General features: G+C 42.4%; 2 protein-coding genes and 3 long non-coding RNA genes across 10 annotated transcripts in view; 3 read left to right on the top strand and 2 right to left on the bottom strand.

Annotated features, from left to right (window-relative positions):
• CALM1 (calmodulin 1) overlaps positions 1-9,882 on the bottom strand; it is an 11,780-nt gene extending 1,898 nt beyond the window's left edge. The window contains exons 1-4 of one of the 2 annotated variants that reach the window (XM_007072676.4): positions 9,601-9,882; positions 5,710-5,740; positions 4,447-4,590; positions 929-1,035 (exon numbers count right to left, since the gene is read on the bottom strand). In XM_007072676.4, the coding sequence (XP_007072738.2) occupies positions 929-1,035; positions 4,447-4,590; positions 5,710-5,740; positions 9,601-9,603 (285 nt within the window). In that variant the 5' untranslated portion in view covers positions 9,604-9,882. Of the gene's footprint in view, positions 1-928; positions 1,036-4,446; positions 4,591-5,709; positions 5,741-5,843 lie in introns of both variants that reach the window. The other variant, XM_027817846.3, reaches the window with a different exon arrangement.
• An 84-nt stretch (positions 9,883-9,966) lies between these two features.
• On the top strand, positions 9,967-16,253 carry LOC119566454. The gene is made up of 2 exons (XR_005225588.2): positions 9,967-10,128; positions 14,672-16,253. It is a non-coding gene; the product is annotated as an uncharacterized LOC119566454 (long non-coding RNA).
• Positions 12,757-21,597, bottom strand: LOC119566453. 2 transcript variants are annotated; one of them, XR_005225586.1, is made up of 2 exons: positions 21,308-21,597; positions 12,757-16,800 (listed from the first exon to the last, which is right to left on the bottom strand). It is a non-coding gene; the product is annotated as an uncharacterized LOC119566453 (long non-coding RNA). The 2 variants fall into 2 exon arrangements; XR_005225587.1 differs by lacking the exon at positions 21,308-21,597 and adding an exon at positions 17,299-17,826.
• A 2,789-nt stretch (positions 21,598-24,386) lies between these two features.
• LOC122466153 lies at positions 24,387-34,869 on the top strand. Of its 2 annotated transcripts, none has more exons than XR_006291457.1 (3): positions 24,387-25,601; positions 34,560-34,611; positions 34,698-34,869. It is a non-coding gene; the product is annotated as an uncharacterized LOC122466153 (long non-coding RNA). The 2 variants fall into 2 exon arrangements; XR_006291458.1 differs by having other exon boundaries at positions 24,387-25,636.
• Positions 34,870-53,938: 19,069 nt separating this feature from the next.
• NRDE2 (NRDE-2, necessary for RNA interference, domain containing) lies at positions 53,939-130,153 on the top strand. 3 transcript variants are annotated; one of them, XM_043547866.1, is made up of 14 exons: positions 53,939-54,111; positions 70,831-70,939; positions 80,174-80,401; positions 82,494-82,643; positions 91,997-92,453; positions 92,734-93,139; positions 99,004-99,137; positions 103,267-103,390; positions 106,478-106,653; positions 116,545-116,928; positions 118,121-119,049; positions 121,020-121,158; positions 127,714-127,785; positions 128,444-130,153. In XM_043547866.1, the coding sequence occupies exons 1-14, from the start codon at positions 54,033-54,035 to the stop codon at positions 128,567-128,569; spliced, it is 3,513 nt and encodes a 1,170-aa protein (XP_043403801.1). In that variant the 5' UTR covers positions 53,939-54,032; the 3' UTR covers positions 128,570-130,153. The 3 variants fall into 3 exon arrangements, 2 of the variants coding, with proteins under 2 accessions (XP_043403801.1, XP_007055517.2); XM_007055455.4 differs by having other exon boundaries at positions 80,171-80,401; XR_005225582.2 differs by lacking the exon at positions 128,444-130,153 and having other exon boundaries at positions 80,171-80,401; positions 121,025-121,158.
• The last annotated feature ends 14,026 nt before the right edge of the window (positions 130,154-144,179 follow it).

The raw sequence follows: 144,179 nt of genomic DNA, 5'->3' as shown, positions 1-144,179 counted from the left end.
CATCCTCAACCAACTGCTGGTTTCCCTAGAGTGTCTTCCTGGGCAATAAGATCTAGAGTACACAAAAGCACATTGAGAAATGATCCAAACTCCACCTACTAGCTGCAGTACAGAACCTAGAATGGCAGAAGAGGACTTGACACTGGAGAAGGCCACCTTCCCCAATACTTGTGCTAGTGAAGAGAAACTGTTCTAGTAATGCTCTAGATCTATTCTGGATTTGGGTAATTATTTCTTTTAATAGCTATGGCTATTAAGGCTGTCCTGTTAAGTCTAGTGATGTGAAGATAGTTATCTTACACAATCAAAGAGGGGGAAAACCATGCCCTCTGTCAAGTAGAGGGAAGAGGATATTCTTGTGCTTATGTCTGTCTTTTGAGAAAAATGGAGAGCCTCTGCTTCTGGTAACAAGCTTTCCATAAGCAGTCTCAAACCCAACAACCTGAACAGAGAGGCTACTAAGCTTCACCTCCTCATACATATTAGAAGTTGAGCAGGGGATCTCAACTTTATGAAAGGTCTACATACAGGTGAGCAAAGCCCTCTGCACCTGTGTTCAGGTACTTTAGGTCATGAGACTGGGGGGGGGGGGGGGGGGGGGGGGGGGGTCGGGGGGGAAAAAGAGGAAAGAGTGGAGGCACCTTTCATACCGAAATAGGTAACAAGTCTAATCATCCCAGTTTCCTGAGAGGGCTACCAGCATGAAAAAGAGCCTCAGCTGCCACCGCGCCTCCCCCCCGCCAATTCTCCTGGCGGAGCAGTTTCAGCAAGCCTACTCTATAATATCCAAAATAAGTTTTCCTCCTGCTGCTGGTAGAAGGGCTTATACCCACCTTCCAGGCAAGCACAGGGCAATGCTAGGAGTAAGATGCTCATCCTTAAAAACTGTTCAAAAAAGTCTGTCTGCAGCTTTGGATTCTAGCAGTACCTTGTCAAAGACTCTGAATGCCTCACGGATTTCTTCCTCGCTGTCAGTGTCCTTCATTTTTCTGGCCATCATGGTCAAGAACTCAGGGAAATCGATAGTGCCATTGCCTTAAAAACACAGAAATGGATCTGTACTTTAGAGTCCCATCATTTCCCTGATACCAAAGCTAGCTTTAGAGTTAGGAAGGGACAAGTCTCATTATTGATCAAGTATTTAAGAGCTACCTTCCTCCATTTTTACACTAAAACCAGAGAACAAGAACTTTGTAAGTGGTCACGCTTAAGTCACTCCTCTTCCCCTAAAATGCTAATATAGCATTTTTAGCTCTAGTATGCTCAAGCAACCACTGAAAACATGGAAGTAATGAGGACTATTGTATGGACTGCTACTTTCCCTCCAGACCCACACCCCAGAATTCATCATCCTAGGGGCTATATTTTGACCATGTCCATTTACTGTTAAAAGTGGTTTAATGTGACCAGAGACATGCCTTGTAATGCTGGCAAAAGAAGGTGTCAGCTCCTGCTAAGGTCCCCTTGCCTCACTGGACTATTGACAGATGGCTAACTGGGATCAGTCTGGTTCATGTGTGTCAGTATTGTTAAAATATGTATTAGAGTTAGAAAAATTTGCTTATTGTTCAAGGCATGCAGCAACTTAAAAGCATTCAATAAAGTCTAATCTCACCTATAACATCTGTATCCCATATTATAAGGCAATACTTGAGCACTTGCATTGTGAGCGCCTAACTGCACAAGTCACCAGACAGGAGAGAAACATTAACTACGACAGGTTTCAGAGTAGCAGTTAGTCTGTATTCGCAAAAAGAAAAGGAGTACTAGTGGCACCTTAGAGATTAACAAATTTATCTGAGCATAAGCTTTCGTGAGCTACAGCTCACTTCATCAACTTCATCCGATGAAGTGAGCTGTAGCTCACGAAAGCTTATGCTCAGATAAATTTGTTAGTCTCTAAGGTGCCACTAGTACCCCTTTTCTATTAACTACTATGAAATGCGAAGGTGTTTATCATGCCCAACAAAGAAGGCCCCATTGATATATTCTACAATAGTTCATCTGGTGTCAAAGAGGACGAGAGACTGTCGATTGTTCACTTTCACAACTTTTGTTGATCATGAGGAGCTGAAGGGAGAAATTCTTCCATCAGATAAGTTTGCAGCTCAAAGCACAAGAGAAAAGGGAATAAAAATCCCTAACAAGGAGGAACTGTATCTCTATGCTGTTGGGGCTCTGAGGGGCAAGGATTACTAAGCATAAGCAAAAGATCCCCAGTGTTTAACCTGGATTAGTTCTTAAGGACATACAGAAGTTGTTCATTACAGCTTATTTTTTGAAACAACTGGAACTCATTTATGTGTGTATGTGCACCTTAACCTTGTAAATAACTCTTTTTTATTAATATGTCTTTAATTTATTATAGGATTGGCTACAAGCATGGTCTTTGGTGTGAGATCTAAGGTACAATTGACCTGAGATAAATGGACTGGGAGTAACCTGAATATTGCTGTGATCTTTGATGTAACGAACCATCTATCACAAAGGTAAGCTTACCTGGGTGGCCAGACAGATTGAAGTACCCAAGGCAACTATCTGTGACTACATGTTAAGGCTGTTCTAGTGCCTGAGAAGTTTACACTTGGTAACTGGTTGGTGAAATCTACATATAGAACTCAACCAGTTTGGGGTTTGTGCCCCGTTTCCTCAGTCTGCCCCGATGCTGGTACCCAAAGTCTTGTGTCAAGCCATCCTGCTGTGGCACATCTATTACATCAAGGTTTGCACTCATGATTTATTAGCCTTGTTGCTGTTCTAACAGTTTCCAATCTTGGTTTTTTAGTGTTCAAGAATTCCTTTAGAGGGCCAACAGTGTTTAGACAGCTATATTGATTGTGAAGCTTACTTTTACGTCACATAACAAAAAAGTTACCCATTTTCAATTCTTGAAAGATTCTTAATGGTTGGCACAATCTGTCAATTAAGTTGATTGCCACCCCAAAAAGAGATTAAAGTAGACTGCAAGCTTTTAAGAAGCGTCCATTGCAGGGGGTTATGGCACATCATCCTAGTACAAAAAGTAGCACAAGTTAAATTTAATTAAAGGGATAGAATATGCTCACTATATTGGAGCCCTGAGATTCAGACTCATTTAATTTTCAGGCTAGATTTCATGACACTGATTAGTGACTTGTCTAATTCTTCTATTTATTACACTTGCCTCAGCAACCAAAAGTGGAAGGCCTGCTGGTAATAGCTATTATAGGAGAGTGGGTTTGTGTGCGCGCGCGCGCGCATGTGGGGAGAGGGGGTGAGAAAACCTGGATTTGTGCTGGAAATGGCCCAACTTGATTATCATACACATTGTAAGGAGAGTGATCACTTTAGATAAGCTATTACCAGCAGGAGAGTGGGGTGGGAGGTGGTATTTTTTCATGCTTTGTGTGTATATAAAAAGATCTTCTACACTTTCCACAGTATGCATCCGATGAAGTGAGCTGTAGCTCACGAAAGCTTATGCTCAAATAAATTGGCTAGTCTCTAAGGTGCCACAAGTACTCCTTTTCTTTTTGTGAATACAGACTAACATGGCTGTTACTCTGAAACCTGGTTTTGATTTTGAGTCTCTTCACAAAGGTCAAATAATCACTTCTTCTTTCAATACATTTTATACCCTTGTCAGAGACACTAAAGAATTTGCTATTACACTGGTAATACCATAGTAGTTAAAATTTTCCTCTCATGACAGAGCCAGTATGAAGCACCTTCCCTTTGCACATCCATGAATCTGAAGCAAGTTTTGAACACAGTTCTTGTGTTACCCTTTCTGGCATCCATTTACCCAAGTCAATCTCCCTATCAGTCTACTAAATAAAGCCTAACTCCTAACCCAGTTTAAGAGAAGAGGAAAAGAAGTCAGTCTTTACTACATATGGATACAATGGATTAAAATATATAATACAATACAATGGATTAAAATATATAAATTAAAAATTAAGTTGCCACTGAGACCAATATGGGATAGGTAACTGAATAGATATGGGAAAGCTACTTGGTACTCCAGTGAACTAGAGGTTGCAGCAATTCAAGAGGTGAAAAAAAACCCAAGTGTTTTGATGCGGAAGGAAACTGAACCCTGGATAGAAGCAGTGAGCAGGACACAGATGCAGAAGCCCTGATCAGTATTATATTTTGACTCTGACTATCCCATATTTACATGCCTACTGGTATAGTTAATGGCAATGACTATGTCCATATTAAACTTAATGTGAAATCAAGTGGTTGTTTTATGTAGACAAGTAAAAAAAAAAAACAAAACCAAAACCAAAACACCAACCCCCCACCCCCACCCCTACACTGTTTTTGGGGCAGATTTTAATGGAATACTGTCAAAGGAAAGAGGGGGACTTTAGAAGCTGCATTACCCAGCTCAAACCCAAGCTTGTAGGGTGTGCACACTCACCAGGAGTAAAACACTGCCAACTGCATCTTCCCCATACTTACCATCAGCATCTACCTCGTTGATCATATCCTGTAATTCGGCTTCTGTTGGGTTTTGACCCAATGACCTCATGACAGTCCCAAGCTCTTTTGTTGTGATGGTGCCATCACCATCTTTGTCAAATAGGGAGAAAGCTTCCTTGAACTCTGAAGACAGAAACAGCCCAATCATTAAGTACTATGACCACCATCAAAACAGTACCAAAACAATACTTTGTGACAAGACTGACCCCAATGTCCATGCCGTAGGATTTTAAAATGCACTTTGCCTGCAGTCTGTACTAGAAGACTAGTGTTTTAATACTTTAGACTTGTATTTTCTGACAAATGTATCACAAGTCCAAGCCACTGCCCTCTAACCACACTCCCTAGCCTGTACATTACACCAGGCTGTGCAAGTTTTGGATAAGCACATGCTACCCTGTTTATGAGTTACCCAGTTGGGTCAAGTTCATTTCTCATCAATAGCAGTTATTTGTGGGGGAGTGAGTAATGAATAACGCAATGTTTCAAATAGTTTGTGCACAATGCTCTGAGCAAAGATTAGAGAAACAAGCGAGTTAGCCAGACATGCCTGACAGAGATGCCTTTGTCATTTATCAGTTATTTTTGAATTACTAAAATGATAATAGTGAGCAACGAATAAATTAAATAGGCTCCCAAAAGTTTAGACCCCATGCTTTACCCTCTTAACCATTTCCTCTAATTTAGAAAGGCAGTGTTAGATTAGAGATGATTTAAGAGAAAAAAGTTTCCTTACATATGTTGCCAACACAAGAGAACTCAAAAGTTTTAAAGGTTCTGTTGATTTGGCTTGTGAAAGCAAATGGTAGCAAGTAAAGTTGAGTGCACACGGGTCAGTTCCACTTTCAATCTCAGGAAAGACTGAACTTTTGGAACGTTGCAATGTTTGGATTCCAAACTTTGGAAGGGATTATTTAGCTTCGTTTTGAATTAACTGGATTTTTAATATTTCTATAAGATTTGTTTTTAAAAGTCACACCAGACCTAGGTGCTGGGCCTCAATTATCCAAAGAAGTGTTCCTTCAGCTTCTTTAAACACAAAATTTCTCAAGTGAATTAAGAGGGAAGAGCAATTATGTGCCAAAACTTTTAGAGACTTAATGCAGATTGCCTATATTGCTTGTTGACTGATATTCAAACTCAGGAGAGAACATCCAGCAGCGTTTTAGAGATATTTTCCAACATTCAAAGGAGATGTTGGCTCTCTTTTGGCTCACCAATTTTCTTAATTGGGATACTTACCAGCAATCTGTTCTTCAGTCAGCTGATCAGCCTACATGAAGAGTAGAAAAGTTATTTTAGAAAATGGTTTTCCTATAGCTCTGTCAAGCCATGGAGATCCAATACAGACTTTGTAAGGAAGTTTAATGTATTACCTTTATACTGCACCTTTCAATCCCAGAAATCCAGGAGTACTCAATACACAGAAGAATGATTTCACCCACCAATAGCGTGCAGCAACATCTAAGACTCAGTGTAATAGCTAATGCTACAAAGAGACTACACATTTTAGGACTAGTTAAGAATGCCATAGCCAGATCAAGTTTATGGAGAAATCCAATATGGCCAAGTTTAAGGCACAAAGCAGAAATCCCCTAGTGATTCAACATAACCCAAGTGTTTCCTGGAGATATTCCATCACAATATTGACCTAGCAGTTTTTTAGCTTGCGATAGGATAATACCATGATTGCAAGATCTGGATTTATGCCATGTTCTTAGAATTACATGCTTTTCTGTCAACATCTCATTTGTTATGCCTTTTAGCTACAGTAACAGTTCCATTAGGTAGGAATGTTACCATGCAATGAAAGGTCTCTGTTAAGCTATAATTTCTTAGGTTTATGCCATTTACAATACGTAAATACTGTGTCTTGAGACCACCAATACATCTGAAATCAGCAGATAACTGCATGTGTGTTTTGTTGGGCCCATAATGGAACCAAACACATTCCTTTAACACAAGACATTTCATCCTTAGCTTCAAAAAGGGTTTTATTTTTAACCACCCCCAAAAAAGCTCTCTCCATCCCACAGGTTCAGAGAACAATATATAACAGAGTTCAAAACGGAACTAGGCAAGTTCATGGAGGACAGGCCCATCAGTGGCTATTAGCCAGGATGGACAGGGATGGTGTCCCTAGCCTCTGTTTGGCAGAAGCTGGGAATGGGCGACAAGGGATGGATCACATGGTGATTACCTGTTCTGTTCATTCCCTCTGGGGCACCTGGCATTGGCCACTTTCCGAAGACAGGATACTGGGTGAGATGGATCTTTGGTCTGACCCAGTATGGCCATTCTTATGTTCTAAGAACTGTGTAGACCCTTTATCTTCCTTTAGAGACAGGAAAAACCCACCTAATTGGTTTCAGTATTTTTAGAGGATGGCATGGTACCAGGTTAATCATATTTGGTTTCCTAGCACCCTGTGCTTTTAACTCTATTGTTTTAATAAAAATAATTTTTACACCAAATTGAGAAACAAAAATATAACAAAGTTTAACTGATCAGTTAGGAAGGATACCAAGATGCTTATAATTTCTCCTGGGAAACAGCAATAATTTTAAGTCTGGCGCAGTTAGCTACACTAACGTAGCTCTTTTTGAGGAAATTGTATCAAATGCTAGTGTGAAATAAGCTGTATATTTGTTACACTCTGTGTTGGTCTCTGGACAATGGGGTTGAAAGGTTGTGTACATTAAGTATATATATACATACACACACACACCCCAAAAGCACTTCCATCTGTAGTTATTATCCATAAAAGTAGTCTATTACAAAAGGATGGTGATTGAAAGAAATTTCTACTGAATTATTTAATTGGAGCCTCATATGGACAAAGCTTGTGTGTGTGTGTTTTTAAGAATATTAAAACATAACTGTGAGGGTATGTGGGCCAGGGCCCACTTTGTATTAACCCCACCCTCCTCACGACAGTCCCAGTAAAGAGATTCTCTTTTAGAAAGTGAAACGGAAAAGGTCATTTACATAGCATGACATATCAGAGCAATGCTCTGCAGAACAGGAAATAGAGCCACACCTCAATAGAGAGGAACTCAGATCCCCAGCACCAGTTTGAAGCCCCTCCAATTTGAAACTTACAATATTCTGGTCTTCAAGCAGCATTTATGTCTATTTTTAAAAAGCTGACCTTGCAGGTGATCCAGTTCACCCTCCTAAGCAACAGGCACAAACACTGTCTGATCACCCTAGCTACCAGGGCAAAGGTACCTACACCAGAGAAATCACCCCACCCAGCCAAGTCATAAAATCCTGTCCCAGTGATCTCAGCCTTCCCCCAACAGGAAGGGGGAAGTGAAGGGGGTGGGGTGGGGAACACCCAGCATGGCCCACAATCATATTTGGTAATCTGCACCCCAGCTTTCACGGCTCCTATAGGAAGCAAAAACTGCAGGGAGGGGAGACTCTCTCAACCCAATGTCATTAAGAGTCCAGGGTTGCAGTCCAGCAACCCGATGTTCAGAGCAGACCGAACAGAGGCAGACCCCACAGCCTAGTCTATGCACAAGTGATGCACTTTTAAAGTAAACATGGATAGCACGGATGTTAAAAATCCAGATCTGTGTGAAAGAAAAGCCAAGAAAGGCGAGCCCCTCTTCTCCTAGAGCGCAACAGGCACCCCTCCCCACCAAGCCACGGGATCAGCAGCCATGCACTGCAGCAGTACCGCCCGCCCCCCCGCAGAAGCAGCTACTCTCGCTATTGTCCAATATCCCATCTTCGTCCTTTGGTTAGGAGCGGGATTCAACTGCGGAATCTCTCTGCCGTCCCCAGACGCCTGCCCATCCCCTTCAGCTCCCAGGTCCCCCTGAAACCCCCTCATTCAGGGAGCCAAGCAGCTACTCCTCAGGAGCCACCCGTTCCCATGCGCATCCAGAGTCCTGTCTCCAATGAGGAAGCCAGGCCCCTTCCGGAAAGATAAAGGCTCCAGTGTTGTAGCAGCTGCTCTCCTCCCACTAAGCCCTGGCAGAAACTGGGAAGTTTCTAATGGAAACGACGCACACTGCGGCCCTGTCTCACCCTCCTGGGGCTGGCGAGGAAGAGGAGGAGACATGATGTAATGCAGCCTGCGAAGGATTTTGGCGTTACTGCGTTTAAGGATTGGGGGGTAAAAGCGCAGCAGCCGCAGAGCCCTCGCCTCCCCCACCCCAGCCACCCTGCGCAGTGCAGCTGGTGCTGAAATTGGGATTGTTACCTTCATCCCTAGTGCCCCCCTCGGGAGCCCTATTCCCAGCCCGAGCGGGGAGGGGAGCAGGGAGCCTGGGGGTGCCCTCGCCCACCCCAGCAATGGAGGGATGGGCTCTGCTGTCCCCCGCCCCGCTAAGGAGGAGGCCACCTACGTCCGGCATCCGCCCCTTCCCATCCAGGGGCGCGGGGCAGAGCCCCGGAGCAGCCGCTGCAGCCGGCGGCACAGGGCGCCCCGCACCTCCTGCCCCAGCGGCGGCTCAGCCACTCCTCTCCCCCGGCACTGCAGCGCAGACTGCCCGCTCCGGGGCGGCATCCCAGCCAGCCGCCTCAGGCACCCTGCTGGCACCGCCAGCTGCCCAGCGGGACCGGCCCCAGCACTCGGTAAGGGGAGGGAAGCGGGCACTGCCAGCAGCCGCGGGAGTGACAGCTTCCTAGCCAGCCGCGTCCCGCAGCTCCCGGCCCTCGCGGAGAGCGAGCGGCAGCGGGTCCCATCGCTGCGCGATGCAAGGAACCGCGGCCACGCGGCGCAGGGAAACAGCCGGAGGGGGAGGTGAGGGGGGCGGTCTGCAGGCTTCAGCCCGGCTGCCCAGTCTCGCCTCACACTGGGGGGCGGGGGCGATCAGCCGCCCCCCTAAACCCCCGCCGCTCACCCACCCCGCTGCTGGGTCCCCTGCAGCCCCTAAGCCAGCCTAGCTCCCACCTAATTCCCCACCGCGGGTGGGCAAGCAGAGGAAGCCGGGCTCCAAGCCCAACGCCACGCGGCTGCCCCAGCCCCTCGCAGCGGCAAGGAAGCTCAGCAGCAGCTCGTCACAAGCCAGCCATCTCCACTGCGATGGCAAATCCAGATGCGTCCAGCCCCCCTCCCCCCCCGTCCAGGCCAGCTCCAAAGTCTGCCCTACCGGCCGCTGCACGCCAGCTACCTACCATTGCGCGGGGGTGGCTGGGTTGGGTTGCTGCGGCTACACTGGCTGCTCAAGCAAAGGAGCACGAGCTGCTGCGGCTGCTACCTCCTCCGAGCGGCTCCCCCCTGACAAATGCTGTAGGTGTGAGCCTGCACCTCCCTGCTATATATGTAGGGCTGTATCCCTCCGCCGGAGCAGTGCCTCTCTCTCTTTCCTCCCAGCCTCTGCCTGTGTGAGAGTGACTGCAGCGGGCAGCCCAGCCCCCATGCTCAGCCCCTCCCCGCCAGGCTCACTCCCCTCTGCCAGCCCAGCTGGCAAGCGGGGCAGGCTTTCCCTCTCCCCAGCAGGCGCCGTGCAGGGACAGCAGCGCACGCTGCCTGCCAGGGGTGCAGCACACGCTCACCAGCGGTTAGGCATGGATTGGCCGGATTTAATTCAGCTATAGAATGATCTCTCACCAGGGCGGCCCCCGGGCATCTGAGGACCCTGGGGGGTGGCAGGTGCCTTGCTACCCAAACCCTCAATCAGAAGCCCCACAATGGAAGCAGCGGTAAGAGCCACATACTTGACATATTATACAGGTGGCAGCAAAGAATGAATGGTCAGGAAGGTGAAAGTGTTTTCACAATCCTGGAAAGACTGTGCAGTCCCCTATTTGATGCTCATAGGGGCTCATGTGACACCCATTCAACCCTTTCTTTGTGCCACGCTGTAAACTGGCGCTCTGCTGTTTTATTTATCCCTTTTCCCAATCTCACCAGCTTCCACTGCAATAGTTTAGTGGAGAGGAGGAGGGGCGGGGAGCACACACTTGCCAATGTCTAAATTTTAGCCATTTCCATCTGTTCACCTGTGCTCTGAATCAAAGTGTAGTAGGTAGGGAAAGAGCTGCAAAATTGTGTCACCTTTGAAATGCACTAAATAGCACAAAGTGGTATATAAGGGAAAAAATGATTTCCCGCTGGAGACCATACCGTCAAAATCCTCCTTCACAGGCTTTATCCCTTCTCCTTCTCTACAAAATTAAAACCTGGAGAGGATTATAGGATTTAAAAAAAACAAGAAACAAACAGCATTACTTCTGGTTTCAGAGTAGCAGCCGTGTTAGTCTGTATCCGCAAAAAGGAGTACTTGTAGCACCTTAGAGACTAACAAATTTATTTGAGCATAAGCTTTCGTGAGCTACAGCTCACTTCATCAGATGCATTCAGTGGAAAATACAGTGGGGAGCTTTATATACATAGAGAACATGAAACAATGGGTGTTACCATACACACTGTAAGGAGAGTGATCAGGTAAGGTGAGCTATTACCAGCAGGAGAGGGGGGATTGGGGGGCGGGAACCTTTTGTAGTGATAATCAAGGTGGGCCATTTCCAGCAGTTGACAAGAACATCTGAGGAACAGTGGGGGAGGGGGGAAAATAAACATGGGGAAATAGTTTTACTTTGTGTAATGACCCATCCACTACCAGTCTCTATTCAAGCCTAAGTTAATTGTATCCAGTTTGCAAATTAATTCCAATTCAGCAGTCTCTCGTTGGAGTCTGTTTTTGAAGTTTTTTTGTTGAAGAATTGCCACTTTTAGGTCTGTAATCGAGTGACCAGAGAGATTGAAGTGTTCTCCGACTGGTTTTTGAATGTTATAATTCTTGATGTCTGATTTGTGTCCATTTATTCTTTTACGTAGAGACTGTCCAGTTTGGCCAATGTACATGGCAGAGGGGCATTGCTGGCACATGATGGCATATATCACATTAGTAGATGTGCAGGTGAACGAGCCTCTGATAGTGTGGCTGATGTGATTAGGCCCTATGATGGTGTCCCCTGAATAGATATGTGGACACAGTTGGCAACGGGCTTTGTTGCAAGGATAGGTTTCTGGGTTAGTGGTTCTGTTGCGTAGTGTGTGGTTGCTGGTGAGTATTTGCTTCAGGTTGTGGGGCTGTCTGTAAGCAAGGGGCTGTCTGTCTCCCAAGATCTGTGAGAGTGATGCGTCGTCCTTCAGGATAGGTTGTCTGTCTGCTCTGTCTGCCACTATTCCCCTGCACTCTGTCCAATGTGCAGGAAAAGGGAACTTGGGAGAGGGCTGACAGTCCAGACAGGAATTTACATTTCTCAAGAAAACTTTTTAGGACTATTTGATTAAAAGGAGTCGGATGTGCCTGGAGTTTGAAGTACAAGGTAAAACTGGGGTGCAGGGAGTGGGCATGTCTATGATTGCCTTTTTTCAAAATAGGGTAACCAGATGTCCCGATTTTATAGGGATAATTCTGATATTTGGGGCTTTTTCTTACATAGGCGCTTATTACTCCTCACCCCGTGTCCTGATTTTTCACACTTGCTATCTGGTCACTCTATTTCAAAACCATATTTTTTTTGTCAAGAACCAACTAGATCACAATAAAGTCCTGACCCAGAATCGGATTGTCTACTAATGATTTAGCACTAGGATCCCTTCCCCACAAAGGTCCAATGTACTACAGATGAGAGGCATCACCATACTGTCCATGTCCTGATTCCAAAGTGCATGGCTCCTCTGCACTAGCCCTACATCTATTTTTTGTGGTTTGTTTCCTAATGTGGTATAAAATATCCCTGATAAATATTTTATATGCATTCACACCATGTATTCTGTACCTGTATGGAGACTTAAGAGTAGAGATGGGTTTAAATTAGGATGTAGGATGTTGGTTCCATTCATTAAAAGGTACCCTCTGGATTTGACCTCATTCTCATACCTCAAGATTTTATATCTGAGGTTTGGGTTTGGGCCCATCTTTTAAAAGGAGAGTGTCAGATACTTCCAATAAGTGTCTCAATTCTGATTTGTTTGTAATATCTTCTTAAAAGCCTTAAAATACAATTTTTCCTTATTGATTTTTGCTTTTCTTTTTGAAAAACCTCATTTGCTTCTAATGTTTTAAATAAAGGCAAAAACAGGTTGTTGTTATTGTTTAACAACACATTTTTGTTATGTAACTATTTATTTGTTAGTTTCTATGGAATGGAACAGTAGATTTGCACACACAACCTTTAGATATTTACAATCTGGAAGACTTTCCCCAACAGATTCAACAGTAGCTTTTTAATATGTCACATTTTGGTCCCAAAACTTTAGTAACATTCCTGTAAGGTGCAGTATTTGAAATAGTGTCAAAAGTCATTTGCAACTAAAGATTTCACAAATAGGGGGTGGTTTTACTTAAGCTGCAGAATATGTTTTTACTACTAATCACAAAAGTTTTATTTCTTGCAGAGGAAAAACATGAACACTGATCTTTTGTTTACAAAGCTAGAGCAACAATTTTAAACTATTATTTTCTTATTCTTCCTATGATACATAGCAGAATCTTCAATTGGCCTGGGCTGCTGGAAAATATTTTGCTTGGATAAGTGAGTCTTGGATATATGAGTCTTGTAGGATGTCTGAAAGAAGAATGTTAATGTACAAATACTGTCCTTATTCAGATAAAGTTCTCATTTATTGGATCAAGAATCATACTCAAACATTGGATTAAGGGATTTGCATGATTATCCTCTGACGTCAAATATTAAATCCAATCCTGCAGTTTTTGGCCAAAATTTTGAAATGTGGGAGCTTGAAATTAATAGCTGCAGGGTATGCTTAGGATCTCTGAAAGTCAGGCTACGTGTGTATTTGCCTAAATATAAATGTAGATGCTTAACTTTAGTCCCATATCTGAAAGTTTCCCTTTTTGTGCACATATGTTCTCCATTGATGTAAAAACTCAGTCCCATTAAAAGTGATGGGAGTGAGGTGTACACATCGATCAGGGAATGTGTGTGGAATATATGGAATTAGACAAAATGAAAATAATCTCAAAGAATATTAATATTATAATGTTTAGTACTTCTGTGAAGAAATTCAGAAATGCTATAGTAAAATACTACTAAAAGCAATACTCACTTGCCAAAGATTAAATAAAAAGACTTGGAGAGGAAGGGTTATTGTATATTTATGTATAAATCATTTCACAAATTTACTTTTTTAAATCTTTACCTTGTTCATGGCTGCTTATACTAAATATGAATGTTATATATACCAGTTTATAATAAAATAGTATTTTAAAAATAAAGTTACATTTGTGTATTTTTAATATAGGTGTCTCATTTTACTTTAGGATGGAACAGCTTCACTTTTAATAATCAAGAGTCAGTTCTGATCTGTAATAGTTTCTGCAAAATTGCATGATTCTGTATTTGAAAATCTTGCAATATTAATCCTCAAAATAACGTTCTTACTTACTCTAAGCCCTATCATCTGTCTAGTCCTTGCAAATTTGCTTTCACCCGATTGTACAGCTATTGTACAACTAAGTCTTGATCCTGTATTTCTTGTGCATCTAAAACTTAGGGCTTGTCTAGACTACCGTGCAGGGTTGATCTAAGATATGCAACTTCAGCTACGTGAATAGCATAGCTGAAGTCAACGTACTTAGATCTACTTACCGCGGTGTCTTCACTGCGGTAAGTTGACAGCTGATGCTCTCCCGTCGACTCTGCTTACACTTCTCTTTTTGGTGGAGTATCGGAGTCGACGGGAGAGCGCTTAGCAGTTGATTTATTGTGTCTATACTTACTCTGAGAGTTTGGGCATGCAAGGAATGCAGGATTATTCCCTAGTTTGACTAACATACAAGAAGGTCAAATGACTTGCCCAAGATCTTACATATAAACTGATCCAACTCCAACTGAAGCCAAAGGGAGTCCTTCCATTGCCCGCAATGGGAGCTGGATTGGGTCAGTAAGTCAGGCAATGTTTGTGTATTTTGTGTATTGTGAATTTAGTACCCCACAGCTATTAGTTTTTTTGCTCTGGACAGTAAGGTAGGCTATGACTGTTATAATGAATAAACTATTTATGACTGGGCGACATTTGCTCTTTTAAATTGTTATTACTACATGATTTAATTATCTAATACTTTTACTGATTAAAAATGTATAATTTGTAATATTAGCAAACTATTACTGTAGCTATACTAGTCAGTGTAACAGACAATTCTGAATCTATACTATCTCCTATTATATTATTTAAAATTGACTTACTATAACAGTAAAATTACAATTTTAGGTCTGCTCCTGTGAAGACTGGTGTGCCTACTTTCTCAGGGACTGGGCCAAGACTGTGGAATGGACTCCCGCAGGAACTAAGGACCATCACAAAGCTCAGCACCTTCTGCTCTAAGTTCAAGGCTCCTTTCTTTGACGTTGCCTTCTCTAACATAAGCATCTAGCAAAACGTAGTATATATTATTTTTTAAAATCCAAACTAAAACATTCCACTGCACACACTACTTCCCCTGGGGAGAGGATGAGAGAACAAATATGTGGCAGATGTTAGTCATGTTGCTTAATTCACTACTGAAAGGCACTCAGATCCTATGGCAATGTGCACGGCATAAAAACCTATATAGAATAGAACTTTAACCATATGAATTGTCCTACTGAAGTCAATGGAATTACTTACATACTCAAAGATAAGCATATGCATTAATGTTTGTGGGATTAGGGTCATGCGTTCAAATTCACTCCTGTATTCACTAATGTAAATTCACTAATATCAATTAAGTTGCACTTTTGCACACTAGGTTTGAATTTGTTCAAGAGAAAACCATTCAGCATCCTTTTAAGTCAACTGGAGTTGTGTGGACATATCTGATAGCATAGCTGGGATCACTACATTCTTAATATTGAATATAGCTCAGAGTTTAAAAGCTAAGAGATCTGGGCACCCAATTCCCATTAAAGTTAAGGAAAAGTAAAAAAAGGAGATTAAACCTAACCCTCTCATATCTCTGATTATTTTCCTGTATTCTCCCACTGTTGCATAGGGAAAAGTATGTGCAATTATAGATCTTCACAAGGAAATAACAGCACAAAACCTTATATATAGAAACTGATTAAGATTGTTATTATGCCGCTATTTAGTCCCATAAATAATTCTAAAATGAGTGCACATGTGTAAAACTGATTAGTCAATTGCTTGAAACTGTATTATTTTTTAATTTAAATTATTGTATGTTTGTGTGTATTGCTATGTAAATTGACCTCACTGAGGACTAACTACTTAGAAAGTTTCATCTTGTAAATCTCAGGCATTTTTGATTTACTGTTTATGCTAATGGGGCTGAAAGACCCTAATCTAACAAAGATATGTATGTGGCAGTTATGGAAATATTCACATGCACACAGCTAAGTGCATGTATACGTTGTCACAGGTTTAGGGTTACAGTCTTTTTTAATAGAAATATTTTTTCACTCTTCTACAGTTAAATGGGGTGAAAAGATTTTGCTCTAACTTGAAAAAAAACCTCACTTTATGGCTGGGATCACATATGGAAAATTCCAGATGAAAGGAAGAATTTTCCAGAAAGTTATGAGCATGTGAAAACAAGGGCTTATAAGGCAAGAGTCAGCCTTCACAACCATCAAAAACTAATTCATGCTACAAACACATGAGTCTGCTATTGAATCATATTTCTTTAAATGCTGATATACATTTTTCTTCTTGGTGGTGAGACTAGACACCAAATAATATAAATTATATTTCAGAAACCAAACACAGAGGTGGGCAGAATTTGTACCTTGTTATTAACTATGTATCTCACATTTCCATAGGTAACACTATTAAACACACTTGGTATTTCAGGCTACTTTACTGTTGGCTTAAATTCATTCAAATCAGATTCTCTGAGAACCATTATAAGTAATAAACCTGTCAAAAGAAATTAAGTGTTTTACCACAGACTATTTAAAAATATTTTACATAAAAAGATGCATGAGACAGCATTCACTCCAACTACTGAAAATTTTAGTTTTTAACTTTTGTAACTATGAACCACACAAAATTATAGCATATGGATACCATATAATAAACAACCAAAAAACAGATTGTCAAATTACATTTTGAGGATGGTTTTGTATCATCTCCTCTCTCAAGAACACATCAGAAACTTTAGTGAGCCAGCAAGCTGGTTTACTTTGTACTTTCAGATTTCTGTGCGGTAACCAATTTATAAAAGCTGAACCATTGTAGCTGTTAGCAAGACATTTTAAACAGTTTGTAATTTAAAATAACCTAATACACAATGACAAACAAATAATGTTTCAGAATTTAAAGTCCTAAAAACAAGTTGCAGAGAAAGAGTAATTAGTTTTACTCTGTTCTTTCTTACTCATTTCTGTTTTCATCAATCAACACTGAAATAAGAAAAAAATTCAAAGTTAACTGAGATTATTTTTTTTAACCATGGAAATCCTTAAAAGTTATTTTTTTGCATTGTTTTTGCAACCCACTTCTCACACAAGTGATCCTTATTCATCTGAGTATTTCCATCCGGCCAAATTGGGAGATATAGTCCCACTTGAATTTAATGATAAGTTCTGCTGAAAAAATAGATGCTATAGCTCTCACTGACTTTAGTGGGGCTAATGGCACGTGTAAGGAATAGGCACATGAGTGGAAGGCCCCAATATCATACAAACATAAATGAAAAAGCCTTTTCATATTGTGCTTGTTTGTGATGCTTTGATAGCAATTCAGAACTCAATGAATAGGAATGACATGGAGGTGAACAACACAGGCATCAGAGTGGTAGCCATGTTAGTCTGTATCAACAAAAAGAACGAGAAGTACTTGTGGCACCTTAGAGACTAACAAATGTATTTGGGCATAAGCTTTCATGGGCTAAAACTCACTTCATCAGATGCATAGGATCACAGGCATAGATCCTATGCATAGATCACAGGCATAGGAAATCCACAGATATTGATCCCAGTGGCCAGACCTGTTGCTCTCCTCAACTTGTATCCCAATTCTATAGTAACTCTGAGTTCTATTATTTTCTGAAAAGTAGAGAGGAAGGGCTAACATAAACATAGAAGCTCAGAAACATAAGAGAACATCTAACAACATGGCATATACATTTCAATCAATACCACTTTTAAATTAGAAGTGTAATCTCTAGGGCAGCAAATCCTCAGCTAGTGTGAATTGTCACAGCTTCCTTTGTTGAAATCAATAGAGCTATGACAATTCACACCAGCTGAGGCTCTATCCCTCTATCTCTAACAAATAAGGTGTCTCTATCACAATTTGCACAAAACCACATCAATAGGCTGCGGGGTGGGGCCAGGAATGAGGAATTCAGGGTGTGGGAGGGGGTCAGGGCTCTGGGCTGGGGGTCAGGCTCTGGGGTGGGGCCTGGGATGAGGGGTTTGGGGTACAGGAAGGGGCTCTGGGTTTGAGGGGGCTCAGGGCTGGGGCAGAGGATTGGGGTGCAGGGTTGGGGCATGGGCTTACCGCGGACAGCTCCTGGTCAGCAGCGCAGCGGGGATGCTAAGGCAGGCTTCCTGCCTGTTCTGGCACCGCAGACCACACTGCGCCCCAGAAGCGGCCAGCAGCAGGTCCGGCTCCTAGGCGAAGCGCAACCAGATCTACGTGGCTCTCACCCGCAGGCACCACCCATTGGCTGGTGCTTTGGGCGGGGGCAGCACATGGAGCCCCGTGGTCCCCCCGCCTAGGAGCCGGACCTGCTGCTGGCCACTTCCGGGGCGCAGCGCGGTGTCAGAACAGGTAGGGACTAGCCTGCCTTAGCTGGGCAGCACCGCCAACAGGACTTTTAATGGCCTGGTCGGCAGTGCTGACCAGAGTCGCCACAACCCAGTGCCTTACATTCCACGACAACCTGCAGTTTGAAAACCACTGTTCTAGACAACTGATCTACTGTACCTCACTTATTCTGTTGTACTAAGTGCATGAAGAAAGTTATGCAATCATACCACTTCTCTGGGCAGCCATTTTATGGTATCTGGCCCCACAAAAAGTTACAAGCAAGTCATGCAGGAAAAGTCTGACCAAACCCTAAATTTTCTAGCAATCTGCCAGAGAAACATCTAACTCTATCAGATTGGGAAACTGTCAAAAAATACTCCGCTCTCCCTCAGTGCCACCAGCCTGTCTCTCCCTTGCCTATCTGTGATGGCAGCATCTCGGAATCATAGCACTTTAATCTTCTGAGACTTGAGGCTCTTTAGTAGAAAGGACTAACCTGGATATGACAGGAACCCCTGAAGCCTCCTAAAACCTAGTTTTAAACTCCCTATTTAAATAGTTCCTTTGTCCACCTCGGAGTCCAGTAGCTGGTTTTCTAATTGCTTGGAACCAAAAGTACTCATCCTTGAGAACTGTAGTTTGTGCACTGACCATTCTCTTATAATAATTGTGACCCTCAGGACATACAGTCCTTCCCATACTTAAGGACCTCCGATCACTGCTGCGGCTCTAGAGGTTGCGTACAGAAAGAGAAACTCCCGTCCTTTCTGGGAACAGGAAAAACAGAGCTGGCCCAGTTTGGCTGATTTTCCCAAATTCTTTGTGTGGGTGTTGCTGTCAATAGCTATTGTATCTCTATCTAAATCTCTATCCTGCTATCTTTATTCTGAGACTGACAAAATCTCAGCCTCTCTGGACTGAGGAAATGCCTAAAATTCAACTATGATCCAGGCATCTCACGCACTGGAAAACAGTGTGACCACCCCCTCCACAGGCCTATTTTCTTGTTATTTCTGTTGTGGCAGAAGTGAGCAATATGCTTAGGAGGCATTTATTTTCAGTAAATTTACGGCTAGTTTCTGGACTTGAGGTTAGCAGTGATAGTATTGCAGAGCACAAGCATAACACAAAGGTGCATTGCATCAAGACTGGGATTTGTATGCATTAGAGATAAATCTGATTAGTTTAGTTTGGTTAGTCTTCCGGTTTAGTCTTGGGTTTGCCTGTACTGAGATAAATTTTCCAGTCACGGAGAATCAGGTCACGCTCTTTTTTTCACTGCTCTGGGCCTAACTCAGTACGTCAAATCATTTCATTTTGGCATCCACTCTGCTTCTGCTCTCTTGCCTTCTCTGTAAGCTATTTTAGGTGCAGTTAGGGTACCAATCTCCTTAATGGAAACACAGGTTAACAAAAATTCAACACTGAATAAGCAAAAATGTAAAGGACTTGAAATGCACTCTTTTTTTTATCGTGGGGTTAAGCCTTTTAAACATGGATACTTTCCCTCTCTTCCTTCTTCTCTTTTTCTTCAATCTGTATCTTTTTGCTCTCTCTCATCTTCAGATACATAGTAATTCAGATACACAGGTTTTGCAAAAAGTGGGGTTTTGCACTAAACTCTCTACAGGGTTCATTATGATAATCTAGTTTGACCTCCTGCATAACACAGGCTGTAGAACTTTATCATGGGAGTCTCGTATCAATCCCATAATTTCTGCTGGAGCTAAAAAATATCTTTTAGAACTACAACCAATCTGGGCATGACTTAGACTCAGGCTGATCCCTCCCTTAAGTTGCTCAAGAAGCTAAGGGCATGGCTACACTTGCAGATGTAGAGCGCTTTAAGTTAAACCAGCTTTCATAGAGCGTAGTAGGGAAAGCGCTACAATCTGTCCACACTGATAGCTACAAGCGCATTGGTGTGGCCACATTTGCGGCACTTGCAGCGGCATTGGGAGCAGTGCATTATGGGCAGCTATCCCAGCATGCAAGTGGCTGCAACGTGCTTTTCAAATGTGGGGGGAGGGGTGGTGGAGTGTGACAGGGAGTGTGTTGTGTGTATGTGGGGGAGAGAGAGTGGGTTTTTGGGGGGGCTGAGAGCATGTCAGCATGCTGTCTTATAAGTTCAGATAGCAGCAGACCGCCCTCGCCCCCCCCCGCCTCTCTCTCTCACACACAGAGCATTCCACATTAATGGTTGCTTTGTCTCAGAGCAGATAAGCAGCCCGCTGTCAGAAACTGAGCTTTCAAAGGGCATTTCTGCATTACTACAGCTGATTCCAAACAATGACAAGAATGACCACTTGACTTAAGGGGATTATGGGATGTTTCCAGAGGCTGATCAGAGAGCAGTAAAGCAACACCTCGTTCACACTTGCCAGTGTGGATGGGTAGTGAGCTAGTGCGCCCGGGATCCTTTGTTGCGTTGTAACTCGCAAGTGTAGCCAAGCCTTTAGACTCAGCACTGACTGAATGTCTTACTACCTAGTATTATAAATACTTCTCACCATCCCCAAAGGAGGCACAGTTAGCATTAGAAACGCACTGAAGACAACCAACAGCTCCAGATTTTGTTACAAACAAATAGAATTGTGTGGCTGGGCAGTAAGGGAGATGGAACTTCTCCAACATCCCTTTAAACTCTGCTTGCAGCAAGATTTTCAGGGGCAAATCTCAGACTCTCATGTCTCCATAGTGAGGCACCCATTCCTTTACAGTGGCAACGTGAGCTGAGCTCAAATAGCACATTTCTCTTTATTCCCCAAAATTGCATTTAAGCTTGGCAAAAATTTCTGTATGAGATTAAAAGGGAAGCAGCTTTGTAAGGAAACAGAAACTCGGCGTCCAATCAGCAAATAAAAAGGCTACAAACTGTTGGAAGTGGATTTACATGGGCGTGTGTGTGTAGGGATTGAGTTAACATCAGAAAGGGCAGGCTATAGGATTTCTATTTTTGCAGGGGGCATTCTTTATGGCTGCTGTTAGAGTTGCAGAAATGAGCGGCATACAGAGACGTTGCCCCCAAGCACTGAAACATGCGTGCTCATCATTGCCTGCAGCTGTTTTAAATGCAGCCAACGCCATGGCTCCCACAAAGCTGAGAGGAAGAAAGCAAGCGCACCCTCAGCTGCAATGGTCCCAAAGCCAGACCTGACAACGTGCCTGATACCGGGCAGAAGCGATCCGCTCGCACGTGAATTAATTGAAGGCAGGGATTATATCCTCCAGCGGAGGGTTACCAACCTCTCGCGCTCTGCCACAACGCATAACGTAACTGAAAGCTGCTGATGCGTCTGCGGGGAGCATTTTGTCAAGGGCTCTCCGATTGGCCGAAGGGACCCTGCAATGGTTCTTCGGGAAGAGCCGAGCCTCCTGATTGGTTGCGTTGCACCTGCAATGCGTCAAGTAATGATGCCCGAAAGTAAGGGTGCTGGGGCTTGGCTTTCCTGTGAATGGCTGCCGCGCAGCGGCGGGGGAGTGGCGCCCTTCAGACGCGGGAGCTGGCTGCAGAGCGGCGCGCGCGGGGGCAGAAGCTGGGCGCGCGCCTCTGTAGGGAGGATGCGCGTGCAGATCCAGCAAGCCGTAGCAGCGGTAGCCTGCGTTGGAGCCCTGCTGCCACCTGCTCTGATACTTGCAGCGGTGGCAGGGACTGGGCTCAGGCGAAGCATCAGGTGTGGCCGGAGGGAGCTTTTCTCCTTCCAGACCCAATCCTCCCCCACCTTTTAAAAAAAACAAAAAAACTCAGCTTCTGAATTAGAAAGCAGCCAAAAGACAGGAACAGCCTGTCGTCTAACCGCGCCCCTGTCCAAACACACAGAGCTCCAAGAGCTGCAAACTGGGCGTTAAAATCTCCCTTACTCCCCTGCTGCTGTGGGTGCAAGAAGCATTTACTGGAGGGGTTTTCAGACTGTGGCAATGGGAACGACAGGCGAGGATCTGTACACTGAAGTCAGAAGATGTACAGCCTTGTGACTATCCTATTGAAACACTGCAAAAACCTTCATCGCAAGGAGATGCTTTTGCAAAATTAGACCCAAATTGAAACTCTCTGCAAACAAATGAGAACTTGTCATATGGTTATTTAAGACACCTAACAGCATCCAAAAATCTCAAACTCTTTGGCCCTGGCTAGAGATCATAGCTGTATATTGCTTAATAAGCTACAAGATAAGGCTGCCAACCTGTGACAGTTTGACGTTAAGGAAAAAAAGAAAGAGGAGCTAGGTTTTTTTAAATCATGTAATCCTAGTCTAATACAAATGTTTAATTAAAACACACATGCTGCAAAATATTCTTTATTATTAGAGGAAGATGCTTTAAAAACTGCCTTAATATTGATCCAAAATGATTGAATTTCTCTTCAAATAAGCAACAATTTGTTGGCATGTCTGCAAAAGCTAGCTACAGGAAAGAATCTAAACATGGGGTTAGTTTACAGAGGCTTATTATTTTATTGAAAGACTTAAGTAATTTTTGTTATTTGAGGCTTTTTTATTGCCCTTTCAGAATCCTGTTGTTGAAGGGTGAGTCAGCAACAAGTCTGTGAACACAAGGTAGGAAGTTGTATTTTAAATGAGGCTTCACTACTAATACATTATTAAAAGCATGTTTGCATATGAAAAATCCTACTGCGTCAATTGCAACATTGAATAGGAACATGGGTCCTGACCGCCCAGTTCCTTGACTTAGTGGGAGTTTTGCCTAAATACAGAATGCAAGGCTCATTGTGTTCTGCTGCAAGCATTTTAAGGTTAAATAATTTTGAATTTTTTTATTCCTTTTGCTCACTATGAAATGAATGTATTTTTATTTTAAAATTGTCATGATTTCCTTTTCACAGCTTTGCTGGTATGAACACTTTTTACTGTATTTTTTCCCCAGAAGAATTGTCTCTAATATTTTGCAAGAATCTAAGCACATTATAGCTTCCAGCCAAGTGGAACAAATAGAATGAAACCTTTATTGGAAAATGATATGCCTGTGTAATTATAATTATAATATTTATGGGTGAAGCTAGGTTTGCTAAAATAAAACATAAAAGCAAGATTATGAGCTCATTCCTTTTCTCACTTGGCCTTTTTGAGTATGAGAGCATCGCATGGCAATATCATATCTGAAAAACTTGGGTTTAAAACAACTATAGGGTCTTCAGCAAAGGAATCTAAGGGTATAAAATAATAGGGAACCTTGTTTCTAAGTGATGTCTTTCTTTGAGAACAACTGTGTACTAGTAATTATTTGTGTACTAGAAATTATTCATTTTAATAAAAATGTAATTATGCTGAATTCAATACAATGACTAAAGTATATGAGTGTCAGTCTGAATCTGAAAAGGTATTTATAAATTAACATTTTACATTTTAGGGTTTAAAATTAATTATTTGTTGCTGTGGTCTCTTGAATACATTAGATAAATTTTACATAACAAAAAGAAATAAAAAATATTTGTTTGAAAGGAAAACACTAATGCTCTGAAGATGGAAAAAAATGATGGGTGTTGTTTTGTGATATTATATGTAAAGCAAGAGCTAGTTTATTGGTTGTTGAAGATGAGTAAGTACAAATAATTGTAAATTATTCCTATATTAAAAATAGGTCACTGATTTAGGTAAGATAATCCAAAACTGAGCTATATAACTAACACTGGTGGTTTTATCAAATAATAATGTACTCTGTGATTCTGCTCCAAAAGCAGTAGTAACCATAGAAAACACCATGGATTGTAAATAATGGACTCTTATTTACATCCTTTCTATATTTCCAAGTGTGTCATTGTAAAAATATTCTGATTTGAAGGAAAGTTTTTCCTACGTACGGTGTTATTATTAGCCACTGCATATAACATGTAGCATCTGTTTTAAAACAACCAATGTATGTTCACTGCAATGGTTATCACACTGAAAACTAATATATACAGGTCTGCCATCTTATGGACTGTGAATGGTACTACCAAAACATTGGGTACAGCATTATTTTATTAGGATCAAGAGAATACTTTGTTTACAGTTTTTTTCCTTTCAGATGCTTTCTTTCTACTGGAAGTTGTCCCAGCATTTTGACCAATTATTTTTATCTGCTTTTTCATAGCGATTGTACATATATCTATATATAATCACTATGATATTTTTGTGCATGCCCGCACATCCCGCCCCCCCCCCAAACTAATTCACTACATAAGAACATTATTAAAGTTAAAGACAAGCACTCAAAAATTAGGAAATGCTAGAATTAAGGGTGCCTGTGCAACCTTAATTTGGTCCCCTTGTGCATGTGTGTTATGAGAGAGTCTTTAATTACATGCTCACAGACAAATTTTTTTCACAGGATCCCTATCTTATTCATTGCACAGGATGGACAGTGCCTATGTAATTAGAAGTTATTCCGTGTTTTGTTTTCTCCTTATTGTTCAATGTGTGGGCCCATGCCTTATTTACTGCACTCTATTCAAACCCTGTTCTGAAGACAGAATTACTAATTTTCTCATGGGCTTTTCTATGGTGCTCCTCTTCAGTAGACAGAGTGATTTACAAACATTAATTAATTAATCTTCATGACACCGCTGTGAGGTGAGTGGGGGGTATTATTCCCATTTTACAGATAGGGAACCAAGTTACAGATAGATGAAGGTAAAAAGTTTTCACTAATTTTTGTTGGCCAACTTGAGACACCTAGAACCTGACTTTTTCAGAGTACTTAGCATTATGTAGCACTTTCTGTGTTCAAAGCACAGCTTTCACTGATGTCCGTTGCAGTTGTGAGTACTCAGAACGTCTGCAGATCAGACCCTAGGGTATCCTGTTAGCACCCAGAAAATTAGGAACACACAGTGACCACCTGTGAAAAAGTGTGGTTTATATGACTTGAATAGCATCACAGAGGAACTCTGCCCCAGATTTGTAAAGGGATTTAGGTGCCTAAACAGGCAGATAGGTGTCCAAATTTACCACGTAGGCACCCCTGACATTTAAAAAGTCATAGCTCAGGTACAGCTTAACCTTTCTAGGCACCTAACTTTCCTCTGGTCAGCATTTTCAAAGCAACCTAAGCATTCCTGCCACCCCACTGCTAACGAGCTGTGCAGAGCCCTACTTTAAACTGGAGGCCCCAAAGCAGGATTCTCAAATGAGGCAAGGGAATGTCTGTCTCACCAATGGGCCCCGATCCCATAGACATGCCCTAAGGGAGGTGCCTAGCTCTGGCTCATCAGCCAGGTGTACCAGATAGATACCTAAGCCCCTTTCCTCCTGTAGGCCTAGTTTGACATGAGTAATTGGACATGGGTGAGGCCTTATATTTTGGGAGTCAGGATTAGGGAGGTAAATGGATCAGCAGGTGGGAAACAGAAGTCTGTACTAGCTAAAATAAGAGAGAACATCCAGGGAACTATTTACAATGGACAAGATAACTGGATAAAATAAGCCTGGAATGCAAGATGAGGCAAAGAGTAAGTCGTGGATGGACAGAGTATGCTGTACACAGGTTGGTTTTTACAAAGTGACCAAGCCATTCCCAAAATGTGTCATGCAATGTAATGTGTAAATGTATATAAGAGAAGAGTTTTCATGCTGTGATGCTCTAGCATGTTTCTACTGAGGATGTGCAAACTGATCTTTTTTCAGTTTATAACTTGGCCAGTGGATTTTCACAGAGATGGTAAAAGGCACATCCTTGATAAAAAGCCATGGCTGTGCCTAATTTTAAGTCTTTGCTCCAAAGCCCAGCGGTATTTGAGCTCAGAGAAAAGGTTGCAAGATTATTTTAACATGGATAAAACAACATATTTTTCCATAGCCTCATTCTTGGAAATGGCTGATCTGTTTTGGCTGATTTTTTTTTTTTAAATCAGCTTGAGGCAGACACCTGGCATAGAAAATTTCAGCCTGAATGGTTAAAATTTGGCAAAGTTATAAGAAAGGCCCTGTGTAAATCAGGATTTACTGGCTGGGCTCTTGGGGGAAGGAGGTGTGAGTGTCTGGGCCGGAGGGGCATGACTGGGCTCTGGGGGAGAAGGGGGTGTGAGTGCACAGAAATTGTGAAAATACCCCAATACTGAGATTTTTTTTCAGTATTCTTAAAAAAGAAGAAAAAAGTGTGAAATACTTTATATTTTATTACAAAAAATCACTTTGGCAAACTGTAATGCTCAGTTGTAACGTGTCTATGTGTACTGTTCTTCTGCATGTGCAACACAGAGTGCTGTGTAATACTTTATTCCTGCGGGAATTCTGCATCACTGTGCAATGCAGAATTTTGCAGAAATGAATGTTGGGCGTGCAGAATCCCACTTCTGTGGGGTGGGGGAGAAAGGTACTGCAGAGATGTTGGCTGCCACTAGGGGTCACTGGACCTGGCACAGCCCAGCTCACAAATAGAAGACAAGGCCTGGGGGAGGGTTCCCAGCTGCTGCAGTTCCTAGTATACCCTGAAGGAAGGAGGCGGCTGCATGCAGGAAACTCCATGCAAGCCCAGGACCCAGCATCATGCTGTTTCTCCCTCTGGATCTCTGGGGGCATAGAGTCTGAGTGTGTCTGGGCTGAGCGGACCCCACAGCTGGGCTCAAGGGGGAAAGGGATGTGAGTGTCTGGGCTGGGGGGGGCCGTGGCTGGGCTCTGGAGGAGAAGGGGTTGTGAGTGTCTGGCCCCCTGGCTGGGCTGTTGGGGGAGAGCAGGCAGAGAAGCAGGAACTGAGTCGTCATAGGGGTTTCTTTAACTCTCTACTCCTGGGGGAAAATTTGTGTGTGTCTGTATTGTTACAGACATACTTGCTGATAGGTATTTTGAAATAAATTACCAAAATAATTGAAACTGGCATGATTATATATCCATGCAAATGAAAAAGTGGGTTTTTTACCCACAAAAGCTTACGCCCAAATAAATCTGTTAGTCTTTAAGGTGCCATCAGACTCCTCATTGTTTTTGTGGATACAGACTAACACGGCTACCCCTCTGAGACATGATTATATAGTGTTATTTTGAACAATAAAATTTGCAGAATTTTAAAATGTGTGCAGAATTTTTAATTTTTTGGCGCAGAATTCCCCCAGGAGTAGTAATAAATCAATCTAATTGCAGTCTAGGTGGGAAACACTGAAAGGAAGCCCAATCCCTCTCCCCCCGAAGGCTGCCATGTTGGATCAACTCAGACTTTCCCCAGAGGTGTACCAGAGGAAGTTCCATGAGGAAGTGTTCCCAAAAGGGGACTGTCCACAGGCTGTTGCTTAATGGCTCTGTGATTTAGCCACTCACTGGCTGACCCTGGAAACCAAGACGATGGGTGACCTCATGGATAGTATTATTTTAGAACAATATTTAAAAATTCTTCCCACAGTGGTAAGACCTGACTGTCGCTTCTGCCCAGCAACCATTTCAGAGACCATAGAGACAATGAAGAGGTTTTTGGAAGCAGAGGTCTGGAGCATTGGGAGGATTTCCCCTCCATGAGGTTCACTGGACCCAGGCTGTGTTTTGGAGCTCCCAGAACAAGGAGGTGCCTGTAGTTCTGGGCCCCTTGGAGGGACAGAACCCCTACATCCCTGTGGATCTCCAGGGCCCAGTGCTCTAAGTTTCCAGGCCTCAAGGGGGCCTTCATCGACCATTCAAGAGGGCTTAGTCTTACATTATTATTATGAGCAACTGAGACACATGCAGCGAGAATGCCATGTGTTGGAGCGTGATTATCTTAGGTGTCACTTTGTCCAACAGGATAAGACCTCAAACCCGCTAAAAAAGGTCGCCCTAAGAACCTTCTTGGTTCTCACCAAGATAAGACCACACTGGGCAGAAATGTTAATGGACTCTGGCTGTGGCCAAACGGTCATATGCCAAGACTTGCTCCAACTCAAAGTCCTTGAACCCAATCAAACAATCCAAATTGCCTGCATATGTGGTGTGACATTATCTGATAAAAATATGACCATATAGATCATTGTTGCAACCACTATTATATATTTGCAACAAATCTTGTACAAAATATGGCATGTAAGATGTCTATGAAAAGGTTATGATTTGCTGGTTTTGATTATGCTATATGTATGCATGTATCTTTTGCATTTGAAGTTATGAATATTGGCTCTATACCTGGATTTCAAATGTTTGCTCCTGGGGTAATGCCTACAAGGTAGTTAGCCAGCACATCTTGAAGGGACAGTTCAAATTGAGTGGCCCATCAAAAGGACACTTAACTCACAATGGACCATGGGGACTCCTATCTACAGACAATGGTCTTTCCTGCTGTGACTAAGCAGAAATATGCATGGACATGTGACTTGCCCATATGATTCCAAACCCCATCTTGTCACCTGTGATTTTCCTCTGGCTGTGCTGAGAGCTTTGTTTGGAAAAAATGGGTTTCCCTCCGCATGGCAGAAGCTAAAAAAGGCCCTGGAAACATCTCCATTTTGCCTCTTTCCTGCTCAAACCTCTGGACTTTATACTAATGGGAGCATTCTAGCCAAGGGACTGAGGTCCTTCCAATGACTTGGAAGCAACCAGACTTATTAAGCCAGCAGTGTATTCCATCACTGCTACAAGCCTGAACCAAGAACTTTGCAATTACTGTATGTATTTGATTCCTTTAACCAATTTTAACTCATTTTTCTTTCTTTTTATGAATAAAGCTTTAGATTTTAGGTACTATAGGATTGGCAACAGTGTGATTTTTGGGTAAGATCTGAGTATATATTGCCCTGGGTGTGTGGCTGGTCCTTTGGGGTCAGAAGAACCTTTTATTTGATGAGGCTGGTCGTAAAGAACCACTCATCTTTAAATCCAGTGTTTTTTGGGGTGTTAGAAGAACTGGAATACCTAAGGAAACTGCTTTTATAACTTCTTGTTAGCCAGTGTGGTGAGATAGAAATTTACTTTTGTTGCTGGGTTGGTATCTTATGGAGGAACAACATAAAGGGAAGAAGCAGATTTTTGTCTGTCCTTCCCAGGCTGCCGGAAGGTAGTCCCTAAGGGATGAGGCTGGGTTCCCTTAATTCCCCTCCCCCTCATAACAAAACCATTTGAAAGGGTGGGGATTGATATCATAGGCCCCCTTGAGAAAAGTGCCTTGGGCCACAAATTTATTGTAGTACTTGACTATGGCACAAAGTACACAGAGGTGTTCCCTTGCGGTTTACTTAAATCATGACGTTTACTGTCTGGACCAGTGATGACCAAAATAGATCTACCATGTAAACTGCTTAAGCCTTGGAGGTCTCAGGAAAACCTCTTCCCATACAGAAGAAAGAGATGAGGATTTAGGACCCCAGCTCACAGAACGAACTGAGGTAGGGATTAAGGGGGTCCTGCTTGGGGATGGGTTGTCCACTGGTCGGAGAGAACAATTAGAGACCTGTTGCAGATGTACCAGGACATATTTTCCCCATTTCCAGGATGAACCTCTGTAATGGCCCACCAATCCATATAAAACCTGGGACCCAACCCAGTCAAAAGTCAGTATCTCATCCCAGAGGGGTTGAAGTCCTAGTTAGTATAAGAGGTCCATAAGATGTTAAACTAGCCGTGATTGAGGAACTGAGAAGTCCCTGGTGTAGTCTGGTACTCCTTGTCCCTACACTGGATGGGACTGTTTGATTCTGCACAGACTTCCACCAAATCAATGTGAACTTTGACTTTGTTGCCCAGGCAGTGCCCTGAATTAATGTCCTGTTTAATTGGCTCAGCCAGACCTGATACATCTCTACACTAGACTTAACTAATGGCAATAGGCAGATCCTGCTCTTCCCCCAATTCCCGTGCTGAGACAGCCTTCTCAACCTCTGTAGGTCTTTTCCAATTTGTTAATATGCCCTTTGGTTTACACATCAGCCTGGCCACCTTTCAAAGACGCTTGGACCAGGTGATGTGGCACCATCAACCCTGAGCAACAGCCTACTTGGATGATGTGGTAGTCTACCGTCCAGATTTAGCCACAGTTCTGCAGGCCCTGTGGGATGCCGATTTAACCACAAACCGAAAGAAATGCACATTAGGGAAGTGGCAGACCACATAGTTAGGGTGCCTGGTGGGGAACAGTAAAGTGGAACTCTTGATTGGTAAAGTGGAAGCCGTAGCCAACACTCCTGTTCTGAAATCAAAAAAGCAAGTTTGGGCATTTTTTGGTCTGGTGTGGACCAGGGATTTATAGAAAATTTGTGTCCACGTTTGGCTCTCTATTGACTCCCCTTACTGATCTCATTAAAAAAGCAGCTCTTTGCCAGGTCACTTGGTCTCCCGAATGTGATCGGGCATTCCTAGAAACTAAAAAAGTTCTCTAACAAACCAGTACTGCGTAGCCCTGATTTTTAACAAGAATTTATTTTACACATGGATGCCTCACAGTGGGCACTGTGAGCAGTGTTGTCCTAGATGCTCCACAGTCAGGAACATCCTATTCTGTATATAGGAGTAGGACACTCCGGGACTGTGAAACCCAGTATTTGGTCCTCAATAAGGAGTGTCTAGCCATGCACTGGGCAGGGAAAGCCCTGCACTCTTATTTGTTTGAGACTCCCTTTTTTCTTGTCACCAACTACGCAGCACTCTAACAGCTTCAGACAATGTCTGGGTGACCCATTCGTACTTCACCTTACAGCCCTTTTGGTTTTGTATAGAGCATTGGCCTACCAAGGACCACCAGAATGCAGACTTTCAGTCCAGGATGAATGAAGTTATGCAGTGAGTGCCTTGACAGGCCTATTCAAAGCTTACAGTCAAATGCTTGAGGGATTACTGCTTAACTCAGTTCATTTTACCTGCTCACATAGTAGCCCTTGCTAGTGACAGCTGGAGGACCAATGTCCGAGACATAGACAAGCTAACAGCCACAGTCAAAAAGGTTTGTAAACATTGCTTAAGCAGAACATTGCATTTTAAAGTGTATCTGCAAAGCACAGGCTGTGGGTTTGAATCGTCCTAAAAAATTGTCCCCGGAACTAGGTAATGTTGACCGACACAGGAGCTAAAATTAGAAGTGGCCCAGATATCTCGGTCTCAGGTTCGCCTTCTACCCGTATCTGTCACCGGGGGCTTATATTTCCACATAAAACTCGAACAAAATAAAGGTACAACAGAATTTATAGAAGGGGTGACAAGGACTCCCAGAATAAACAAGGTAAAACAGATAACAACCAGGTAGATAATAAAAATAAGGCAGGCTGTAACAATAGGGGGACTATGTACACAAATATCCCCTACTCAAAGTAACCCTTGTGGGGTGAATGGCCTACCCTTAATTACCTGTTCTGTCTCAACCAGACTCTACCACTCAGATGGGCAGCAGCGATCTGATCTGAATACTGCCTTATATAGACACTCGGTCACTAGGCAGATTAGATGATTGACAGCCACTGTCTTTTCCCGCCTAAACAGAAAAAGGCACCAAACAGGGATGGGGGACAAGAGGGGACAAGAAGGGCTCACAAAAATGGACGACTAGTTGTCCTTTAGAGGATCCAAGATGGCCTGAGGATTTTTACTTCTACAGTAAGATGGGATGGGGAAGCTGTTACACCACTATTGCATACCATGCACAAGACATTACTTTTTACTCAGATTTTTTGGAAGGGGAAATTAAAATTACAACCAGTATTAAAGGAGCTAAAATGTCTGCTGGACATTCAGAAATGTTACAGAAACAACTTGACTTAATTGCAGGGTCTGGCAAGTAGCTTGTTGATTTAATCAGATGGTTAGAAAGCCATGAGATTTGTATTCATCAAGTGTACAATAAAGTTGTTGACTTAATCAGGACCTATTGAGCACTTAAAGTTGAGCAAGAAGGATTCAACACCAGTGTAAAAATTTCTATTGAAATTGCAGATAAGCTTACAAACTAGTGTCTCCCTGATCATGGTGAAAGAAAACCCTATTTTACTCAGATAGCACACCAGTTCCTTAAAGCAGTAACGGTGTTTGATTACATGCAAGTTTGTATGTTAAACTTTGATGCCCTCCCACTGGATTCCATACCTGGTTTCAACAAGAGCTTCAAAATTGAATTAGAAGGATACTGGTTTTATACAAAGGAAAGCACCAGTGACCTTTTGATGACTGCCTTTTGGAGGTCTGCAGAACCACGCTTTCCCAACATTGCAAAACTGGCCAACCGATATTTGTCTGTTGTCCCCAAATCTGCATGCCAAGCAAACCGTTTCAGCATATGAGTAGGTTCAGACTGTACAGAGGCAATTCATGAAAGAGGAATGAGTGAACTGGAAAACGATGCTTAACTTTAATTCAAAAATATAAAACAGAAATAACTGAACATTTAGTGGACTGTATATATTTGTGTTTACTGTTGATTTTAGTTGTAAATAGGGCTGTAAAGCAATTAAAAAAATTAATCGCGCGATTAATCACAATGTTAAACAATAATAGAATACCATTTATTTTAAATATTTTTGGATGTTTTCTACATTTTCAAATATATTGATTTAAATTATAACACAGAATGCAAAGTGTACAGTGCTCACTTTATATTTATTTTTGATTACAAATATTTGCACTGTAAAAAACAAGATATAGTATTTTTCAATTCACTTAATATGAGTACAGTAGTGCAATCTCTTTATCGTGAAAGTTGAACCTACAAATGTAGAATTAGGTACAAAAATATAACTGCATTCAAAAATAAAACAATGTAAAACTTCATAGCCTACAAGTCCATTCAGTCCTATTTCTTGTTCAGCCAATTGCTCAGACAAACAAGTTTGTTTACATTTGCAGGAGATAATGCTGCCTGCTTCTTGTTCACAATGTCACCTGAAAGTGAGAACAGGTGTTCTTATGGCACTTCTGTAGCCAGCGTTGCAAAATATTTACATTCCAGATGCGGTAAAGATTCATATGTCCCTTCATGCTTCAGCCACCATTGCAGAGAACATGCGTCCATGCTGATGATGGGTTCTGCTCGATAACAGTCCAAAACAGTGTGGATCGACACATGTTCGTTTTCATCATCTGAGTCAGATGCCACCAGGAGAAGGTTGATTTTCTTTTTTGGTGGTTCAGGTTCTATAGTTTCCGCATTAGAGTGTTGCTCTTTTAAGACTTCTGAAAGCGTGCTCCACACCTTGTCATTCTCAGATTTTGGAAGGTACTTCAGATTCTTAAACCTTGGGTCGAGGGCTGTGGCTATCTTTAGAAATCTTACATCAGTACCTTCTTTGTGTTTTATCAAATCTGCAGTGAAAGTGTTCTTAAAATGAACATGTGCTGAGTCACCATCCAAGACTACTATAACATGAAATATATGGCGGAATGCAGGTAAAAAGACATACAATTCTCCCCCAAGGAGTTAAGTCACAAATTTAATTAATGCATTTTTTTTTTAACAAACGTCATCTTCATGGAAGCATGTCCTCTGGAATGGTGGCCGAAGCACGAAGGGGCATACGAATGTTTAGCATATCTGGCACGTAAATACCTTGCAATGCCGGCTACAAAAGTGCCATGCAAATGCCTGTTCTCACTTTCTGGTGACATTGTAAATAAGAAGAGGGCAGCATTATCTCCTTCAAATGTAAACAAACTTGATTGTCTTAGCGATTGGCTGAATGAGAAGTAGGACTGAGTGGACTTGTAGGCACTAAAGTTTTGCATTGTTTTGTTTTTGGGTGCAGTTATGTAACCCAAAAAAAATAATCTACATTTGTAAGTTGCACTTTCACGATAAAGAGATTGCACTACAGTACTTGCATGAGGTGAATTGAAAAATAGTTTCTTTTGTTTATCATTTTTACAGTGCAAATATTTGTAATAAAAAATAATATTATAAAGTGAGCCGCATACACTTTGTATTCTGTGTTGTAATTGAAATCAATATATTTGAAAATGTAGAAAAACATCCAAAATATTTAATAAATTTCAATTGGTATTCTATTATTTAACAGTGCAATTAAAACTGCGATTAATTGCGATTAATTTTTTTGAGTTATTCGTGTGAATTAACTGCAATTAATCGACAGCCCTAGTTGTAAAGTTAATTAAATTTAGTTATAAAATTAGTTCCATGTGTACTCTGTGAAATTATATATTTTGCCTTTTACACCGTTGTGAAGTTTTGAAACAAAATTTGTAATTTACATAAAGCCCTGTTTACAAGCAATGGAAAACAAGGTCTTATAATGGGAAGTGTCAGGCTACTTTAATAATTGGCTTTGCTATCAGCGCAATCTATTGTACATTTGGGATAGCTAAGAAGAAATGCTATTTTGGCTACTATTAGTTTCCATGTTGCATATTATAATACAATAGCTTCTTTTTTATTTTAAACTGGGGTGCAAAATTTATTTAGCCAAAAGGGCTTTTTACTTTCCACAGGAGGTGCTTATGTCTTTACTATTGAATAAGCTTGCATTAGGATGAGTAGTAGCTGTTTACAGTGATTATTATAATTGCCATTTGTTATCATGCAGGTATATCTTTTTATGAAGAATATGATCAGCAACTTCTCCATCACTGAAGAAGGTAAAAAGATTTTTATCATGCATCATGAGGGGATTTTAGTATACTGTATGTGGGGTTCTTAATATTGTTGCCCCTTTTCAATCCAGGTGGCTGGCTAGTGCAGTGACTCAAGCCTTGGCTACTGTGAGAAGAGGCAGAGGCAAACCAATACAATAGAGATCACCTTAAACCTTTTAAAGGAAAAACCCCAAAATTTGACAGGAACAATAATATGAAGTAAGATCAAATACTTGCTTAGGAAAATAATAAACTGTCAATTACCAGCACAGTCAATTAAGTTTTTTTCAACAACATGCTGTGTTACCCCAAGAGGGAATCAATTGCTATCCCGTTTTTGCCTCTCTCCAGTTTGTGATGCTTCTTTGCTTTGATGCTGCAATGACTGCACCTCTTTCCAACAGGTCCACCTGCAAATGACAGCTCCTCTCCCAGAGGGCTACACCTGTTCCCCAGGCAACCAAACTGTATTTCCTATGTCAGTGTGACAACAGTCAACTTCATTGGTCATATGCTCTATGCCACTCGCGGCTGGGCTCCTTGAACACTGCCCTTTGTGGTCCAGCTTCCTCTAACACAGCTTTTTCTGGCCAGTCCCCTTTTCACCCCAGCGCAGTCTCTTTTCATCTCCTTCTCTAACTGCCTTCCAGCATCAACCTTCGGGCGATTCTGGGCTCCTCCTCCCCAGCTCGAGCTGCCCTCTCATGGGCTGTCTCTCTTCCCATGCTTCTATGCTGCTGTACCACAGCTGCAGCAGGTGCTAGTGCCAGGGTTACTACACTAGTCAAAGTTTGGGGCCTTGTGGGTGTTCCAGTTAGGAACAGAAATTGGTCGTAGTCACGTATTTCTGTGTTCAAAATTTATTTACAAAGAATGTTCAAAGTCCTGAGTCTCTGAATGCAGAAGGAAACTAGGAACAGGTAACAGATTCTTTTGCTCACAACACCAAGAGTACTCTTTTCAGTCTGCAGCCCTGACCCAAAAACCTCTCCCCAGATTTCTTCCAGGGACAGCCACGTTTTCAGCAGCTCCTTCAGGCTGTCTGTGTCACTCTCTCCTCCTTTATCTTCTGCCTGCCCTATCACACACACTCCTACTCAAGAAGCGGCAAGGAGTCCTGTGGCACCTTATAGACTAACAGACGTATCGGAGCATGAGCTTTTGTGGGTGAATACCCACTTCGTCGGATGCATGTACTGGAAATTTCCAGAGGCAGGTATAAATATGCAAACAAGAATCAGACTAGGGATAATGCAGTTAGTTCAATCAGGGAGGATGAGGTCCTCTTCTAGCAGCTGAGGTGTGAACACCAAGGGAGGAGAAACTGCTTTTGTAGTTGGCTAGCCATTCACAGTCTTTGTTTAATCCTGAGCTGATGGTGTCAAATTTGAAGCTCAGCAGTTTCTCTTTGAAGTCTGGTCCTGAAGATTTTTTGCTGCAGGATGGCTACCTTTAAATTGTGTGTCCAGCGAGATTGAAGTGTTCTCCTACAGGTTTTTGTATATTGCCATTCCTAATATCTGATTTGTGTCCATTTATCCTTTTACGTAGGGACTGTCCAGTTTGGCCGATGTACATAGCAGAGGGGCATTGCTGGCACATGATGGTGTATATTACATTGGTGAATGAACCAGTCATGGTGTGGCTGATCTGGTTAGGTCCTGTGATGGTGTCGCTGGTGTAGATATGTGGGCAGAGTTGGCATCGAGGTTTGTTGCATGGATTGGTTCCTGAGTTAGAGTTACTATGGTGTGGTGTGTAGTTGCTGGTGAGAATATGCTTCAGGTTGTCAGGTTGTCTGTGGGCGAGGACTGGCTTGCCTCTCAAGGCCCGTGAAAGTGAGGGATTGTTGTCCAGGATGGGTTGTAGATCAGTGATGATGCGCTGGAGAGATTTTAGCTGAGGACTATATGTGATGGCCAGTGGAGTTCTGTTGGTTTCTTTCTTGGGCTTGTCTTGCAGCAGGAGGCTTCTGGGTACACGTCTGGCTCTGTTGGTCTGTTTCCTTATTTCCTCGTGTGGGTATCATAGCTTTGAGAATGCTTGGTGAAGATCTTGTAGGTGTTGGTCTCTGTCTGAGGGGTTGGAGCAAATGCGGTTGTACCTCAGTGCTTGGCTGTAGACAGTGGATTGTGTGGTGTGTCCGGGGTGGAAGCTGGAGGCATGAAGGTAGGCATAGTGGTTGGTGGGTTTTCGGTATAGGGTGGTGTTAACGTGACCGTCACTTATTTGCACCGTGGAGTCTAGTAAATGGACCTCCCGTGTAGATTGGTCCAGGCTGAGGTTGATGGTGGGGTGGAAGCTGTTGAAATCATGGTGGATTTCATCCTTCCCATGGTTTCCCATCCTTCCCATGGTTTCCTTCTCATGGTTCCAGATGATGGAGAGGTCATCAATGTAACATAGGTAGAGAAGGGGCGTGAGTGGATGAGAGCTGAGGAAGCGTTGTTCCAGGTCAGCCATAAAAATGTTGGCATATTGTGGGGCCATGCGAGTGCCCATACCGGTGCCACTGGTCTGGAGGTACATATTGTCACCAAATTTGAAATAATTTTGCATGAGGATAAAGTTACAGAGCTCAACAACCAGTTGTGCTGTGGCATCATCAGGGATACTGTTCCTGACAGCTGGTATTCCAGCTGTGTGTGAGATGTTTGTGTAGAGAGCCTCTACATCCAGGGTGGCTAGGATGGTGTTTTCTGGAAGATCACCAATGCATTGTAGTTTTCTCAGGAAATCAGTGGTGTCACGGAGATAGCTGGGAGTGCTGGTGGCGTAGGTTCTGAGTAGAGAGTCCAAATATCCGGACAGTCCTTCAGTGAGAGTACCAATGCCTGAGATGATGGGGCGTCCAGGGTTTCCGGGTTTGTGGATCTAGGGTAGTAGATAGAATAACCCCGGTCAGGGCTCTAAGGGTATGTTGATTTGTTCCGGTGTTAGTGTAGGGAGTGTCCTGAGGAGATGGTGCAGTTTCTTAGTGTATTCCTCAGTGGGATCTGAGGAAAGTGGCCTGTAGAATTTGGTATTGGAGAGTTGTCTGGCGGCCTCCTTTTGGTAGTTAGACCTGTTCATGATGACAACAGCACCTCCTTTATCAGCCTCTTTAATTATAATGTCCGGGTTGTTTCCGAGGCTGTGGATGGCATTGCGTTCTGCACGACTTAGGTTATGAGGCAAGCGATGTTGTTTTTCCACAATTTCTGCCTGTGCATGTCGGCGGAAGCATTCTATGTATAGATCCAGACTGTCATTTCGACCCTCAGGAGGAGTCCATGTGGAGTTCTTGTGCTGTTGGTGGGAGGGTATTTGTGTATTAGTGTGCTGTTCAGTGTTATCTTGAAAGTATTCTTTGAGTCGAAGACGGCAAAAGTAGGCTTCCAGATCACCGCAGAACTGTATCATGTTTGTGTGGGTGGCGAGGCAGAAAGAGAGTCCCCGAGATAGGACAGACTCTTCTGCCGGGCTGAGTGTGTAGCTGGATAGATTGACGATATTGACTCCTACTCAAAACAATCCTCAGCAAAAGCTCCTGGGCAGGTTCACATACCCCTTTCTGTATTAGGTGGGGGCTTATCTTTACAGTTATGTTAATTAAAGGGTGCATTCACTTATTCATCTCAATGAAGTTTTAACTCAGCTCAGGTTTCATCCAGCTCATAGTAATATAGTGAATATGTGGATTTTATGACAGTGAAGGTGGACATTTTCATGAATTGTTCAAGACTCCAGCCCTGGAGCACCCATGGAGTCAGCGCCTCTGCTCTGGCTGCCCTCTCCCTTTGCCCTGTTTCTCTCTGTTTACTCACAGACTCTCTGTTTCTCTCAGTCTCTCCCCTGCCTACCTCTGCCCCTCAACTCTTCTCCTCTTCTCCACCTTTCGTCACCTCCTTCCACGTTCCCAGAGGGAGGGGCTACGTCCTCTCCATAGATCTATGACAATGAGTTCACCCTGAACACACCCTAATTTATATAACCCCATAAAGAGTTGAGTCCCTTGACCATATTTACATGAGGATGAGAACCACTGGAATACTCCCTCTGGTACAGAACCTCAGTGGAAACGAAGGTTAAACCAGGAGATTAAGTTTTGACATCAAGATACCGGCCTATTGGATGAATTTGAGAAAAATCTTTTGAAGAGAAAACCAAAGTGAACAACCCTGAAGATGAAATATCAGATGAATGAAACAGATGTGAGAGTCGTGAAGGAACAATGTAAATAGAAGCTGATCTCACTGAGTCATAGGCTTGAAAAGATATTCGGCATAAAGCTGTCAGTATCAAGAGAACAGATTTGTGAGGAGAGACCCTTAGAGATTCATTGATCAGATTGATGTTAAAAGCAGAATAGGAAAAAATAGAGAGCCAATAAATAATGTGGAAGAGTTTCAGCACTACTGGATGGAAACCTGGTCTGACGACGTGCAACATAATCAGACAGCGGACTGGATTAAAAATTTGAGAGAAAAATGTAAAAAACACAGAATAGAGAAATACAAAAGGATATATATGAAATAGATGAGATACTGAGAGGAATGAAAAATTGGAAAGCACCCAGACCAGATGGGGTACCTGGATTCTGGCTAAAATGTCTAACAACTCTCAATGATTGTTTACTTGAACAACGCAGTAACTGTTTGAAGAATGGATGTCCAAGGTTGATGGTGACAAGGAGAACCATCCACAGACAAAAAAAGAAAGAAGGCTGCAATGATCCTAGGAATTATAGACTGATCACGTGTTTACCAAGTATGTGGAAACTTCTAACGGTAATTCTGGCAAAGATGATCTGGATAGTGCTAGCTCGCAATGGAATGCTGCCTCCTGAGCATAAATGTTGCACAGTAAACATGAAAGGGACAAAAGACCATCTCAGGCTGAATAGGAAGACCACCGGAGGTGAAAAAACAAAGAAAGAAATATGTAGAGCTGGTGTGGATAAACTACCAAAAAGCATATGACAGAGTCCTACATTCGTGGATCATTGAAACACTGAAAATGCACAAGGTTCATCCAAAGATAATTTCCTTTCTGTAGCAATTTATGGTTAACTGGAACACTCAACTCTCTCTAGAAGGGGCTCTCATGGATGAGGTCCAAATTAAAAGAGGACTCTTTCAAGGTGATTCCTTATCATCAGTGCTGTTTATGGTAGTGATGCTGCTGCTGCCATGGATATTCCTTGAGATAAACTGTGGTTATCATATCAGCAAAGAGCAAGAACCAGTTAACCTTTTGTTACATATGGATGATCTGAAACTATATAGATGATCATAAAAATCAGAGATTGATGACGTATAGAAAATTTTGGTGAAGATATAAAGCTATGGGTTGGGTTGGCTAAATATGCATTGGATGTCTGTAAAGAGGGGCACGCTAGTACAATCAGATGGCATACAAGTTAATAAACGTAGTATCCAAGGTATCTCTCAGGTTGGCCCCTACACGTACCCTGGACTCAGGGAACTGTTGGAGTTACAACATAAGGTAAGTCAAAGACAGAGTGAGGAAAGAATATTACAGATGAATAAGAACTACTCTAAGGACAAACCTCAAAAAATTTGATCGAAGCCATTAATACATCAGCAATACCAGCAATACGGGTACGCTACCAGAGAGATCAAGTGGAAGCAAGAGGCAAAGAAAAAAATTGACACCCGAACAAGAAGGCTCTAAGCAATGCATAGAATAATGAATATCAATCAAGACATGGACAGGACATACGTCTGATGATATGATGGAGGAAAAGGTCTGCTATCTGTGGTCAGCGCTATTAACAATGAAGACTATAATATCAATATATACAATAAGTCAGCCAGACTAAAAGATCATCTGGTCATGATAACTAGCGATGGCTGAAATGCATCCCAGACCAAGAAAGCATAAAAGAAAGGGAAAAGCAAATTGCCAAAGAAAGACTTGAAAGATTTACACAGAAATCAATGTACAGACCGTGGTGGGGAAGAGATTGAACCCATTAATGATCAAAGATTAACAAACTCATGTCTGGAGGATATCTCAAAAGAGAGACAGAGAGTCTCATCATAAGTGTACAAGAACAGTCCTTAAGGCTTAATTACGTTCAAAACAAAACGGACCAATGGAACTGCTCCCCAAATGCAGAATGTTTTCAGAACATGTGTTGAGTTCCAGCAGGAACCTGGCTGGGAGAGAATACGTGAACAGACAAAATGTGTGTCTGCACTGGAGCCTCTGTGGCAAGTACAGATTTAAATGAACCATGCGGTATTATGATTGCTGTAGAAAATGAAGAGGCTAAGATTATATGGAATCTGGCAACTGTCACAGACTGAACAGTACACACAAATTGGCTGGACATAGCTGTTGTAGAAAAGAAGTCATACAAGACCATGTTAATTGATATTGCCATATCAACAGACAGAAACAAAACAAAAAAAGAAGAGAAGATAGCAATGTACGAAGAACTCTGCCACAAGATGGAACTATTATGGAAAACTAGAACAAAGATGATCCCAATGATTATTGAATTACTTGGAGTGATCTTAAGGGTCTGAATGAGCAGCTGAAGAATATGTTAGGACTGCAAGGCATCATGATCAGTGACCTCCAGAAGATACCATCCTAGGCATTGTGAGAATTTTAAGGAAAGTCAAAGGAGACTGAATGCACTTGAACACCTAAAATGCAAGAATTCTGCAGAGGGTTTAACAAAACTCCCGACTACCCAAAACTAAGGCGTTGATTTGTGGTCAGGATTTATTGGTGACTCATGCGGATAAACTTTAGACAGTGGCTTCCCCCTTTTTATGCTTAAAGATCATGTATGCTGTTAATGCTGTTTGTTTAAAAAAATTCCTCTGATGTAATACTGAGGGATAATAATAATGTAATATATATTGCATACTTGGAAAATCTTACTAAATGCAAACAGGAAGCTTCCCAGGCAAATGTGACCAATTCCTTAATGTTCTGCAGAACCTAGGCTTAAAAAAAAAAAAAAAAAAGCTTCTAGCCAGTATTGAAAAAAAATCTTTAAAAATGTGAACACATGCTGCAGCTCCTGGCTGGTCTGAAAGTAGATGCCATTATTACACTTTTAGGTTGGGGAGCTCTCTTCATTCTAGATCAGTTCAGCAGCAAAAGCAAGTTGAAGGGCAGCTACAATGACCCCTACTGAATCCTCTCTGGATTCTCTGTACTTTGGGCCAGACTGCCTAATTTCTTGCTTTTGGTTGGAGACTCTGGTTTACCTGGTCTGATATCAGACCACCTTAGAATGTGTCTCCAACTTCTGGCCAGTTGCCACAGTAGGTGGGGCCAGTATATGATACTCCATCACCTCTGTGGTATTGGGAACTGTACCTTTAAGTGGCTTAGCTTTGGAAACAAGGAGTCTGAGCAGGGGTGCTGCAGAAGCCCATGATCTGTCATGCAGAGGCAGTTGGAACTGGTCATGGAATAAACAGTATCTCTTTCAAACACCCTGGACCTAGAGCAATTCCCAAATATCATAATCTCCTTTTTCTGCCAGCCAGTTAGTGCCCTCCTTGTTCTCAGTTCCTCCCTTGTTTGCCAATGAGAGACAGTAGAAGGATGGTTCACTGATTCTGGTGCTCGCCTGGGACTTGTGAACTGTGAGATCACTTCACTGCTCCACAACAGGGTGGTGTGTGACCTTAGGCCTGAGTTTCTCATCTGTAAAGTGTAGATAATAGTGAACCCTATATCACAAGTGTATTGTGAGGATATAATAAACGCATTTGAAATTTGTGAAGTGCTCAGATACCATGATAACGTGGGTCATAGGGGCAAGTAGGAGAGAGAATGGAATAGGACTGGAACATTAACAATTCCTCTGGGCGCTGGGCCAGGCCTATTTCCTACTCAACCACTGGATGGCTAAGCTAAGGTCAGGCCCAGGGTTCTCCTGCTTTGTTGCCAGCCCCAGCCACCTCCTTCTCTTACCCAACTCCAGCTGTTCCCTCCCCACGCCTAAAGAAAGGAAGAGAATATACTTAGTTTCTTAGCCTTCTCCACGGAAGGCCACAACATCCCTGGATATCTGCCAGCCTTTCCAAAATTAGAGGACATGGCTAAAGTGGTTCATGAAGATGGTCTAAAGAAGGTGGAGGGAAAATATGCTGCCAGGGCAACACAACAGACTCTGAGATTCAACAGACAATGTAGCATAATCCACCTGGAATTCACTGGGATCTCTGTGAACTGTTTGAGTCACGCAAAGAACCAGACAGACTCTGGAGAATCTAACCCTTAGAAAGTCACTTGTAGAACAACCAGATGCAGTTTGCCTCAGGAACTCGTAAAGACCAAGATGATAGGCACAATGCAATGTGAACTATGTACTAGAAAATAGATGGCTAGAACTGCGTAATAGACTGTACTACATTGATGACTATGTACTGCAGAAGAAGGATTGTTCATATTTTCTGGTTTTCTGTTACTGTTGTCTCACTCAAAGCCAGAGTGATGTCTAAGCGGGAAGAGGGTAGAAAGTAAGAAACACTCTGGGTCACCTTTTGGGAAGTGGGACAGGAAGTTCCAAGAGGCAGTTGAGGAAATAAAAACAGTTGAAGCCTGCCCTGGGTGTGGAGTGATTGTGGCTATTATCTTATGTCTCCAGTAGAGCCTCAGTTCTGTTCAAACTGATATGGCTAAGACTTTCAGTTCTGTGGTTGATCCTACACAAGGAATGGGGAAGGGCAGAACCCATGAACTCCTCTTGAGGTACTGGAGAATTGGTGCTGTAAATGGAGCAGTGAAGTGAAGTGATGAGGTGCCTGCTGATAGAAGAGGATTTAAGGCCTTATTGGGGAGAAGGATCTGTGATGGCTGCTGCATCTGAGAGGAGGACAGATCCTGGGAGAGGGCCCGAGACAGCTGTAGCAGCTTTGAAAATCCACTGTTCAGAATTAATAGATTTGGTGGGGCAGGGGAGAAAATGATTTGCAAAACAAGCAAGAAGTATGCATTGGAGAGATATTTAGATTGTAAGCTCTGTGGAGAGGAGGGACTGTTTTTTTGTTTTGCCTAGCACAGTGGGTTCCTGGTCTATGATTGGAGCTCTTAGATGCCACCACAATACAAATAATAAATAAATAACAATTCCAAGGGTGTGTGAGTGTCCATGTGTGGGTGGATGAATAGAATGTCTAGCTGCATGAGGTGTTCAGGGATGACACAGAGAGTGTGTGAAGGAATACTGTGGCATAGGCAGCGGTGGATTTGTGCATATTGGTGTATAAACCATATGTATGGTGTACAGTAATAGTTGGCTAGTAGATTTTTCTTGGAAATTTTGCAAGAGTGATGGAGTCATGCTTTCATGTCTGACTTTTCCTGATTATCTATATGGACATTCAAATAATTTTGCCTGGCTATCTGACAGGGCTAAACATTAGGTGTGAAGTACAAATGCTTATGTCCCTGTGTAATGGTTTGAATGCATAGGTTACCATTTTGTCCAGCCTCTGAGCTGGATGAGTTGAGTTTACGCAGTTTACTGTGAGGGGGTAAGGGAAGGAAGTGATGGTGGAATCTTTGAGGCAATATCTTAAAAAAAAAAGTCCAGTCTTCTCTGCATGGATATTAAATTCCCCAACATACTTTTTATAAGTTGGGGTTTGCATAGTGTCCTTGGTCACACATTTCTCTATTCTTAATGTTTTGCAGTGTATTTTATGCCACTTTACTGCTCCTCTTCACCCCAGAGGCAGTTACATTTCCATGCTGCTGCATAAGTTTCGTTTGTAAAGCACTTCAGCTGCCTTTCAGATAAGAGTTCATATAAATATAAAATATTACTGAATATTAACAAATATATTATCTTTAGGTAAGTTTAAAATGAATATTTATTTGTCATGATCATCCTTTAGCAGGACCATCCAATATTTCAATATTGTACTATTACAGTTCAGTGCATTGCAGAGGATCTCTACTGCATATGTATTGACTGGCTTCCCTCTGTCATATTGTTTAGCAACAGCAAACAGCTTTCTGCCAGAGTGATGATACTGCATATGACTTGATCATTATACCACTTGTCCAGTGTAATGAACCAAATTTTATACACTCTGTACCAATAAAGGATACTTATGGGATATTATGTATGAAAGTTGGCTTCTCTAGCACTGTGGCTTGTTTGTACCTAAATTATCAGAAGTTTGGCAGAATAAGAAAAGGTGGTAATGAGAGTCTCCTACTTACATTATGATTGATATTCTGGCTGTTGCAGGCAGAGGCACTCTGGTGGTGAATGGGTATGCAGAGGGCTAGTGCTGGGGTCTGGATATATTTTGCTTAAGTAGTATTTGAGGGGAGCATGCTGGTAAGCTATGGAACTACAAGAGAAATCATGAAACCCATGGGGAAAAGTAGTGTTAAAGGTTTCAGATCATGGGATAACAGAATATCCTAGTTGTCATTGGGGCACTGTCTATTTATGTGTACTATGTTTTTATTTTATTTTATGGTTTACATTTTGATTATTTAGACTGATTAAATTTATTTGACAGGCTAAATTTTCAAAGGTTGCACAGGGATGTAGTCATTCAACTCCAATTAAATGGTCTGATCCTACAATCCCTGCCCAGGGAACGCTCCCTCCCATTGTGATGAATGGAAGTTTTCTCTGGACAGTGACTGCAGGATGAAGCCACAAATCAATGTGCCTCTTAAGTCCCTGTGTAATGCTTTGAATGTATACCCATCATGTCTGGCTGAGCCATATACCATTCTATTTATAGTAATAAAAACACCCTTTGAAATAAGCCAAACACTTTTTTCCCTTAAGGAGGAATTATTGCTTATTATTTTATAAAGAATGGGTGAAGGGAGACACCAAGCATACAGACAGAAGAATAAGTCAGAAAGTAGGAATGGTCCTACTTTCCTGCAGGAGACCATGTAAAGTGCCATGCTCTGTCATAGAATCATAGAAGATTAGGGTTGGAAGAGGCCTCAGGAGGTCATCTAGTCCAACCCCCTGCTCAAAGCAGGACCAACACCAACTAAATCATCCCAGCCAGGGCTTTGTCAAGCCAGGCCTTAAAACCTCTAAGGATGGAAATTGCAAACCTTCCCTAGGTAACTCATTTCAGTGCTTCACCACCCTCCTAGTGAAATAGTTTTTCCTAATATCCAACCTAGACCTCCGCCCACTGCAACCTGAGACCATTGCTTCTTGTTCTGTCATCTCACATCACTTTGAACAGCCTAGCTCCATCCTCTTTGGAATGCCCCCTTTCGATTGTTGAAGGCTGCTATCAAATCCCCCCTCACTCTTCTCTCCTGCAGACTAAATAAGCCCAGTTCCCTCAGCCTCTCCTAATAAGTCATGTGCCCTAGCCTCCTAATAATTTTCATTGCCCTTCACTGGACTCTCTCCAATTTGTTCACATCCTTTCTGTAGTGGGGGGCCCAAAACTGGACACAATATTCCAGATGGCCTCACTAGTGCTGAACAGAGGAGAATAATCACTTCCCTCGATCTGCTGGCAATGCTCCCACTAATGCAGCCCAATATGCCGTTAGCCTCCTTGGTAACAAGGGCACACTGTTGACTCATAGCCAGCTTCTCGTCCACTGTAATCCCTAGGTCCTAGGCAGAACTGCTGCTTAGCCAGTCAGTCCCCAGCCTGTAGCGGTGCATGGGATTCTTCTGTCCTAAGTGCAGTACTCTGCACTTGTCCTTGTTGAACCTCATCAGATTTCTTTTGGCCCAATCCTCTAATTTGTCTAGGCCACTCTGGACCCTATCCCTACCCTCCAGCGTATCTACCTCTCCCCCCAGTTTAGTGTCATCTGCAAACTTGCTGAGGGTGTAATCCATCCCATCATCCAGATCATTAATGACGATGTTGAACAAAACGGGCCCCAGACAGACCCCTGGGGCACTCCGCTTGATACCGGCTGCCAACTAGACATTGAGCCGTTGATCACTACCCATTGAGCCCGATGATCTAGCCAGCTTTCTATCCACCTTATAGTCCATTCATCCAATTCATACTTTTTTAACTTGCTGGCAAGAATAATGTGGGAGACCGTATCAAAAGCTTTGCTAAAGTCAAGGTTTATCACGTCCACTTCTTCCCGCTTATCCACAGAACCAGTTATCGCATCATAGATGGCAATCAGGTTGGTTAGGCCTGACTTGCCCTTAGTGAATCCATGTTGACTGTTCCTGTTCACCTTCCTCTCCTCCACGTGCTTCAAAATGGATTCCTTGAGAATCTGCTCCATGATTTTTCCAGGGACTGCTGTCCCTTTACATCAGTCAGTTGGATCCACCTACTTTTTATTTTGTGCCTGATCTTGCTCCCACTGAAATCAAAAGCAAAATTCCCATGAACTTCAATGGGAGCAGCACCAAGCCCTCCAGTTTTATATACGTATGGTTTGTTGACATGACTATGTTTGTATGTCTGAGATTTATATATCTTTCCATGAGATCTTCAGCCTAACAGGCCTATCCAGGGTATGGGCTTCTGAATGAAGGATTTTAATGTTAATTTGTTCACTGTTTCTGTTTTTTATCTTTAAACATGTACACAAATTTCACATATGCACAGTGAACCTGACTGTTCAATGCCAGCACTGCCATGCAGCTTGAAAATTGCAGTATTCTTCATGTATGCAGAAGCTCACTTACACTAATGCACACTACTCTGAATCTTAAGAGATCTGTATCTGAATTGAGTCCTTTATCTTTATTACGTTTCCACCATAAAAATATCTGCTACAGGTCATCTAACTGGTAAGTGTGTAATGCAGTACTGAATGAAGTTTTGAAATTGAAAATTTAATGGATAGCATCCAGGGCAGTAGATAAATCACAAGGATTGTTAATTCAAATCACTGAAAGATAATTTGTTGAATGCTCCAACAGCCTATATAAAATAATATTAGAACTGGTGTAGGAAGGGAAAGATTAATATTTTTTCTATTTATTTTCACTTGCTTAGGGAAAAATGTTTTGCATTCCCATGACATATGATTTAATGTGTTTGTTTTACTAATATGTTTATTAAGCCACTGATTTCTTTATAATGTTTATAAAGTAAGAAAAATATTAAACGTGCAGCCTTGAGAAATAAGTAGTATAACAGGGTTATTTAGACAAAATGAAAGTCTTCAATAAGCTATAATATATTACTTTTATACAGAGCCTTTCAAAATGTTTAAGAAATTATACACACAAAAAATTCATCCACCTTGGAATGCAGCTACTTCTGGGGTGAAACATGGTAACTGTTTAATCTCATAGCTCAGGGGTGGCCAACCTGTGGCTCTTCAGAGGTTAATATGCGGCTCCTTGCAGAGGCACCAACTACGGGGCTGGAGCTACAGGCACCAACTTTCCAATGTGCTACAGGGTGCTCACTGCTCAACCCTTGACTCTGCCCCAGACCCCAGCCCCACTCCACTCCTTCTCCCAAGACCCCCCCTCCCTTCCCCTGAGTCTGCTGCACCCTTGCTCCTCCTCCTCCTCCTCCCCCCCGCCTCCTGCACACCACAAAACAGCTGATTGCGGTGGGCAGGAGGCGCAGGGATGGAGGGTTAGGTGCTGATCGGTGGTGCTGCTGGCGGGTGGGAGACACTGGGAGTAGGGGGGGAGCTGACGGGGGGCTGCTGATGTGTTACTATGGCTCTTTGGCAATGCACATTGGGAAATTCTGGCTCCTTCTCAGGCTCAGGTTGGCCACCCCTGTCATAGCTGGATAGGGCACAATAGTCTAATACATAATACAGTATATAACCACATTGTTCAAGGAGAATAACTGGAATTTGGTTATTACATGGGCTATCACCCTAACCTTAACAAATACTAAAAATACTGAGGATGCTTTCATGACCACAGCTGGTCAGAATTTGGTTTAAGTCTCATGCAAAAAGATTATGAAATGTAGTTGCTTCAGTTATAGTCACATCTATGGATAATCCCTTTAAATGATGGATTTAAAGGTCACTCGGTTACACCTTTTCATCAGACTATGTGCAGTTCTGATTTATCAAAATAGTCTTTTTGAGGAGTAAAAGCATAGTACTGCTCCTTTCTCTAGGGGCTGTTCTAGGGTTGTTTTTGCCAATAATTTGAAAATACAGGATTCACGTGTACTATGATAGTAGCTGAAAGGTTTCATGGAACAAGTGCCTTTGGGGAAAACCTTGCAGGCAAAGTCCATGAAAGACATTGAAAAGTACAAGGTAAGACTTTTCCTGCAAGGTTTTCCCCAAAGGCACTTGTTCCATGAAGTCTTTCAGCTACTATCACAGCACTTGGTGTTTTGCATATATGGTACTTGTTTGCATGAGTTGAAAGGACTGCTAGGAAAAGTAGGGTGAGAGGTGAACCATCAGAGAAGAGATTTGACTACCAGTCCAGAGCAGCAGCCACTGAGCACTGCTTCAACTCTTCCCCATAATGATTAAGGGACCTAGGGAAAGGAGACAGGGATATAGAGAAGCCTGAAGGAAAGGGAGTGATAAAAGGAGCTTTGGAAGGGAATAGGAGGAGCCTTGGTTGAAAGGGAAACACACTGGGATGGGGAGGCACGGGGAGCTGTGAGGGCTCCTGGACAACAGGCAGAGGTTGGTAGGAGGAAGGTCTCCAAGAGGAAGGGGTATGCTGGGAGATAGAAGAGACTGAGGAATTTCACAGCGAGAGAAGCCTGAAAAGAGACAGGGGAAAATGTAGAGGGAGCGTGGAAACTTGGCATGCTGTCTGAAGAATATTTCTAAGGCCTGGTATACACACAGATTTTGTTCTAAATAATTATATCAATTAGGGGATATGATTTTTTATGGACCATGTGACATATTTAGACCATGTGACAGGGTGCTAAGCAGAAAACTGCTTAGCCAACCCTCTGTCACTGCAGCTCCAATTAAGGGAGATGAATTGGAGCTGGGTAGATCACCTGGCTGACTGGGGAAGCTGCAACAGCTGCTGCCTCATCAGGTTGGGGCTGGATAAAAGCCCCAGGGGAAGGAAGCCAGGGGAGGAGCTGGAAAGGCAGTGAGGGGAAGCAGGGAGCAATAACTTGCCCCCTTTCTCCTGTTGGTGGACTGTAAGAAGGGGACTATGTGTATGGTGGAAAGGTGGTGGGAACACAACCTGTAAATAAAAGCACCAAGTGAGCACTGCATCAAGGTCTCTGAGTGACTTTCTCAGCCCAGCGGGGGCAGGAGCCAGGAGGGCCCTGCAGGGACCCTATTACAGACCATTTCAACCCCTAGTGTGGACATACATATTGGTCAATCTTATTCCCCTTCCCATGCTGGAATAAGATATATTAATATAAGCATTTTTTTTGGAGGTATAACTGCAATCACACTAGAATGATTGAACTTTGGGGTGTAGACAAGGCCTCAGAAGGAGAACAGGATGGAAGCCTGCTGGACTGCCCTGTAGGAGAAGTTGGCTGGGGGTAATGTTATTGGAGAGAAAAGAGAAGAACTTGTGTTATTGTGGGTTTTGCAGGTCTCGTGCTGCAAGGGAGTGTATATAAATACACCCAACTATCCCCCCAGCTATGTGGGTAAAATTACTCCATTGAAGAAAACCTTTCTATTCTTCCTGATACAGCTCCCAACTCTTTGTGATTTTGTAGATTCTTACAATACGTACATAGTAGGGAGTTACATGATTATCTGATTTCTGGCTTCTACCCTGTTAAATATTGCCCTTAATCAAAATGGTTGCCATCTTCCGTTATTGTCAGACAGATGTAATGTTAACAAGTTACTTAAAATTTCTGTGGAATGAAGAGGCTACATGGCTTATTTGATTAACAAGAAGCAGACAGAAACACATTCATACTATACATAGGTGTCATGAGGGATTTGATGACTTGCTAAAAATGAAACCATAATGAAAAGCTTACCTCCCTATGAAGCTGAAGGTGACAACAGTGCTAATACATATTACTCCTGAGTCTCTGAAATCTCAAAGGTTTTTATGTCAACAGTTCCTGGGGGCAGATATAACTATAGGGGAGATTAAAAATCCGACTCAGGCTCTTCCTGTAGTAGTTGGGAGGAGTGCTGAACCTGATGGGCTTCCTGAGAAAACTGATTTTCAAACACCCTTTTATTAGTGTAGGGCTAACCTGAGATAAGTAACTTGACATAAGTAAGACCTCGTTTCTCAGTGGGCATGACTGAGAAGGGAATGGAAGATTAAGCTGTAAATAAGGCTGTAACAAGCCTTAGGCTGGAGTGAAGCTAGCTAAGATAAGCAGGAATCCCGTGGTACTAGGGACAATGGACAAGATAAATCTGGAATGCAGCCATCATGAACAGCACAAGGACAGAGCATACTGTACAGAGATTGGTTCCTGAACAGTAATCAAGTGAATCATATGATGCAATGTATAGTTGGGAATGCAGATATTAGTAAAGATGAAAATATGAAAAAGATTTGCTGTGTAACTTTGGATTTGTGCTGTACCCTGCATCATCCATGTGTCTGAGTTTGGCCAGCCTGGGTGCAGTGTTGTTGTATGCCAGGGATTGGCAACCTTTGGCATGCAGCCCTTCAGGGAAATCTGCTGGCGGGCTGGGACGGTTTGTTTACCTGCAGCATCGCAGGTTCAGCCGATTGCAGCTACCACTGGCCGTGGTTCGCCGTTCCATGCCAATTGGGACTGTGGGAAACGGCGCAGGCCGAGGGATGTGCTCACTTTAAGCATGTGAGCAATCCCATTGAATTCAATGGGAACATGTGCAGGATTGGATTTAGATATAGAGTGACCAGATGTCCCAATATTAGAGGCTAGTCTTGGATAGGCAACCTATTAGCACCCCACATAACTTCCCGTCCCCTCCCCTCACGATTTTTCACACTTGCTATCTGGTCATCCTATCTTGGTATCACCAAATAAACTGAGATGCAAAGACAGGGTGTCCTTGCATGACTCATTGACAGACTCAGATCCAAAGACAGACAGAGGTATGTTTGCAATATAGTGTTTTAAAAGGTTTTAAAAATATCATATTGCAAAAAAATCTCTTTCAAAAACATTTGTCATTTGGATTCAGTGTGAGCTAAGTTTTAAAAATAAAAAACACAAAACACATAAAAATCTGTTTTATTTACAGAATAAAACTATCAAAAGTTTTGCTGTTAAGATCTCTGTGCTGCTGGAATGTGTTTTTCAGGGGACCAATTAAAAGTGCCATTGGGATCAGTTAGATTTATAAGGATCTCAAGTAGTTATGTGGAAAAGATAAATTAGGCTTGATTAGAAGACTCTCCCCTCCATGAATGAGAGACCTGGGGCAGGGCAGATCTGAATGGGCAGTCTTTTCCTCTCCCAATGAGACACTTGAGGGCAGGTCTGGATGAAGAAGCCCTACCCTCTTCTAAGGAGTAAAACACCATAGGGGAGGGTCAGCCCTATATGGGGGTGTCTTTCCCTCAGACAGTGAGTTTTCTCATCTCTCTCCCACTGAATGAGGAGACCTGTAGTGGATCGTAACTAAATGGCTGGAAGTTGAAGCTAGACAAATTCAGACTGGAAATAAGATGTACCATTTTTAACAGTGAGAGTAATTAACCACTGGTTTATTTACCATGGGGTTGTAATGGATTCTCCATCCCTGACAATTTTTAAATCAAGATTGGATGATTTTCTGAAAGATCTGGTCTAGGAATAATTTTGGGGAAGGTCTATGGCCTGTGTTATATAGGCCACAGTAGATGATCACAATGGTCCCTTCTGGGCTTGGAATCTGTGAATGAGCAAGTCTTTTCTGACCACTCCACAGAGAGGTGGTGGTGAAAGAACTGAAGGAGAAAAAGAGTCACGTTCTCCTGCCCCACCAAATAAGTGAGAAGAAAACTAGAAGGTGGTGTCAGATCTCATCAGAATAGAATATTCTCCCTCTATCCCATAAATAAGTGGCGATTGGGAGGGGGCACCACAAGTATGAATAGGGTTTGCTCTAGTGTTGCCAACTTTCTAGTCGCACAAAATGGAACACCCTAGTCCTGCCCCTTCCCCAAGGCCCCACCCCTTCCCACTTCCTTCCCCAAGGCCCTGCCCTCTGCTCACTTCATTCCCCCTCCCTCGGTGGCTTGCTCTCCCCCACCCTCACTCACTTTCACTGGGCTGGGACAGGGGGTTGGGGTGTGGGAGAGGGTGAGGGCTCCAGCTGGGTGTGTGGGCTCTGGGGTGGGGCTGGGCATGAGAGGTTTGGAGTGCAGGAGGGGGCTCCAGGCTGAGGGGGGTGGAGATTTGAAATGCAGGAGGGGGCTGCAGGTTGAGGCAGAGGATTGGGGTGCAGGAGGGGGTGAGGGCTCTGGGGTGGGGCCAGGGATGAGGGGTTCAGGGTGTGGGAGGGGGCTTTGGGGTGGGGCAGAGGGTTGAATTGCAGGGGGGTAAGGGCTCTGGGGTGGGGCCAGGGATGAGAGGTTTGGGATGCAGGAGGGGGCTCTGGGTTTGTGGGGGCTCAGGTCTGGGGCAGGGGGTTGAGGTGCGGGCTTACCTCGGGCGGCTCCCAGTCAGTGGTGCAGCAGGGCTAAGGCAGGCTCCCTGCCTGTCCTGGCTCTGTGTTACATCCTGGAAGCAGCCAGCAGATCTGGGTCCTTGGTGTGGGGGGCCAGGAGGCTCCACACACTGCTCTAGCCCACAGGCACCGCCCCACCCCAGCTCCCATTGGCTGGTGTGGAGCAGGTGCTCGGGGCAGCGCACAGAGCCCCATGGACCCCGTGCCTAGGAGCTGGACCTGCTGGCCACTTCTGGGGTGCAGTGTGGTGCCAGCCAGGACATGTAGGGAGTAGCCTTAGCCCCGCAGACCAGACTTCTAATGACTTGGTCAGTTGTGCTGATGGGAGCCACAAGGGTCCCTTTTCGACCAGGTGTTCTGGTAAAAAACCGGACACGTGGTCACCCTCGTTTGCTTCCCCTCTGCACCTATGAGCCAGAGAAGAACTGCAGGGACAGGTGTGTGGAGGCTGCACATTCATGTATCAAAATAGAGCTTTTTATCCATGGAAATCAAGGCACTTAAGAGTTTTCCTAAGCAGCAGTACCCCACCGTGTGTGGAGGGGAGTCAGGGCTGAAGAGGGGAGTTTCTCTCTCCAACACTGAGAGAGCCCCAGAGGGTGTCAGGCCTAAACTGTTGGGCAAAATCCTCCCTCTCCCAAAATCCAGTGGCGGGGGAAGCGATTGGACGATCGCGAGCAGACTGCCCGGGCGTCTTCCCTTTGCCCCCCCACGAGCGGGAGGCACCCGCACGTCCAGGCAGCCTTGGAGCTGTGCAGCTGCCCGGCGACTTCCCTCTGACGCCATTTTGGGAGCAGGGGCAGGCGGGACTACATTTCCCAGCATGCTGGGGCAGCGAGCGGCGCCATCTTGCCTCGTTGGGGTGGCCGGGGTCTCCTTGGGAAGCCAGAGGGGAGGAAGCTGTGGTTCAGCCCATGGCTCTTTTCCCGGCCTTTGCTGGCGCCGCTGAGCCCGGGGAGACGCCAGCCAGCGGTAGCGAGGGCTCCAGGAGAGGTAACGTCCTCCTAGGGGGCCGGCATCAGCGGCCTAGTGCTCTGGCAGCCCCCCAGCTGTAGTGAGCCAGCCCCGGTCCCTCTGCTCACGCCCCTCTCCACCCAGAAACCCTGCTGGGTCTCCTGCTCCCCATAGAGACCCCTCCCCGCCCAGCGCTCCCCTCGCAGCAACCCCCCGGTGCCAGCCCTGCACACACGCTCCCTCCAAGGGGCGGCCCCGCTTCTGCTGCTCCGTGCGTGGAGGTGGGTGCCGGGCCCGGACCCCTGAGGGGACGGCGAAAGCGGCGGCATCAGATACACGCAGGTGCCTGCTGCCCACGTTTGGGGGTGTCAGTTATGCCCGGCTGTCAAGGTGGCCCCCGTTGTATGCCCTGCAATTGGTACCCGTGAGCGCGCTTACTGAGCTGTAATACGCGCGTTTGCAGTGAGGCTACTGCTGGAAAGAGGCTGGCGTGTGAGAAGGCCACCAGTCCTCTGGCACACCTCCCCCTAACTTGTGACTGCGCTGGGGGTATGGCGATCTAAAAACACCATGAACTTTGCCGGTTTTCAGGCCCTCCCCTCGGGGTACGCATCTGTTCCCCTGTGTTCTCTGTCCAGGTTGTGTTAACTTTGGACAAAGTTGGTCTTTATTCCGTTTACCCAGGTCCACAACACAAATATAGTTTTATTTACAGAAACTGTCATTTTTGTAAGAAGAAAAGGAGGACTTGTGGCACCTTAGAGACTAACAAATTTATTTGAGCATAAGCTTTCGTGAGCTACAGCTCACTTCATCGGATGCATTCAGTGGAAAATTTGATAGTCTCTAAGGTGCCACAAGTACTCCTTTTCTTTTTGCGAATACAGACTAATACGACTGCTACTCTGAAACCTATCATTTTTGTGTGAGACAGTAAGATGATTGCAGAGAAAACCTAAAATAGTGACACCTACATTTTTTCCATGAGAGCTCACCCTCCTGTGTTATACAGTAGTGCAGGGATCGGCAACCTTTGGCATGCGGGCTGATTTGTTTACCTGCCGCGTCTGCAGGTTCAGCCGATCGCAACTCCCACTGGCTGCGGTTCTCCGCTCCAGGCGAATGGGGGCTGCAGGAAGTGGCGTGGGTCGAGGGATGTGCTGGGGGGCTTACTCTGGCGGGCTGCGTGCCAAAGGTTGCTGATCCCTGCAGTAGCGGTTCTCAACCTTTTTCTTTCTGAAGCCCACCCAACATGCTAGAAAAACTCAATGGTCCACTTGTGCCACAACAATTGTTTTTCTGCATATCCAGTAGATTAAAAGCCAAGCCGGCATTAGGGGTAGCAAGCAGGGTAATTGTCTGGGCACCGTAGCGCAGGGGGCTTTGCAAAGCTAAGTTGCTCAGGATTCAGCCCTGGGCATTGGGGCTCCGCTTTCTGCCCCGGATCCCAGCAATTCTAACCCCAGCCCTGCGCTTTTGTTTATTTTGGCTGACCCCCTGAAATCTGCTCGCTGCCCCCCTTGGGGCCTTGGACCTCTGTCTGAGAACTGCTGTTATACACCATGCTGTGCTTCCACTAGATGGCACTGTAACTTTTGGTGCTGCCCTCACAATGAGGGGGCTTTTTAGCCACATTGGGGGACCTTGTTGGGTAATGAAACCTGGACAGGATGGATGGTACTGGTTAAAGTCCCAATCCTGCAAATTACATTGCATGGGAAGGCCTCTGTGCCCATGTGGAGATCCAGTCGGGTTTTTTATGGGTGCAGGGCTCTGCCCACACATTGTAACTTGCAGGATTGTGACCTTCGCTTAACCTTACTGTGTATGGACCTCATGTCCCCACAACAATCTTTCATTTTATAGAGTTGAAGGCATATAGAACAAGAGGTTGAGACTGAAATTCAGATTTGGATTCTGGTTTTTAGCACTATTTCTAGACCACAATTTTGTCCACAAATAATTTTTTAAAGAAATCATTCATTTTAGAAATATTGACACTTTAAGAGGGAATCGTTCAATTACATTGCACTTTCTGCTGTATTTTCTTTTGGTTTTTAACCCCTCCTAATTCTGAAAATTGAGTACAAATATTTTAGCTATATTTCAATCTAGGAAGCTCAGTGCTAATTCATTTTTTGTGTCTGAGCTTGGAGAGGTAGAGATAGAAAGTGATTAGCAAACTAACACATCATTACTTTTCCAGAATTTGTGGAAATATCTTCTATAAATTATCAGCTTCCACTAATTAACAGATTGAGCATATTTTAGTAATGTTATAAAAACATTAAATATTAAAGAGAAATAACTGTTATACCGCCATAAACTGTGATCCCATCAAATTTCACAAATTTAATAGAATAAAATGAATACTTGTCTGAGAACTAGGTACTGTAGAATGTGGTGGTGATGAAAGATGGCACTCTTTCCTTGGAGCCAGTGTCCTTCCTGGGTGTAGGGGCCATTGTGCTGCTGAGTGTGTCATTTTTTAGATGATACATAAAACTGAGGTGCTCTTTGTGATCATTTAATATCTCTATGCATTTTTTTTGTAAGAGCTGGGATATTAACTCTGGTACTCTGGCCAGATTTCATTTTGGGTAATTGCATTATGCCTACCTATGCTTTCCCCTCTGTTTTATTTGGATTTTGATAGTTTGACTTCCTGTCTGAAACTTTTGCTGTGCCATTTTGTACTCTAGAGGTCACTGCAATTTAGTGGTGAGTGAAGTGAAGGGATGTTATGAAGTTTAATTAGGACCCAATTCTGCAGAAGTTTACTACTAAACATACTGCTTACTAATGTGAGCAGCCCCTTGATGGCAGTCTGTAGTACGTATAAGATTGGGCCTGTATGTTATAATGTGCCTTAAAATCCTCCAGTGAAAGGTGCTTTAAAAATGAAAAGTATCACTAGGTCCCACAATTTGTGCTAGAACCAGACTTATAGATGTTTGCAAAGCAAAAAAGCTTGTTTTGAGATTCTTGAACATTGGCTCTGCTGTCAGATACTGGGAGGTTTTTTCAGGTGGGAAGGGTAGAAAGAGTCTAATGCATTATCTTTCTGGTGTTATGCCCATGAACATGGAAAACGATAGGAAAAAATAAATTTTAACACAAATTATATAGACCAACAATATGCCAGGTGTTTTAAAAAGTTGTATTAAAGTGAAGTCCCTTCCTTGAAAACCGTACAATTTTAGGTTAATGATGATGAGATGAGAGGAATTAAAAGCAGTTCAAATATTTGTTCCCAGCCCAGTATTTCACTGGAGATTATTTACAAGTAGGCTTTAACTAGGTACATGTTATGTAATGGAATAGTTGTTTAATTCTCCCCAAAGTATTAGGTCAGCATGGTTTACCATTTTGTACAGAATAGCAAGAGAATTTTTAACATCTGGCTGGTATAAATGATGATTTAGGGGGCATCTGTGCAAGTACATTGATTGTACTGGGGATGGGGTTGGAGTTTCTACCATGATTCTACAAGTTTAAAACACAATTTGGTCTTGTCTACACAGGCAAGATTGAGCTATGGACATAGTCAAGGAATTAATGTGTTTATATAATCATTTCTCAAGGTCAAATTGCCTTTGATAAAAGGCCCTGTGACTGGGATCCCAGTGGAGGCCAACTGAGGTCACTCAATTAGGGTGAACTGCAAAGAATGGGGCAGTCAATCCCCAAAGCTGGTGGATATTTCAGTACTTAGGTTTACCACGCTAGCACAAAACAGCTTCTTTATTACCTCACTGGTTGCCCAGAAACCAGCAACACAGTTCCCTTAAAGTAACCCGCCTCAGACCTCCATCCAGGTATCCAGGTCAACTATGATGAAGATTTCTGAAAATCTTATTTCATCATATAGAAGAAAAGGTTCTGCCAATCCGAAAGGATCAGACACATTGCCTCCCAGGTTAATGAATATTCCAGATTTTACCCAAATATACATTTCCTGCCAATTCTTATTAAGTAAACTAAAATTTATTAAAAAAGAAAAGCGAGTATAGGTTAAAAGATCAATATACATATATACATGAGTTCAATTCTTGAGGCTCAGATACATAGCAGAGATGGTGAGCTTTGTAGTTGTAAAGAGTTCTTTTAGAGTTTAGTCCATAGGTTATAGTCCAGTATCACATCCAGAGCGTACCGGGTTAACTGCTGTCTCATCTTGCAACTCAAACTTCCTCTGATGAAGCTTAAGCAGATCTGAGATAAACAGGATCAGGACCCAGGGAACTTTTATACAATTTCAAGTCTTCTTTGACAAGTCAGAGTCCCTCAGGGAACAATAGGTAATTAGGCTGACTTTGAAGGAGGTCCATCACGGGTACTTTGCCTTATGTTAATTCATATAGCTATCGCCTGTTCCTCCACCATTCATAGATGATTTGATATATATTTCAAAGAGAGATGAATACAGCGATATCCCATGTTTACAATGAATGTAAATGCTAGGATGTTCTTTTGATCTCTGAATTATCAGAATACAGCATAGACAGGGACTGTTGATTACATTGTTGACCACTACCTATATATATGTAAACACACAAAACCACAAACATTATCTCCCCACATGTCTTTAAGGGTTGAATTTGAGTCATTTATTTTGCAGGATGTTTAACCTTTTCTGGCCATGAGTCACAGGCCCTAAAATGGGAATGTAAAGAATCAGAAACTGAACGATACCTGTGTCCTTTTACTTTTGTGAGCAATCCCATTGATTTTAGTGGGTGTCTTCACCTGTTCTAGGTATAACAGATCCTTCCAGTTAAAGTTCATTTCAGGTTCACGTTTTAAATGTTTTAGATCTGCAGTATTTGGAATGTTTGTTAATAATGGCTCACAGTGAGAATGCTACCTTTTTTATATTTTTCCCTAATTTTTTTGGACAGTCATCTTGAGAAATACACATGAAAAGGGAATATCAATTTCTTTTTTCTTTCCATTTTTTGTTTTTAGAGTGTGGGTCTCACCCTTTGAGCAACTTTTTAAATTTAGAAATATTAGGTTTGATAACAAACTTCCGCCTTCCAAAAGTGAGATGGTTTCCCTATTCCCTCCCATCTACTGAGCTTTGGTCTCACCCTTCGCCCAAACTGACTGAGTAATGGATTAAGTACATTTTTGTTCCTACAGTCAATCAGTTTCCTCACTGTTTCTCTGACGACCCCTGCTTGTGATGTCATCACAACAGCTCACCAATCTCTTTCCAAACAGGAAATAGTGTTTAAAAAATAAAAAGGATCTATTAATGTTTTGTTTATATTAAAATCCTTTGATTTAGGGATTTACCTGATCTGATGTTCCTTCATTTAAAATGTTCTCACCACACCTAATGCTTGAGCATATAATTCTACTGATTTCTGCAAAGAAATAAACTTGAACTGAAATAACTAAAGCAGTTTTGATTTGAAATAGCATTTTCATTCCTATTGTTATAATCACAGACTGGCACAAAAAAATAAAATAAAATAACTAAATTTGTTTTAATTTGCAATTTTAGTGCAAATTTGTGTGTTGACCAGCCCTATGCTTTTTTGTGGTTTCTATCCATTGCTACCTTTTTTTAGTTATCCGTGCACTGGCATCAAGAGTGATGTAGTCAATAACATAAACAGTTCAGGGAACAGTGTTTGTAATTAACTGATTCAGAGGTAAAGAGACCCTCATGCATTGTTATTTTACGGTTTTAAGACTCAGATTTTCAGCGGTACAGCGCACCTACAACTCCCATTGTAGTCACGAGGAGCAATAGTCCCTAAAAATCAGGCCCCATATAACAGAATGGAGGGACGGTATCCCTAGCCTCTGTTTTCCAGAAGCTGGGAATGGTCGATAGGGGATGGATCACTTGATGATTACCAGTTCTATTCATTCCCTCAGGGCACTTGGCATTGGCCACTTTTGGAAGACAGGATACTGGGCTAGATGGGCCTTTGGTCTGACCCTGTATAGCTGTTCTTATGTTCTAATAATAAGATTGGTAATGCAAAAATATTTTTCCCCTTATTGGGGTACTTTTACCATTTTACATCTCAAATGGTTTTATTGTAAACTAACACTTAGCACCTATCCATGTTAATTGTTTAAGGGCCTGATTCTGTACCTATTCTAGTCAGTGACACAGATTTCCTTCACTTCAGTGGTGGTAAGATGCCTTATTTCTTTAGGAAGAATTTCTGAGGCACTGTTTAACAGATTAGGAGTTGGAACTCCTGGGTTCTGAACGTTGTACCAACAGTCTCTGTGACTTTGGACAAATCACTTAGTTTCACTATGCCCTTTGTAAAATGAAGCTAGTACTTTATATAATGCAAATGATCAGAACACTTTCTACTATTAAGTACAAAGTATTATTGTCAATATTTAAAATTAAAATCAGACATTAAATGTAAAAGTATTTACTGTGCAGTAATTACTTTTTATACAAACTTATGAAAAGTATTTCAGCCAAAATAAATAATGACTCAATAGTGAGTTATTACATATTTTATTATGTAGGTAAGCAATAATTTATTAATAAGGGAAGCTGTGTGGTTATACAGAATACCTGTAATTCTCAAGTACATTGTTAGGCATATGGCCAAAAATATAAATGTGTTCAAAATATCCTCTGGGATAGGTGTAATGATTTTAAGGAGGGCGAACTGACTTATTTCCAGTCCAGTGCTGTTATGCCACATAGCTGCACAACTAGAATCTTTGCCAGTCGGTCAGTTTTCTCTTTCATTATGTTCATCTGGGTAATATTGCACAAGTCAAAATAGGCACTTTACAAATTCTACTGTGTGTTTGTGTGAACAAATAAATAATGAAAAGGTCATATACATGAAGGACCAAATCATTAAAATTCTGTAAATCCAGAATAATACCATTGAAGTCAGTGCAGTTATTCTGGATTACACAAGTATAAATGAGATCAGAGTATGACCAAGGGATCAAACAACTTTTTGGGGCAGTTCCTATCTCCCTCCCCCCACGTTCCCAGAAACAAAAGCACCCCAAAAGCACATGGAAAGAACATTGATGTTATGGCAGAAGTTGATAAGAGCAGTTCCTATTTATGAATATGTATTTCAGTGATAAAAATTAGGAAATAAGGCTGTCTTTTTTTCCAACACACTGTGTGGCATTGACTTAATTACTGCTTTAGGTCCTCATTATGCAATTGTGATGAGTGTATGTTGAAGTTCCATGGATCTTGAATGTAGAAAGACTGCAGGACTAGCCCGGAATCAACCACTCTTGATATTTCCTGGAAAACATAGGGACTGCAGCTTGAGCCTGAACGTGCACACTATAGTTTTGTAGCCCTGCAGCTTGACCCCAGCAAATCCAAGTCAGTTGACCAGGGCCAGCTGTGGCTGCGCTGCGTGTCTTTTATCACAGCGTAGACATGCCCTAAGAAGCATTCTCTTTAGAGTTAGTTCTTCTTATGTATCAGTTCTGAAGTACTTCAGTTACAGGGACTGTGTAAGACAATACTTCAGCCTGTGAAATTCCTTGTGTCAAGGTTCCTTCCCTACTCTGAACTCTAGGGTACAGATGTGGGGACCTGCATGAAAACCCCCTAAGCTTATTTTTACCAGCTTAGGTTAAAACTTCCCAAAGGTACAAACTATTTTACTTTTTGCCCTTGGACTTTATTGCTGCCACTACCAAGTGTCTAACAAATATATAACAGGGAAAGAGCCTGCTTGGAAACGTCTTTCCCCCCAAAATCCTCCCAAACCCTACACCCCCTTTCCTGGGGAAGGCTTGATAAAAATCCTCACCAATTTGCATAGGTGAACACAGACCCAAACCCTTGGATCTTAAGAACGATGAAAAAGCAATCAGGTTCTTAAAAGAAGAATTTTAATAGAAGAAAAAGTAAAGGAATCACCTCTATAAAATCAGGATGGTAAATACCTTACAGAGTAATCAGTTCAAAACATAGAGAATCCCTCTAGGCAAAACCTTAAGTTACAAAAAAACAGAAGTATACATTCCATTCAGCACAGCTTATTTTATCAGCCATTTAAACAAAACAGAATCTAACGCATATCTAGCTAGATTACTTACTAAGTTCTAAGACTCCATTCCTTTCCTGTTCCCAGTAAAAGCATCACACAGACAGAGAGAACCTTTGTTTCTCCCCCACCTCCAGCTTTGAAAGTATCGTGTCTCCTCATTGATCATTTTGGTGAGGTGCCAGCGAGGTTATCCTAACTTCTTAACCCTTTATAGGTGAAAGGGTTTTTCCTCTGGCCAGGAGGGATTTTAAAGGAGTTTACCCTTCCCTTTATATTTATGACACCTTGTTTCCTACCTGGCTTGAGTAACATTGTTGATGGCTGAGTCAAATATCTTTAAAGGTCACTTACATGGAAATTTTCCAACATATGTCCCACCAGAGTGGATTGATTTAAATCAACTTTCAATTTGTACTTCATTTTTTTTCTAAAGAAAGATTCTTTCTTATTGGTTGATATAACCATTAAAACGTTGATTAATAGCTAAATAGATCCTTTACACTAGGTTTGGTGCATTTTTTGCTTCCTAGGAGGGTATGTTATAACTATATGCATTTATTTAAGCAATTATATAGTGTAGTGTTATGATTGAGCTTTGGGGGCACTCCCAAATAATAAACTTATATGGATATGGTATTTGTAGTGTATGTGGGCCTATTGGGTATATAGGTATAGTATGTATATATACATATGACACCACCTCGTATCCAAGCATAATAATCCTTTTCCAATCTGGTGGTGTAGTCTGACTGTTTTACTTTGGTACCGCAGATAGCAACAGATCCCTATTTGCGCAGTTACAATTACCACCTAGTAGTAGGTTGAGTGTTTTGAAATACTGGGTTAGGCATTATTATTACAGTGTGTCCCACAGTGGTATGTATATAAAAAGTAAAACAGAAATTTGGAGTAGTGACATTACAAATGAGGCCTTTATATATAATTTCTTGTAATTAGCTACAGTACTGTCCATCCATGTTATATGTTACCCTTACTGCTGGTTGTCACCCTCTGGGATAAGCTTTGCTGGGCAGGAAACAGGAGTGGCTAGCTTCTGTGTTCCATTCATTGCATTGCTATGTGATTTACCAGTAGCTGACATAGATTCAGTTGTTTCTTATAGCTGCTGTCTTCCAGATAACCTACTGAATGGACAGTAACCAATTTATCCAACATTGCTGTGTCAGGATTTAGTATTGGTACTCAGACACTGAACAAGAGTGTTTTGAATAACATGTGCCTCAGTTAGGATGCAATGTTACTGACCCAAATTATGACTGGTACTAACAGGGAATTTGTTTACACAATTTATAGTTTCTATGTAACTTAATGATTAATTTTACCGATATGTTTTTTCCTTGATGCCGTTCATTTGTTAATTTTTACTAGTGTGTTGGTTAAACAGCTTTGCAAAGTTATTCACATTGTAAATGCTGTACAGCAATAATACAATACAGCAGTAATACTGCAATAATACAGTTGCTTTTACACAATAGCCAAATTCAAATTAAATGACGGTTTAACCTGGTCTAGCTAGTGATTTCTAGCTGATTGCCAATTTAATTGTTCATATATGTTAGTCTGAGGTGTAGTTGACCAGTCTCTTACTTATAAAGCACTTCATTTTTCTTTTCTTGGTGCTTGGGGCTTCCTTCACTGTACACTAATATCGTCTGGTGTTTTTGTGGTGTGATATCTTCTGGTGTCTTTGGTCTGTGGGATGCAACCTTAAACAGCTAGTTAGTGAACATAATAAAGTTTTTTTTGTTTTGTTTTTACATTTCTTCTTTTTTTCAGGAACCCAAATTTAATACACTTATTAACTTAGTGTGTTTACAATGTAATAGAGACCAAGTCTTTTATAACACAAGCTATACTTTTGCAGTTGTATAGACATTCATTTTTCACTTGAGGTGCATTAGTAATATTTAATACTAAATGTAATACTTAACTTCTAAAATAGATGCTCACAGTCTTCTGTGAGAAGGTGTAATGCTTTTCCCTGCTGAGCACTCTGTTTTACAAAAGAGTTAGTAACATAATTTTTACCAAGCTTTTTAGAGTTAATTTGCTTGTGATACCAATTCCGCTTTTAACTATTTAGAATCATAAACTTTAACAACCACTACCTAACAAAAAAGAAAAGTGTATAACAATTAAACCAAAATACATTTTAAATGCAAGTTCATGCAAACACTTTGAGGGTATTAAATTTTTATGACACTTTATTGCAGGGGTTGGCAAACTTTTTGGCCTGAGGGCCACGTCTGGGAATAGAAATTGTATGGCGGGCCATGAATGCTCACAAAATTGGGGTTGGGGTGTGGGAGGGAGTGAGGGCTCTGGTTGGGGGTGCAGGCTCCGGGGTGCGGCCAGAAATGAGGAGTTCAGGTGCAGGAGGGGGCTCCGGGCTGGGGAGGGTGGGGCAGGGGGTTGGGGCGCAGGGGGAGGCTCGGGGGTGCAGGCTCTGGGCGCTGCTTACCTCAAGCGGCTCCTGGAAGCAGCAGCATGTCCTTTCTCCAGCTCCTATGCGGAGGTTCATCCAGGCAGCTCTGCCCTGTCCGCAGGCACCACTCCTGCAGCTCCCATTGGCCACAGTTCCCGGCCAATGGGAGCTGCAGGGGCGGCGCCTGGGACAGGGGCAGCGTGCAGAGCGGAGCCGTCTGGCTGCCCCTTCACTTAGGAGCTGGAGGGGGGACATGCCACTACTTCCGGGAGCTGCATGGAGCGGCCTCCGACCCTGCTCTCTGGCTGGAGCGGGGCAAGCCCTGGACCCCACTTCCCAGCGGGAGCTCGAGGTCCGGATTTGCCCACCCCTGCTTTATTGTGTTTGGGAGCCAAAGGTGGAAACCTATTGAAATTGTTTGGTTAGCTTTATGCATAAATTGTTATTTATGACATTCTTATAACTATATTTAAAAGTGCAAACAAGTTTATAAATTATAAACGCAAACAAGAAATTGATATTTTGTTAATATTACCTTAACCCTTAGATTTTTTTTCTTTGAATAAAAAATAACCCCCTTCCAAAACTGGGATTAATAAAAGAGAATTCTTTTTCTTTGCAGTTGCATTATTTGTTGAGGCATATATTTATAACTGAAACCTTCTTAAACTTTGGAAAAAATAGTAATAATATTATGATGGTTATACCCCAACCATAATATTAAAATAATGTGGTACCATTTATATTTTTAAAACAAGGTTATAAGGCATTAAGAATTTAGTTATTAAAACAATGCATTTAAAACAAAAACAAGCAGATAAAAGTGTTAAACACTTAAATAAGCAAGTCATTACCTTTTTATTTAAAACTTTTAATAAACATTGATAAAAATTTATATCATTTGCCAAATTTGTGTTGTTAATTTAGTAACTTAAGGCATTTAGTAACTTAAGCTGTATTTTAAAGAATCCTTATTGAGGTTACAGGGACAAACCATCCTGATGTGTAGAAAGAATAATAAATATGGCAGGCGACCAGCTTGGCTTAACAGTAAAATCCTTGCTGGTCTTAAACACAAAAAAGAAGCTTACAAGAAGTGGAAGATTGGACAAATGACCAGGGAAGAGTATAAAAATATTGCTCGGGCATGCTGGAGTGAAATCAGGAAGGCCAAATCACACCTGGAGTTGCTGCTAGCAAGAGATGTTAAGAGTAACAAGAAGGGTTTCTTCAGGTATATTAGCAACAAGAAGAAAGTCAAGGAAAGTGTGGGCCCCTTACTGAATGAGGGAGGCAACCTAGTGACAGAGGATGTGGAAAAAGCTAATGTACTCAATGCTTTTTTTGCCTCTGTCTTCACAAACAAGGTCAGCTCCCAGACTACTGCACTGGGCAGCACAGCATGGGGAGGAGGTGACCAGGCCTCTGTGGAGAAAGAAGTGGTTCGGGACTATTTAGAAAAGCTGGACGAGCACAAGTCCATGGGGCCGGATGCGCTGCATCCAAGAGTGCTAAAGGAGTTGGCGGATGTGATTGCAGAGCCATTGGCCATTATCTTTGAAAACTCATGGCGATCCGGGGAAGTCCCGGATGACTGGAAAAAGGCTAATGTAGTGCCCATCTTTAAAAAAGGGAAGAAGGAGGAAACTGGGAACTACAGGCCAGTCAGCCTCACCTCAGTCCCTGGAAAAATCATGGAGCAGGTCCTCAAGGAATCCATTCTGAAGCACTTAGAGGAGAGGAAAGTGATTAGGAATAGTCAGCATGGATTCACCAAGGGCAAGTCATGCCTGACTAATCTAATTGCCTTCTGTGATGAGATAACTGGCTCTGTGGATGAAGGGAAAGCAGTGGATGTGTTGTTCCTTGACTTTAGCAAAGCTTTTGACACGGTCTCCCACAGTATTCTTGCCAGCAAGTTAAAGTAGTATGGGCTGGATGAATGGACTATAAGGTGGATAGAAAGTTGGCTAGATTGTCGGGCTCAACGGGTAGTGATCAATGGCTCCATGTCTAGTTGGCAGCCGGTATCAAGTGGAGTGCCCCAAGGGTCGGTCCTGGGGCCAGTTTTGTTCAATATCTTCATAAATGATCTGGAGGATGGTGTGGATTGCACCCTAAGCAAGTTTGCAGATGACACTAAACTGGGAGGAGAGGTAGATACGCTGGAGGGGAGGGATAGGATACAGAGGGCCCTAGACAAATTAGAGGATTGGGCCAAAAGAAATCTGATGAGGTTCAACAAGGACAAGTGCAGAGTCCTGCACTTAGGACGGAAGAATCCCATGCACCGCTACAGACTAGGGACCGAATGGCTCGGCAGCAGTTCTGCAGAAAAGGACCTAGGGGTTACAGTGGACAAGAAGCTGGCTATGAGTCAACAGTGTGCCCTTGTTGCCAAGAAGGCCAATGGCATTTTGGGATGTATAAGTAGGGGCATTGCCAGCAGATCGAGGGACGTGATCGTTCCCCTCTATTCGACATTGGTGAGGCCTCATCTGGAGTACTGTGTCCAGTTTTGGGCCCCACACTACAAGAAGGATGTGGAAAAATTGCAAAGAGTCCAGCGGAGGGCAACAAAAATGATTAGGGGACTGGAACACACGACTTATAAGGAGAGGCTGAGGGAACTGGGGATGTTTAGTCTATGGAAGAGAAGAATGAGGGGGGATTTGATAGCTGCTTTCAACTACCTGAAAGGGGGTTCCAAAGAGGATGGCTCTAGACTGTTCTCAGTGGAGGCTGATGACAGAACAAGGAGTAATGGTCTCAAGTTGCAGTGGGGGAGGTTTAGGTTGGATATTAGGAAAAACTTTTTCACGAGGAGGGTGGTGAAACTCTGGAATGCGTTATCTAGGGAGGTGGTGGAATCTCCTTCCTTAGATATTTTTAAGGTCAGGCGTGACAAAGCCCTGGCTGGGATGATTTAGTTGGGGATTGAGCAGGGGGTTCTGAGTCCTGTTTTGAGCAGGGGGTTGGACTTGATGACCTCCTGAAGTCCCTTCCAACCCTGATATTCTGTGATTTTTCATTAGTTTATATAAACTTTATATTAAAGTATATATGTTTTAAAGTATATATCCATCTGCTGTATGGAAATAAGGAATGCCCATGTTTCAAATATTAGTTAGTGCTTAGGATTAGAAACAGTCTGCTTGTCTGTTGCTTTGCAACCATATCTTCAAGAAAGTTAGGAGTAATTCCAGTTGTTGCATTCCTGAAGGGTTAAAATAATTAATTTACTGGATTTATTTAAAGTAAAGTTTTTACCTTGTTTTCTCTTTGTTGTTTTGTTTTGTTTTTTCAGCTGCTTTATCTTTTGGAGGTTTCTTTAAAAACTTCAATTTTTAAAACAAAGAGAGAGAGTAGTAGTGCAGAGGGGCGGAGGAAGAGGTTGGGAGCAACCTAGGATAGTAGGGAGACCTGAGCCAAGAAAGATTAACTCTATCAAGATATATGAAGGTACAGGCAGCAGCAGCGAGTTTAGCAAACTGAGAAAAGATATAAAGGAAAACTTAACCAGTATGTAAAAATATTTGAGAAAGAAGGTTATATTTTTAGATTTGAGCGAGGAGTGTGGCTCCGTAGGTTAAAGCAGTTGGGAACCTGCAGCCCTGGTTTTTATCCTATTTCTGAGAGAAGAGCAGGCGTTGTTACTTGCTCTTGAAAAACCTGAATTTGTTCCCCCAGTGTCTGTTGCATGCCAAATGGATTTTTGTTTGCTTGGATTTTTGTTTGCATGCCAAATGGATTGCGGGAATGCCCTTTTTTGCTGCAATTGACTGTTTTTGGGCAACTCCGTGTGTTAATGCATCAATTCTAAGTTTTAACCTGCTTAATCTTGCTTTTTCATTTTGAAATTATTTTTTATTCACTCCCTTACAGGGTGGATATAAATCAATTATTTTTGTGAGTTAAATCGGATTTTTTTGATAAAATGCTTTTTGAAGAAAAAAACTGATCTAAAGATAGTTTTAATTAAGATACATTATAGCTCAAAGATCTCTCATCATGGAATAGGATTATAAATTCTAATTCTGTAGTATGAAACAATATATTCATGTAACGTTTAAGAAAAGTTTTGTAAATGAGTTCCAGTAGTTCATGGATTATGGGGTTTCAGGGGCTTCTTTATAGATTATTTAGGTTAATCTTTCTATCTACCCAATGGGACTCAGTGCTCAGTCTAGAAGGGACCATCAGAGATGCTTAGTTTTGCAGTTCTCAAACTGTGGACTAGTGTCTCCAGAGAGAACATGTTTGTTAACAGCAAAAATGTTTTTAAATAAATAATATATAGAGGTGAGAAATAATAGACCTAAACCCTGTTGTCCCTCTACAAATTTGTGTACACAGAGTCAATCCCTTACCTCTCTCTAAAAGTGCAAATTTTCAAAAAGTTCAATGAATAGAAGATTGTTGGGGGCGGAATAGGGTCTGGACGAGGAGAAGAAGTCTGGAGATAAATGTGAGGAGGGAGGGACAGCCAGTAGAAATAAAAGTGAAACTGTTTGAGCAGCATATTCCGGAAGTCTTGAGGTCTTTCTGAGTGTAGCCTTCATTGATTTGAGATCTACCATACCGTTCTCTCACTAGAAGGGAAAACCTATAATGGCAGCAGGCTGTAAAAGAGACCCAGTTTGGGAATAAGAACCATTCAAGAAATATATGTTTGCTGATGATGTTTTAAAGAAAGTCACACCAGTAAACTGGTGGAAGTCACTTAAGCACTTGGATTCAGAGACTGTTGAAGTGATAATCTCACTTTTAACAGCAGTAGCTTCTTCTGCTGGTGTAGAAAGAATATTTTCTTCCTTAGGACTAATTCATTCCAAATTGAGAAATCGTTTGGGACCTGAGAAAGCAGGAAAGCTTGTTTTTCTTTTCCAGATTATGAGCAAACAGGAAAATGAAGGTGAATACGACTGAGTTAGCTGCAGAAGCCAGTATTTTAAAAAGAACAGGAGTACTTGTGGCACCTTAGAGACTAACAAATTTATTTGAGCATAAAGTTTAAGTGAGCTGTATTTTGTGCCTCCACTAGCTATTTTTCATTATTCTGTAAGGCTGGAATAAATATTTTTGGTATTCTTGCTCATCTTTTTTACGATTTTGAATATTTATGAAAATAGGTCTTTGTTTCTGAATAGTTCCTTTCCTTCTCTTTATTCTCCAAAAGAAGTCCATATCTTCTCTCTTTTACCATTCTAATGTTGTGGAGATAATTTTGATGGCACAAGTAAAAATTATGGCAATGATTAAGTAGCCTGAACAGATGCATTTTTAAACACAAAGAGTTGGTATTCATGCAGAGATCTCCAACAATAAAATGCCTGGGAAGTGAACCACTTCCATATCCTACCATCATCCAGAAAATGTGACATAAGCAAAATTTTGGAGAAGTAATCACTTAAAATGCTATATTGTATATTAGAATTAAATGTGAGTGTCCTTGATTTCACTTGATACAGGGGTAATGGTATGTTAGTGGTTAGAGGAGGGGAAGTCTAGGATTTAGGGTTCTAATTCTGGCTCTGCAATGTGAACTTGTACAAGTAACTTAAACTTGCTGAATGTCCCTATCTGTAAAATGGGTTTAAAAACATTTTTCACACATACATTATTATGAGATATAATTTGTTCGTATACATGAAGTGCTTTGATATACTTGAAGGAAATAAATACGAAGTGTTATTTATTTATTTACTTGTAGCACAATCTTATTTTTCAGAATTTTTAAGATAAAATAATTTCTGTATAGGAATGGTGGTTGAGAGTTTTGTATTGAAATATTGTCTAGGGAAAGCTCTATCTGAATAACACAGGTATTTATGCATTATAATAAACATTGTTAATATGGAGAGCAATACATTCCTTTTGAAGTCCTCTGGTATTTTTTTATTTTAGTAACTACATGTCTGTTGTTTGGGGCATTAAAACCCACGGTCAGCCTGATTTTGACATTCACCATATAGAGAGTTCTAAAGTATGTGAAACTCTTTTGCTTTTCAGTTTACACTTTTAAATATTGTTTTGTAGCATTTTACTTAAAATTTAGATTCATGTCATGGGAGGATTCCAGGTCCTAAAAATGTTTTATAATGTGCTAAAACTCAGTGCTCTGCTAAGTGAAAATTTCATGGATTGCTTTCTACTATCCTTGCCTCTTCTAAATGATTTTAGTGACATTTGCTGTGAATTAGGTTGTCTGCTGACTAGATGAATCTGCACCTTTTAAAGAGTACAACAGGCAAACTGTTGTAGATCTCACATTTTCTCTACCTGCAGAGTTGGACTGGCTTAGCAATCCAAGCTTCTCCACAGAAGATGCACTGAAACTGCACCAGCACACTGCAAAGGCTTCAGATCCTGCTCCTGAGAGATCACAATTTATAAGGTAGCAGGTTCTTTGCAACTTTTTAAATAGCCTTTTTTTAATGTCCTACTTTTCTTTTGGTGTAAGTGTGGCCAAACTCAGGAGCTTACAGTGTAGCTTTTCGTTGCACGGTTTACTGTTTATATCACCAACAGAAGTTGTTCCAATGAAAGATATTACCTCACCCACCTTGTCGCTCAGTTCACTGGTTAGAAAGCCAGAATTGTGTCATTTGTAAAACTATGAATAATTATTGCATTTCCTTTCATTTAAAGTAATGAGAAATTAGCCTTTTAAAATTAGTTTTCCTTTAGCTTTTTCTCACTGGTGCATTCAAATTGCTGCTAATCTTGGTGAAAGGAGGTAGCTGAGTGATCATGATTATGGCTACATTTTAGTCACAGGTATTTTTAGTAAAAGTCATGGACAGGTTTCGGGCAGTAAACAAAAATACACAGCCTGTGACCTGTTCATAACTTGTACTACCTGTTCATGACTTGTACTACATATACCTGACTAAATCTTGGGGTGGGGGATGGCCAGGGGGTGCTGTAGGTGCATTGGGTGGTGGTGGTGGCCTGGGGGCACAATGGGTGCTGGGGGGTGGGGGTTGGCAGGGCTGGCAGGCTCCCTACCTGGCCTGTCCCTGCCTGGAAGTGGCGACATAGATTCATAGATACTAAGGTCAGAAGGGACCATTATGATCATCTGGTCCGACCTCCTGCACAACGCAGGCCACGGAATCTCACCCACCCACTCCTGCGATAAACCTCTCACCTATGTCTGAGCTGTTGAAGTCCTCAAATCGTGGTTTAAAGACTTCAAGGAGCAGAGAATCCTCCAGCAAGCGACCCGTGCCCCATGCTACAGAGGAAGGTGAAAAACCTCCAGGGCCTCTTCCAATCTGCCCTGGAGGAAAATTCCTTCCCGACCCCAAATATGGCGATCAGCTAAACCCTGAGCATATGTGCAAGATTCACCAGCCAGATACCCAGGAAAGAATTTTCTGTAGTAACTCAGATCCCACCCCATCTAACATCCCATCACAGGCCATTGGGCCTATTTACCATGAATATTTAAAGATCATTTAATTACCAAAATCATGTTATCCCATCATACCATCTCCTCCATAAACTTATCGAGTTTAATCTTAAAGCCAGATAGGTCTTTTGCCCCCACTGCTTCCCTTGGAAGGCTATTCCAAAAGTTCACTCCTCTGATGGTTAGAAACCTTTGTCTAATTTCAAGTCTAAACTTCCCGATGATCAGTTTATATCCATTTGTTCTTGTGTCCACATTGGTACTGAGCTTAAATAATTCCTCTCCCTCTCCGGTATTTATCCCTCTGATATATTTATAGAGAGCAATCATATCTCCCCTCAACCTTCTTTTGATTAGGCTAAACAAGCCAAGCTCCTTGAGTCTCCTTTCATAAGACAGGTTTTCCATTCCTCGGATCATCCTAGTAGCCCTTCTCTGTACCTGTTCCAGTTTGAATTCATCCTTCTTAAACATGGGAGACCAGAACTGCACACAGTATTCCAGGTGAGGTCTCACCAGTGCCTTGTATAACGGTACTAAAACCTCCTTATCTCTACTGTAAATACCTCGCCTGATGCATCCCAAGACCGCATTAGCTTTTTTCACGGCCATATCACATTGGCGGCTCATAGTCATCCTGTGATCAACCAATACTCCAAGGTCCTTCTCCTCCTCCATTACTTCTAATTGATGCGTCCCCAGCTTATAACTAAAATTCTTGTTATTAATCCCTAAATGCATAACCTTACACTTCTCACTATTAAATTTCATCCTATTACTATTACTCCAGTTTATAAGGTCATCCAAATCTTCCTGTATGATTTCCCGGTTCTTCTCTAAGTTGGCAATACCTCCCAGCTTTGTATAATCCGCAAACTTTATTAGCACACTCCCACTTTTTGTGCTGAGGTCAGCAATAAAAAGATTAAATAAGATTGGTCCCAGAACTGATGTCTGAGGAACTCCACTGGTAACCTCCCTCCAGCCTGACAGTTCACCTTTCAGTAGGACCCACTGTAGTCTCCCTGTTAACCAATTCCTTATCCACCTTTCAATTTTCATATTGATCCCCACCTTTTCCAATTTAACTAATAATTCCCCACGTGGCGCGGTATCAAACACTTTACTGAAATCTAGGTAAATTAGATCTACTGCGTTTTCTTTGTCTAAAAAATCTGTTACTTTCTCAAAGAAGGAGATCAGGTTGGTTTGGCACGATCTACCTTTTGTAAAACCATGTTGTATTTTATCCCATTTACCATTGACTTCAATATCCTTAACTACTATCTCCTTCAAAAATTTTTTCCCAAGACCTACCATACTACAGATATCAAGCTAACAGGCCTGTAGTTACCCGAATCACGTTTTTTCCCTTTCTGAAAAATAGGAACTATGTTAGCAATTCTCCAATCATACGGTACAACCCTGAGTTTACAGATTCATTAAAAATTCTTGCTAATGGGCTTGCAATTTCATGTGCCAATTCCTTTAATATTCTTGGATGAAGATTATCTGGGCCCCCCGATTTAGTCCCATTAAACTGTTCGAGTTTCGCTTCTACCTCAGATATGGTAATAGCTACCTCCATATCCTCATTCCCATTTGTCATGCTACCACTATCCCTAAGATCCTCTTTAGCCTTATTAAAGACTGAGGCAAAGTATTTGTTTAGATATTGGGCCATGCCTAGATTATCCTTGACCTCCACTCCATCCTCAGTATTTAGCGGTCCCACTCTTCTTTCTTTGTTTTCTTCTTATTTATATGGCTATAGAACCTTTTACTATTGGTTTTAATTCCCTTTGCAAGGTCCAACTCTACTTTGACTTTTAGCCTGTCTCACTTTATCCCTACATGTTCTGACCTCAATAAGGTAGCTTTCCTTGCTGATCCCTCGCTGATCCCTCCCATCTTCCACTCCGTGTATGCTTTCTGCTTTTTCTTAGTCACCTCTCTGAGATGCTTGCTCATCCAGCTTGGTCTGCAACTCCTGCCTATGAATTTTTTCCCCTTTCTTGGGATGCAGGCTTCCGATAGCTTCTGCAGCTTTGATTTAAAGTAATCCCAGGCCTCCTCTGCCTTTAGATCCATAAGTTCTTCAGTCCAATCCACTTCCCTAACTAATTTCCTTAATTTTTGAAAGTCAGCCCTTTTGAAATCAAAAACCCTAGTTGCAGATTTATTTTTGTAAATCCTTCTGTTCAGTTTCAACTGAATTAGCTCATGATCACTTGAACCAAGATTGTCCCCTACAACCATTTCTTCTCTGAGGTCCTCACTACTCACCAAAACCAAATCTAAAATGGCATCCCCTCTAGTCAGTTCAGCAACTACTTGATGAAGGAATCCATCAGCTATCGCATCTAGGAAAATCTGAGCCCTATTATTATTACTAGTACTCGTCCTCCAGTCTATATCTGGGAAGTTAAAGTCTCCCATGATCACACAGTTTCCATTAGTATTTACTTCATTAAAAACATTAAAGAGGGCTCTATCTATATCCAAATTAGATCCTGGCGGTCTATAGCACACCCCAAGCACTATCCCAGGGGAAGCTCTAATAGTTTTCTTCCCCAATGTAATTTTTGCCCAGACGGACTCTGTCTTATCCATTCCGTCGTTTCTTATTTCTTTACATTCCACCTCATCATTGATATACAATGCTACTCCACCACCTTTACCTTTATTTCTGTCTTTCCTAAACAGCACATACTCTTCAATACCTGTAGTCCAGCCATGACTACTATTCCACCATGTTTCTGTTATCCCTATAATATCTGGTTTCACTTCCTGCACCAGTAGCTCTAGTTCCTCCATTTTGTTATCTAGGCTCCTCGCATTGGTGTACAAACATCTTAATTTTTGTTGTTTGGCCTCACTCACATTCTGTACCCTATTAGGCCCGGTCATTCTACAGCCAGTATATCCTATCAGACTGGTATCCACACTGCCCTTCCTCCTTATATACATTCTCCTACCCATGGCTGTATCCTTTCTTTCTTCGTTTTCTTCCCTCTCAATGCTAAAATCTGGCGTGGAGATTACCTGGACATCTCCCAACCATCTCCCCCAATTTCCTAGTTTAAAGCTCTCTTAATCAGTTGTGCCAGCCTCCATCCTAGAAGTCTATTTCCTTCCCTACTCAGATGAAGTCCATCCCGAGAGAAAGGTCCTCTGTCCATGAATGCCTCCCAGTGGCCATACATCCCAAAGCCCTCCTTATAGCACCACTGTCTAAGCCATCTGTTGATAGTCATAGTCTTGTCACACTTTTGTTGCTCTTCTCTAGGAACAGGCAGAATCCCATTAAAGATCATCTGAGCCTCGATTTCCTTAAGCATCTTCCCCAGCCTAGCAAGTCTCCCTTAATACTTTCCAGTGAGAATCTAGCTGTATCATTTGTTCCCACATGAAGGATAATTAGGGGATTCTTTCCTGCTCCCTTTAGGATCCTTTTCAACCTCAGGTCTACATCCCGTATCTTAGCACCTGGAAAACAGCATACCCTTCTATTCTCTGGATCAGCTCTGGTTACAGGCCTGTCTGTTCTTCTCAGTAAAGAGTCCCCGATCACATAGACCTGCCTTTTCCTGGTGACGGTGCTATTCTCCAGTCTATCCCCGGTTCCCTCTGGCTGCAAGTTCTTTCCATTCCTATTCTTCCTTGTAATCCTCTTCAACCCACCCTGTATCCTCCTGGGGCTCATATTTGGTGTAGTCTCCATTGACATCTCACTCCCTCAGCTCCTAGGCGGAGGCGCGGCCAGGCAGCTCTGCATGCTGCATCCACCATGAGTGCCGACTCCCCAGTTCCCATTGGCTGTGACTCCTGGCCAATGGGAGCTGCGAGGGCAGTGCCTACAGGCAGAGGCTGCGCACAGAGCCCCCTGGTCGCGCCTCCGCCTAGGAGCCGAGGTATGTAGCTGCTTCTGGGGAGCCCCCCAAGGTAAGTGCTGCCCAGAAGCCTCACCCTCTCCTGCACCCCAAGCCCCAGTCCCCTCTCAGGCCCAAATATCTGCTGGTGCTTTGGGAGGGGGGCGCAATGGCCTGAGACTGCTCCGGCAGTGGCTGGGGCTGCTGGCCCAAGCAGCCGCCCTGGCTGCTGTAGAAGTCACGGAATCTGTGACTTTCTGTGACCTCCGTGACAAACTCACAGCCTTAATCATGATTTTTCATTTGCTTTTAAATATTGTAAGTAATCCTTGAAGGAATGCTAAGGCTTAGGTATCATCTTTGTGATTTTTTTCCCCCCTTCTTTATGAAAACCAGTTCAAATAGCCACTTTCCCTACCATAGTTGAATATAGAAAATTGTCAGTTATAAACTGTGCAGAGATGTGAATTAATGAAATACTGTCCTATGTAAAGTTGTGGAGTTGCAATTTAATCTTACAGGTCACTTAAATGGCTGATTAAAGCTCATTTTGATTAAAAGAAATGGATCCAGTTTTATGGAATACAGGGTTGTGTTTTAAACACTTTGCCCAAGAGGTGCAATACTAGACATATTGATTTAAGACTTGGGTGCATTCTGCAGTAGTTAATGGAGTGGGTGGGTGAAGTTTTGTGGCCGGCAATGTGCAGGAGGTCACATGGGTGGGCAAACTTTTTGGCCTGATGGCCACATCAGGGTTGCGAAACGGTTTGGAGGGCCGGTTAGGGAAGGCTGTGCCTCCGCAAACAGCCTGGCTCCTGCCCCCTATCCGCCCCCTCCCACTTCCCGCCCCCTGACTGCCCTCGACTCATCCAACCCCCCCTTCTCCTTGTCCCCTGACCACCTCCTCTCAGGACCCCTCCACCCCTAACTGTCTCCCTGGGACCCACTCCCGCTCCCTGTCCCCTGACTGCCCTGACCCCTATCCACACCCGGGACCCCAGATCCATCCAAACCCCCCCTGCTCCCTGTCCCCTGACTGCCCTGACCCCTATCCACACCTGGGACCCCAGATCCATCCAACCCCCCCCCCCCCGGTCCCCTGACTGCCCTGACCCCTATCCACACCCGGGACCCCAGATCCATCCAACCCCCCCTGCTGCTTGTCCCCTGACCGCCCCCACCCTGAGACCCCAGACCCATCCAACCCCTCCCCCCCCACTCCTTGTCCCCTGACCGCCCCCTCCCGGGACCCCCGTCCCTAACTGTCCACCCAGGACCCCACCCCCATCCAACCCTCCCACCTGCTCCCTGTCCGTCCCCCCCGGGACCCCCGACCCCCTGGGACCCCACCCCCATCCAACCCCCCCATCTCCCTGTCTCCTGACTGCCTCCCCCATCCAACCACCCTCTGTCCCCTGACTGCCCCCCGGGACCTCCTGCCTCTTATCCAATCCCCCCTCCCACCGCCCCCTTACCATGCCGCTCAGAGTGGCAGGACAGGCTTATTGGAAAGTCTGGGCGGTGGGTGGGTGCAAGGTGTGCTGCCCACACGGCAGCGTGCCTGCAGAGGAGGGGCCAGGGGCTAGCCTTCCTGGCCAGGAGCTCAGGGCCGGGCAGGACGGTCTTGCGGGCCGGATGTGGCCCACGGGCCGTAGTTTGCCCAGCTCTGGACTAGATGATCATGATGGTCCCTTCTGACCATAAAGTCTATGAGTCAGGTTGAAGCAGGAAAGTTCTGAACTTCAGTGATGTGTATTTTGGAACAAAGTCCTCTTTGATTTTTGTAATGAACACATTTTTTGTCATTACAAAGAGCCAACACATCAAAGTTGAACCCATCTTTATTCACCAACTTATGTTTGACTTGAGTTATCACAATATAACTTCTGCAGCTAAACTTGCCAAAACTTTGTGTATTTGTCATTTTTCTTCAAGTCTTTACAGGCTTATAATGTGATAAAGTAAAAGGAATTCTTAAAATTACCTTGCAGATGACATTATGTAAACAGCGAATATTTTAAATAAAATATAATTTGTATTAAACTATCAAGAAAGAAAATATACAGAGGAATTATTTTATTAATTTGACTACTTAACTTTTAGTTCATTTCGAGGGTTTTTCCTCAATGATCGGCAGTAGCCCCTTCATGGATTTTTTTTTAACACCTGTTTGTTTTCCTGAAAGGTAATCTGTAAATAATTTTTAAAAGGTTGGGTTTGTGCCCCTTTTTTTTTTTGGGGCATTTTTATGAAGAAGGGTGCAAAGTGTTTTTTGTAGATTCCAAGGCCACAAGGAACCATTATGATTATCTAATTTGACCTCCTGTATAACACAGGCCATAGAACTTCCCCAAAATAATTCATAGAGCATACTTTTTAGAAAAACATCCAGTCTAGTTTTAAAAATGGTCAGTGATGGAAAATCCATCATGATCCCTAGAACATAAGAACAGCCACATTGGGTCAGACCAAAGGTCCATCTAGCCCTGTCCCGTCTTCTGACAGTGCCCAATGCCAGGTGCTTCAGAGGGAATGAACAGAACAGATAATCACCTATGGATTCATCTCCTGTCGCCTGTTCCCAGCTTCTGGGAAACAGAGGCTAGGGATCCATTTTTCCTGGTTAGTTACTGTCACCTTATTTTCCATCTGAATTTGTCTAGCTTCAACTTCTAGCCATTGGATCATGTTTTACCTTTCTCTACTAGATTGAAGAGCACATTATTAAATATTTGTTCCCCATGTAGATACTTAAAAATTGTAATCAAGTCACCCTTAATCTTCTTTTTGTTAAACTATATAGATTGAGCACTTGGAGTCTATCACTGTAAGACGTGTTTTCTAATCCTTTAATTCTTCTCGTGGCTCTTCTCTGAACCCTCTCCAATTTATCATCAACATTGAATTGTGGGCACGGACCTCACATAGTATTCTAGCAGTAGTCACACCAGTGCCAAATACTGAGGTAAAATAACCTCTCTACTCCTACTTGAGATTCCCCTGCTTATGCATCCTAGGATCGCGTTAGCTCTTTTGACCATAGCATCACAGTGGACGCTCTTGTTCAGCTGATGATCAGCTATGACCCCCAAGTCTTTTTCAGAGTCACTGCTTCCCAGAATAGACTCCCCTTCTATAAGTACAACAAGGAGTCTGGTGGCACCTTAAAGACTAACAGATTTATTTGGGCATAAGCTTTTGTGGGTAAAACACCACTTCTTTAGATGCATCGAAGCTTATGCCCAAATAAATCTGTTAGTCTTTAAGGTGCCACCAGACTCCTTGTTGTTTTTGTGGCTAACACAGCTACCCCCGGATACTTGATATCATTCTGTAAGTATCACCTACATTCTTTGTTTCTAGATGTATACCCTTATATTTAGTCATGTTGAAATGAATGCTGTTTGGTTGAGTGCAGTTTACCACGCTTCTTTTTTGCCCCTGAAAGAGTGCTTTTTCTGATGGTTTTTGATCTTCGAAATATCAAGAATGTCAAGTCTGGTCTCTCTTGCTTTTTACTGAAAGACGTCTTGAAAGTATCAGATGTTTATTGTCAGCTTGTATCTTAGTTGAGAGGGTACTGATGTTGAATTCTTAACAAAGACATCCCTTCTTCCAACTGTTCATTATATACTGAAATTAACAGTGAGTATTCTCTCAGTTGCTTTCTTTATCCTCTCAATTGCTCAGCTTTCAGTTGCGTGTACTGTCAAAATTTCACTAATTCTCTAGTGATCACTGATTCTTCCAAAATCAGCAAGAACTGTATTTCTAATCTAAAAAGCACGTGTGTGTGTGTGTGTGTGTATGTGTGTGTGTGTATATATATATATATATTTTACAACACACGTTTCAGGTATTTCTTATGCATCAATAAAAAGCAAAAAACAGTACTAGTCAATTTCTCCCCTCCCCTGCTTGAAGGCCCCTCCAATCATTTTAACTTGATCTAAAGTGAAAGTGGCCTTGCAAAATTGTCTTGAAAATTTATCAGCCTAGGTACAAAAGCAACTCATTCGCTTTTACTCTGGGGGTGGTAATGGAAAGGACTACTGATATTTATTCACTTATCAAAGTGTACTTACCATGGGCAAGTACAACTTTGTACGACCTGCCTCAAATAGTAATTTCAAAACAAATTTCAGTAATTTTAAAGGTAAATGGTGGCTGTTACGCAGATTTCTTCCACTTTTGTGGCAACCATTGATGCAATTCACTGTCTGAGAGCTATCCTTCCCTATACTTTGGGGGATGAGGAAAACTCTGGTTATGGACTTTCTCACTGGTGAAATTTCTTTAAAATTGTTCTAACTATGTAAGGAATTATGTTTCTTAGCAGGAGTCCTTCAAGGTCAGAGCTCTCAGGAGGAAGTGACACCAATGAAGATCTAAAAAAATCAACTAAGAAAAGGAAAGGGAAAAAGAAAAAGCATCATCACCACAAAAAAAGAAAAAAGAAAACCAGAGAGGAATCAAGTAACAGTGAGTCAGACTTGGACAGTGAGTGTATGAGGGATAAACCTAGAGGAAGTGACACAAACCGTGAAAGAGAAGCAGCAACATTGAAGTATGTGCATTTTACTAATATGCTTGGATATAAATATAATCCTATTCTAGTACTGTATTGGTGTTTGAACTGTTAGATGAGAATACTCTCACCAGTGGGTCAGTTCTAACTCTTAAAAGAATAAGTTTAAACTTCCATTGTAACTGTCTTAGAACAGAACAAGAAACACTCAAACATTTTTTATTAATTGTTGCATCTGAAAAATTATGACGAGGAATATTTTATGAAAGTTTTTTTTCCAGAGCTGAACAGAATAGCAGAGCAATGAAAATGTGGTGCTTTTTTAATGTTAATGCTCCCTGTGAATTATTGTAAATCTTTGTTTCCTTATATTAATCCTTGAGTAACCTGTTGTGCTTTGAGAGGAATTGTATTAAATGATGTCCTTAGATACTGCAGAAAATTGAAGTTGTTGAATATTGAAGCAAAAATTTGTTTTTCCTAAGGGGAAGTGTTTCATTATACTGTGCATTCATAATTTCCCCTCTCAGCAGTGGGCATTCATTATAAGATGTATATTGATGTTTGTATTAATTTAGTATTTTTAGTTTTATTTCTGGCCTTTAGCCATTCATTAGTATGCAGTATGCTTCATACACTTTATTTTTTGTATATGTGAATCAAGATTCGAATGAGTGATGTTCTATTATATCAGTGGTTCTCAACCAGAGAGTACATCAGCTCATCTGGATGTTTGCCTAGTTTTACAACAGGCTACATAAAAAGCATTAGCGAAGTCAGTACAAACTAAAATTTCATACAGACAATGACTTGTTTATACTTCTCTGAATATTATACACTGAAATGTAAATATAATATTTATATTCCAATTGATTTATTTAGAATTGTATGGTAAAAATGAGAAAGGAAGCAATTTTTCAGTAATAGCGTGTTGTGACACTTTTTTGTGTTTTTATGTCTAATTTTGTAAGCAAGTAGTTTTTAAATGAGGTGAATCTTGGAGTATGCAAGACAAATCAGACTCCTGAAAGGGGTACAGTAGTCTGGAAAGGTTGAGAGCCACTGTATTATATCACCTGTTGGCTTGCTGCTTTCAGAGACACTAAAATAATGAGTAACTAGTCGATACGTAGCAAGAAAAATGTTCTAAAGTGACCAGTGTGATGATTTGAATAGGAAAAAGAGCTTACATGGGTACATTGGGTGCCCAGGCTCAAAAAGTGGGCCTTCCATTTCACACTGACCACTCTCATTGGTCTTTGATGACTTAAATGTAATTCAGGTGCCCAAACAAAAGGATTGATGTTCTTGTACGGTACCTATACTGTGCATATAGGTTGTTTTAAGTTTTCTCAGGAAAAAAAACCTATATAAACACTCTTTAAGTATAAATCTGTGTTAAATTTTAGGTTTAAAACTCAAACTGATGTTAACATGGGACCTACGCACAGAATTATTCCTGTTAGCATTTCCATCTGAAACATAAACTGTGAAACGCTCTTGAGTGCCTTGTCGCTGGTGAATGTTGGAAACCTTGTCAAGGCGCTGAAGCTTCTTTTTTAATATTCACATTTGTAATACAAATGTGAAAGCAGAGTTCACCATACCTTGCAGTTCTTAGAGAGGTAACTTAGCTGCATCTTTTAAAAAAAAAAAAAATCACTTATGTAACTAATTCATAAAACTTTTACATTTTACTGAATTGCATTGGTATTGTTATAGAAAATTAGCACAGTATAGCACAGATTGTCCCCTTTTTGATTTACTTTTTCTTATAGAGGAAGTTACAGTTAATAGCAATGTTTCTTCTTGCAGGCTTTAGACTTAGTAAGAAACCCATTTATTAAATCCTGTTGAGCACTTCCCATGCTCTTGGAAGTCCATTTTGGAAATGCAGTGAATGATTTTCTCTTGAAAGTTCACTGTATTGGTGGCTCCAGTGGTAAATTTCCACTTCAGTTTTCTCATCTCTTTCACCAGTATGTGACTTATTTGTTAAATGGTACATGTACAATGGCCTTTTGAATGTGTATAATTTATTATAGGATCTAGAAATGTTAAATTTCCTGGTTTTGTAAATGCTTAAATGTTTAACTCAATGTTCAGAAAATGCTTCTTCCCCCTTTTTCAGTCTAGAAGACGTAACATCAAATGTTGCCACCAATCGCTTTGTTTGGCTTGAGGATATTCAGGCTTTGACAGCAGAAACCTTCAGAACAGACAAGAAACCAGACCCTGCAAACTGGGAATACAAGTCACTGTATCGAGGGGACATAGCAAGGTACAATGCGCTGTTTTGTTTTGATACTTAAAATATCTCTAGACGTGTTAGTGGTGAGATATTAAAAGTTTGACACTAAAAATATTTATTTATAAAACGTAAAACCATGCTCAGTAATGTCCCTAGTCTCTGTTTGCCAGAAACTGAGAATGGGCGACAGGGGATGGATCATTTGATGATTACCTCTTCTGTTCATTCCCTCTGAAGCACCTGGCATTGGCCACTATCAGAAGACTCAGTATGGCCGTTCTTATGTGAAATTATCTATTCAGACTTTTGTGATTCCACACTCTTCTGTATTGAAACTCAACTTTATGGTATGTGCAAAAAGAAAAGGAGTACTTGTGGCACCTTAGAGACTAACCAATTTATTTGAGCATAAGCTTTCGTGAGCTACAGGTCACTTCATCGGATGCATACTGTGGAAAGTGTAGAAGATCTCTTTATACACACAAAGCATGAAAAAATACCTCCCCCCACCCCCCTCTCCTGCTGGTAATAGCTTATCTAAAGTGACCACTCTCCTTACAATGTGGGCCATTTCCAGCACAAATCCAGGGTTTAACAAGAGCGTCTGGGGGGGGGGGGTAGGGAAAAACAAGGGGAAATAGGGGGGATATTACCTTGCATAATGACTTAGCCACTCCCAGTCTCTATTCAAGCCTAAGTTAATTGTATCCAATTTGCAAACGAATTCCAATTCAACAGTCTCTCGCTGGAGTCTGGATTTGAAGTTTTTTTGTTGTAATATCGCTGGCCTTGCCTACAGACAGCCCCCCAACCTGAAGCAAATACTCACCAGCAACCACATACCACACAACAGAACCACTAACTCAGGAACCTATCCTTGCAACAAAGCCCGTTGCCAACTGTGCCCACATATCTATTCAGGGGACACCATCACAGGGCCTAATAACATCAGCCACACTATCAGAGGCTCGTTCACCTGCACATCCACCAATGTGATATATGCCATCATGTGCCAGCAATGCCCCTCTGCCATGTACATTGGTCAAACTGGACAGTCTCTACGTAAAAGAATAAATGGACACAAATCAGATGTCAAGAATTATAACATTCATAAACCAGTCGAAGAACACTTCAATCTCTCTGGTCACGCGATTACAGACATGAAAGTTGCGATATTACAACAAACAAGTTCAAATCCAGACTCCAGTGAGAGACTGTTGAATTGGAATTCATTTGCAAATTGGATACAATTAACTTAGGTTACCTTGCATAATGACTTAGCCACTCCCAGTCTCTATTCAAGCCTATTTCCCCTTGTTTTTCCCTCCCCTCCCCCCTGACACTCTTGTTAAACCCTGGATTTGTGCTGGAAATGGCCCACCTTGATTATCATACACATTGTAAGGAGAGTGATCACTTTAGATAAAAGAAAAGGAGGACTTGTGGCACCTTAGAGACTAACCAATTTATTTGAGCATGAACTTTCGTGAGCTACAGCTCACTTCATCGGATGCATACTGTGGATATTGCAGAAGACATTATATACACAGACACCATGAAACAATACCTCCTCCCACCCCACTCTCCTGCTGGTAATAGCTTATCTAAAGTGATCATCAAGTTGGGCCATTTCCAGCACAAATCCAGGTTTTCTCACCCTCCGCCCCCCCACAGACAAACTCACTCTCTTGCTGGTAATAGCCCATCCAAAGTGACTACTGTCTTCGGATGTCGTATGAAGACAGTAGTCACTTTGGATGGGCTATTACCAGCAAGAGAGTGAGTTTGTCTGTGGGGGGGCGGAGGGTGAGAAAACCTGGATTTGTGCTGGAAATGGCCCAACTTGATGATCACTTTAGATAAGCTATTACCAGCAGGAGAGTGGGGTGGGAGGAGGTATTGTTTCATGGTGTCTGTGTATATAATGTCTTCTGCAATATCCACAGTATGCATCCGATGAAGTGAGCTGTAGCTCACGAAAGCTCATGCTCAAATAAATTGGTTAGTCTCTAAGGTGCCACAAGTCCTCCTTTTCTTTTTGCGAATACAGACTAACACGGCTGTTACTCTGAAACCTGTCACTTTAGATAAGCTATTACCAGCAGGAGAGTGGGGTGGGGAGAGGTATTTTTTCATGCTTTGTATGTATAAAAAGATCTTCTACACTTTCCACAGTATGCATCCGATGAAGTGAGCTATAGCTCATGAAAGCTTATGCTCAAGTAAACTGGTTAGTCTCTAAGGTGCCACAAGTACTCCTTTTCTTTTTGCGAATACAGACTAACACGGCTGTTACTCTGAAACCTGTCTTTATGGTATGTGGAAATAGTTTTTACATCACAAAAGATGTCCTGGAATAATCAGAGTAAGTGACGTCATGTTTGCTCATGGATAGTCTTAACATTATGGTGTACAGTCACTCCTCAGTGCACATGTAGAACTACCATTAGAAGATGGCAGTGGAGTCTAGTAGTGCATGCAGGGGACTGGAAGTCAGGAATCCTGGGTTCTGTTCTAGCTTCTGTCTCTGACCTGTTGTGATTTTGGTTAAGTCTTAACATTTCTGTGTCTGTTTTCTCATCTGTAAAATGGGACTAAAACTTAGGGCATGTACACTACAAACTTTTGCCAATGCAAGTTACATCATCATAAAGGCGTTGCGGTTAGTATATTGTTTATGCACCTGCATATGTAATGATGCTGGCTTTGGTGGGACCCAACTGAGAGTACCAATTCAGGACAAGTTGCTTAAAACAGGGCAGTTACAGCCTAAGGCTGGGGTTCCTTTGCACACCAAGGCAAACCAAACCAGCCAAACAACAGAAGACTTCAGTTTTACCCCACTTGCTAACCATAACTCACAAAAGCAATTCCCTTAGACACTCCAGTTTCCCAGTATCACCACCAGTGCCACTCATTATGGGGATGAATAGTTATGAAAACCAATGCCCCAGTAAAAGAAAAAAGGTTCATCTGATCCCAAAAGACCAAGCCCCAGACCAGATCAATATATAAATCAGATCTTACCCACAAATCACGCTATTGCCAATCCTTTAGAATTTAAAATCTAAAGGTTTATTCATAAAAGGAAAAAGATGAGAGCTAGAATTGGTTAAATGGAATCAATTACATACAGTAATGGCAAAGTTCTTGGTTCAGGCTTGTAGCAGTGATGGAATATACTGCAGGTTCAAATCAAGTCTCTGGAGTACATCCACAGCTGGGATGGGTCATTCAGTCCTTTGTTCAGAGCTTCAGTTTGTAGCAAAGTCCCTCCAGAAGCAAGAAGCAGGACTGAAGACAAAATGGAGGAGATGCAGCAGCCTTTTATAGGCTTTCTCTTGTGGGTGGAAACCCCTTGGTTCTCCTGTCCAAGATCACAGCAAGGTGGAGTTTGGAGTCACATGGGCAAGTCACATGTCCATGCATGACTCAGTTCTTTACAGGCCGACCCCATTGTTTACATGTTAGTTTGAGCGTTCCCAGGAAAGCTCATATGTGGTTTGGCGTCTCCCAAAGTTCATTGTCGCTAAGTGTTTCTTGATTGGGCACTTACTGAGAATAGTCCTTCTCAAGAAGCTGACCAAATGTTTCACTGAGGCCACTTAGAATCAAAACACATTAAGATACAAGTACATAGCCAATATTCATAACTTCAGCTACAAAAATGATACACACATACAGCTAGCATAATCATAATTAGAAAATCATAACCTTTCCATAGGTTACACGACAACCTTTATACAATCTTTGCTGCAAATATATAACAGTGGTTGCAACAATGATCTATACGGTTACAGTTTACGTCAATAATGTCACAGCATACTTGGCTCTATGTGTTGGTGGTACATGTACTCACCAGGAGTGGTTGTTTCGATGTAGTGTGTGGTGCACCATGGGTAGGTATCCCAGTGTGCAACTTGCCACCATCCAGTGCACTGTCTTTTGGGAAGTTTTGGAAATGCATGGTGGGGCAGAAATGAGTAGTTCAAGGGAGACTGGGACTGCTGGGTCAAGTTCCCATTATGTAGTTTTCTCCACGCCATAATGCCATCTCCATCCCATAATATTCACTGCTATTTTGAAAAATCCCATGAACCTGCACGGGACTTGTCACTATCTGCCATCTGTGACAGAAGCATGGAGCCTGCACAGCTCTGCACTATTGTCATGAGTGTTGCAACCACGGGATTCATGATCCTCTGGTATTTGCAGAGCCACAAGAAGGTCTATGGGGAACATGACGATTTCCTGGAGGACAGATTGCAAGAATCAGTTCCAAATTATTGGTGGTGGCCATGGAGCAGCTTCAAATAGTGGCACACTGCTTCTGGGCCTGAAAAATGGAGCACTGAGTGGAGGGAATGCATCATAATGTAGGCTTGGGATGATGAGCAGTGGCTACAGAACTTTTGGATGCGCAAGGCCACGTTCTTGAATCTGTGTGCCAAGCTCACCCCAGCCCTCAGTGCAGGGACACTAAAATGAGAACTGTACTGATAGTGGAGAAGTGAGTGACAGTCATACTGTGGAAACTTGCAGCGCTGGATTTGTATAGGCAAGGGGGAAATAATTTTAATGTAGCCTCACGCTCTACAAGGCAGCACGAATGGAGGGAAGAGATACAATAGACGCATGGCAATGGCCGCAAACATTCCCTGCAGAAACTGAACATAATGAACTCATGCTATCCCACTGGAGTGCACCACTGCCTCCACTTTCCAAAGTGCTAGGGGGTGCATGTGTGTGTGAGACACACTGTGTGAGAGAGAGAGACACGCTTTGCCTCTTTAAGTACGCTGACCCCACTCTTAAGTACACAGCCTTTTTAAGTAGATCAGCAAGTTGAGACAGCAGCTGCTGCCAGCAAGCTCCCTCCATCCTGAGCCCTGTCCTGTCCCCACCATGCTCTGTGGAGATGGGGTACAGGAGCAGGGGGAAGGAGGACACCCTGACATCACCACCCCTCTTCACCCCTCCCCTCAGCAAACAGGAGGCTCCTGGGAGCAGCTCCAAGGCAGAGGGCAGGAGCAGCACACGGCAGTGGTTGGAGGGACACCTGAACTACCTGGCAATTGATAGCCTGCTGGGCGGCTGCTGCGCAGGGAACTTACAGGAGCTGATGGGGGGCTGCCAGCTCACCCTGGTTCCAAGCCCCCGCCAGCTCGCGCCAATGGGCTGCTCTTCCTGCAAGCAGTGGACAAAGCTGGCGGCTGCCAAACAGTGTTATAAGGGAGCATTGCGCAACTTGAAATGAGCATGTTCTCTAACAGAACAGCGACATAATGAAACATTAACTGGGGCGATGTTAAGTGAGGAGTTACTGTACGCTACCACTGCTTTCACTGCCATCAGGCATTATGCAGCATCTGTTGAGAACTAAAAGATAGATTATTTTCCAAACAAGACTTTTATTGACTAACAAAAAGCACCTCAGAAATTTTTTTTTTTTTACAAGTTAACAGTAAATACATTAAAACCTTAATAATTTTAGGATACAGCACGAAGAAGAGGAAGTAACATTCATGTCCATTTAGCTACATGTACAACATTCACTGCAGAGGATGTGAGGGAGATTCCCACACCTCAGCCATTCTTTTTAGGTGACAGATCTGAGGAACTGTTCCGGATTGAGGTGTCAATAGAGGAGGTTTTGAAACTAATTGATAAATTAAATAGTAGTAAGGCACCAGGACCGAATGGTATTCACCCAAGAGTTCAAAAGGAATTCAAATACGAAATTGCAGAACTACTAACTGGTGTGTAACTGGTCACTTAAATCTAATTCTTTTCCAGATGACTGAAGGATAGCTAATATGATGCAAATTTAAAAAAAAAAAGAAAAAAAGGTGCAAGTGATTCTGGCATTTTCAGGCCAGTAAGCCTAACTTAAGTACCAGGCAAATTGATTGAAACTATGCAAAAGAACAGACTTACCAGACACATAGATGAATATATGTTGGGGATGAGTCAACATGGCTTTTGTAAAGGGAAATCATGCCTTACTAATCTATTAGTATTCTTTAAGGGAAGTCAACAAACATGTGGACAACAATGATCCAGTGGATATAGTGTACTTGGACTTTCAGAAAGCCTTTGACAAGGTCCCTCACCAAAGGCTCTCAAGCAAAGTAAGCAGCTCTGGGATAAGAGGGAAGGTCCTCTCATGGATCAGTAACTGGTAAGAGACAGGAAACAAAGAGTAGGAATAAATGGTTGGTTAGTTTTCAGAATGGAGAGTGGTAAATAGTGGGGTCCCCTAGGGATCCATACTGGGATCAGTGCTATTCAGCATATTCATAAATCATCTGGAAACGGGGTAAACAGTGAGGTAGAAAAATTTGCAGATGATACAGAATTACTCAAAATAGTTAAGTCCAAAGCAGACTGTGAAGAGTTAGAAGGGATCTCACAAAACTGGGTGACCGTGCAACAAAATGGCAGGTGAAATTGTGTTGATAAATCAGAAGCAATGCATATGCAGTTATACATATAAAATGATGAGTTCTAAATTAAATGTTACTATGCAAGAAGACAACCTTGGAGTCATTGTGGATAGTTCTCTGAAAACATCTGCTTAATATGCAGCATCGGTCAAAAAACCTAACAGAGTATTAGAAATCATTAGGAAAGGGACATAATAAGACAGAAAATATCAAAATGCCACTATATAAATCTCTGGTATGCCCATCTTGAATACTATGTGCAGTTCTGGTCACCCCATCTCAAAGAAGATATATTAGAATTGGAAATGGTATAGAGAAGGGCAACAAAAATGATTAGGGTTACGGAATAACTTCCATATGAGGAGAGATTAAAAAGACTGGGATTGTTCATCTTGGGAAAGAGATAACTAAGGGGAGATGTGATAGAGGTCTATAAAATCATGAATGGTGTGGAGAAAGTAAATAGGGAAGTGTTGTTTACCCCTTAACATAATACAAGAACCAGAGGCCACCCAATGAAATTAATAGGCAGCAGATTTAAAACAAACAAAAGGAAGTACTGCTTCACACAACATGCAGTCAGCCTGTGGAACTTCGTGCCATAGGCTGTTGTAAAGTCCAAAAGTATAACTGGGTTCAAAAAAGAATTAGATAAGTTTATGGAGAATAGGTCTGTCAGTGGCTGTTGGCCAGGATGGTCAGGGATGCAACTCCATGCTCTGGGTGTCCCTAAGCCTCTGACTGCTAGATGTTGGGACTGGATGATGGGATGGATCACTTGATTGCCTTGTTCTGTTTGTTCTCTTTGAAGCATCAAGGCATTGGCCACAGTTGGAGGATACTGGGCAAGGTGGAGCATTGGTCTGACCCAGTATGGATGCTCTTATGACCTGTGAGAGCCATGGCTGATGTATGTGAAGCTGTGGTTGTCTTTACTGTCCCCTTGTCTGGAGTGGTAGGGGTAGGGATGCGGCCCCTGATGCCACATAGAATGCTGGGGGAAGGGGGCGTAGAGAGGCACTATGCTGCAGGACTGCAAAGGGAGGCGAGTCTGTGATTGTTGAACCTGTAGGTCCACAAGAATCTGCAGCATCTGTGTTTGCTTTTGGAAAAGCTCCATTATATCCTGGTGCATCTCCTTCTTTTCCTGCTAGGCCCCCTGGGCCTTTTTCCTATCCATTCTTTCCATCTCCACATAGTCTGCAATATTCATCCTCCAGGCCATCTGTTCACAGACTGATGCAGCACTGGCTTGCAGCATCTCTCAGAACATGTCCATCCTGAGTCCTTTTTTTCTCCTCTTTATCTGGCTCAGGTGTTCCTTATGGGTGGAAACCCCTCAAAGCCGCTTCGGCGCAGCTACAGATAGAACACAGAGGTGCCATAGTCAGTACAGTCACAATGGAAATCAGAAGTTAAGATTCAGAACTCGCTTCCCTAATGTTTTAAACAAGACTTGTTTATTGACGCTTCTGCTTTGCAGTGATTGTGCACAGCGCCACTCACAGCACCAACCGTGGTGAGTACGGCCTGCTGTGATGAGGGAATTGCTTAACTGCATGAATCTCTGTGGGAGTATAGGGCAATGGCATTGAATACTGACACCATTTTCCACAGGCAGTGGTGATTTTAGCTGGTATCTCACTCCTGACGGTAATAAAGGTATAGAGAACATAGCTGTGCTGGTGTCCCAAAGCTGTTCAGGCCCGTATGCTGCTAGCCTGCAATGGTGCCTGTCAAAGTTGTCGCTGACTGGCATGGGAAAGTGTCCTACTGTGGAGGAAGAAATAAGGCTGCCATCCCTAGAAACCTTCAGGAGAGGATTGCAGTGTACCTCCATGAAAATTTCATTGAGATCACGCAGGAGGATTCAAGGGACATCCCTGTGTACATAAACAAACTGCTCCGCATGGCCCCCTGCCCAACTCTAGAGGGAGAATGAAAAGCTGATAACATTTCTACCTTGTACATTCTTCTGGTACAAATAAATTAATGAAAAGTCAATAGCTGTGTCCTGAGAAGTTGGGGGTGCCTTTACTGTACTGACAAATTTACAGAGTTACCCAAGGTTCCTTCTCCTGCATCAGGCTTGCCCATGCTTGACCGCTGGGACTGACTGGACTGCGGTGGAGTCTCAAACAGGTCCTGGTTTACAGCAGAGCAGCCTCCCTCCCCCCCTGGACTTGTATTCCCCATCCTCTTCTTCCTCCTCCATCATCTCCTTGTCCTCTATGTTCACAGAAGGGGCCTGTGACACAGACTGCTTTGCAGTATCCATGTGTGGAGGTGGTCGTGGGGTCTCTGCCAAGTATGGCATGCAGCTCTTTGTAAAAGTAGCAGGTCTGTGTCTTGGCACAGTATTGATTGTTGGCCTTCCTGGCCTTCTGATATGCCTGCCACAGTTCCTTTGCTTTCACATGGCACTGCTGCTGATCCCCATCACACCCCTTCTTCTATGAGCAGATTGCACAGGGGATGCAGATGTCCATGTTTCGATGGCTGGTCCATAGTTGTGTGTGCATAGCCTCTTCTCCACACAGGCCGGGAGATCCATTATCTGCTGTCTGCTCCTGGCCAGAGCGCATCAGGATCATGTAGCTGGCACAACAATGGTGAGCTGCTAGAGGTGTGCTCACCAAAATGCACAATCAGGAAACGGCATTTCAAAAATTCACAATGTTTTAAATGGGAGTATGTGACATTAACCAGGGTACAAGCTGGACTGATGAACAGCTGCATCCCTTGAATTCTCCAGTCTGGAGCGCCTTTTACACTGTTTCGCTATGAGAGCTACCACTCCTTTACAAATATCTAATTTAATTAGGAAATACTGAAAAACGAACTTCTGTCTTCTGAAAGATAAAAATACGTATTTGACTAATGTGTATTTTAATGGTCACGTTTTTAAAAAATGTATTGTTGTATTTTTTCTTTAAGATACAAGCGGAAAGGTGACTCATGCCTTGGTATTGACCTAAAGAAACAGTGTATAATTTGGGAAAGTTCCATGGTAGAAAAGAAACAATCCCCCAAGCGACCTGAACGCTACTTCACGAAGAATAGTGTGAAATTATTGAGCACAGATGGAATTCCACTTTACAGTAAAAGCCAAACTTCATCTGGTTCAAGCACTTTTATACCAGTTTCACAACTGGACAGTGATGCTCCTACTACCACAACCTGTGTGAATCCTCTTGGGATTTATGATCCATTGACCACACTCTGGTTGCAAGGAAAAGGTCCCCCAGAGCATGAGACTTTAAAGCAGCAGGCATCCCAAGAGACCAGTGGGAATGTTAACTCTATTCTAATGGCAAAAGTGGAAGAATATAATAGGATGGTCAGAGAAAATCCAAGAGATGTTCACACTTGGATGGAATTTGTTTCTTTTCAGGTACACAGTCTTGTATTTCTCATTGCAGTACGTTGTGATATATTTATTTTATTTGTATCTGAGTAATAATTTTCTGCTTAACATCTTGTTTCTGAGTTAAATTATATATGTGTGTATACTATTGTAGTATATGAAATATTCTTATGTGATTTAACAACTTGCACTAATAGAGAGAGATGCAGTCATTCGTTGTCACTTATGTCAACCTTCTCCTTAGTGCTCCTTCAAAGCCTGAGACCCTTCTGTATTTATAACTGAGTTGATTTCCTTTTCTTTTAAGGATGAAATAATGAGAGGACCTAGCCCTTATGCCATCAAAGAGGGAGAGCAGGAAATAAGGAGAAAATCATTCAAGCTAATCCTAGAAAAGAAACTGGCCATTTTAGAGAGAGCTATTGAAAGCAACCCAAATGATGTTGATCTGAAACTTGCCAAGCTGAAGCTTTGTACAGAATTCTGGGAACCATCAACTTTGATCAAAGAATGGCAGAAGCTGGTTTTTCTGCATCCCAATAATCCACTGCTGTGGCAGAAATATCTCTTATTTTGTCAAAGTCAGTTCAGCACCTTTTCAGTTTCAAAAGTCCATAGTTTATATGGAAAATGTTTGAGCACTTTGGCAGCTGTACAGGATGGCAGCATGGTATCACATCCTATACTGCCTGGCACAGAGGAAGCTATGTTAGGTAAGAAGGTTATCTTTTTATATCTCATTTTATGGCTATTAAGATTTTCACAAAGGCTGAATATATTTTAGGAAGAGATTCTCTCTGTATTGTGCTAATTTTTTGCTTTGCAAAGAGCCTGCTGAAAATATCTGGCATCTTTCCTCTTCAGGTGATAGTAAAAGTAAATATTCAAGCCCAATATGGATACAGCAGATGCTTCCCTTCCCCAAGAGAGCTTGTGATATCACATCCAGTAATGCTCTGAAGAGTTTAAAGTACAAATTTCAAGGGAAGGGAATCTAGCCAACAGCAAATAGGTGTGTTGCTTACCTTCACAAAATAAATTCCTTTGGTTTGCGCAGCAAATAGCAGTTATATCATTTGTTAAAGATGAAACTTTTGAAGTACTCTTAATTAGGGCTGTCAGTTAATCACAGTTAACTCACATGATTAACTCAAAAAAATTAATCGTGATTAATCGCACCGTTAAACAATAGAATAGCAATTGAAATTTATTAAATATTTTTGGATGTTTTCTACATTTTCAAATATATCTATTTCAGTTACATCAAGTACTCACGTTTTATTTTTTATTACAGATATTTGCACTGTAAATGATAAAATAGTATTTTTCAATGAACGCCTTATACGAGTACTGTCATGCAATCTCTTTATCATGAAAGTGTAACTTACCAATTTTTTTTTGTTACATAACTCCACTCAAAAACAAAACAATGTAAAACTTTAGAGCCTACAAGTCCACTCAGTCCTACTTCTTGTTCAGCCAATCGCTAAGAGAAACAAGTTTGTTTACATTTACGGGAGGTAATGCTGCCCACTTCTTATTTACAATGTCACCTGAAAGTGAGAATAGGCATTCGCATGACACTGTTATAGCTGGCGTAGCAAGATGTTTACTTGCCAGATGCTCTAAAGATTCATATGCCTCTTCATGCTTCGGCCATCGTTCCAGAGGACATGTTTCCATGCTGATGATGCTTGTTAAAAAATAATGCGTTAATTAAATTTGTGACTGAATCCTTGGGAGAGAATTGCATGTCTCCTGCTCTGTTTTACCCTCTTTCTGCCATATATTTCATATTATAGCAGTCTCGGATGCTGACCAAGGACATGTTGTTCATTTTAAGAACACTTTCACTGCAAATTTGACAATATGCAAAGATACCAACCTGAAATTTCTAAAGATAGCTACAGCACTCGACCCAAGATTTAAGAATCTGAAGTGCCTTCCAAAATTGGAGAGGGATGAGGTGTGGAGCATGCTTTCAGAAGTCTTAAAAGAGCAACACTCCAATGCGGAAACTACAGAACCCTAACCACCAAAAAAGAAAATCAACCATCTGCAGGTGGCATCTGATTCAGATTATGAAAATGAACATGCGTTGGTCTGCACTGCTTTGGATCGTTATCGAGCAGAACCTGTTATCAGCATGGATGCATGTCCTCTGGAATGGTGGTTGAAGTATCAAAGGACATAATCTTTAGCACATTTAGCATGTAAATATCTTGCAGTGCCAGCTACAACAGTGCCATGCGAACGCCTGGTCTCACTTTCAGGTGACATTGTGAACAAGAAGCAGGCAGCATTATCTTCTGCAAATGTAAACAAACCTGTTTGTCTGAGCGATTGACTGAATAAGAAGTAGGGCTGATTGGAATTTGTAGGCTCTAAAGTTTGACATTTTAGAAAATGTAGATAACATCCAAAATATTTAAATAAATAGTATTCTATTATTGTTTAACAGCGCAAGTAATCACACATAATTGTTGTAATTGGTTGACAGCCCTACTCTTAATTATTGGGGAAAGGATAATGGAAAGTCTATATTTTTTTTTGTCCTGAGAATCCCTTCTAGAGAATTTGAAGACTAAACACTGACAATATATGAATAAAATAATTTATATTGTGAGGAAGGATGGTCAGTGGCTGAGACACTTATCTGGTGGCAGGAGAGTTGGGTTCAGTTCCCAGCTCTGACACAGGCTTCCTTTGTGGCTGTATCCCAAGTCATGTAATCTCTCATTCTTTCATCTTCCCCATCTGTAAAATTGAGGTTGTAATACTTCCCTACCTCACAGGTTTATTGTGGTGACAAATGCATAAACACTTGAGAAACAGCATGTAGATAAAATATGGATCCTTTGTCTCACAACCAACACCATTTTTCTTTTAGATTCATGGACTTTTAAGGCCAAAAGGGACCATTTATGATCCTCTTGTCTGACCTATATTACAGGCCAGAAATTCTCACCTAATAATTTCTGCATCTAGCCCCTAACTTCTGGTTGAGCTATAGTATAGCTTCTAGAAAGATATCCAGTCTTGATTTAAAGTCTTAAAGTGCTGGATTACCAGTTGGTTTAGAGTGCTTCTATATTGCTTGTTCATTTAAACTGGGCTGGACAAAGCACTGGGAAATATACTATAGGAACAAATCTTGCATTGGCAGATAGATGTTGGACCACATGATAATAGCTTCTTACATCTCCAATTTCTGACATTTTAATCACATTCTACAGCAGGGGTGGGCAAACTTTTTGGCCCGAGGGCCATGTCGGGATGCGAAACTATATGGAGGGCTGGGTAGGGAAGGCTGTGCCCCCAAAACAGCCTGGCCCCTGCCCCCTATCTGCCCCCTCCCACTTCCCGCCCCCTGAGTGCCCCCCTCAGAACCTCTGACCCATCCAACCCCCTCCCCCCCGCTCCTTGTCCCCTGACTACCCCCTCCTGCCACCCCCTGCCCCTAACTGCCCCCCAGGACCCCACCCCATCCAACCCCCCCGCTCCCTGTCCCCTGACTGCCCCGACCTCTATCCACACCCCCTTCCCCTGATAGGCCCCCCGAGTCTCCCACACCTATCCAAACCCCCCTGCTCCCTATCCCTCTGACACCTATCCCCACCCCCTGACAGGCCCCCCGGGACCCCACCCCCATCCAACCTCCCCTGCTCCCTGTCTCCTGACTGCCCCACTTCCAGAACCCTATCCACACCCCCGCCCCCTGACAGGCCACCCGGGACCCCATCCCCTATGCAACCCCCCTGTCCCTGGACTGCCCCGCCCCCTATCCAAATCCCTGCCCCCTGACAGGACTCCCATGCCTATCCAACCCCCTGCCGGTCCCAACTGCCCCCCTGAACCTCTGCCCCATCCAGCCGCCCCCTGCTCTCTGTCCCCTGACTGCCCCCCAGGACCGCCTACCCAACTTTTTTTCTTTCTTTTTTTTTTTTTGGCTGCTGCCGTGCACGCATGTGTGTGCGCCACCACCGCCGCCCCCTTACCATGTCGCTCAGAGCGGCAGGACCTCACAGCCCCGCTGCCTGGACAGAGCCAGCTGCGGTGCCCGTGCAGCAATGTTGCTGTGGGGGAGGGGGGATAGCCTCCCTGGCCAGCAGCTCAAGGGCCAGGTAGGCAACAAAATGATTAGGGGTCTGGAACACATGACTTATGAGGAGAGGCTGAGGGAACTGGGATTGTTTAGTCTGCAGAAGAGAAGAATGAGGGGGGATTTGATAGCTGCTTTCAACTACCTGAGAGGTGGTTCCAGAGAGGATGGTTCTAGACTATTCTCAGTGGTAGAAGAGGACAGGACAAGGAGTAATGGTCTCAAGTAGCAGTGGGGGAGGTTTAGGCTGGATATTAGGAAAAACTTTTTCACTAGGAGGGTGGTGAAACACTGGAATGAGTTACCTAGGGAGGTGGTAGAATCTCCTTCCTTGGAAGTTTTTAAGGTCAGGCTTGACAAAGCCCTGGCTGGGATGATTTGATTGGGGATTGGTCCTGCTTTGAGCAGGGGGTTGGACTAGATGACCTCCTGAGGTCCCTTCCAACCCTGATATTCTATGACGGTCCCATAGTCCGTAGTTTGCCCACCTCCGTCCTACAGCCATCACAGTAAGGGATGTTTCACTGGGTATGTGTATCCTTATTGGTCCTTATTTCCTAATCTGTAAATTCTTCTTCTTACCAAACTATTTTAAACTATTTAAACTATTTTCAATGTTTGCTACTTCCTTTGAAGGGGAAAGTTTGTAAATACCTTGTGTTAAATGGACAATGATCAAATTTTTTTTTCAAAGAAACAACTTTTTCTTTGTTTATTGATATCTTTCTGGTTGAAATGAAAATAGACTCAATTTCACCTTTTGTTTCATTTTCACTTTCTGGTTCTCATGCACTAGCATGATGCTGTTATAGTTGGGTTGCAAACACTTTAGGAGAATGGTTTTGACGTCAGAATTAAAATAATACTAATGGAAACATTTCTGTGAATTTCAGGTTTTGCGAATGCTTCTTTTAACCAAACCTAAATCTTGGGTTAAATTTGACCTGACAATGTCCCTTTACTTATTAGGAAAATTACCAAATTGTCAGTCATGATAAATGCACCAAGTTTTTTACAGGTGGCATAATCCTGTTATGAAGATAGTGGGTACTACAGATGTAGGCATCCTATTTTCAGCCTTTGACAAGTATGGATAAATGAACGGATTAAAAAACCTGGTGAATTATGCCATCTAGTGTTTAATCAAACATATTGCTAGCTGCATGAAAATAAACAAAAACAACGAGAAGTCTGGTGGAACGTTAAAGACTAAGATTTATTTGGGCATAAGCTTTCTTGGGTAAAAAAAAAACCACTTCAGATGCATGGAGTGAAAATTACAGATACAGGCATAAATATATATTGGCACATGAAAGGAAGGGCGTTACCTTACAAGTGGAGAACCAATGCTGAAGGCCCAGTTAGTCAGGGTGGATGTGGTCCGCTCCCAATAATTGATGAGGAGGTGTCAGTGCCCCTCTGCCATGTACATTGGTCAAACCGGACAGTCTCTATGTAAAAGGATAAATGGACATAAATCAGACATCAGGAATGGTAACATACAAAAGCCAGTAGGAGAACACTTCAATCTCCCTGGACATTCAACAGATCTAAAAGTAGCCATTCTTCAACAACAAAACTTCAAAAACAGACTTCAAAGAGAAACTGCAGAGCTACAATTCATTTGCAAATTTAACACAATCAATTTGGGCTTGAATAGGGACTGAGTGTGGCTTGCTCACTACAAAAGCAATTTTCCCTCTCTTGGTATTGACACTTCTTCATCAATTATTGGGAGTGGACCACATCCACTTGGACTAAATAGGCGTGGACTCCCCGCAGTGCTCTCTCCCTGCAGCAGCACCTGGGATGGAGGGGGAGAGGTGCCTCTCCCTGCCGCGGCAGCTCCGGGGCTAGGGCCGGAGGATAGGTGCCCTTCTCCCAGCCCCTGCAGGTCCGGCTGGGGCTAGGTTCAGGGAGGGGCGTCTCGGCTGCGACAGGTCCAGGCTGGGGTTGAGTTTGGAGAGGGGCGCCCTGTGATAGGGCCGGGCCGCCTTGGCCAGGTTCAGGTCTGGGACGCGCTGGCTGCAGCTGGGGCCAGGTCTGGCTGGGCTGAGCCGCCCTGACCACGGCTGGGGCTGGGCTGCGCGCGGTAGGGGCACCCTGGCTGTGGCAGATCCAGGCTGCTGCATAGTTGAGGTTGGGGGACTGCTGTGGCAGGTCAGGGATAGGGCTGGGGTGCCCCTCCTCCGGCTGTGGCAGATCCCCAGGCAGGTTCCCTGAGCGCTTGGGCAGCGTTATATAGGCTGCTGCACGGCCACGCAGCTTACAGGGAACTTAGGCCTTGACATAAATCTTGGACATGCCAGTAACACTTAATAATTTTTTGGAAGGTCGTTTTGTTCCAACATAATGAGTCTCCACAGCACTGGGTAGTGGAGGAGATGTGTGTCTTTATATTTGTGTTGCAATCCAATATTTCGGAACTAACTCTTACTTTAAAGTATTATGATTTTTGTTCCCTTTGCTTTCCAGCTGTCTTTCTTCAGCAGTGCCATTTTCTTAGACAGGCGGGCCATTCTGAGAAAGCTGTGTCTTTGTTACAAGCCCTGGTTGATTTCACCTTCTTTAAACCTGACAGCGTAAAAGATCTGCCAACAAGAGGACAGGTAGCAATTTCTATTTAGAACTGTTTTTCACTCTCTCATTGCATGATCTGTTTACGTTGGAGCTTCAGCACTGACAGAAAAATATTTGCTGATTTAAAGATGTTAGTCAAAATTAAAAATTGATTCACTATTTGGCACTTCTTCAGGGTGGTCCCTGCATTCTCCCCGGGTTGGGAAAGGCAGCCATAGTGCTGTGAGCTTCTGGAACCTTCTGAAACGCATACCCAACGGGGAATGTGCACTCTTATGGCAATGAATATTGGTACCTCAGGTTATATAAAGGAGGTGCAGCCTGCCCCCTCCCCCCTTGTCACCTCATCTCTTCCTTCTGCCCAATTGCAAGTGGAAGAATTCAACTGGTTGCCCGATGTCTGGTTTGCCCAACTTATAGTGAACACTTTTCTTATCCCTTTTCTATCTTTAGTGTAATTAGGATTGTGTAAATAGTATTATGTAATTTTGTTATTATAGGGAAAGCGGGTAGTGACCCTATTATTTAGATTACTTAACAATTTCCATTCTAAAAGATTCTTGCAAGCTTTTCTTTGAGATGCTCTCACATTTCCATTGTTTGCAGCAGGCCTTTGACATTCAGGAGGAGGAGTGCCCTCAGGCCATAGAATCCACACCTTTGAGTGACAGAGTTATATAGGCCTAACTCCCACTGGAGACAGTGCTATGTCCATGGGAGGGCTTCTCCCATCGACATAAATACTGCCCCTCAGGGAGGTCAAGTACCTTTGCTGATGGGAGAAGCCCTCTTGTCGGCGTAGGTAGCGTCTTCACTGAAGCACCATGGCGGTGCAGCTGCATTTGTGTAGCTGCGCCACTGCAGCCTTTTAAGGCCATGTCTACACTAGCAAGCTTACAGCGGCACAGCTATACTACTGCATCTGCGCCGCTGTAAGATCGCTTGTGTAGCTGCTTTATGCCTACAGGAGAGAGCATAATAAATCCACCTCCATAAGTGGCGGTAGCTGTGTCAGGAGAAGCTCTCCCGCTGACATAGTGCTGTGCACACTACTGCTTATGCCGGCAAAACTTATGTCACTCAAGGGTGTGTGTTTTTCACACCCGAGTGACATAAGTTTTTGCCGACATAAGTGGTACTGTAGACATGGCCTGAGTTTAGACAAGCCCTTGGTCCCATGGAATTCTGTTCAGCTTTTGCTGAGATATAAACTGTTAAAAATCACTGCTTGCCTTCCTCAGGAAAATTTTGGCAGCATGCCAGAGTATTAACTAAACAAATGAATTTTCTGAGTCTGGACTTTCACTGCTGCTGTAGAAGCCACAATACCAGGAATACGTGGGAGCCACCAGAGCAGTTTTAATGGAGGTGGGGGAGGGAGGAGAGTTGGAATGGGCACATGGCCCATACCTGCCTTGGAGGACAGAAATTGGGCCAGACTCACCCCTTGCTTCCACAATCTCCCCCCAACCCCAACACATCCCCTAATGAACGCTCCCAGACCCAGCGGGCCATTCCCATTCTCTGGAATAACAGTCACCTTCTGCTGCCAGCTAATGTAATTAGTCATGTAGCTTAAATGATGGTAGTCTCTGATGTGGTGCCGAACGTTCAGGATTCAACAATGATGATGCAGAAATGTTTTTTTTTCCTGCAGTTACACTCAATCATATTTTTATCTTTTTCCTTTAAAAAACAAAACAACTCAAGAAATTACACTTAAAAAAATCCCACCTCCATTTAAAGAACATCGTTTAGGTTGCAAAGTCCAGCACTTGAAAGTTAGCAAATATTAAATTTATGGTTGCCTGTGCAACCTTAATTTTGCCTCTTTGAGCATATGCATTATGTTCCAGTCTTGAATTACATGGTCACATACTATTTTTTTCCACAGGACTGCTGCACTCACCTCTCGCAAGCACCCCCTGTCTCAGTGCATGTGCCTGCACACTCACTCACTCTGTTTGTGGTGGGTCTTCGGTGACTCAGCCCTCCGGCCGAGTCAGTCTGTATGTGAGATAAAATCAAACCCTTTCAGGGATATAAGTCCAATGGGGCCTATTGTAGTGCCTTCTGTAAGGTCCCTTTATTTGCAGCCCTAGCTCCTATTGCAGCATGCTGGTTTGAAATGTCTCTCATCCCCTTCTGGACTCCTTTGAATTGTCTTTGCTCTTCAAGCAGTCCTGGCCCTGATGTGGGGCCACATACCCCAGGGCTCCCTTCCTGGAAAGTTTTCGCTTCTCCAGGCCTTTCTGGCCCCAGCTCTTCAGCTGGCCCACTAAGAGAGTTCTGTTCCCCTCCTGGGATGTATCACAGTCCAGACCACTTTCCCAGTGACGGCCCTCAACTCCAGGTCCCAGCCCAGGGACTCTATAGATAGCAACCATCTGCCACATCCCTTTAAATAAACTGTGTTGCAGCTACAATTCCCTGGGCCACTTCCCTGTGGCTCCAGCACATTCTTCACCTTTACTTCAGGGCCTTGTCCTGGTTGAGTCCTAGCAGCCCAGAACTCCTTCGTGTTCCCCCTGGCCTCTGCCAGCACTGCTCTGTCCAAGTCCTGTAGCTCTCTCAGCCAGCCAGGCACACTATCCACACTCCCCCAGCTCCATTAAGGAACTGATCTCACTCTGGCCCTGCAGCTCCTCTTAGACTAGCCTGCTGGGCCCTGATTGGCTGCTTCCCACACAGCCACTCTAGGCTGCTTGGAGGACCTCTCTACTGCCCTTTTCTGGGCAGGGTGTGGTAGGGCTTCAAGGCCTCGAGCAGGGGGCCTCCGGACCTAGCCCACCCTGTCACAGTAAAACTTTCTCATCTCTGCTCACTTTTTCTTGTTTAACAAATGTATTGGCAGTTTGTATCAAGAACGTGCACAAACTGTTATTACAAATTGTATATCTATTTTAAGAAGAAGCACTCTCTCACAAAGTTAGTATATGCACTGTTAGGAGCTGTATAGAAATAGATTCACTGCCACCAAAAAGAAATAATGTTTTTGGGAGGTTCACAAAAAAGAAATCACTTTTGGTTCTATTTTATGGCTTTCTGTGCCACGTAGTAAAGAAAGGAGACATCTATTGAGTTGTGAAATCATAAACTTAATTTTTTTAAATTTATAAAATGCATGCAGTTACACATCACTGTGTATATAATACAAAAATACACAATGATGACCTAAAACAAAACAAACTAACAAGTTACATGCAACACTGTATATTCACATCCTGCTGTCAGACAAAAACTTGAGAAAGGACGGACTCTGCCTCATTTCTAAAGTTTCGTCTGTACTGGGGATTTTTTTTTTTACACATTCCCACCTTTGCTAACAGCAATTTAGCTCATATGGTTTTAACACCTTGGGAGCCCTGATTTAGGCAGATTGCCGCTCATGTTTTAAGCACTGTCCTCTAATCCTGCCAGCTGGTTATTAAAACACCAACGGCTCATCTGCGCTTGGATTTGCATCTTTACTAATACCAGTAGAACTTTGCTGTTTTAGCAATGGTGGGAAATTTTTGTAAAATTTTTCCTAGTGTACATTAAGGTCTAACTGTCCATTATAATAGCTGGTTCAATTTCTTCTTCATCTTACCACGTCCTATCTTGTAGAACATATTCAGGCTTCTCATCTGCTATATATATTTCTGTTTTAAGTGTAGCTGCATGGTGTTCTGGTGTCCATAACTATTTCTGTACTTATTGATTTGGTACCACAATAAGAACTTTGAGTTGTGACTCAGAATTACATGAAATTAGATGCACTATTTCTGATCAGTTTTCAGCATCCCATTCAGCTCAGTGACCCATTTAGTATTTATTTCTAGAGCGGTTATTCCCACACAAATGACTCAAGTGCTTGAATGGCCAGAGGTGGATGATGAGTAACTACTGTCCTGCTTCCACTAATTGACGTGATTTCTAGGAGCCTCATTGCCCATGTTGTATGCAGCAGCCAGCTTGCTCATCCATGTTAAAAGTATACCTTCAAAACTTTTTTTTTAAACTTGCTTATATTTCTGTGTTACTTTCTTTCTACTGTGTGCTCATTTAGTTATTCCTTTTTTTAATTAGTGAAGACAGGATGGACTGCTAAGTCATTTTAAAATGTGGCTACAACATTGAAAATGATATATAGAATGTTTCTTGCCTCAACAATAGGTAGAGTTCTTTGAACCATTTTGGGATAGTGGAGAGCCTCGGTTTGGAGAAAAAGGAGCAAAAGGCTGGAAATCATGGATGCATCAACAAGAAAAGGGAGGCTGGATTATCATCAATAAACCTGGTAACCTTTCATATGTTAGATTTTGACAAGTTTTTTCTTTGCTTTCTCCTATTTATTAATGCATAAAGGCCTCTGGTTTTATTCAGAGCCTGAGAACATTGAGAGTTTCCATAAATATCTATATGTCAGAAACAAATTAAGCCACATGGGCTGAGGGAAATATATTGTAGTTTTCTTTGTGTACCTTTGCATGTTACAGGCTATTCCCAGACAAAAATCTTCACCAAGATAGAGATACAGTTGAAAATATATTGCCCTTTAAAAAAAAATAGAGATTTATTTTAAATTAGAACAACCTAAAACTAGAAACTCCAGTTTACATTCCATTTGCAACCTTCATGCCATTCCTGCATCCTAATCCACTTTCCATGATCTACCTATAAATTGGAGACCATTGCCAGTTACTACACTCAAGTTAAGTCTGCCTTTGTGCACATATGAATTCTAACAGTTTGCTCTTCAGTTTTATACTTTATTTAAGGTTAAGATTTTGTTAGTTATTTTTAGTTAAAGTCATGGACCGGTTGCAGGCAATAAACAAAAATTCACAGGAGCTGTGACCTGTGCAAGACTCTTACTAAAAATAATGGGGTGGGGAGAGGACTGTGGGGGGAAGAGGAAAGGGGAAGGGGAAGGAATGGCAGCTGTAGCCCTGGCTGAAGCCATGGGGCAGAGGCATACAGAAACAGCTCCAGCCCCAGCCAAATCTGCAGAGGGCATGAGGGGCACACAGTCCCGGCTCTGTCCAAAGTTCCGGGTCAGCGGTGCACAGCCCCGGCTCCCGCACTGATGGAAAGCGGTGCACAGCCCCGGCTTCTGCACAGCACTGGCCGTAGCTGCGTTGGTGGGGGGACAGCCCAGGCTCCTCTTGTAGCTGCGAGGGGCGTGTGCAGCCCTGCCTCTGGCTGAAGCCACGGGTTGGGGGTGCACAGCCCCGCTTCTGCTGCAGTTGTGAGGGGGGAGCACAGCCCCAGCTCTAGTAAAGCTGTGGGTCAGGGGCGTACATCCCCGGCTCCAGCCAAAGTTGCGGGTTGGGGGTGCACAGCCCCAGCTCCATCCCGGCTGCTGCCAGCTGAAGCGAAGTCACGGAGGTCTGGTAAAATCACAGAATCCATGACTTCCCTAACCTCTGTGACTAAATCATATCCTTAAATATGTGTAACATAGCCTGCATCGTCAATCCCAGCCAGTATCTGATGTACGGGTCTCCATCAGATATGAAGACAGTGGCAAGGTTTATCCTTAGAATTTGAGCATGTGGATTTGGTGCCCCATAATGTTTGATATTGAAAAATGGTTCTTTGGTGTTCGTTTTAACTATGTTGAAAATCCCACTATTTCTTGAATATGTTGAATATGTTGAAAATCCCACTATATTTTTTATATATTTATTTGATATGGCAGACCTAGCCCAGAGGCCAGGAAGTCAGACATGCAATGTCCCTCCTGCCTTGAACTAGAAACCATCTCCTTGTCTTGGGCTGTGATGATTCATTGCTGCAGTAGTTGCCACCTGCGTTTACTTAAGTGCTGTCGTGATTTTAAATCCCAAAGCACCTGTCTTGTGTGTTCTTTTGTTATGTTGCTCACGGAAAAATGGATTCCATGATTGTCCATCTTTCCTTGAAAATGGCCCCTCCCCCACTTTTCCAGCCCATCATTCAAGGGAGAGGGATGTGAATATTCAGCTGACACCCACCTGTATCTGCGTGGGTTAAAGATACTATCCTTATGAGCCCCTTTGAATATATGTGAGTCAAATTTTCTACTGGAGCAGAATGGTAGTAGCACTGATCTTGGTAGTACTTTCCGGCTTAAACTTTACGATTCTGTTGGCTTCCCCCTGCCTCACTAGGGGTTGTTGTCTGTGATGCTACTTCTGGGAGGAGGCATTGCCTCTAAAGTCAAACATCTCTCACACAGCAGCATAGTAGAGCCTTGCCTCCCTCTTCAGGTGGGGCAGAGAGATTGGAACATTTTGCCCTGGGATGACCCGACCCCCACCCCAACCCCCTTTGCTCAGCAGTGCCTGTTGGAGACCTCTCACCTTGCTGTTGTCCTAGATGTGAAACAATGGTGACTTAGAAGACTAAGGAGGGAGTAAAAAGAAAAAGAGTACTTGTGGCACCTTAGAGACTAACAAATTTATTTGAGCATAAGCTTTCGTGAGCTACAGCTCACTTCATCAGATGCATCAAGGAGGGAGTGCTGCTGTTTCTCACGAAAGAGCTGGTTGAAGCAGAGAGTATAGGTTAAGGAGAGAGTACAGGGACTGAAGGTCTCATCATTACCTGTTTTATCCGAAGTGTGGGGGAGAGAGTTGAGTGTCAGTCAACACTAGATGACAGGAACAAAAGCTTAGAATTGGTGCTACAGTAGTTTTGTGAGGGTGGGCTGGAGGAATGGCAATTTTCCTCTAAAAACTGCAGCTTAACCCCATGGCTTTGAAGACTTTTTTAGTTTTTTTGTTTTAAAGGAGGAGGAATTGTTTTGAAAAGCTCCCCTGCAATCCTATTGTTAGGCTACACATTTTTCCATGGGTGCTCACACTGTAAATGCAGAATTGACATTACAGGCCAAAAAAAAAGAAGCTTTTAACTATCTAAAATCCTACTGTACATTATAAAACTGTAGTCTGATTCCAACACTTGGATTTTAGGTTCAGTGAATATTTTTAATCTGAGAAGAATTTAATTGCATTGGCAAGATCTAATGCATGTAAAATTAGTCATTGAAAATATCAGTTTAAAACAGTGATACCAATTTTAATTTGTAATGTTTAATGCCGTAGTAATACTTTGCATACAGCTAGTGCTTTGCATTTTTAAAGCACTTTCTGTACATTAATCCTCACAATACACAAATGAAGTAAGTAAGCGTGATACTCATTTTACATATGGGGTAACTAAGACAGAGCAAATTATGATTTTCTTTAGGCCACACATGGAGTTGGTGTCAGAACCAGAATGAGAACTCAGAATTTTTCAGTTCTCAGTCTTGTATTTTATATATATGAAGTTTTAGGTTTTGGATGGGTGACTTTAAATTTTGGTGCCTGGGGTTTTTTTTGTTTTGTTTATTTTGTAGATGATGAGGAGGAGGAAGATGTAGATGAAGATCAAGAAATAAAGGATAAAACTCTACCCAAATGGCAAATTTGGCTGGACATTGAATGTTCCCGTGAAACAAGGCATTGGCTGCCTTGGCGACCTGACAAAACTAAAAAGCAGGCCGAAGAAGATTGTGAAGACCCGGAGAGACAGGTCATTGTGATATATAAGACAACGTGTGTGTGTGTGTGTGTGTGTATGATTTCTTTACATTTAAGTTAATCTGTCAAGGACTCCAAGCATAATTGTTTTAAACAAAAATAAAAATAATTTTGGGAGATCTTGGATATCTCTAGGGCAGTGGTTCTGAAATTTTTTTTTTTTTTTTTTACTTGGGTGGGACTGAAAATTCACCAGTGGTTTCTTGCTGGGAGCCATGCAAGTCCCCCCCAAAACCCACTGATGGGCTTGAGGTAAGGTTGTTCCAGGGAGTGAGGAGGTACTGGTTGGTGAGGATAGGCTGATGGGGCTCATGGAGATCAGCTATTATATTGGGGGGAGGGAAGTTCCCAGGAGGAAGTGGAAGGCTAGTGGAAATAGGAAAGGGCATGGGGGTTGAGGTGATGCTTCTCCCTCTTCTCATTGTTTAGCTCCAGAACTGTGCTACTTCACAAAGCTGAAGCTGTCTTGTTGGCACTAAAGCCTATTGGACATGCTGCTTCACCTCCCCTGAAGCTGAGCACAGTGCAGGCATCAAGAAGGGAGGAGCTGCTGTGGGTTAGAGATGGGGGTGGAGTGTGCTGATCCTTCTCTCCTCAGACTGTCTCTGGGTCCTAGCTACTGCAAGGTTTGGCTGATTGATTTTTGTTGTTGTTGTTTTGCCCCTGCCCCCGGTTGATTGTGCCCTACAGTTTGAAAAAAACTGCTCTAGGGATTGGAAATGGGAACCTTTGACCTGTAGGTTATTGGTTTATATCCAACCTATGTCAGGGGTGAGAGAGAGTTCTGTGGTGGCATTTCTGAAGTGTGGTAGTGTTCCCAGTCCAATCCTTTTGCAGATAAGTCCTTATTCATAAAATCACCATCACGTTATAAAACTGTGGGGACAGTTCAAAGTCAAGGCTTGAAAAATTTACCAGACATCAAACCATAATCTGTATAGTCAAGGTGTTGCCCTGGATTTGAGGGTTGTGCATACCCCAGAATATGATCAAGCTAATTGCAACCATATTAGGTGCATTCAGCCACCATGAATTAATGAAATAGAACACCACACAGTTAAGGGTTAATTTGTAGACAGGCTTTCAGAAGCAAGGTCAAAACTACTGTCCGTTTTGCTAATCAGAATGCGAGGAGGGGAGAGGAAAATAAACAACTGAGACTGAAAACCTTGGTGGAAGGAAGACCTTGAGTTTGGACGCCTCTGATATTAGGAAGTTTATTGAAAGTTAGGAAGAGTAACGATCTAGTAGCGGTCATTATGACCTTTGTGTCTTGTAGAAGCTAGTTATAAAAAGTCTAGATAATAGAATGTACTTTGGAGCAGTCCTCTAAAGCCATCTTGAGAGACGTTTTTCCTGATACCTTTTCTCCCCGGTGGGTGAGCAACTGGCAACTGCGAACCTGCTGTTAATTACTTAATAATGTACCAGGTATTAGGTAAATATCTGGGATGTGCTAAACCTGTTGCTTATGTCTGTGTGTGCTTAAATCTAATAAGCTGCTGTTTTAGATAGAGCACGCTTACTTACATTAATCTTATCAGATGGAATTGCTGTCTTCCTATTGATTTATTCCTGACACCGCCTGGAGTGAAATAGTTAAGGTGCCTCTGCTGTGGGTCCTGAAAACCCTGGGTAACAAAGGAAGATGCAAAAGACAAGGATGGGAGGGTGGAAAAGCGCTTCTCAGCAAGGTCCAGAGGCCATACTCTGCTTATGAGCTCAGTACCCTGGTCGCTTCATGTGCTTGAAAGGAAGAAGGTGCTGAGACTTCGACCCCTGCTTGAGGGCTTCCACCTTTATAGCAACCTCTCGCTAGTAGGCGTCTTACAAATTTTAAACTTCTGCTGCTGTAAGGGAAAAGAAATTTCTTCAAATTATCCTTGCTATTGGTTCTTCATGTCAGGAGATTTTTGTCAGTAGTGTCTGATTCCATGCCTACTCCCTACATATCCTCTTGCTCTGGTATGAGAGTATATAGGAAGGGGCAGATGCTCTGCCACTGCAGTTCCTTCTCAACCACCTGTGGCTTGAGATGGAGCATCATTGTGTCCGGTAGCTAGCTGACCCAGCTTGCTGACTTTTTCTTTGTTTGTTTATATTACTTTTTGTTTATTTGATTATTTTCTTGTTTAATTTAGCACAGCTTTGTGCTTTTTTGGGAGGGGGGTGTCTTTGTGTCTCAGGTTTCTTTTCCCCATTCCACTCAGCCCCTCTCCATCTGCGGCCTTTCTTCTTGGATTATGCCAAAGATCCTGGGCTTGAAACCTTGCCAGACCTGCCACAGGTCCTTCCCTGTCAACAAGGGGCATTCCGGCTGCCTTGAAGAGGCGCATGTCCCCTCCATGTGTAGCATCCGATCAGCAGCATATCCAGAAAGCTGAGGAAGGGTTGATTGAAACTGCTTCTTATAGAATATTCCCTGAGACTTGCAGGGTCCCAGTCCCCCCTATTGTTCATCTACCTGAACATTCTGAGTTCTCAGAATGTTCCAGTGGCTGCCCAAGCCTCTGCTCTGGTAACTGAAGACCTGGGAGGGGAGCCTTCAGAGTCTTCTGGAACATCTGATAAGAAGAGACCCCATTTCCCTGAGAAAGATACCAAGGAAGGGGGAAAGTCACCCTCTAATTAGGGAACAAGGAGACTTCGTGTCCCAATATGGGTACCATTAAGGCTTTTCCCTCTTCTGATACTGAAATCCCAGTACAACTTCATAATGCGTACTGAGAAGCCTTCTGCAGTACCAGTGTTGGTACTGGAATAGGAGCCTTCTAAACAAAAGGATTCCTTGAAGACTTGGGACTCAGTCATCGTCCTTGGTGTCACTCTGCTCAGGCCACGAGAAAGAGTGCATGGCCTGTGCTTCGGTACCGTTCCAGGTATCTCTTGACATGATGACTCCTGAGGAACAGTTCCCAGATTCTCTGGTACCATCCAGGATCCTCTTTAATGAAGACCTTTGAATCCTGGAAAATCCCAAATCACCTCTGCTGAGGGCTACTGAGAGGGATTTCCCACCCATATTGACATTACCGTCTGGTACTATACCACCGCACCCTTTTATGAAGGCTCGGCTGTCCTTACTGATACGGTTGCTAGTCCTTTCTTGCCCTCTGGCACTAAAATGACTCCCAGTACTGACACCTGTTGCTCATCCACTAGACATGGGTAAGGACACTTTCTTGGGCTCAGCTGTGTTTGTCTAGAATTCCACCACCTTTCAGCCTTCTTTCCTTGAAGTGCACCTGGAGGTCTCACCAAGAACACCGGCACCTGTGGATCCTCTGGAGATTTGGGAGAAGGGTCAGACACTGTGGGGGGGGGGGGGGGAGGGAGCATGGGCCATCATAGCAGGGATAAAGGAGAAACAAGAGAGAACATAGGGGGGAAATCAGATCAGTATCTTAGAAGTCTGTATACTAATGTGAGAAGTATGAGGAATAAGCAGGAAGAACTGGAAAAGCTAGTTAATAAACACAACTATGACATAGTTGGCATCACAGAGACTTGGTGAGATAATACAAAAAGAAATCTGATGAGGTTCAACAAGGAAAAGTGCAGAGTCTTGCACTTAGGAAGGAAGAATCCCATGCACTGCTACAGGCTGGGGACCGACTGGCTAAGCAGAAGTTCTGCAGAAAAGGCCCTGGGGATTACAGTGGATGAGAAGCTGGATATGAGTCAGCAGTGTGCCCTCGTTGCCAAGAAGACCAACAGCATATTGGGCTGTATTAGTACGAGCATTGCCAGCAGATCGAGGGAAGTAATTATTCCCCTCTATTCGGCACTAGTGAGGCCACACCTGGAGTATTGCATCCAGTTTTGGTCCCCCCGACTACAGAAGGGATGTGGACAAATTGGAGAGAGTCCAGCGAGGGCAATGAAAATTATTAGGAGGCTGAGGCACATGACTTACGAGGAGAGGCTGAGGGAACTGGGGTTATTTAGTCTGAAGAAGAGAAGAGTGAAGGGGGATTTGATAGCAGCCTTCAACTACCTGAAGGGGGGTTCCAAAGAGGATGGAGCTCGGCCGTTCTCAGTGGTGGCAGATGACCAAACAAGGAGCAGTGGTCTCCAGTTGCAGTGCGGGAGGTCTAGGTTGGATATTAGGAAACACTATTTCACTAGGAGGGTGGTGAAGCACTGGAATGAGTTACCTAAAGAGGTGTTGGAATCTCCATTCGTAGAGGTTTTTAAGGCCTGGCTTGACAAAGCCTTGGCTGAGATGATTTAGTTGTGTTGGTCCTGCTTTGAGCAGGAGATTGGACTAGATGACCTCCTGAGGTCTTTTCCAACCCTAATATTCTATGATTCTAATACACATGACTGGAATATTGGTATAGAAAGGTACAGCTTGCTCAGGAAGGACAGGCAGGGAAAAAAGGGAGGAGGGTGTTGCTTTATAAATCAAAAATGTATACACTTGGACTGAGGTTGACATGGAAATAGGAGACAGACTTGTTGAAAGTTTCTGGGTAAAAATAAAAGGGGTAAAAACAAGGGTCATGTCGTGGTAGGGATCTACTACAGACCACCTAACCAGGAAGAGAAGGTGAATGAGGCTTCTTAGTTTATTTAAAAAAAAAAAAAAAAAAAAGATCATCCAAAGCAGAGGACTTGGTGGTGATGGGGGACTTCAACTACCCAAACATCTGTTGGGAAAATAACACAGCAAAGCACAGATTTCCAACAAGTTCTTGGAATGTATTGGAGACCATTTTTTATTCCAGAAGGTGGAGAAAGCCACTAGGGGAGAGACTATTCTATATTTGATTGTGACAAATAGGGAAGAGCTGGTTGAAAATTTAAAGGTGGAAGGCAGCTTGGATGAAAGTGATCATGAATTGATACAGTTCGTGATTCTAAGGAATGATAGGAGGGAAGACAGCACAATAAAGACCATGTATTTCAAGAAGGTAGACTTTAGCAAATTCAGGGAGTTGGTAGGTAAGATCCCTAAGGAAGCAAGTCTAAGGGGAAAAACAGTTCAAGAAGTCTCTTTGAAAAACTGCCATTATTAAGGGCTCGAGCAAACTATCCCACTGCGTAGGAAAGATAGGAAGTATTGTAAGAGACCATCCTGGCTTAATCAGGAGATCTTCAATGATCTGAAATTCAAAAAAGAGTCCTACAAAAAGTGGAAACTAGGTTAAATTACAAAGGATGAATATAAACAAATAACACAAATATGGAGGGAGAAAATTAGAAAGGCAAAGGCATAAAATAAGATTAAACTATAAAGGGTAACAAGAAAACTTTCTGCAAATACATTAGAAGCAAGAAGATGACCAAGGACAGGATAGGCCTGTTACTGAATGAAGAGGAAAAACAATAATAGAAAATGGTAGAAGTGCTAAATGACTTTTTTGTTTGTTTTCACCAAAAAGTTTGGTAGCAATTGGACATCTAACTTAATGAATGCCAGTGAAAATGAGGTAGGATCTGAGGCTAAAATATGGAAAGAACAAGTTAAAAATTACTTAGATAAGTTAGATGTTTTCAAGTCTCACCAGGGCCTGATGAAATACATCCTAGAATACTCAAGGAGCTAACTGAGGAGATATTTGAGCCATTAGCGATTATCTTCAAAAAATCGTGGAAGATGGGAGAGATTCTGGAGGACTGGCAGAGGGCAAATATAGTGCCAGTCTATAAAAAGGGGAATAAGGGCAACCCGGAGAATTACAGACCAGTCAGCCTAACTTCAGTCCTGGAAATATGGAGCAAATAAGTAAGCAATCACTTTGCAGACACCTAGAAGATAATAAGGTGATAAGTAACAGTCAGCATGGATTTGTCAAGAATAAATCATGTCAAACCAACCTAATAGCTTTCTTTGACAGGGTAACAAGCCTTGTGTATGGAGGTGGAGGGAAGTGGTAGATGTGGTATATCTTGACTTTAGTAAGGCTTTTGATACTGTCTTGCATGATGTTCTCATCAACTAGGGAAATACAACCGAGATGGAGCTACTATTGGCTGCGTGCATAACTGGTTGGAAAACCATTCCAAGAGAGTAGTTATCAGTGTTTCACAGTCAAGCTGGAAGGGCATATCCTTCGTCCTCTCATGGGAGCTGCTCTAAACTCCCAAAACTCCAGAGGGTACCAGTCCACATAAAAAAGAAAAGGAGTACTTGTGGCACCTTAGAGACTAACAAATTTATTTGAGCATAAGCTTTCATGAGCTAAAGCTCACTTCATCGGATGCGAGCAGTGGAAAATACAGTGGGGAGATTTTATATACACAGAGAACATGAAACAATGGGTGTTACCAGACACACTCCTCTCGTTACAGTGTTTATGGTAACACCCATTGTTTCGTGTTCTCTGTGTATATAAAATCTCCCCACTGTATTTTCCACTGCATGCATCCAATGAAGTGAGCTGTAGCTCACGAAAGCTTATGCTCAGATAAATTTGTTAGTCTCTAATGTTCCACAAGTACTCCTTTTCTTTTTGCGGATACAGACTAACACAGCTGCTACTCTGAAACCAGTCCACATACAGATTCTCTGTGATTTCAATTCCACACTACAGCAGAGCCCACAAACAACAGCAAGGGCTTGTTTTCAACTCCTAGGCCACATGGCAGCCTGTACATTCATAACATTTCCGATGTCCTCAAGTCTGCCTCAGGGCTGTCTACACCCCTAATAAGCATAAACTGTCCAAGCAGGTGTCAATACCTTAGAGTATCCCCATTTGACTCCTTCAACTGCTGGAAGGATCCTCGGAAGGTCTGTGTGGGAGTTGCATTCTCGTATCCTGCCTCCACAAAGATCACCACCACGGATGCTTCCCTGATCAGCTGGCACATCCATTTCTGGGACTTCACAGCCCAAGGCAAATGAACTCTCCAGCAGATGTGTCTCCATATCAACATTCTCCATCTCAGAGCAGTCCAGTATGCATGCCATCGCTTCCTATCCAATATCAGAGGCCACTTGGTCAGAGTAATGCTGGACAATGGGTCTACAGTATAATGATTGTCAAGGAGAAGCAAGATCCCAGTCCTCATAGTTAGAATCTATAAAATTATGGAGTTGGTGCATATCCTGTTACATAGAGATCTCGGCAGTTTATCTGCCAGAGCCACAGAACACCACAGTGGACTCCATGAGCAGGCATTTCTGTCAAGACCTTGCATGGGAGTTGAGCGATGCAGTATTTCTGCATATTTGTCACACCTACGGCTTCCCAGAGATCGATCTCTTCACAACACCATTCAACACAAAATACCAGTGCTTCTGCTGGAGGGGAAGGCATGGTTGCAACTCACTGAGAGGCACCTTCCTTACCCCTTGGCCTTACATTCTGCTAAATGCTTAGTCCCTCTTCCCATGCCACTGCTTCTCAAGCTCCTGAATAAATTGAAAAAAGAGAGATTTGTGACCATCCTTACAGCGCCATCATGGCCAAGACAGGTATGGCTCCCAGATCTGGTGCACCTATTACCTGCGACTGCCTCTTAGCCTTCCTCTGACAGTGAATATTCTGACCCAGGAATCTGGCACCATGACCCACCCCAATCTCTCATCACTTTAACTCAAGGACTGGCTCCTCAGTGGCTATCTGGCATAGAACAGGATTGCCCTCCAGAAGTTCAAGCAATATTGCTGAACAGTAGACAACCCACCAGAAGGATAAGTTACCTGCAGAAGTGGAAACATTTCCAAGGGTGGTGTTCCCAACTGTCCATATCTTCTCTCAAGTTGCTCCTCATGCACGTTCTCTATTACCTGCTAAATGTAAAACCATGGGTTTATCACTGAGCTCAGTTAATGTTCACCTGTAGAGCCTGTTATCCCCCCCCCCCCATGAGGGTTTTCAGTGTTTGCTCACCCAATGACTGCATGATTAATTAAGGGTCTGTTTAACCTTTTTCCTCCTGTCTAAGAACCTACTCCACCATGGGATTTCAACTTAATCCTCAATGTCCTGAGAAAATCCCCATTTGAACCTATGGGGAGCTGTTCCCATTTCATATATACTTTAAGACCACGTTCCTAATAGCCATTATCCTGGCCAGAGGGGTAGGAGAACTAGGAGATCTTATGGCTGAGCCATTGTGCAGTGTTCTTTCACAGTAAAGTGACCTTACATACCCATCCTTGCTTCCTACCTAAAGTTTCATCAGAATTTCACATTAATCAGAATGTCTGCTGGTGTTTTCTTCAAGCCTCACTTCTTGAGAGAGGAAGTTAGTCTCTGCACACTTGATGTAAGGAGAGCCCTTGCTTTTTACCTCGATAGGACTAAGCCCTTCAGGGCTTCCTTCAGACCCTTTATTTCCCATGGAGAAAGAATGAAAGAGTATCCAATTTCCACTCGGTCTGTTCGAATGGGTTTCTGAGATATATTTTGACCTGTTCCAAAGCCTTTGGGGTGCATCCTCCACCAAGGATGATTACCCATTCCATCAGGGCTCAGTCTACCTCAGTGGCCTTACTGAAGAACATATCCATCTCACATATTTACAAGGCTGCCACCTGGTCTTCGGTGCACATGCTATATTGTAGCACTATGTTATTGCATGTGCTTCTAGAACTGATGAGGCCTTAGAACAAATTCATCGATGATCTGTAGTGAATTTGTCTCCTCAGCACCCTCCTCCTTAATTGGGGTACTGCTCTGGAATGTTCTGACATGGAGCACCCATCGGGACAAAAATATGAAGGAGAGATTACTTGTACAGTAAGTGGAGTACTTTGAGATGTTTTGTCCATATGGGTGCTCCACTACCCACTCTCCTTCCCCTCTGCTTTGGACTTTGTGGTTGAAAAGGAACTGGAGTGGTGTGGGGGTCCACCCCTCCTTGCACCCTTATATAAGAGCATGAGAATGTGTAGGGTGCAAGTGTGGACCCATGGACTGATGATAAAAATCTCTGATCAAGAGTGCATGGGCACATGCAAATCCTCACATGGAGCACCCATAGGGATGAAACACCTTGAAGAACTCCAGTTACTGTATAGGTAAGTAATCTTTCTATCTCTTTTCTCCTTTCCAGACCTCCCTAACTGCTGTAAGAAGTGGAGAGGGTGTCCATTACTCTGCCTCTCCCACAGCCTCTTTACCATTCTTCCAGTTGTGTTCTCGTTCCTTGTGAATAGCTGAGTGCCTGCCTCTTTGTCATTCATTGCTTTTTCAAGCAGCATGAAACTGATGTGATTTTGGCAATGTTACTGTTGCCCAAAGGGTTCTAAATAGACAGTGAACTTGGGCATTACCTTGTTAATACCATTCTTCTGCTCCTTGGTGTGCAGGTATGCAGAGACAAAGCACTAAGCAATAGTGGCTGGGGGGCTCTTTGCCTGCCTAGGGAAGAAGGCGGCATAATAGCTCCATGAGTGCTGGAAGGAGTTTGCTCCCTAGCAGCAATCTTAATACCATACATTTTTCTTTAAAGGCTGCTGCACTCACCTCCCTCAGCACTTGCCTCCGGGTACTAGCAACACTCCATGTCGCCAGTCCCCTTGGTCATGTGCATATGTTGAGGAGTGTAGAGCTGCTATCTTTGCTAGTCAGCCCCTGTTCTCAAAGAGAGCTGCCTGCAGCATTGTGGCTGTCTTTGGAGTTGTACCAGGAGAGGGAAGGAGCTCGAGCTATTTGTGCTCTCTGTTTCCCCCCCCCACCCCCGCACTCTTTTCACTAATCCAGAACTGTAGAAGTCTATTATCTGCAGATTGGGTCTGCAGTCCTCTCTGGAAGGGGGCTATTACTCGTCTAATTTGCCTTGTTTTTCTTAATTCGAATCAAGTTCCATCACCATTTCATATTCATTTTTGAAAATCTTCATTTAACTCAGAAAGATGCTTGATAAATTGTAGACTTATTTGGTTGAATTATATTTAAATTAACTGTTTTATTCCTTTTTCTAGGTATTGTTTGATGATCTTGGGCCATCTTTAATCAGACTTTCTAGTCCAGATCTTCAGTTTCAGCTGCTGTACTCATTTCTGCAATTCTTGGGAGTTCCATGTGGGTGTAGTCTCTTTCCTTCAAATCTCCATATCGCGATGGATGAGAACAACATCTTTGACACTGGGCAGTCTGAAAGGCCACTGACTTCTTTTGACTCGCTGCTTTCTGGAGTTAATAGTATTGGCCATATGGACACAATGACCAGAGGGAGACAGCACATAGGACACAGTAAGGAAGGAGAGGAGTTCATACAGAATGTCTTTCATTTAATATTGCCGTTATTTTCAGGAAAGGAAAAGTCAAACCTTTCTGTCTGTTGGCTACAATATGAAATCTCAAAGGTAATTAAGTATTTGTGCACTGTCTCTCAATGTGGCTTATAGTTTTATTGTGTACATTTTTATACCATTAAAATAAGCAACATTAAGATAAAGTGAAGGTTGAGCACTCAAATGTCAGGAAAAGCTATGGTTAAGGTGGTGTACTCAGCTTTAACTCCATTCACTTATGTATATGTATCACAGTTGTCTATAATTATACAATAACATGTTATGCTTTGAAAAATAGTATAATTTTTCTACATTCTTAGATACATGCTACATTGTCTATTGTTGTGTAATACTTTGTGTATGCTAGAGAGAGTCCATAAGTGGTGGTTATACAAAATGCACAATTAGAGAGGCAAGAGCTCCTTGTAATAATTTTACAACCCCCTTTAAACTTATAATAAGAGTAAAAAATGTGTCAATAAGAATGATGAACCTATATAAATTGAGTATATTTTTGAGAGGTTGACAAAGAATACTGGGGCAGAGGAAAGTGAGAGTTTCTTTGCTTTAAATTGTTATAACATTTTCAGCACTTTGCAAAGTCTCCCCAAATTGCCTGTCATGAAACACTAATGTGTGGGATGCATGTGAAGGCAGCTTGATAGGGAGTGGTATTCACCTGCAGCAAACAGATCTGACACTTGGCAAAGGATTCAGTCTTTTTTAGGCCTACAGAGGGGTTTTTAGCCTTTGGTGTAGCTTCACCAGTGAAGATTCCTAGCTGTAGGTATGACGCATTGGTACGTCTTATCACAGTTTTGAACCATAGTAAAGCACATTGGTAAGTAGTGGGTTTACACTCACACTCTGAGTCTACAATAGAGGCTTGCAGCAGTGTATCTGCACTGGTGGCTAAAAATCCTGGTGTGGAGAAGGCCTCAGTTTCTCTTTGCTGATTCTCTGTTCCTTACAACCACTCCCTGCAGTATGACATATGACATGAGCTGGCTGGTGGCCCAGGATGGGGAGGGAAACAGATTAATTTTTTTGCATCAGAGCGAAGCTAAGGATGGTGAGGGCATTTTTCCCCCTCATCCTCCCAGTGGTTGTGCCTATGGGAAATGCTGTTGACTCAGTAATCTTTAATGGGCAAGTGATGCTAAAGAATACAGAAATAGAATAACGAACCCAAATACAACTATGGATTGTTGTTTTTTGTTGTTTTTTTTCCCTCAAAATTTTGTTCTGTCAATTTTCCATGCAGGTTGGTCTGTGTCTCCAAGCAAAAAACAAGAAGAAACTGAAGTCACAGGGAAAGAAAAGCAAAAAACTAGCCAAGAATCTCCTTAAGGCATCTGAAAACCGAAACAACCTTTCCCTCTGGAAACTGTATGCCTACTTGGAATGGTTACTTGGCAACACAGAAGATGCTAGAAAAGTATTTGATACAGCTCTTTGCTTGGCAGGAACTGAAGGAATGAGAAATACCCAACTCTGTAATCTGAGCCTGCTTTATGCTTCACTGGAAGTGGAGCTACTAGAGAGTCTGGAGGAAACTGTTATGTCACGTGCTGTACATATATTGACCAAACTGACTGAAAGTGGGCCATATGTACCTTATCCTGGGCAAGTGTTATCTGTGAATATCTTGAAAGCTCGGAAGGCATATGAGCATGCGTTGCAAGATTATTTAAATGAAAGTCCAATCTCTAACTGGGATCAGGTCAGCAGTTCTAACCAACTGGTTAATTTAGTTGGTTGTTATGCACTTTTTCAGTATTTGACTGTTGGGATTGATGCTGCTGTATTAATATGTAGACATATTTCTGAAAAGCTTAAAGGTTCTGCTTCACGGAAGTTTGAAGGTATTGGAGAAAATCTTGGCATTCATAATTTCCCCACTGCTCTTGAAGCAGTCACACTCATGCACACAAATTTACTCAGGTACCATATGAAAGTTAGCATTTACCCTTTAAATCCACTGCGAGAGGCACTAACGGAAGCTTTGAAGCTGTATCCTAGCAACCAGTCTCTTTGGAGGTCATATATCCAGATCCAAAGCAAGTCTCACAATGCTAGCAAAGCACGAAGATTTTTTGATAGTGTCACAAGGTCTACTAAGTCCCTAGAGCCGTGGCTGTTTGCAATCCAAGCAGAGGAGATGAGAAAGAAGCTTGTCGAGAATGTTCAGAGGTAATAGAACTCGAGACAATAATAATACTGTCCACTTCACTCTTCATCTGTAGCTATCAAATCGCTTTACCAAGGAGGGTGGGTACTGTCATTATCTTTACTTTACAGATGAGGAAACTGAGGTTTGGAGAGGGTATTCAAGATCTCTCAGTGAATCAGTGGCAGAATCATGAATAGAATGTAAATCTCCTGACTCTTGTCCCATAGTCTCTGTTGGATCACACTGCCCTCAAACATTTCTCAAATCACATAAGTGACCGTCTTGTTCTTTAGCTGTCAGTATAATGAAGTCATAAATGGTAATACTTTGTGATAAAATGTAAAGGAAGACAACATGTTGCAATTTAGAACTTGCTGTTGGTTGCAGTCTGGACACTGTATTTTGACTGTTGTAACAAGAAGTCTCTTTAAATCACCAAATGACTAATTATCATAAATATCAGATTAATCTTTGCTCATTGGTGGAAATTTGAGAATAGCCCATGCCTTCTTCCTTCAGAGGACAGGGGCAATTCTCAGGTCTTTGATAGTGAGCCAAGAATTGCCTAGTGTGCTAGCTGGATTGGTTTAATAAATGAAAAGCCCACAATGCTCATTTTACATCATCTGAACGCATTAAGTGATTTAATCTGAATCACTGCCACGCAGAGGGAGATCAAGGAGACCTGGTGCTGTAATGGAGAAGAGATCAGAATATTACGAGCTTTTAAAAAATGGATGATTGCAGCTCTGTGCTGTCAGTGTTTGCCTTTTGCCTTCGGTCAGATTACTTTCCCTGCAGTATTTCATTCTTTCCTGAATGAAGTCGTCTTTAACCCAGACACCTTTGTGCAGATTGTATTATCCATTTGTATAAATTCCAGTTGACTATTACAGGACGAAGATACAAATGATTGATTAATTATGCATAAAATATGTTGAATGCCCCCACTAATGAGGAATAAGAGGAATTCAGTAAATAGAATCTGTAGTCTTTTTAAAGATTCTTTTTAGCCTCTACAACTCTGCTTGCTCTTTCAGGTTTGCTAAAGATGTATTTTGGGAAATTTCTAGAGAACGGAGAAGGAGCTAGCAAAATCGAAGGTCACTAACTTTTTTTTTTTTTTTTTTTGTAGGCTAGTATAGTTTGTTTACGTGCTAAATGCACCCCCCCAGCCTTGTTAGTTGAATGCAAACCTATTCTTAATTAAGTTTTTGTTTTGGCCTTTTAATTCACCCCCCAGACTCCATTGCGATTCGTTATGGGAACTTGCACCTACAGGTGACTGAGGCTGACTACAGTGTTGCTTCTTAAATGGTGTCAAAAATATTTCATTTCCGATCACTGATGTTTTTGTGCTGTTTTCAGCATTCTGTGTTAATTACGCTATTTTTATTAGTTGCTTAAAGGATTGTTATTCATTCTTCAGTATGTTTCTGAATGCAGAACAGAATGTGCAGAACACATTAGACAATTTAAATATGTTGCGTAATCTTGAGAACATATGTTGATTTTTTTTAAACGTGTTACTATTGTTGATGCTAAAAGCCTTGTTTTATTTACTTCTAACATATAGGCTAAAATGTCTGAAGAATAGTGATATGTCATGCTGGGTGAAGACTGGAATCCATAGGTGCCCTCAGGTTACACTGAATTAGGATATTATAACCTAGAAAAAATGATAATTTTTCTCAACTCTGAGTTTAGAGTGGTAATTACTTTGATATGCCAGACGTCCTTTCCACAAAGAAAAATAAATACCTCATTGGGTCTTTTTATTGATTTATATATTAAAATACCAGTTGGACCAGCATATATTCCAAATCAGTTTAGTCTGATAGCAGATAATGTTAACAGAGAAAGTAGCATGAAGTTCCTAATACATTTGTGCAATTTTCTGTGGAATGGAAGCAGTGAAATTGCTCTTGCCGTCTTGTATAAGTACACAGTTGTTTACCTCATGTATATATTGTTTTCTTTTCTGTTTCAGAGTAGATGTTGGAGAAATATATTCAACAATTCCTGAAACTGGATTAACAAATCGGATCAAAGCTTTATTTGAACACGCAATTCAGAGTGAAAACGGTGCCCATTGTCCGTTGCTGTGGAGAATGTATTTGAATTTTCTGGTGAGACTAGAATAGTGTTTGGGCTTAGTTTTATAATATTTACCATATTTGGAATTTCTGATTAACAGTGGGCACTATATGGTATGGGTGGGTTGAAAGATGCTTACATTTATCATCTTGAAGTTTGGTGCACATGTTAGCCATATCAGTTTCTACAGAAGGGACTATTTGAGGAAATGCAGTTCAGTCATTTAGTCCAGGGATTCTCAACCTTTTTCTTACTGAGGTTCCCCCCAACATGCTATAAAAACTCCACTGCCCACCTGTGCCACAATTGTTTTTCTGCATATATAAGCTGGGGCCTGTAGCAAGCATGGCAATTGCCCGGGGCCCTGCAAAGCTAAGTTGCTCAGGCTTTTATATGCAGAAAAACAGTTGTTTTCTGCAGCTTCAGTGTTCTTCAATTTCAGCCCCCGGCAGTGGGAAAGTGGGGATCCGGGCTTCAGCTCCAGGCAGCAGGGCTCGAGACTCTGGCCCCTGTGGGGCAGTGGGGCTCAGCAAACCCCCTGAAACCTGTTTGCAGCCCCCTAGTTTGAGAACTGCTGATTTAAACTGTCTTGGTTTAGTGAAGAGTTGTAATGTCCATGCAACATAGTTTTAGCAAGTAAGAGATACTAAGTATTATTATGTTTGCTTATGACAGAGGCTACAATGTGGTAGGAATTTTTCAGACATTCAGGAATGGACTGTCCCTGTTATGGGGAGCTTGCAGTTTAAAGATAGGTGGACAGAAGTTAAGGAAAAGGGAAGAACAAACAGGAAAATTATAGAAGTCAACTCGGTTGATAGCAGATAAGGATCTTTAAGGTCTTGAAGATTAAGCTGTAGCTGCTTTACTAGCTATATGCGATAATTATGGTTATGTCTCCAGTAGAGTTTGTTTTTGTTGGTAAAGTCAAAATGGAAATGTCTGCTGAGATGGCCATAGTGGGCTAGGCACTTCTTTATAAAAAGTTTAATCCCGTTCCTTATTTTGAAAGTGATCTGATCTCTGAACCCCTCTTGTATCACTTCTCTAGATCAGGGTTTCTCAAACTGTGGTCCGCGGACTCCTGCGGGTCCACAAGGGTATTCCAGGGGGTCCACAAGTCATGTCTGGGGCTGCCGGCCACACTGATCAATTCCTCCCCCTCCCTCCCAGTGCCACCTGCACGCCAGAGAACAGCTGTTCAGTGGTGTGCAGGAGGCACTGGGAGGGAGGGGGAGGAGTGGGGCTGGGGCGCGCTCATGGGAGGGGGCAGGAAGAAGTTGGGCAGGGGTGGGGCCTTTGGGGAGGTCCGTGAAAAATTTAAAATTTTTTAATGGGAGTCCTCAGGTTGCTAAAGTTTGAGAACCGCTGCTCTAAATGTTCCATTCCCCAACTTTTTGGTTCAAGCTTTTCAGAAAAGGAAGATAAAGGGGGGCTTTTTTATTCTGAACTTAACCCGTAGGTAAGCTGGACTGGTTTCCAGCTATGCATTTGTCAGTGTTCAATGAGGCCTGGGGCCTTGGCATGAGCTGGCACCTGGTCTGCCAGTGTCACAACCCAAACGCTAAACAAAAATTGATTTCACATTTGGACCATGTGTGTCTGAATGATAAAAATGCTACCTATGATAAAATGTGATCCTTACGTTTTCATTTGTGGAAGATTTATTGGTGTCAGATGAGAATAAGACGCAATAATAATTCTTCACCTAACATTGATGGCACCAAAAAGCTTCTTGAGGGGTAAAACCAATTATTTAGTAATGTTCAGCTCTGCAGATATTACCACTTAAAAGTAAATGTTATGTCTGTCCATTGTCACCAGAAAGTCCTGTAGATCTTGTCAGATCTTGTGATGTGTTTAGTTCATTCAGTCTTAAGTTTTTCAACAAGGTATTTCTCCATCTTTAACAGAATCAGTAATTCAGTTGGATTTTGAATCAGTATTCCCCTTCCCCTAAAATCCCATTTATACTTTAAGAAAGAATTAGAGGCAGAATGATATTGAGAGTTGTTTGCTGAACAACAGGAGATGTAAATTTTAGCGCTCAGTTGTGACAAGTAAATGAAGTGTGTTGCTATCTAGCATTCATAAATCTCACCACACAGTATAAAAGGTTTAGTGATCCAAAAGAACCCAATCGGTATCTACAAATAATATTTCATCTATGTGAAATAGAAATCCTGCACTTCAGCACAAAACCTGTTGATCTTAATAGCATCGTTAATGTAGTGAGACCAAGTGAAAATGTTAAATCACTTACAGTTGAAGAATGTCCTGCTCCTTGAAGACCCCAAGGAACTTTTGAAAATTGTTGGTGTAGGAAGGCATTGTTTAGATCTAGATTTGCCACAGACTTCCCTTTATGTAAAGTTATTTTCAAACCTGGCCAATTCAAAATATTCCCTTCACAAGAAATTATTAAAATCTTTATATATACATGATGACCGAATAAGGAGACTAGCCAACTAATGCACTCAAAGCTGTAGCCTTTTATTCTTCTGTTTTAAAGCTCTGTGCTGCTTTTGTGTTCTGTACTTGCCCCATCAGATATCCAAGCTGGCATTTCTAGGAAGAGGATTTACCTTCCTTTAGCTAGATGCCATCATAAGTTCTGATGAGCAGCCCCCTCTTGGCCACTCATCAGACTGCTGTGAGGGGATTCAGCTGCTAAATCCTGTTTGTTTTAAGTCTGAACAGAGCCCAGGCATAGTGAACAGGGACAGTCTTACAGCTTCTGAGCATGCTCTCAGGGTGCAGATCTTCTGTCATCCCGCTGAGATCACACAGCCCACTGCCCCATCATTGGAACTGGTGCTTAGCTCTCTGTCTCCCCTTGTAGTTTGAACCTATCCTCTCCCAGAATGCCACACAGAAGTGTGAGCCTTCTGGTTTACTTCTTCAAGGGGCCCCGTGGTAGGTGTAACTGTTAAATACACAGACGCTACACAGAATTCTAAAGCACAAGAAATACACAGAGTATAGATCATATAGAAAACAACAAACAACCTGAACATAATGCTCACTTTAGTTCATCCTTCCTTTAGGAGTTCTTGGGGACCCATCTGTGTTCAGATAGGCAGGGCTTGCCCTACCTCATCAGGATCCTGCAGCAGCTTCTCATATCTTGTGCTGGTTACGATTGCATTTACATAGATGTTCCAGTCATTCATTTACATAGACGTTCCAGTCTAAGTGTCTTAACCATTTAATAACTGAGGGAAGGGCATTGTGCAAGTCCATGAGGAAACCAGGCAGCTCTTGCTGACAGATGCAGCCTGCAAGTATATGATCTATATCTTCTTGGCCACAGCACCAATGGGGGGAGTCATGAAAGCCCTACTTATGGTCACTAGAAGTATATCTTATCACTCTACATATGAAGCAATTGAGCTTTGCCCACAGATGGTGTGGAAAGTCAAAACCAGGGGTCTGGACAGTTGGATCTGTCATGAGATAGGCTATGTTGGAAGCTTGTTCTTGCCTCCTAGTATGCTGCCTGCAGGTGACATCGAGGTTCGTTAAAAGGAATTGTCCAAATTGGGTGCCTTGAGCTAAAATGGTAGATTGGTGGATTAGAGACCTCTGTAATTAGTGTTAGACCCAGATTCTGTAAGATGACTTGTCAACTGATGTCAGAAGGAGCAGTATAGGACAGGACCGGCAACCAGGCCAGGTTGGTTGGTCTCATGGTACCAGTTATTATATACATAGTTTCATTCAGGTGCATGTCCGCTAGTCCTATGTGAGAGGGGCTAAGCCACAATGGGGAGCAATATTCTGCTACAGAATAGCACGAGGAAAGCCCGGAACTTTTTAGTGACCTCGCATTGGCTCCCTAGTTTGAACCGGATAGCTGGCTGATCAGGACGTTTCTTGTCTTTATTTGCAGTGGGGTCTTGGTAAGGTGTTCCTTGCATGTCCAGGTGTGGCCCAGTTAACACCTAGATACACAGGCATTATGATGTTGTTCAGTCTGAGTCCATTCAGGAAGATGTTGAGCTGTTTGTTGGCCTTATGTGTGGTTTAGATGCAAACAGCCGGAAATGGTCTTTGACACTTAGAGTCTCCATTTTTTACAGTAGTGGACCAACTTTCTCATATCTGCATTGAAGACTTTGTCTAGGTGACTGAAATCCTGGTCCTGCACTGCCAGACGGATGATGTCTGCATAGATAAAAGGCCTGGCTGTGGTGTAGGGAAGGTCATTTGTGAAGAGGATGAAAAGTATCAGTGCTAGAACTGATTCCTGAGGTATACCATTGTTTTGGGACCTCCAGGAGCTGTTTTTTTGTCTATGTGAAACTTGGAACTGGTGGCATCTCAGCAGCAGTTCCACACCTGTGACAGCCCATCATGGTATGACCAATGACACTTTGCACCTTAAGCCTGTATGCCAGATCGTGTTATATGCAGCAGCAAAGTCTAGGAATACTGCACCTGTCCTCTGCCTGGTCTGGAAGCCATTTGTGATGTAGGCAGTGAGTGCCAGCACTTGACCACAGATACTGTGGTTTGGTCTGAAACCTGTTTCATCTACGCTCAGGACAAGGGGTGGGAGGAATTCTCTGAAGGATAAGCCTTTCAAGTAATCTGTACACACATCGTAACAAAGAGATGAGGTTGTGGTAATATGCTGCAACTCGATTGTCTTTCTCAGGTTTTGGCAAGACTATTTATTACCTTTTGTCCTGTGTTAGATCTTAGGCTTTTTATTCTTCTAGATGACTCTTACATCAAATTCTAGATGACTCTGGATAGCAAAATGGCTACTCATTGTTTGCTAGTTTTTCCCAGGCACTTCAGGAATTCAGCTGAGCTATTACCAAGCCCTTAACATCATCTGTTTTCAGTGTTTTGATTGCCCTTTCTGTTTCATCTGTGGCAAAAGGCTGAAGTCTTCACTCTTAGGTATGCACTGTTTCTAGTGCCATCATTATTTCTTCATTTCTCCTTCAAACTTTTTGTCCTTATCTGCCTTTACAACATTTATCAGGTGGGTAGCAATGCTGTTTGGATAGACTGGGTGTTGGCACTATGCTGGAGGCCGCTGAGCAGCACCAAGTTTTCTGATTAATGCCCTGGCTTTGTGGCTGGATCTTGAGGTGTTTAGTTCCATGTTAACCTGCTCTCATCTTGCTCTTCTAGAAATATTCAAGCTGTCTCAAGGTGTGTGGTGATGTCTGGATCACGACTTTCTTCATACAGATTGAGGAGTTCTGCATGCTCCTTATCTAGATAGAGAATGTAGACATTATAACAACCTCTTGGAATTGATGTGGTGAAAGCTTTATACATGGCTCTTCTAAATACCATGTAAGATTCTTCAGTAAAGATGATGTGCGATAAAACTGGGCCAATTTGCTCTCCATAGTTCCAGCAAGGTTTTTTTGTTGGCACTTTCACCAAGTATCCATACCTATTGTAAGTGGCTAAAGATCTCAAATCACTCAACTCCTGCCCTTTAATCACTGTCTAGTCTCTGTCAGGTGACCTCAAACCCTTATTAGGTGACTTTGTTGCCAGTGCCCTCCTCTGACAAACCACTTCTGGGTGGGAGCCTATCTGTTGTCAGTTATATTTATATTTGCATAGAGGACCATCCCGAGTTAATGAACCTTTATTGTCAACCCTGTATCACGCCCCTGTGGGATTTTTGTCCATTATGGAGGCAAAAGTACAGCAGAGGAGACAGCTACACCCAGATATTCAAAATGGAGTTTGCAGTCTGCCAAAGATAGACTGTTCATAATCTCACACTGAATTTATAAATTGTATAGCTAGACCTGCCAGATTTATCACGGATGCAAAGTTAATTTTTGCAAACAAAAGAGTCTACATTTTCAAGAAGACCACAACCCTTTCTCCTGCTGTGTGTGTGAAACTATGTGCATTATCATTCCCACACGCATTTTTTGTGGACTATCGCTTTTGTAGGCAGGTGATAGAATTTCCCCGTGTAACCCCTTTATAAAATGCAAATATTGTTGTGCATGTAAATATTATTACTTGCATACAAATAGCAGTATACTAACATTGTATGGACAAATGCAGGGCACTTCTTAGCAAATTTGGAATTGAGGAAAATCTGGAAATGGAACAATTAGATATTCTAGTTTTTTAAGGAGAGAGAAAAGTTAGGATGACACAGTATTTAGAGATTAGCAGGAAAAGATAGTATAGCTCAGTTGCTAATGTACTTGCCTTGGAGCCCCGTGCTTCCATGCCATGAGTTGTGTTCTTGCTTAATGTTAACCTTTGACTGCAGTATTAGAGAAGAGCTGTCTTGCAAGTGAAAAGTCAAACAGGTTCTTAGTCATTCTTTGATGTGTTTCTGTTTCACTCCGCCACTTGTGAGTTATGAAGGGCCAACTCCTACCTCATAAAGGCATTGCTCATATCATAGTCCATTAATATAATATACCATATTACATATATGCCTATTATACAGTCTGTTCATAAAGGACTCCTCACCAGGGAAACTCTGTCTGAACTTTTGCATGGTTGTTTCTCTGCTTCTAAGAAGACATAAAATATCACTTCAGCAGCCCCATTTTATTTGAAATATGGATTTTTTCCCCTCACAGTTTTCTCTAGGGGATAAAGAAAGGAGCAAAGGACTGTTTTACAAAGCCCTTCAGAACTGTCCCTGGGCAAAGGTAAGTGTTTTGTTTTGTTTTTAAATTTAAATTGGTCATCAAGAAATGAAGATTTTTATAGAAATAAATTTGAAAAGTTTAGGATGTAATTAGCCATGATACATATGTGGGAAAAGAAGGAAAAGTGAGGGAACTCTTACTGTCAAAAGATACCAAAGATTGACTACAAATGAGAGGTAAATTTGCAGGGTAAACAATAAATAAATAAAGTGGCCAGTGCAGTTTTCAATTTCATAAGTTGAGGAATCGTATTGTATAAAGCATGGAGACGATCCCCCTCCCTGTGACCCCGGAGAGATGGTGTTCTGAGTACCGTGTTTAATTCTGAGTATGTCAGTAGCAGAAATATGTAGAAGACAAATTTAGAAGGAATTCAGAGAATTGCAGAAAATAAATAAATAAATTGGCAAGCACCTGTGACTCCCATTGAAATTAAAAGGAGCTTCAAGAGATTCAGCACATTTCAGACCCTACATTTGGATGCTGAATAAGAGACCTAGTCATTTATAGTCCATACCCCTATCTTTATTCTTTCTTATACATATGCTGAAATGCTGGTTGCATCTGCTAGTTGTATGTACTCCTTTCTGTCTAGTCCCTCTTTCTTGAACAGAAAAATGTCTGAATAAATGTTCTTTTTTTTAAATTGTATTCATAGGTGCTGTATATGGATGCAATAGAGTATTTTCCAGATCAACTGCAAGAGACCCTAGATCTAATGACTGAAAAAGAATTGAGAGTAAGGGTACCTATAGAAGAACTGGAATTGCTACTGGAAGATTAAAAGAAGATGGTGCAAGAACAAATAAGAAAAAGAAAAAACAAACAAACAAAAAAGGGAATTTTGATGTCCAAAAGGCCAACTATAATGGTCTTCAACCATTATCTTTGACTGGGACTTCAACGGACTATGCACATATTTTTCTTGCTAAGAATAATTTGTTAAAAACTTTGCTATTACTGTGCCACACCACTAGCTGTAAATATCCTAGAATTTGTTCCACATCTTGTAGTGGGCTGCTTTACACATGTAAATACGTCTGTTTTTCTGGAAAGTACAGCGAAATCCACAAAATGATACTTACCGGTAATTAATTTGCTGTTGGACCCCACCTACAACTCGTATGCTACAGTTTAATACAGCCATTCCCTTGAATTCAGTGGAATGTCAAGACATGCCTACTACAGTTTGCTAGGCAGCACAGGAAGTAAACATCTGCCAAATGTACCCTTTACAATCTGCTGCTGTCAACAGGCTAAATATGTCCTGCTTGGTGTGGATGTTTATATAAATATCCACGTATGTTCCAGTATCTTGCTCTCTGTACAAAACAAGAAGATAAGTAAAACTCTTGAAAAAATATCCAAGCAACAATTAGCTCAGTTGATAAACTGTTAAAAGCCAAAACTTGTTTGACAAGTTATCAGCTTTGTCTTTGCATGTGTACATGATATGACAATTCTAATGTAAATATTTATGAAAAATATACTTAAATATTTTAATTTCATTGGAACTTGGATTTTTTATTTTTTAAATGTTAATTTTGGTGAGGAAAATGTATACATCTTCATTTTTAATACCTAGATTTTTTCTAGCAGCAAGTTTTTGTTTTGTTTTAAATACGCAAGCTATTATAATTAACTTCCCTGTACTCCCAACATACATTGGGTAATTGTCATGAGAGAAAGAAATGGTAATTCTATTTTGAGGTGCCTAAGATGACTGCTCAGGATATTAGACTGTTTATAGCAACTCTGTACTTTACAGGCTAGTCGACACTGATATAAGATGGAACATGGCAACTGTTTAACAGTGTATAGCATATTTTTTCCACTTCCCATCATAAACAAATGTGTAATGTTACTATGTTCAGACGAAAATAAATAGGGAATTTAGTTATATAGAAAGTGCTAAAATATGAACAAGACACTGGATTTTGCTCCCTTGTTGTTAAGACTGCAAATGATGAGGATCTGAGTTTTCATCTGTGAAAGAAACTACCTCCAACAGCAGAGCCCTTTAATATCATATGGGGTATTGGTTTTGTATCGACTCTGAAGGAAGAGTGCAAGCTACTCAATCACTTATACTTATCTCTGCCGCAATGAGATATACCATGGAGGGCTCCTGTCCAGCCCAACCCTGGTCAGCTGATGAGATCTGTTAGCATTGCTGCACAGGCTAAGTCCATTTTAGTTTGCATTGTAATTCATTTATCCATCTTGTGAACGTATTTTGAATAGAGATGGGGATGTGCAAATGTTTGACCATGTTCTTAAATTTTATAATACTTCTGTAGCAACTTTTACTGAAGATCTTAAATTGCTTTACTTAGTAAATTTAGCCTCATATTATTGCTCTGATTAAGTGCAAGTTTGGCCACATTTTTGTTTCAAAATTAATGGATTCAATGATATTTTTCTTTTTAAAAAATCCATTACTTCTAAAACCCCAGTTTCATGTGAGTCTGAGAGATGGCAGGAACACTCAGATTAGAGCTAGCAGCTTGTTACTGGGTGGTGGGTGAGGAGAGGTCAGACTCTAACTTTTCTGTTTCTTTGGTGGATCAAAAATTGAGTAACTCATTCTCTGTTCCCCTTTGAGATGTGGCCAATGATAGGGGTGTAGAAGAGGATCTGGCATACCTAGACTCTGCCCACCCTTGGAGGTCTGTTTCTTCTTTGCTACATTGCTTTGCTTTTTCTCCCATAGGATGGGGAAGTTCCAGGAGTTCCTGCTCTATATTATTCTCTGCCTCTCTCCCTACATTCATCCTCTTGCTCACACTTGTCCATTTTCTCTCCTTCTAGCTCACTTTACCCTGCTCCTCCTCTCCCAGCACCAGAGCTAGAAAGTTTGTGATTTCTTGGGTCTCATTTCTCATGCATAAGATCAAGTCATTGACTCCACTCCACCCTCTGAGAAGTGTAAGTGTAAGCAGATTGGGGGTGGTGGGTGCAGGCCCATTTCCCCAGACCCTTGTCTCCGCACGTGAGGACTAAGAGCAGCAACAATGGCTGGCTGGCCCCCAGTTCCATGAACTTACTGTACAGTGCTGTATGCAGATGTAATTGCCATTCCTTATTCTTACATGATATTTCTCCTGCTTGTATATCTGAGTTAGCCCTCTTAACCACAGCTTCACCCTGGTAGCTTATGTTCAGTTGGTTGTGCACCATGCCCCTAAATCTATTTGAGTCACTGCTTTCCAAGATACAGTTCCCCATTCTGTAAGTGTGACCTACATTCTGTGTTCCTGGCAGTTTGGCTGTATTAAAACACATGTTCAAGTGAGCCCAGCTTATTATGTGATCCAGATTGCTTTGTGAAACTCACCTGTCCTTCATTACCATTTCACCAATTTTAGTGTCTTCTTTAACAGAAATGGTTTTATATTTTCTTCGCGATTACTGATAAAGATATTGGATGGCATTGGGCCAACAACAGATTCCTGCAGGATCCCATGTGAAATAGCCTCTTGGATGATGGTTTTCCATTTACAATTTACTTTTTGATATTTGTCAGTTTGTAATCCATTTCATGGATTATGTTCCATTGGTATTCTTTATATTAATTTTTCAATCAGAATGTTGTCCAGTTCTAAGTCAAATACCTTACAGAAGTCTTAAGCGTGCCATATTCCGAATTACTTTTTATTATTCAGGCTTGTAATTTCATCAAGAAAAATGAGCTTTGTGTCACAAGACTTATTTTTCCATAAAACCATGCTGTCAACTACACTACCATCCTTTAATTTGTTACTGATTGCACCCCGTATCAGTCTTTCCATGATTTTGCCTGGGCTGAATGTCAGGCTAGCCGGAGGAGAAAAGACATGGGTCACAGAAATATTACATTACATGTCTACTCAGTTTCTAGAAATGTCCTTTTTCCACATCCCTAACTCTTTAGGTAAGGGGTTAGAGCATCTCTGAGACACCCAACAAGTTCTGCTGCAAAAGCAGGAGAATTGGACTGTATATTCCTGGCATTTCTAAGGTTGTGGGTTTTTTAAAGCAGATTTTTTATTTTTAAATCTTTTAGGTCATCTTTATCCATCATAAAGCAGCAAGAGAGCACACAAGCCCTATGTTTAAGAATTCCTTTGCAGGGCCTCTGTAAGACAAGTCACTCCTCAGGCATATGAAAGGAAAGTTTGGCATCACCCTTGTATCGGCCCCTGCTCCTTCGCCATGCAGAACCCATTGTTTCATACCCATTGTCTTGATCTGTATCAGTGAGCCAGGCCCTGGTCCTCCCCTTTAGTACTGGAGGGTGCCCTAGGCTTGCTGAAGAATTGGAGTAGCAGCAATGGAGCATTAAGCCAGATTCCTCATCTTCCCTCAGCCTGTCAGCAGACATGGAGCAGTGGTAATAGTAGGCCTGACAGGAGGGAGACTCTAGCTGGCAAAAGCAGGAGCAGGGTGAGGAAACCTTTGTCCCACCTCCCTGCCTGAAGATTGGGAGCAGCAGCAATGGCAGCAGCCTGGACCCTTCATGCAGGTACTGACCCCAGCCCTATGGGGGAGGAACTTGGGGTGGGGAGGGATGGCTGGGAAGTCTTCTTTCTCAGTAGCCTCACAGCTGCACCTGGTTCCTCTTTGATTTCTCGCTTTTCTGGAGCAGAAGTGCCTGGTGCAGCAGACTAGATTCTTGTGCATTTTAACCATGCTCCCATACGGCTCACTGAGCCAGGTTCCTAGGGCATGTACCTACAGAGCCTAGTGCTTATTCAGCAGTTCACAGTATCGGGAGGCTTGAAGTACCTGATGCTAAGAGAAGCGAGGGTGAGAGGGAACCATCATCATACAGCACTTTCTCTACTACAAAGAGCTCTGCAATCCTGAAACCCCAGTAAAAGAAGGAGGCTTTGGGGGGAGGGGAAAGGAGGGTCTAGAAATTTGGGAGGGGGGTTGCCCTGGTCTTGCTAACCTGCCCAAATTATGAACCACTGAAAATCAGGAGCCTGGATAGATAACTGCAAGAAGCTCAAGAGATGTAGGGAGCAGGAGGAAGTTTGAGGAGGACTGCTTAGGGGAAAAGGGGACAGGGAGAATGTGAGGGGTAAAAGACTGAGGGGAAGTGCTATCTGATTCTGGGACCAGCCATTTAGTTAATTCAGTAAGATTCAGTGCAGTAGTCCAGTTTAAAATCCACTCCTCTCTATTGGGTATAAGAGCCTGAAGATACAGGATCAGATTCTCAGATGGTGTGAATTGGTGTAGCTCCATTAGCAACACAGATTTACACCAGCTCAGAATCCAGCCTACTGTGTGAAATTCATCCTGAGCCAAATTTCCACCTTCCTTCCATGGAATTGGATATACTGCCAAGTTAAATTTAGTTCCACAACACGACTGTACTTTCCTCTTCAAATAGGCCTTTTCACTGAGAAAAGTGCTTATGAGCTAGAGCGTGCAGTGCTTTCTTTTCAGTACCGTAAATGTCCCACATTGCTTTGGGTTTAAAATATGTAGCTCCACTTCTGTGTGATGAACTGTACCTGGAAGACATAATGGCAAACTGGAGCTTTAATGAACTGGAACTGACTGCTGGAGATTAAGCTGCCAGCCATGTAGTGGGTAAATGGGAAAAACCTTTTTAGAACTACTATGTCACTGTTTCTATTGCATAGGGCCAAGGGAAAAAGATGTTTCCACGGGGTTTTCTTCTGTGTAGTCATTTTGGAAGTCGTCTGCCATGTATCTCCTGTCCCAGTAAGCGAAAAGGTACTTGGACCAGTGGTTCTGAGTAACAGTGAATGATTGTTTTTCTCTCATTACTAAGAAGGGAATCTAGCAGAACTTTCCTGGGTGAAGTTTGCTTTGCCATCTGTGATTCTGGATTGTGTGCATTTCATATCAAGATCTCATCAACACTGATTGTTTGCCTCGAAAGTCTTTTTTTTTCTTCTTCCCAAGATATCTGTTTCTAAATCTTTGCCTGAGACCAGATGAACCCAAACCAGTTATATTCTGTAGAGTGGGAATTCAGAGGCTGAGCACTGAACTTTCAGCTAACAAGATCTGGGAGGCAAGGTATTCTAACAGCTAGTGCACTGGACTGGGAATCAGGAGCCCGCGATTCAATTGTTAGCTCTGCCACTGGTTTTCTGTGACCTTGGGCAAGTCACTTCCCCTGACTGAGCCTCACAGGGATAATGATCCTGACCTCCTTGGTAAAGCACTTTGAAATCTATGGATCTATGGTGTTGCTGCTTTATATTTTTGTTTGCTGTCTTGAATTTTAATCATATTCAATAGTACCTGGCCTGTAAATACAAAGATATCAGTCTCCAAGGCTGTCAGTATGACTGAGATTCTCCAATTATATATTTGGGGTAGTTAATTAGGAAATGGCAGTGGCCAAGAAAGCTGAAGATAGCGTTTAATGAAAGCAAACCTCTCTTTTAGATGATGAGTGCCCAGATGCATTGCCTGCCCATGGAAACTGACTATGATGATGTGTGTGAAGATGCCTCCTGCCAGTACAATGAATATGTGACCTGTCACTTGAACAGATGTGGGACATGTGAAGCTGTCTTTCTGGGCTATGACAGCCTCACTGTAAACTGCAACCGGTGTAAGTCATTTTGGGGGAGGAGAGAGTTCCTGTCACTTACATATACATTGTACATTGCAGTGTTGTAAGTTGTTTTTGGTCCCAGAATATGAGAAAGATAAGATGGGTGAGATAATATCTTTTATGGGACCAACTTCTGTTGGTGAAAAAGACAAGCTTTTGAGCTACACAGAGCTGCTCTTCTGTGTAGCTCAAAAGCTTGCCTCTTTCACCAACAGAAACTGGTCCCATAGAAGATATTACCTCACACACCTTGTATCTCATATATACTGTGCAGTTAACTAGTCTGTGATCTCAGTGTGGTAATACAAATACATATGAGACCTGCTAAACTAGTGACCTGGTTGTTTTGGTTCTTCAATTGAACTGTGTTTGTGCACTGATAAAAAGCTGGTGCGCTATACTGCCAAGGGGGCTGCACTTCAGAGGTGAATAAATCATTTATATGTGTGAGATCTTACATGTATATAGAATTTCTTTCAATGTGCTGAGCTTAGGAAAGAGGACATATGGTAGGGTACCCTTCTTCCCCTCCATACACCCAAACTATGGGCAAGCAGCATGGCAGGATCTCTGCTTAGAGTTTCAGAGACTGCTAAAAGAAATGCACTGTTGCACTAGGAAGTTTTCTTAAAATGTTTTTAGTAAGCATTCCGTGTTCTCACTTGGTGTTTCAAGGAGTTTCATTATATTTCCATCTGTTTTGGCTTGCTGAATGCAACATAACTTTGTATGAATGGATCTCCCAAGGGAATCCTCATCCCTAAGACGCTTGAAACTAGAATGGACAAAGCTCTGGAGAATATACTGTAGGGAAAGGTTCTGGCATCATTTTTGCGGGGAGGGGAGTGATTAGATGACCTACTAGTTCCTTTCCATCTCTAATTTATTTTATTCTTGGACCCTTCCTTTAACACACATTGTCTAGTCTGTCTTTAACCTCTCTATTTATTTACATGGTCCTCAACACCAGAGTATCTGAGCAGCTCCCCAAATTAACAAAACAATCTCGCTCTTTCTTCCCCGCTTTTTAGGGTAAAAATTTGACTAGTTAGTATGCGGTTTGGTTTTTTTGTTTTGTTTTGGGTTTTTTTTGGTGTGTGTGTGTGTGTGTGCGGAGGTGTGCTGTGGGGATGAGCATAAGTGTGAGGGTAGAAATTGCTGCAATAAAGCTAAGTTGAAGAAATAAGTTTTGCATTTGGTTCTGAAAATGCAGAGGTGGTTATTCTCTCATTCCATAGTCTGAGTCCAGCTTCTGTGGAAGTTCTGGCTCCCATGGTCATGAGTGTTCCTGACTGGTGAACAGTGGGATGTAGCTGTTGTGAGAGGTCAGGGTCATGAAGGCAGAGGTGATCTCTCAGGTAGCTTGGGACAGTCCCCTAGAGAGCTTTGTATTTTAGGACAGGTTTCAGAGTAGCAGCCGTGTTAGTGTGTATTTGCAAAAAGAAAAGGAGTACTTGTGGCACCTTAGAGACTAACAAATTTATTTGAGCACAAGCTTTCGTGAGCTACAGCATCTGATGAAGTGAGGTGTAGCTCACGAAAGCTTATGCTCAAATAAATTTGTTAGTCTCTAAGGTGCTACAAGTACTCCTTTTATTTTAGGACAGAGACCTGAGCCTTATATTCAATGGAGAGCAAGTGCAGAGGGTGATGCATAAGGATGATGTGTTCACAGCATCTGGTGGTGGTGATCTGTAACCGTTTGAACTTAGATACAATAGTGAATTGCAGTAATTGACCCTGGATGTCAGAAACTGTAGGTCACCATGGCCAGGTCAGGGTTTTTCTGAGGCTCACTTTATTAGGGCTGGAGTATCTCAGAGAAGTTTGGAGTTGGATTAGGCTTTAGTTAGATATTAACTAGATAGGAAAATACAAAGGGCACAACCCTGAAACACCACATCTGTACAAAACCAAGGCAGTTTTAATCCTGACCCCGTTGTTTATAACCCTTCCTATCAGGACTCCATTTGAAACGGAATGCAAAAAGATCTAACGTTCAGCCCCATTGTCCCACCCACAGTGGGGCACACACAGGATAATCCTACTGTTACCCTGATCTGTTAATATGAGTGCCCCACCCAGTGCCGCCTCCTGAGTCCTCGCACATGTGACATTCACTAGCTGGGGCTTTTCGTCCTTCCATGTGAAAAGACTCACTTTGCTGCTTCTTTAGTCCCCATTAGGATTTTTCCTGGCTGTTCCTGCGATGGTACGTGGGGATCCTTTTGGGTGTGTCATACTGCAGCCCTCCTTTAACCATACTTCTGGAAGCCATGCCTGCTTGGTGTGGCACTCTATCCTCCTCGAGGCCAGCTAGAGATTGAGCCTGCTACAGCCTCTGCTGACAGACATGTCTTGTAGCTCAGCCAGTAGAGGCTCCTCCGTTAAGATCAGGCAGTGCTCAGTTTGATCCCTGCTGCAGATGAACCACTGGGGTGTTAGTGTTACACTTGGATTGTTGTTCCCTTTGTTGAACACCTGAAGTGGGAGATCTTCATTCCTGTGCAGGCGGAACCACCTTCTGCAGAAGCTGTTTAACAATATCAGCTACAAACAGTTTAAGTGTCATCAACTGGTTATGGGCTAACAGGGCTGTTTAATAACAGGAGAATATAAGAAGATACCGGCAGTGCAGTGATTTATATAGGCAAATGGAACGATTATACTGCTGTTTTCACAGTCAGTGGCACTGTCTAAATAGTCATTTATACCATGCTCATCACCATGGTATCTGGGCACCAGCTGTGTAGGTGGTGAGAGAGGAGAATAGTTCATGATGATTTTATTCTTCAGAACATCCAGTTATGCACTACACCACATTCTCTCCTTATGGCTTTTCTCATATTTTTTTTAGTCACCCCAAAGTGTCGCCTGATGCACTTAGAGCTGCTCTAAAAGAGCAGAAATGGTCTGAGTCATCCCAGTGGCCCACGAGATGTGGATAATGTGTATGACCCTGAATGTGAGGAAGATGGCACCTTTAAAGCTACTCAGTGTGATGAAGACTCATGTTGGTGTATGCACAGTGTTGGAGCCAGGGTCACAGATAAAACTGGAGATGAACCTAACTGCGACCACCTGGTTCGGCTGCAGTGAGTAAATGCCAGATGAACCCTGTCCCAATATGAGCAGAGAGTAGCTAGCTGGTGTCTGGGAAAGACTCCCATAACAATAGCATTTACTTTCTCGTCTTTATCAGAGCTGCAGACTATTGGTATAATCTGTCTAGGATTTTATACCATGCTTATCACTATGATACAGCAGCCGAGTCATTATATACTGTATGAGTTGTGACAGTAACTTTATATATGAGGCACTCATAATCTGGTGTTGAGCTTGACATAAATATTTGAAAAAGTAATGAGATTGACACCTCCCCAGACACAGGCATCCTTCTTGGATCATGAGTTAGTATAAATACCAAAGAGGGAGAAATATTATTTAGGTGTGTATATATATCTTTGTGTGTGTATTTAGATTTGTACCCCATCTATTCATTATGCCATGCATTTAGAAGATGATAGTCAGCAGGAGGTCTGGCATATTGAACCTAGTTTAAATTGGGCTATTTGTATTGCTAAAAAGGGGGAGTAAGCACAATTCGCTCCCCAACCACTTGACGCTATGAGCAGAGAACATGGAAAGAGACCTGAATAAATTATTCAATGAATTCAGCCCCTTTTCCTGTTTGTGAATCATTGACAAACTGTTCCTGATTTCTGCATTATTCACAAGTATTTGCCAAATAGTTCATGCCAACCAATATGCTATATGTGTTGTTCACAAAATGTTCACTTTGTGCTCTTCATTGTTCATTAGTTGTGCTGTGTAATTGATCACCTAAGTCACATGGCATCATTTTTGCTTCCTGTTTGGATGAGTGACGCTTTTTAAACAAAATATGAAATATCAAATTTTGAATAATAAATTGCAAATCCTCCTGTTCTTGCACACAAATCCTCTTGTCCATGTGTAAGTATTAATTCATAGGAAGAACAGCCAGTCCCCAAATGTTAGTGCAAACAAAACCCTTTTTGTGCAAATCCCTGAAAGCTGTGAGTAAAGGTACAAACGTGGTTAAAGCAAACAGCCATTCAATATTCAAGTGAATGGTTGCAGACCTTGTTGCTACTGTATTCATCCAACTCTAGCGGCAAGGTTTCATGAAGCATTCTCCTTGACTCTGGGTATGCTCCATATTGTATATTCCATAGTAGTCTCTTCCCCATTGGAAAGGCCAGTTGCTCACTCCAGCCCTTATTTGTTTCAACTCCACCTTTAATGACCTATTTCTGACAGTTTACAGTGTTGCGCTTGAGATAATATGTAAGCAGTTTGTTTTTTACATTGCTTAACTTGCTCACTGGAGCCAGGAGAGATCCCTCTTCAAAACATACTTTATAATTTACAAGCAGAGGGAATCTGTTACAGTTTAATGGTGTTTTCCCTAGTGCAGGACAGAGGTAAAAATACACCTCCAAATTGTTTGAATAAAACATTTGGAGTTTTATGTTTGGCTCTCAGGCTACTTCTTATGTTATTGCTTTCCAGTTTAATACAAATAGACTTCAGTTTCAAGGCTGAGTTTTTGTTTCTCAAGGGAAAAGAAGAGGCACTTTGCAGGTTTGTTACTCATGGACCCTTTAGAGGTCATTAAAAATTGCTTTGCCTAAGATAGTTTTACTGTATTTTACTAGCGAGAGGATTAGAACTCTTGAGATCTCTAGCAAAGAATCTTGACTAGCTGTTCTTCAAACTCCTTTTTGGCTTTTCTTATGACATTTTTACACTTAATTTGGCAGTGTTTATGTTCCTTTCTATTTACCTCACTAGGATCAGGATTGACTTCCACTTTTTAAAAGATGCCTTTTTATCTCTCACTGCTTCTTTTACATGGTTGTTTAAGCCATGGTGGCTCTCTTTTAGTTCTTTTACTGTGTTTTTTAATTTGGGGTATACATTTAAGTTGAGCCTCTATTATGGTGTCTTTGAAAAGTATCCATGCAGCTTGCAGGGATTTCACTCTAGTCACTGTACCTTTTAATTCCTGTTTAATTAAACTCCTCATTTTTGCATAGTTCCCCTTTTGAAATTAAATGCCACAGTGTTGGGTTGTTGAGGTGTCCTTCCCACCGCAGGAATGTTAAATGTTATTATGGTCACTATTTCCAAGCGGTCCTGTTATAGTTACCTCTTGGACCAGATCCTGCGCTCCACTCAGGACTAAATCGAGAGTTGCCTCTCCCCTTGTGGGTTCCTGTACCAGCTGCTCCAAGGAGTAGTCATTTAAGCATTGAGTACTTCAGCTTTTTCTACATCATCTGTCACTATGTTGCCTCCCCCATTCAGTAAGGGTCCCACACTTTCCCTGACCTTCTTCTTGTTGCTAACATACCTGTAGAAACCTTTCTTGTTACCCTTCACATCCCTTGCTAGCTGCAACTCCAATTGTGCTTTGGTCTTCCTGATTATACCCCTGCATACTCAAGCAATATCTTTATACTCCTCCCTACTCATCTGTCCAAGTTTCCACTTCTTGTAAGCTTCCTTTTTGTGTTTAAACTCAGTGATGATTTCTCTGTTAAGCCAAGCTGGTCACCTGCCATATTTGCAATTCTTTCTGCACATTGGGATGGTTTGTTCCTGCGCCCTCAATAAGGCTTCTTTAAAATACAGCCAGCTCTCCTGGATTCCTTTCCCCCTCATATTAGCCTCCCAGAGGTTCCTGCCCATCAGTTCCCTGAGGGAGTCAAAGTCTGCTTTTCTGAAGTCCAGGGTCCATATTCTGCTGCTCTCCTTTCTTCCTTTTGTCAGGATCCTGAACTTGACCATCTCATTTCCATACATAGTGTGCCCTTTGCTCAGACAATTGCACTGTACCTTTTAAGCCCTTACTTATGACATATTTAATAATCATGAAAAAACAAATGGCTACAATTGAGATGTACGTAGCAGTAGTCAAGAGCAAAAGATTTTATAAGTGGGTATTTCAGCATTTTTAAGCAGAGCTTTGAGTGTCCTGGTTAGAGATGAGTGAATGATTCACAATGAATAAATTATCTGACAAATTTAGCCTCTCTTTCTGCTTGAAGAACATCTTCAGGAAGCATCTGAGGATATTCAGATACCTTTGAATATCATCAGATGTAACTGTTTTTTAAAAATGTTTGGCAGATCCAAGATTTTTACTTCTGTGGACTGATCACAAACTGTTCTTCTTTGTGAATACTCAGTGTTGATCTTTGGTGGTTAGTTTTGTTGTCTCAGATAAGCCTTTTGGCGGTGGTTCTGTTCTCAGATTGGGTTACTGAACAAGCACTTCTGGCACGAATGCCCGGGTACGTGAATCCGAAGTTAAGAACATAAGAGCTGCCATACTGGGTCAGGCCATGGTCCATCTTGCCCAGTATACTGTCTCTGACAGTGGCCTGTAGCAGAGCTTCAGGAGGAGTGTACAAACAGGGCAGTTATGGAGTGAACCAACCCCGTCCTCCACTCTCAGCCTCTGGTAGTCAAAGGTTTAGAATTGTGCTGAGTATGGGGTCGTGTTCCTGACTATCTATGCTAATAGCCATTGATATCTTCCATGAACTTACTCAATCTTTTTTTTTTTTTTTTTTTTTAAACCCAGTTATACTTTTGGTCTCCACCACAACTCAGAGTAACGAGTTCCAGAGGTCGATTGCGTTGTGTGAAGAAGTACTTCATCTTGTTTGTATTAAATCTGCTGCCTATTAATTTAATAGAGTGACTCCTGGTTTATGTATGGTGTGAAAAGGTAAATAACACATCTCTGTTCACTTTTTCCACACCATTCATGATTTTTATAGACCTCTATCATATTTCCCCTTTGTTATCTGTTTTCTAAAACGAACAGCCCTCATTCATGTCCTATGGAAGCTGTTCTATACCCTTTATCATCTTTGTTGCTCTTCTCTGAACCTTTTCCAGTTCCACTAGATCCTTTTTGAGATGGGGCAACCAGAATTGCATGCAGTGTTCAAGATGTGAGCATTCCATGGATTTATATAGTGGCATTATGATATTTTCTGTCTTATCCTTTTGCTAATAGTTCCTAATGTACTGTTAACCTTTGTGGTTGCTGCTGCACACTGAGTGGAAGTTTTCAGAGAACGATCCATGGTGACTCCAAGATCTATCTTGGGTGGTAACAGCTGATTTAGAACCCATCATTTTGTGTGTATAGTTGGGATTATTTTTTCCAATCTGCATTACTTTGCATTTATCAGCATTGAATTTCATCTGCCATTTTCTTGCCCAGTCACCCAGTTTTGAGAGATCCTTTTGTAGCTCTTCGTAGTCTGCCTGGGACTTAACTATCTTGAGTAGTTTTGTATCCTCTGCAAATTTTGCCACCTCACTGTTTACCCCTTTTTCCAGATCATTTATGAATACGTTAAACAGGACTGGGCCCAGTACAGACCCCTGCAGAACACTGCTATTTACTTCTCTCCATTCTGAAAACTGACCATTTATTTCTACCCTTTGTTTCCTATCTTTTAACCAGTTACTAATCCATGAGAGAACCTTCCTTCTTATCCCGTGACTGCTTACTTTGCTTAAGAGCCTTTGGTGAGGGATCTTGTCAAAGGCTTTCTGAAAATCTAAATACACTATATCCCTGGATCCCCCTTGTCCATGTGCTTGTTGACCCCCTCAGAGAATTCTAGTAGATTGGTGAGACATGATTTTCCTTTACAAAAACGATGTTGACTCTTCCCCATCAAAATATATTCATCTATATGTCTGACAATTTTGTTCTTTATTATAGTTTCAACCAATTTGCCCGGTACTGAAGTCAGGCTTGCTGGCCTGTAATTGCCGGGGTCATGTCTGGAGCACTTTTTAAAAATTGGCATCACATTAGCTATCCTCCAGTCGTTTGGTACAGAAGCTGGTTAAATGATAGGTTACAGACTACAGTTAGTGGTCCTGCAATTTCACATTTGTGTTCCTTCAGAACTCTTGGGTGAATACCATCTGGTCCTGGTGACTTATTACTGTTTAGTTATCAGTTTGTTCCAAAACCTCCTGTAATGACACCTCAATCTGGGACAGTTCCTCAGATTTGTCACCTAAAAAAAATGTCTCAAGTGTGGGAATCTTCCGCATATCTTCTGTGAAGACTGATGCAAAGAATTCATTTAGCTTCTTTTGATATGTTACATACTACAGTTAGTAGTTCTGCAATTGCATGTTTGAGTTCTGTCAGAACTTTGGGTGAATGCCATCTGGTCCTGGTGACTTATTACTGTTTAGTTCATCAGTTTGTTCTAAAACCTCTTCTACTGGCACATCATTTTGGGACAGTACTTCAGATTTGTCTCCTAAAAAGAATGGCTCTGATGTGGGTATCTCCGTCATGTTCTCTGCAGTGAACACCAATGCAAAGAATTGATATAACTAGTTTGCAATGCTCTTGTCTTCCCTGAGTGCTCACCACCTTTGTCATCTCGTAGCCCCGTTGCCTGTTTGGCAGGCGTCGTGCCTCTGATGTACTTAGAAAAAAATTACTGCTAGTTTTTGCATCTTTAGCAAGTTGCTTCTCAAATTCTTTCTTGGCCTCCCTTATTATATTTTTATATTTTGCTTGCCAAGGTTTATGCCCCTCCCTATTTTCCTCATTAGGATTTGCCTTAATTTTAGAAGATGCCTTTTTGCCTCTAATGGCCTCCCTTCCTCTGCTATTTAGCTATGGTGGCATTATTTTGGATGCTGACTTTTTTTTGAATGGGGGTATACATTTAGTCTGAGCTTCTATTATGGTGTTTTTAAATAGTCTATGTGCTGCTTGCAGGCATTTTACCCTTGTGACTGCTCTTCTTAATTTCTGTCTAACTATCATCCTCACTCATGTGTCATTCCCCTTTTTAAAGTCAAATGTTACTGTGGTGTTTCTGTTGTTGTTGGTATTCCCACCTCCACCACAAGGATGCTAAATTTAATTATATTAAGGTTAGGGCTCTGTGTCTTCCACTGAGGTTGTGGAAGTCACGGATACCACGACTCTCTGCAACCTCAGTGACTTCTGAAGCAGCTGCTCAGGTGGCCCCGGGGACAGCCACTGCTGGAGCAGCCCTGGGCCAGTTGCACCAGCTGCTGCTCAAGCAGCCTCGGGCAGTTGGCCCTGGGGCCTGCCCGATCAGCGGCTGGTGCAGCTGAACCCGAACCCGAACCCGGGGACCACCCGAGCAGCTGCTGCTCGGCGGCCCCTGGCAGCTGGTGCTGCTGCCTCGCCCCTGCAGCATCCCCTGGGGCGTAGAAAAGAGAAAATAGATGCTTACGTGTTAGAGAAGACCTAGTTGATCACAAAGTCCCGTAGTTTTCAACTGGTGGGGTATAATTTGGAAGTGGTTCAAGAATGGGTACTGGAAGGACACACCATACCAGATGAGAGCAGCAAAATCTCTGCGGCTGAAAAGGGAAAAAGCAACTTGCTTCTCTGTATGCCCCACCCCACTGCACAATATATCTTTTCTCCCTTTTTGAAGTTTGTCCTATGGTTGCCATTTAAACTTGATACATAGAGTAATCTTGCTGCAACTTCTATTTGCAACACTCCATATTCTAAGGCAGTGGTTCTTAACCTGGTGTGCACACAACTCCTGTGGGGGGGGTGGTGCAAGATGCCCTTTCTGGGGGTGCGAGACATGCCAGATTTTTTTAGAAGGTAAATCATCAAAAACACAAATTAAGTACAGCACATAAGTACAACTACTTTGTTTCATCAAACCTATGTATTTATTATTATACATTTTTAAACGATTACTGTAATATACAAACA

This window comes from Chelonia mydas, chromosome 6, assembly GCF_015237465.2.
Source record: "Chelonia mydas isolate rCheMyd1 chromosome 6, rCheMyd1.pri.v2, whole genome shotgun sequence".
NCBI classification, from domain to species: domain Eukaryota; kingdom Metazoa; phylum Chordata; order Testudines; family Cheloniidae; genus Chelonia; species Chelonia mydas.
The sequence above is the reverse complement of the archived record's forward strand: the minus strand, read 5'-3'. Positions and strand labels throughout refer to the sequence as shown.

What these genes read in the sequence shown, in the direction of transcription:
- NRDE2 (XM_007055455.4), top strand. Translation starts at nt 54,033, where the DNA reads ATGGCTCTTTTCCCGGCCTTTGCTGGCGCCGCTGAGCCCGGGGAGACG. An exon ending in TGGAATTTGTTTCTTTTCAG is followed by an intron (nt 92,454 to 92,733) that starts GTACACAGTCTT and finishes TTTTCTTTTAAG; the next exon opens with GATGAAATAATGAGAGGACC. An exon ending in GTGAAGACCCGGAGAGACAG is followed by an intron (nt 106,654 to 116,544) that starts GTCATTGTGATA and finishes TCCTTTTTCTAG; the next exon opens with GTATTGTTTGATGATCTTGG.